The sequence below is a fragment of the Amblyomma maculatum genome, chromosome 11, assembly GCF_055883805.1.
Source record: "Amblyomma maculatum isolate TAMU_Amacu chromosome 11, ASM5588380v1, whole genome shotgun sequence".
NCBI classification, from domain to species: domain Eukaryota; kingdom Metazoa; phylum Arthropoda; class Arachnida; order Ixodida; family Ixodidae; genus Amblyomma; species Amblyomma maculatum.
The window spans coordinates 35,973,377-36,102,185 of NC_139354.1; the positions used below are offsets into that span (position 1 = coordinate 35,973,377).

Consider the following 128,809-nt stretch of genomic DNA (forward strand, 5'->3'; position numbering starts at 1 on the left):
CTTGCTATTTTACGTTTTGTTCTGAATTTGGTTTGGTTTGTGGGGTTTAACGTCTCAAAGCGACTCAGGCTATGAGAGACGCTGTAGTGGAGGACTCGGGAAATTTTGACCACCTAGGGTTCTTTAACGTGCACTGACATCGCACAGCAAGCGGACGCCTTGCTTTTCGCCTCCATCGAAAAGCGACCGCCGAGGCCAGGATTCGATCCCGCATCCTTCGGAACAGTATAGTCGAGCGCCGTAATCCACTGCGCCACCCTGGTGGGGTGTTGTTCCTAATTTGAATAACTATACTCATCAAAACTAAGACTGGAATATCGGAGAAGAAAAATGCGACAGTCAACTCGGGTTGCTCAGAAATACTGCGGAGTTGCACTTTAATTTCAGGTGTATCTGCATCGGCATTCTTTGTAACCCGCCACAGACGCACGCGTGCTGTTCTATGAAGAAGAAGAAGAAGAAGATCATGGGCCAAGCGAATCGGAAGGACGAGGAAAAGGCCGGTCTCACCGAAAAGGAAAAGAAGGTGATTCGCGACTCTTGGGACGCCTTCTGCTCCGAGCATCGCAACTACGGCGTCGTGCTGTTTTCAGCTCTGTTCATCAAGCATCCAGAGTACCAGGAGCTATTCAGACATTTCAGGGGCATACCCGTCGAGAGACTCAAAGACAACGTCAAGTTCAGGCAAGTGGACGATGTTGTCATCACTGCTGGCAGTGATTTTCTATTCGAGGTGTATCGCACAGGAAAGAGACTTAATTACACGGAAAGACAAAAAAAAAAAAAGCATGTCTATTCATAATCTGGTATTCGTAGCACTAAATTATCAACCGTCACTCAGATATGCCTTGGGCACAGTTGATAGCACCAAAAACGAGGGCGGAGTGTTGGTTTTGAGGTATGGGAAATAATGATGGAAATGGATGGATGAGGTATGGAAATAATGAGTTCTTAAAATAACAAAGCGGGGACGCAACTGCACGGCAAACCCACTCACAATTAACGGAGTTTTTTCTCCGTGAATGCAACCAAGGGGCTTCTACAGGCTCCTCACCCACAGATACACGAACAAGTTAGTTTGTAAGGGGACGTCAGCAAGCTGCTAACAAATTAACTAGCTAAGACATTGCATCATTGTGAGTGTCTCGAACGTTTGAGCGAAAACAACAAAGGCTTAAGCGCTTTTGGAAAACTATGACGGGCCATATTACTAGTCGACACAGTTACTGATTCCATGCTGTGACTTACAATACTGCGTTTGGAGGAAGATGTGTGCCTTAAGATAATGACAGCATGACATCAATCGGTTGATGAAAGTCTGAACAGTCAAAAGCAATTTATGCCAGAATATATTTCTGCACTCACTGCCATACTTAATTTGGAATGTTTACTGACATCTACACATTTATTGCTTTGTATGTTCCAATCGGGTATTGGAGAAAGGCATGAGGCCTTACGCCTATACGTCTTTCAAGCAAATACTATCTTAGCCTTCCTCTGCTGAAGAAGCCCGTGTATCATATGATGGAGTCGCGCATTTCACGTCCTCTATATATCTTAGTTTTCTTCCGATGTTCCTTTACAATAAGCCACAAATGAGTCGCTCTGTTCAGCTTCTAGCTGTTTTCTTGCCTAAAAGTTCGCACGCCATGCCCAGTTACGCTAGCACAGACATTTTCGGAAGGGCGTTCGACTCTCATGCATTGAGGTTATTGCTTGTAATTAGATGCAGAAGCAAGACAATTAAGTTCAACGCATTCCAAACACCAGACAAAGAAGACTTTAGTCCGAGATGCAGGATTATTTATAAGGAAGGTATCACGTGACAAGACACGCACCAAGACAATTGTACGAACGAATCCAGTTGAAACGAAACCTGAACTAATTCGAAAATTTAACATCAACCGAGGCTTGAGAACGTAAGCCACGTGTCTTGTACACGACGTGTTGGGGTAACTTCGTGCGGTGTGTTAGATCAAATACCATAAGGCGGAAGCGTTGTTTGGTGCGGTGACAGGTCGCTTTCTCAATGAGATGTGAGACCTGTATACAAGCGAGACAAGGGAGGTGCTGGTATCGACGCATAATAATGCCAGGCTACAAAGCAGCAATTTTATTCCACTGTTAAAGGGGCTCGTCAATGGTATGCGCATGATAGACAGCTGCATCATTTCGGCTCGACAGAGTAGAGCTCCGTTCTGCACAGAATCCGGCAGTTTGCAGGTGACAAGGCCGGTTATTGAATGTTAGGCGTATCGCTTGATGACACGAGAATACATGTCATGGTTGAGTCGGTAGTTGCTCTTTGTGGAAGCCGAGACTGAAATCGAAACCTCCATGGCCCTTCGATCCCGAGTAAGACACATTGCTCCTAAGCTACGCAAGTACGCTTATATGGCTTGGCTAAAACGAGGCTATATATGTGGCCTTTCGCATAATATGGTAGCTTACCACTGTATGCTGAATAGTACGTATGAGATGGCAGAAAGATTAGAGATTAAGCGAATAGCAAAGCGCGTGTATGCGAATGAAAAGCTGCAGATGGGACCCATTAACGTTGTTGTGTAATACCCTTAGAAGCATAGCTTAAATGAACAGAGATATGGTTGAAAAAATGCACTACGCTAAAAGAGATGACTAAATACTTAAAAAACGGGATAAACGCAGACTCACAACTAAGTTTATTTGAACAAACAGACGAGATATATATACAGAGAAACACAGATGTACCTGTGCGGAACCACCACAGTAAAAAAACAAACAAACCATTTCACTTTTTTAAAAAGTGTTTACAAGTGTTTAGTCGTCGTCTTTTTTAGAGCAGTGAATTTTTTCAACCATGTCTATATACCAACCTGCCCAACTTTCTGCCTTACTCAATAGATATACCAATCTTTGTTGCTTTCTTCAAATCTGAAGCCAAAACTTCATACGGAATCAATCACCCAAGGTCAACCTGGGCGCTCGCTTGACCTTCAACGAGCCAGATGTCACAGTGTGGTCATATAGCTTAACCATGGTACGACGTCTATAGTGTACCACCACTTAATTGACCCTGGACCTTAACCTTTGACGGCAGATACTTGTATTCCCTCTTCTAATCGGCGGCGTCGTTGACTGCGCAGTCTCGACAATTTAATCGCTGCAAAATAATGTCTGTTTGTATCTAAACCTAAGCCTAGCCAAAGCAAAATGACGCTTTCGCTTCGCCTAACTTGGTTTGACCGGGTTAAACCTTAACATATTTTACTTTATTTCCGTGTAGGACGCACGCTTGTGCTGTGGGTGGTATGTTCACCACCATAGTGGAGACCCTGGACGAGCCGGAGCTGCTGGAACAGGTGCTGCGCAGAAACGCACTGTTCCACACCAACAAGCAGGGCGTCAAACCGGAGCATTTTGCGGCTCTCGGTTGCGTCGTCATTGAGACCCTGACGGCCAGCAACGAGATCATCATGACACCAGCCACCGTGCTCGCCTGGAAGAAGCTTTTTGCAGTAGGTTACCTTAGGCCTGGTTTAGTCATCATGCTGTCCAAAACCCTTATATTCAATATTTTCCAGAAAGCCATAGCAAAGTACTCCCAGATTTGCGACTTCTACCCAACGCGTAGAGACGGTCAGAACTATCCCGCGTCCTGCTGCATCACCCTCAAGAAATCCCCTTGCAAGGTTGATCAGAATGATAAGGCCACAGATGGCACGCAGTCTGTAGATTACGTCTCCTCTAGATAATACCGTTTACCGACTGAGTGACATTGCTTTGGTCAGCGCGTGAACGCGTAAATTTTCCATCCGCATATTCCTCTGTAAATAGCGGTCAACATCATGTGCCATCATGTGTCAACATCAGTAATCGGGAATGCTGTTGAGGGTATAAAGTATTTGTCCACATCTATTGTAGTGAGAACTGCACAGGGGATTTATGCTGACGGGTGTTTCCACGTAAGATCGAACAATTAAAGGATGATTGGCCGACCTTTTATATTTATTTCGAAATTTTATGTATTGTCGCCTGATGACTGGAAAGAAGAGATCTGCAATTGGTTTTGCTGCCAAAATGTTTTTCGGGCACAGGAACTTAAGGATGAAGAGGCGGAGTTCCGCGCTTATCTTCTCTGCTGTTTTGGACAACTTTGGTTATGAATCACACAAAATATGTTAAAGTTAGCTGAAGATTATCTCACTAATATATGCATGTTTTTATTTGTATTAAGTTAATTTCCGCTTTTCTGGGTTGTGTAGATGTTTTTATAGAATTTCTCAATATCGTCCCAGGAAACGAAATTTTCCTTCTTTGCAGGCCTCTATTTCAAGAAAGGTTTATGGCAGAGCAGAAATAATTCCACACTATGTTCTCAGCATAGTTATCTATCAAACAGCTAAAGCTCATATTTATATAACCTTTCAATACAGATATACAATCCATCTAATTTCAAGAAAACAACGAACAATGTCTCGACGTTGCAAATTAGCTGTGAAAGACACATCAACAGCAATAAAGTTATCTTGAACCTGAAAGACACAGCAATGAATAATTCGGAGTCAGTTTTGTACGGGTAGAGTTCTTGAGGCGTTGTGGCATAAGGGTGGCACCCAGACGGTTTTCGCAATCACCTTCATCATAAGATTGAAAATATTTGAGGGCAATTAAAAAAACGCCCACTATTTTTTAAACTTTGTCCACGTACTCCCTACATCAGCTTTCAATATCAATAAAACACATTGCATAATGTTGATGCACTAGTAGTTACGGCCAGAGAGAGAGAGAGTAAACTTTAATTGGATAACAGAATTGCGTGGGTGATTTCATCAGTCCAGCCAGTCCAATAGGACCCTTACACAAGAATTAGCAATTGCAGTAGATCTGATTTCTTGCCCACTAAGTGTAGAAAATGCAAGCAGGTATGAATTTCAGGTTCTAAAAAAATGCCCAACAGTACGGAAAAGATGTCGACGGAAATGAGGACGGTAGTGTTGAGTTATGGTCCCCGGAGCGGCCATTAGCGCGGGGGTATGCTCATCCCAGACGTTCGTATTAAGAGGCGGCGCAGTGAGAGCTCGTTTTCTTTTCGCGTCTTCCGACCGACAGACTTCGAAACAGTAATATGTCTCTTATAGCTGTTCAACGCATGTGCACTGGAGCTTCACTATTCTATCCGCCCTTTTTTCGCACCGCAACCAGACGCTGATAACACGGTGGTGAAGGAAGCGAAATGAGAGCACTATCGGGGATATTTGAACGCCCGCTTCACTTGCGCGGGCGACAGCCCCGCCACATGAGGAACTGCTGCGCCAGATGCGATCAGTGGAAAGCATCAATGTTGTGCTCCAGTGGCAAAGCGAGGCTTCGAATGCCAAAAGCAAACAAACAAAACAAAAACAAACTATGGTAACCGGATGCTTGCGTATATCACAGGTGACGGCATCCAGACAGCCTGAACTGGACCTTTTGCCGCGGGTTAGATCTGCTGCTCACACTTCATGCCAGCACATATGATGCTTGCGTATATCACAGGTGACGGCATCCAGACAGCCTGAACTGGACCTTTTGCCGCGGGTTAGATCTGCTGCTCACACTTCATGCCAGCACATATGATGCTTGCGTATATCACAGGTGACGGCATCCAGACAGCCTGAACTGGACCTTTTGCCGCGGGTTAGATCTGCTGCTCACACTTCATGCCAGCACATATGATGCTTGCGTATATCACAGGTGACGGCATCCAGACAGCCTGAACTGGACCTTTTGCCGCGGGTTAGATCTGCTGCTCACACTTCATGCCAGCACATATGATGCTTGCGTATATCACAGGTGACGGCATCCAGACAGCCTGAACTGGACCTTTTGCCGCGGGTTAGATCTGCTGCTCACACTTCATGCCAGCACATATGATGCTTGCGTATATCACAGGTGACGGCATCCAGACAGCCTGAACTGGACCTTTTGCCGCGGGTTAGATCTGCTGCTCACACTTCATGCCAGCACATATGATGCTTGCGTATATCACAGGTGACGGCATCCAGACAGCCTGAACTGGACCTTTTGCCGCGGGTTAGATCTGCTGCTCACACTTCATGCCAGCACATATGATGCTTGCGTATATCACAGGTGACGGCATCCAGACAGCCTGAACTGGACCTTTTGCCGCGGGTTAGATCTGCTGCTCACACTTCATGCCAGCACATATGATGCTTGCGTATATCACAGGTGACGGCATCCAGACAGCCTGAACTGGACCTTTTGCCGCGGGTTAGATCTGCTGCTCACACTTCATGCCAGCACATATGATGCTTGCGTATATCACAGGTGACGGCATCCAGACAGCCTGAACTGGACCTTTTGCCGCGGGTTAGATCTGCTGCTCACACTTCATGCCAGCACATATGATGCTTGCGTATATCACAGGTGACGGCATCCAGACAGCCTGAACTGGACCTTTTGCCGCGGGTTAGATCTGCCGCTCACACTTCATGCCAGCACATATGATGCTTGCGTATATCACAGGTGACGGCATCCAGACAGCCTGAACTGGACCTTTTGCCGCGGGTTAGATCTGCTGCTCACACTTCATGCCAGCACATATGATGCTTGCGTATATCACAGGTGACGGCATCCAGACAGCCTGAACTGGACCTTTTGCCGCGGGTTAGATCTGCTGCTCACACTTCATGCCAGCACATATGATGCTTGCGTATATCACAGGTGACGGCATCCAGACAGCCTGAACTGGACCTTTTGCCGCGGGTTAGATCTGCTGCTCACACTTCATGCCAGCACATATGATGCTTGCGTATATCACAGGTGACGGCATCCAGACAGCCTGAACTGGACCTTTTGCCGCGGGTTAGATCTGCTGCTCACACTTCATGCCAGCACATATGATGCTTGCGTATATCACAGGTGACGGCATCCAGACAGCCTGAACTGGACCTTTTGCCGCGGGTTAGATCTGCTGCTCACACTTCATGCCAGCACATATGATGCTTGCGTATATCACAGGTGACGGCATCCAGATAGCCTGAACTGGACCTTTTGCCGCGGGTTAGATCTGCTGCTCACACTTCATGCCGGCACACACAGCATGGAAGAAACTGTACAAGAATGTACGCTGTCGAATAATTCGAATAAATGAATGCAACACAGAAACACTTTGTTTTAATGAGACAGTTCTCCGTGCCCTACACAATTTTTTCCATTTCACTAAACATACTTGGAATACGTTGCTTGCCCATTGAACGTTATCGTGTTTCTGTGTATAATCCGCTTTAAGGTGAAGGTGATTGCAAGAAACGTCTGTGTGCTGCCCGATGTCACAGCGCATCAGGAATTCTACGCGTACAAAACTGATTCTGAATCGTTCATTGCTGTGTCTGTCCCAGCTAATTTGCAACGTCGGAACAAAAATGATAGATACAATATTGTTACTACTGGAGAATGATGAGGACGAAGTGGCGCGCTCGTCAGTGGAAGGTGTGTGTCGAACGGGGGCCGTCATTGACTGGCTCCTTGGCTGTCTCTCAGTATATATATCTTTAACCCTCTTTTGTAAATATATTTCTCCCTGTTACAATATTATGCCAAAATTAAAAAAGAAACGTGGACGATTCACAAATTCCGTAGAATCTTCAAATCTGCGTGGTGCGTTATGCCTTGCACAAAGACCTTATTGAAGTGGCCATGATTACTAGTGCAACAAAATTATGCAATATTTTTTTAAATGATTTTGAAAGCTGAAGTAGAGAGAATGGGTGGACAAAGTTTAAACAATTCAAAAATGCCTTTTTTAATTCTCCTCAGAAATTTTCATTATTCACTGTTTTCTTGAAGTTAGCACAATCGTGTCTCTGTATTGAAACGTTATGTAAATATAAGCTTTAGCTGTTTTATGGATAACTATCCTGAGAACATAGTGTGGAATTATTGCTGCTCTGCCATTAACGTTTTTTGAAAGGCCTGCAAAGTAGGAAAACTTCGTTTCCTGGGCCGGTATTGAGATATTTTATAAAAACATCTACACAACCCAGAAAAGCGAAAATTAACTGAATACAAATAAGGACATGCATATATTTAGTCAGATAATTTTCAGCTAACTTTAACATATTTTGTGTAATTCATAACCAAAGTTGTGTAATGCATAACCAAAACAGCAGAGAAGATAAGCATGGAGCTCCGCCTTTTCGTCATTATCAATTTCCTGTGCCCTGAAAAAAATGCAGGAAAACCAATTGCAGATATCTTCTTTCCAGTCATCAGGTAACCATGTATAAATTTTTGAATAAATATAAAAGGTCGACCAACCATGCATTGTTCGATCTTAGTTGGAAACACCCTGATGTAAACAGCACCATCGCCATAGGTCCCGTGTATAGCTTTCGCCGTAATAAACGTTGACACATACCCTGTCTTCACAACTGCTATGCGTTTACAGAACGTACCGTCTTTGCCAAAAGTAACCAGGCATGCATGTCTTGTTTCTCGCTTGTATTCTAAAGCCAGCATGGATCCCCAGGGGATAACTTGTTAAGAAGTCAGAACAGTTGCTCGCTTTTACTTTGTACAGAGTTTCAACTTCAGAACTGGTGCGGATTCTATACTACCCGAATGAGAAGCGGAACACGCAGCCTGGTTACTTTTGGCAAAGATGGTACATCGCGCAGGGACTGGATGACACTTGTCTGGTACGTCGCGCCAAGAGCAAAGAAAGCGAAATGCGAAAGCAGCGATGCAGGGCTACAGGTACAATTCTAGAAGCTAAGTGGCCGCCCCTTGCCAAGCGCTGCCTCTGAAACCCAAACAGCGCACTCAGACATCAGTTTTGAGCGGCCCTTGGTTGGGCTAACTATGTGTGACTGTACGGATTTAATATTGAGACCTACTCGTATGAAATCATAAAAATAATAACGTGAGGCAAACATTGCTAGGCAATATATATGTAACTTGCCATTATTTCAGGCTGAGAACGCGTCACTTAAAATGAGATGCCTAATTAGAAATTTCGTGTTGCTGGCGAGGATATATTCCCAAGCAAAGGGTAATGCAGAAAACGGGTTCAATGTGTTTTAGGTTAATCATAGGAAATCTTTTATCGATGTCCTTCATCACAAGGTATATCTGAAACCGAGCCACAGAAAGCGCGCTAGCTTAATGCGTCTAGTGAAACCGCCATCTCCCGCTTCTTGCAGATGATGAACGACTGCACGGTGGCCGCATTCAAGACACCTCGAAAGATGTCCACTGTGCAGAGTGGTGCCCGACGTCCAAGTACAGGTCAAAATGCACTTCAGCCGCCACCAAATGTGCAGCCAGATGCCACGCTGTCATCGGTAGCCGAGCGCGAGTCGTTAGACTCCGACAAGCCTGCACTGTCACCGACGACGAGCGTCTCCCGCAAAGCATCGTCGTGTTTGTCTCCGGCTCAGACTTCACCACTTGTTTTGTCTGCACGAGCTGACACCGAAAACTCTTCGCCATCAACGCAGCAGAATTTACGTCGTCACAGCTCGCGTGTCTCCATATTTGACAGCCGAGAAGTCCTGTCCACAGAGGCCGATCCTCCTACCAAAGATTCAGCTGCGGCTTCAAATCCGGCTTCGCCCTCACAAAGCTTTTGCAAGGAGCAGGCACCACCGCAGGGGGCAGACCGCAGGCGTCGCTCAAGCCACCTGAGCGCATCTTCCGACTCGGAAAAGGCCACATCGTCTCAGACCTCCAAGACCTCTCGCAAGACCTCGGTCGTACTGCCGACTGCCTCCTCAAGTCCAGATATTAAGGAAGGGAGGTCACCGTCACTTCAAGAGAAGGTCAAGCGTCGATCCAGCCACCAGAGCGCATCTTCCGACTCTGAAAAAGCCACGTCGCCTCAGACCTTCAAGACCTCTCGCAAGACTTCGGTTGTACTGCCGACTGCCTCCTCAGGTCCAGATATTAAGGAAAGGAGGTCACCGCCACCTCAAGAGAAGGTCAAGCGTCGATCCAGCCGCCAGAGCGGATCCTCCCAGTCTGAGAAGCCTGTTTCGCTTGAACACTCTGCAACCTCTCGGAAGGCTTCGTACGCGTCTCCTACTTCTTTAAACGGCGGAGCACCTTCACCTTCGCAAGAAGGCACGAAAAGCAGCTCCATCTGCCGAGGCGAACCTTCTGACATCGAAGAGGCTGCTTCGTCGAGTCTATCAGGAAGCTCTCGCAAGGCTTCCTATGCTTCTGCAGCTCATCCCTCAGGTGCGCCCTCAGATTATATGACATCGCCGACGCTAGACCGAAGCAAACGCCGTAGAAGTGAACGGCGACGTTCCGAGCCGGGTAATTCTGGTAGTTCTCGAAAAGCCTCGTATGCTTTTACGTCTCAGTCGGCCAATCCGGCGCAGGAAGAGAAGCAGGAACGCGAGAGACGCCGCTCTGTGCAAAAGCGCCAGTCTGACTCCTCAGGCATGAAGCTTTCGGAAACGACCCCTGACTCCGTTTCACCCGTCGTTTCGCCGGCCTCGACAATGTCGGCGTCGTCACCTGCTAAGGCTGAAAAGTCAGAGTTGTTAACGTCGCAAGCAGATATACCGGAACAAAGCGGAGAGTCCAGTGGACCGAAAAACGAGGAAGCACAGTCAACAACTAATGGCTGCAAGGACTAGTGGTCGTCTAGGTTTGCCTGAAGATTTGTTCTTGCGGCTTCTATAATCAAAGTGTCGCCATTGCAGCTGGATGGAGAACGTCATTGTTCCGAGCAGGGCGTATCTCCCCAGCCGGCCTATCCAAATGTCTACCGAATCATTTTTGATGTGAACTAGTTCCTTTACACTTGTTCCGAATCCCTCCTTAGCTTCACGGTCGCAGCCGTCTCTTAGCGGGGAAATGCATCTGCGACAAAGAAAAGATCGAAGACAGAGAAGTAGGCTCTGTGAAAACGCGATACGTGTGATCATCCGGCAAACTGTCCCAATGTCCCCACTTTTCCTGCACCTTGAGGAAGACTGTTTGACAATCTGTACGAAGCATTTTTGCTGTTGTCATGCGGTCAAAACGCGAGGCAGCAATGCTTAATGTGGACGTTCTCAGTGCGTATGAGCTGAAGAATTAATGGAATTGGTACAGACTATAGTTGAACAAGTGGCAATGATATATGGAAAACGCCGGGAGATAATTATTAGCGTGAAAAAGTGCGACACTACGTGATTGAAGTTTTATACTAGTTTTCGCAAGTTCGTAGAAAATTCGCAAAGCTATAACAATACCGTGTAATATTTTTCGCCTGCTAAAAGACTTGCATCTGTGTACTCACTTTTTTCTTGGCCAAAGTGTGTTTTCATTAATGTTTAAGTTTCTCGCCGCCTACAGCGACCCGCTGCGAGTATAGGCGGGGAGTAGCAGTCCTGCAAGGTTATTTGCAGCATTATATGTCTCGGGATTTGTGACTTTTAGGATTAAAGCTCGCTCATTGAAAGGAAGAGAGAAATATCTCAACAGAGCGCGCCGAGCCGGCATCCCTTTATTATAGTTTGTCGATGTCGACTGCATTCGCAATGATTGAATATTTGTAAACCGAATACGCACTGCGCTTAATTAGTTGCACACCAGTGGGACACCATTCCCACGAAAGGTATAGGGAACCCAAGCTCAAGTTTCGCCGCGCGATGGCAGCGCCGCATTCCTGGCATGGTGGCGAAATGGGAAACGATGGGACGTCGCCGTAGCAGACGCTCCGCTAGCTCCCTGTGCACGTGCGGCGATCGAGTTGCGCCTGGTGGTTATTTGGCGATACAAAAACGCTTCCGCTGATGCGAAACGGAGGTACTAAGTAGCATTGTGTCATGGGTAGCCACAATAGTAGGCGAAGCGCCAAAAGACGAGGCTCACGTGTGGAACTTTGCAGATTTCATTGGAAGCGTTTCCACAAGACCTGTTTTCCAACCGCATGACAGCATTCTGAGAAGTCTGGCGTTCTTTGTGGAAACGAAAAGGGCCAATTTTACCCTTCTCCATAAACTCAGAAATGTTCGACAGTTGACAAAGACGTCTTAGAGAGGCATCAAAAGAGTACAATGGTTTAACACAGTGAAAGGGGTAGAGGATTATCCTGCTCTTCGCTCCGCGCGTGTCTTGCTTTGCCGATTTTCTGTGCTCTCTCCCTGCTTTGCGAGTGCTCTGAAAGCAACCAAATCAACAGATATCCAGCGTGCGACGTCCGCGATCGATAATGATGTTTGAATGTGCCCTACGACCAAGAAAATATCTAGGAACGAGGCCTTTTTTTTTTTTGGGGGGGGGGGGGGACTTGCTTGACTGAGCCGCTTTTACAGATTTCCGCAAATTGGCCAATAAATGAACCAACATTATTATTATTCATAACCAAGATATGTTGGAAGTGCAATACAAAAGCGATCCTAGTTATGGCTCGATTGACACTACTCGCACGGAGCACCCTATTCGCGTCACAGGTTTCGTAAATGCAAACCAAATATAAATAAAGCACAACCATTCAGTAAGAACCGAAATAAAGCACGACTGTAGTACGAGCTTGGATTTCACCTCCCTTCCGAGCCAGCGAGCCGGTTATGTCGCGTGCAGCGCGCGGAGCACGCATGTGCTTTTGAGACTGCTAGCGTTCGTGCCTTTGAAGAAACATCTCCTTCGGACTATAGCTTATTCTTCTACTGCAAGATTTGCTTTAGTAACATCGTAATAATAAAAACAAAACCGTATATAGATCTCATGCTACAGGCCAAAACAATAATCAACAAGCGAGCAACTTTATCTCAGAGTACTGATAATATTTCCGCAGTTTTTAAACATATTACATACGACAATATAGTTGCATAGCTGACTTACCTCGAGATAAACTTCCTACGTTTTCGCTAACGTGGGAAACGCATTCACAATTTACTCTCTACAGTGCTGACGTGAATAAAAATTTTCTCGCCTATAATTACGTTTCCTCCATGGAAATACGCGGCAGGTTGTCCAATAATCAAGACGGAATGCAGGCGGCACGTTGCGATGCGCCTGCGGGGGCGCGTCAGGGCGCGTGCTCGTTCGAGAGAAAGCGCGCGGCGCACGTCGCGAAGGCAGCGAGCCGAGCCGGCGGCGTCCCAGTGTGTGTTTTTCTGCCACAGATGGCGCTGCCCTTCAGGAGCCGCAGCGCCGCCCAGCGATGCTTTGGGAGCCTATTGACACAGCTCGGTATTGACAGCATAATTTATCATGAAAGTGCTGTCTTCACTGAAATCTAAAGGAAGAAAGTGGGGCTCTTTATACATGCAACGCTGGGAAATGACAACCGACAATATATTAGAGAAGGTAAGCTTTCACTTCAAAACGAATACGCAGTTGAGAAGGAAGGGAGAGTGGTAAGGTAGGTGAGTTTATAAAATTTTCTGGGCTAGGGAGTCATGGCTGTCAAAGAACAAGCTTAATTGGCAGTCAGTGCTAAAACAGTCTTTCACAGCGTTCAACCCAATTATTTAATGATTAGGCTCGGCGTTAATAGGCAGCATACGATACATCGTTTGCAGACTTCAAATTGCTCGAGTCTCAGTTTGAAGCGTTGGAAATTTATTGATACCTGCGTTTGCGTCGCCGCTATCGTAGTTTAGTGATCACAGTGCTCCGTTTGCGGTACGTATCTTTATTGCTGTTTTGGCGGGAAATATGGGGCTGTCATAGCACGGATGCAGCGATGATGGCAGGCGGTGAAGGGCACATTATCCACTTCAGACAATTGCTAGGGGTTAGTGTAATTAACGTAAGCTGAACGTGATTTCTTGCGAGATGAAATAGTTGCTTTATTTCGTCACTAAAAATCAGATGTCCATCCGAAGAAGGCCCTGATTTGTGGTCTAAAATCGTAAGTTGTTCCTGCGAAGCATTTCTGTATTCCGAAACGTTAGACATATCATCATCGTAATAGCAGCTGCTTAGGAAGAAGACAAAGAAGAATCTTGCGCTTCTCGGGTAAGGCTCCGTGGCACTGAATTTTTGTATGTTCTTGATTTGTCGCCATTATACAGTTTATTCCCTAACCGAAGTGAGGACTTCACGCGAACGCGGAACCCTAGCTAATCACTGATTGCAGTTCGAACGTTTCCTAATTATATATGACTCCAAATTATTTTATCGGCTGAACAGCACGGTGAGGTTTACCCCACTAGTACTTCGGATCTTTAAGTGGTGAACTATCGTGCTCGCTTTTTGATGAAGAGGCGCTAAATTGTCGTGAGGCTTATTGCAGTCACATGAATGACCATATCATTCATCGCGGAAGCCTTGCTGTGCGGTGATCACATTGTAAGCTTCAAATGATGTCATTTTGTAATGACTTATACTCGCCATCCGTCAGTACATGGTTTCGTGATTATGACGTCATTTAGCGCAAATAACACGATCTCCGCACACACACCTCTAACCACTGACGTTGCGAAACTGCAGAGACGTGGATATTTATGGTCAGGCAGTTTTAAAAAGTATTTTTAAAATTGTCAGACGAAATCATGGGGAGCGCCTTTGGCAAGGACGCCGCCGACGCGACCACGGGGCTCACCGACAAGGAAAAACGTTACATCCGGAACGTCTGGTACACTTTCACGGTGCAACACGAAGACTACGGGGTGATCCTGTTCACTTCGCTCTTTGTCAAGCACCCCGAGTACCAGCAGCTCTTCAGCAATTTCCGGGACAAGCAACTCAGCACCCTGAAAGGGGACCCGAAGTTCAGGTAGCCTTTCTCGCATGGCGAAACTGGCGTTGCTAGGAGCGCAGTATTGATGTACAGTCGCGAGTAATATTAAGATGACACACACAAAGTTTGAGCATTCGTTTATTGATTGCTCTTCACTTATGCGTGACAAGAACTTTTCTGTTTTTAAACTGGTTGGCCTTTTCGAGAGTCGTTCCCAAATTCAGGACAGAAATGACCAGAACTTCGCGACTTTGACCGCAAAGTTTTTCTTTCGTATTTTGTAAGACTGTATCCAGGGCAAGGAGTTCGCTACTGGGCTGTGCTTTGCATGGCTATATATTGATCACCAGTCTCCAGAATTTCCTCACGCCGAGAGGAATTATAGTTCCCTCTCATCAAACCCGCCGCGATAGTGCGGTTGTTACGGCGCTCGACTACTGTGCCCAAGGACGTGGGTTCGAATCCCAGCCCGACGGCCGCTTTTCGATGGAGGTGAATAGCAAGGCACCCGCGTGCTGTGCGATTTCAGTGCACGTTAAAGAACCCCAGGTGGTCGACATTTCCGGAGCCCTCCACTACGGGGTCTCATAGCCTGAGGCGTTTTGTGACGTTAAACCAACCAACCTCTTATCAGAACGTTAAGAGTTTCGCAATCGCTACAAGATTACATGGGTCGCAGTCAAACACCTTCAGCCTCTCTCCTTTCGACGAAGTTTGTAAATTGATGGTTTAAATTTAGACCATTTACTGCATCGACTTATCACACGTTCGACCCGCCTACCGTTCGTGAGGTATATCTGCCTCCCACGCACATTAATGGGTTCATGGAAGCAAAGGTGAAAACTTGTTGGTTTCAATTTTGCACATGCTTTCAATTACGTACATGTTGCTTTCTTTCCTGACCCTTTAAGCTTTTATTCCGCACAGAGCTGTTGTTGCCGGTTTCTTTATTTGGTTGCTTACTTCCTTGTCTCTTGTTTTTGGTGTCGTCTTTAGCGCAAGCATTTAACTGGCCCTTTGATCAACCGTGCTGCTTCAGGTTTTTGGTTACATCCATGATGTAAATAAAGTAAAATAAATTGAATTGAATTGCATGCAGGGCGCACGCATCCATCGTGGGCGAGCACATCACTTCTATGGTCAACGCTCTGGACTCACCCCAGGTGTTGGTTGGCGTCGTGGAAAAGAACGCTAGGTTCCACGTCCAGCTGGGCAATGGCGTGGTGCCCGAGCACTTTGTCGAGTTTGGACGCGTGATCATCGAAGTGCTGAGCGCCAATTACGAACAGCTCATGACTCCGGCAGCTGTCGCCGCATGGAAGAAGCTCTTCGGGGTAAGAACTTCCTGAGAAGTAGTGCATGACCACGCTGTGTAGTCATGTCATCACCCAAAGCTGTCACTGAGTGTTGCGTGGGTCAGTCTAGACGCGCGCCACACAACACGATTAGCCCGTGTCTTCTATCAGTGTGCTGGCCAAGGGTCTAGTAAGTGCGGAAGCCGTCTCTGCAAAGCAAGGTTTTTGCCCAGGTGTATGTTCATCCACGCCACCCTGTTGCAAGCCTCGTATACGAGACGAAGTTAAAAACTGAGTATACTGTGCGAGGTGAATGTCTGGGGGATGTTTAAGGATCCTTTAACATGTAGAACATTCTACGGCATAAGCTACCCATATTGTGAAACCTAAATGATATCACAATTCGACGCTCCCTGATTTGGCACAATCAACTGCGTGCAGTGAGTGAGGAATCGGCCGCTGAACACAGCTTGACCTTGCCAAAACGACCGAATAGAGCTAGCAGATCGGATGGGAGGGGTTAAAGCAGACATTTGTATCTTATCATGGCACTGAAAGTGTCTGTCTTCACTTGCAATGACAGGCACAGAACTGTAAGCCAAATCGCAAGTGTATGACGTCTTGTCTCCCGTTTTGTCTTTAGTACAGTTCCACCAGCCATAGTGTCAGCTGTCTTCTCTTTCGTCCCGTGTGTTGGACATGCAGTCGTTTCTATCAATATGAAATAACCAACCCGACTCAATCGTCACCACCCAGAACTTGACAAGTCAAGCGAACCCCATCAGCCTACGCGATGATAGCGGGATTGGTGGTGAATGGTCAGCAAATGAAACTGCCCACACAGCTATTTCAAGTGATGGCACTCCGTGACTCGACTGATACCCACGTACACGGCTTTATTCATTGACCCTTTCAGCTCATCCCTTAATTGTGATGTAGCTAGGCTACTGGGGTGCGCTGGCCTTGTCATGTTCTCGGTGGTGACGACTGCGCCCTTCCCACAGTTTCTAACGGGATATCGAATGTGATTTATCGGGTTGGTTATAGATATAACGTTCCACACTCACGGTATCACAGGATGCGCCGCTATAGGCAACCTGCAGTGGTCAGGTGGCGCTAGTAGAATGTTTTAGTGGAATGCAGCGTTCAGCGCCGCCAACGGCGGCGCGGACTACTCTGAGGCGGCCGGCGCGGTCAGGTTGCGTTCGCCGTTGTACGGCGGGAAGCATCTCGGCTCTCATTTTCTGCGGTTTTAAGGCAGTCGAATGCCTTCAGAGCTACTTCCGAAAACAACTACTGGCAAAAGGACACCGCCTGTTCGAGAATGGTCATGTTTAGAACGTGAATTGTGTCGACGTCACCGCGAAGTGTAACACCCGCGCGCACAACTTTGAATTTCGCGTGTGTGGACAGAGATTTTTTTTTTGTTTTCGTAATAAAATTCATTGCCTTAAGGCATCAGTCGGATATGTGATGATGAATTAAGAAATTATTAAATGAATTAAAACCTTGAAAGTGCAGAGAACCTGAGAAGAGATTGATCGCAGTTTCTTCTTTTTTTGTTCTTGCTGTTTGATTACAGCAGCATAATTTTCTCGTGGTTGCGTTTTACAGTTTAATACCATGACGAACACGTTTGTTCGTGGTGCACCTTTAGACAGTGCCGCGGAGGTTACAAGAGGCATGGTGCTGTACTCGCTACGGATGTCGTGGCGATTGCAAGCACTGTGCGGTTGTAGCGTGCGTCATCAACGAAAACTGGCATTTGGTCACGGAAGCCTGCGTGTCGGGAGCGGGGAGTAGGGGGCCTCTTACTTCAGTGGAAAAATAAAGTTCTTAACAACAACTAAGTGGCATGCATTTTATACCTCCGTACCACAAGCTTGGGGAAAGCCGGCGGGAAATGCTGGTACTCAACGGCAAAGCTTCCGTAAATGAGGTCGTTAGAGTTAGGAGTTTTTACTGTTGCTACTAATGATCGATAGAACAGTCTATCGTCTGGGACAAGAAACTCTTCAGCAGCTTGAGCAGTCGGTGCAAGAAATTCTTGGCGCGGAACGATAGAATGAAGTTCCATGCTCCGCGTACACAGTATCACGGGCCTCCACACTCCGCCACTTCGACGTTTTCAGCACATTAAAAACTTTTTTACAGATAAATATGCTTATCCAAATCTGTAATTGGAAGCTTTGAACATATTTTGGCTTTGAGTTTCCTAATAGACACCGCATTAGAAATCCGGTTCACAGATTCACGAGCATTTTTGTTTTTAAATTCCGCCTCCGATGAAACGCGGCTGGAATTCGATGCTGCGGCTGCGCGACATTGTTGCTTTTCTGGACGTTACGTCCTTTAAAATGACAATGCCACTCGATCCTGCACAGCATATACTAGTACACGACAGATTTTACAGCGCGGAGCGCGTACTGAGGAGAGTGCCCCAACCAGCGTGCGACTCACGAGTCAGAAGTTTATAGCGTTTCTTTCGCTCAACGGACAATCGTCTTACTTTAGCTGCTTGGCGTCTGTACGGCGTTGGCCCCATAACAAAACGAATTTTAGTTACATTACTCTCTCACAGCCACAATCCCCTTCTCTCATCATTCTCTCCAGGTTCTCCCAGCAAGCGGTACGCTTGGGTTTCCTTCGCGATTGTTTCCTTCGCCCCTGCGCTTATTTTTATTCTTTTTCACATCCGTAGCAGTCGAAGTCTCGCACGAGACCCCTGAAGTCACTAAATAAGTAAATCATACTCACTGGGATAACAAAACGCGAACGCAGAAGGAACACAGCGGCCGCAACATACACGGCGTCAGCTTCTGCGCCGCCTCAGTATTAGCTCCCGTCGGCCGCCAGGTGTCACAACATGTCTCAACAAACTCCATTGCAGGTTGCCTAGGAAGGGGGCGCTGGCGAACACGGTATTTCTCGAATACCCGAGTAACCATATTTGGCGATGTTTGCCGATGCAACCAAAAAAGGTTTTAGTAAGGATTGACTACTTCACGCGGTCAAACTCAATCACGAATATTGTGCATCTTACTTTCAGGGTATCCTTTGGCGAAATTTAGCACCATCAGTAGCATACCCGTAACTAAGTTGTGTATTGTATAGCATTCTCCGTGCCCACTCAGGGTCACATGAGTGGACATCGTCCACCATGGTTTAAATGACCTTTGACATTTGACCTTAAATTTGAACTTGGGCTTGTATGCTTTTTCACATACTTACCGGTTTAACCAGAATTGAACGGTGACATATCGTTTTTAGCATGAAGTGACTCTCCCAGTGTAAGTGCATATCTAAATCGCCAATCTGAATGGCTGAAAAAAAGTCTATAATTAGAGATTGCCAAAACTACGCACATTTTATTTAAGACTAACAAAAATTATATACATTGGGATGTTAACATTAACTTCAATGGTACGGCAGTTTACGGCGTCAAGGAACAAAACTTCTTAGACATATGGTTTGAGGAAAATTTGCCTAGTGTTTACATATAAGGCGGTCATGCATTGACCTATCTAAATTTGTTGATGTCATTATAAGAAGATAATCCACCTGATTCCGCATTGGCTCAAAAATGTTATGTTTTGTTTCACTTCGAACTCTGACGCGGGGTGTTGGTATCGGAAACTTCAGACTACATCAAGTTTATTCTTTTACAAAAACGAACCCGTTTATATTGCAATTACCATGACTGTTATTTAAACATTTAACCATCTTTATTATTCCAGTGCTACTCATTCCTTCATGCAAATATGACCTATGAAGTTTGGGTTTATCGCTAAAAAACAAAAAAAAGGTATTCGCTAGATGAGACAATCATGAAACATCCCATCACCTTCTACTGTGGAGTATCGGACATTTACCAAAAACAAGAACAATTATGATGGGAAATAACATTTATGCATCAATTGACAGAATTATTAAGAAAGGTCGGTGAACTGAGTTCTTTCAAGGTCGAGTTAGTTCGATTAGTAGATGATATCATTTGCTTTCACTAATCACTGATATTTGGTTTATTTTGCAGCAGTGTCTGTGTGTATTTCCAGACAAAAAGTGCATTTTAACTTTTGCGAAAATGTTTTATGTATTGCCCATCCTACTTAACCAATGTTCTAATCAATTTTTTTTTTCACTGCGGTATTGTATTCTTCTCGAACATAAAAGCGCCTTTAATATGTATGCATTTCTACTGATATCCCAATTGTGGCGACTTTTATGGTATGAGGCTAGGACCTTTGTCGGAGCCTAGTGTCTTTGGTCTTTGCCTTCTTTCGCTTTGAAGATGAATAGAGCTCTTTCGTTCGTTTGGTCGGTCGGTCGGTCGATCGTGTTGTGTCGTTCTGGGCCTGTGCCATAATAATTGTTCAGGAGAATGAATGTTCTCGCTCGACAATGCGTTAACTGTGATCACGTGTTCAGACGCTTTTTGAGCGTGGATGCAGTCAAGGAAACAGGGTGTGGCACTATTTGTCCGTTGTCTTCTCTCTAAACTCTCTACTGGCTGTCGCTTCTTTACCCCGCGCAATGGAAAAGTGTCCTTCCTGATTTTATAGCGAAAGCTACACTGTGGTTGGTTTTCAAGCCGTTGGCTTGGCACCGTGTTACCGTGGCACCATGGCACCGTGGAAGACGACGAAGAAGAAAAAGAAGTAAAAGGATAAGAAGAAGGCGAAGAACAAGAAGAAGAAAAAGAAGAAGAAGAAGAAGAAGAAGACAGATGGCTCGGTAGTTGGTAGAGGCGAACGACAACAGCGAGTTGTTAGGACAGAAGGTTCGGTTGAACGCAGTGACGGTGGTGTTCCCCGGAGTTAGACGTAGAGACGATGTCATAGCGCCAGAAGTTTTCTACACCCGAATGAGAATGACCAAAGACGAGAGGCAAGGGGTGCTCATACGTGAAGTGATTCTCCTATGGCATAAATAAAGCTGAAACCATAAAGTAAACTACTATGCCCAAAGGACATGTCTTTACTTCGAAGCCGAACCTAAGCGTAGCCATGCAGATTGCTTTGCGTAACTTCAGGTTTAACCATGAACTAAACCACAGCTAATTTTTTTCTGGCACATCTTACGGGTGGTTCGCAGCTGATGAACGAGAAGAACGTCGCCGTCTACGCGGCTGAACCGTCGGACGCAAATACCGCGAACGCATACAAGCTACAGGGCATGTCTACAACAGCTATCCTGGCCAAGGGAATCTTGTCTGCCCAGAGCCCTGTACCTCCACGGCGAGCTTCGCACGCGCCAGCGAAGATCGGCGAGAAGCCACCAAGGTCTGTTTCGTTAGCCATTTATCAGTAATCATTTCTTCTACCGCATAACAGTGCGACGAGGCAGCAATTCGTAGCGCTTCGTGAAGTTTTAATTTCATTTTACTGTGACTGGCAGTCGTGACGAAAGCAACAAGAGATGGGAAAGCGTAACACCGGTTTCAGGCTTGGCCGGCCAATAATTTTTGTTCAAGGTTCGCCTTGTAACACTACAATGCTACCAGAAGATTGTAATTCTATTTCACCTCTGCACGTTCTCTTGTAGGCTCGGCCTGTAGGCAACTTAAGTGCAAAGTTCGACTGTGGTTTAATTTACAAAGACATTTCTCGTTTCTCCCGCTCTCAAGGAATCAGGTGCGTTTATGGGCGTTTAATTATTATGGCCCACTAAGAGCACTGCGTGCTGCCATCTTGCGGAATATGGTCGTACATTTGTCTTGTAACGAGCATTTGGGTTGAAACCTTTACAGGCTCAGGAGTGTGGACATTTCTGCATCCGCAGAGGGTGCCACAGCGTCATTATCGAGAAATTAATCGATGACTAAAAGAATGCTTTTTTTTTAAGTATAGAGAAGCCAAAGAAGTCAATTACACGTCAAAATAGTCAATGACGTCTATATAGTGTTCAGATGCCAAACAGCCACGAACGTCGATATTGTGCAAATTATATCAGAATTGTGCAAAAATGAACGTGGAAAAAAGAGAAAGAGGAGTAAAAAGAAAAGAGAAAATGAAGCAATGAGTGAAAAAGCGGGAAATGATTGCAAAGAGACGCAAGAAAGGCTTTCGCCTTACTGCACTTAAGAGAGATCTAAGTGCCTCCAACATTTGAAATATTTGCCTTCTAACGAGAATTTTCGTTGCCCTACTAAGTGAACTGCACGACTATTTATGAAGAAATACTGGAGCAGAGATATGTGAGGTAAAACACTTGACAGTCTGCACTCTGTTTTATCACTGCGATGGGCATGTATGTGACTGTTTTACCTCTTAACCACGTATTCTTTATTTGCGCTTTTTATCTCACAGGTTGGCCAAGGCTCACGATGCGGAGGCCCCGACGAGCAGCAGCGGCGGCGAGAGGTCGCCTGCAAATGTCGAGCAGCCGAAGGACAAGGGACAATATCGGAAGTCAGTTGCGTCTGAGACGTACAGGCATTACAGTTGGCTCTATCCTGGCAACAGTAGCGCTGTGGCTGCTTGAGATGTGCTTGAGGCATGCAGTCGCGCGTGTAGACTTGAGCAGACGTGTGCCACGTACCTGTCCGGTTTGATGTCGAGGCATGTAATAGTGAGATTCTATGGCGGTTTTGAATTTCGAGAGCTCAGCGGTAGTGGGGATTACTGGAGTTTGGTTCACCGTGTGTGTCCTGGTGATAGACTCTGCAACGGCACCTACTTTGGACAAAAGGGTGTTCAAAGCCAGTCGATTATTCAAAATGAGAGCAATGTGAACTATTAAATGGCAATATCTGCTCGACCATATGCGTCTTGTGAGCTATGGTATAAGATTTACTTGATTGGTTTCAGACACGGAGTAGCAAATAAAAATGGAGTGTGCTGTGTCGCTTTTCCCAGTTGCTCACGGATTTTCGGTACAATTCTTCAACGGCAATATACCTAAAACGCCGGTTTACTGTGCACGACGAAAACTGTGCACTAGAAAATGATTCTTAATCTTGAAAACAGCCATTGTCATTGTGAAGGCATTAAATGTCTCATTAGTACAAAACCCGGTGGCGGTGGAGGTGTTCATGTCAGAAAATAGCGAGCACACGTCTTACAGAAGATAGCGGGCAGGTGGCGTGGCCTGGCGTAGATTTTATTGCGAAATCAATACTGCTAGCACTTCGAGCCTTTGGCTTGTCGTGGCGCCTCCATACATGACCTTTCACGTGACCGTGTGACATCACGCCAGACCGAGAGACGAGGCCCCAGCTCGCGCCATCGGATGGTGGCGGTGAGTCCTTACAGGAGCCGCAGCGGTGACGTCACGCCGTTTTCACGTGACTGTGTGACGTCACGCCAGACCGAGAAACGGGGCCCCAGCTCGCGTCATCGGATGGTGGCGGCGAGTCCATACACGGCGCTGTGTCGCAGCCGAGAGAGGGCGCTCGCTGTTTGTGACGTCACGCTAGGAGGATAAAGCGGTTGTGGCTCGACTCCTCGCAGTAGTCGGGGCGCAGCCTTACGGTATGTCGGATGATGAGAGGCTGGAACGATCTGCTGCAGCCAAGCGGCGGCTCTGTGCTTTCGCAATCTTCCAGGCTTAACCGAGCTAAGCCTTCAGCCAACTTTTTTTTGGTCGTAGCATGACTTTGCACTTTACAAAGTACCGTGATCTAAAGTGTAGATCTTGTGCAAATATTATGCTTAGTCACTACTCACAATTATATTTATGAATCATAGTCATTTTTAATGTAGAATATCTCAGTATTTTACTATGTATCGTAATACGTTCGCAATCTCACAGCAAGTAGCCTTAAGCCTTTCTGCCGAATTTTTTATGATGGCGATATGTCTAGGCCATGGTCTGAAATGTAACCCTACTGAAAAACCAAGTTCTACGGGGCAATAACATCATAAAATCTCATGTAATCGCATAGACTCTCATACGGTGCATATCATTACCATAAAATTTCGTACATAATTTATGATAATGTGCAAGAAACTATGAGACCGTATGCAGTTATATGCGACTTGTACGTGATTTTTTATATGAACTGAGTGAGATTGTGTGAGAAAATGTGAGGTTATAGCCTCATACAATTTTTTCAATAGGGAAGTGCAATATAAAACACCGGACACCTCCATTATTTTATATTCGTATGCAGATAATGTGAAACGTAGGTAGTAGATAAAGGCATGTCGTGGCCTAGCTGTGATAGATATGCCGCCTAGTGATAAGCTCTTGAATATGAAAGCACCATAAAATTTCCTTCGAATATAACGTGTTTGCAAGTCGCACTGCTCAATAAAATAGGAAGTGGCTTAGGACACGAAATTTAAGATCCTTTGTACAATTGTGCTGATGTGTGAGTGAGAGATGAAATATATATGTATTGGGACATCTGTTAATCATTGAGTCAGTGTAGGCTCTTGGGCAAGCAGCTTTCAATACCTCTTTCTTCTGCCACTTCTTACATCTCCGGATCGAAACAGCGCAGTCGCAGTCATGCAGGCAGACAGCTCTGTTGTGTCATCAGTGTTGTCCACACCAAACTTGCTTTCTATTGCAACAAAATGTGTATAAAAAATGTTAGCCCAAAACGGATGATAGCGGTGGTCAACCTGTTCAGAAAGATCGAGGCAGACGTCGACGCCTTCCTGTGACAAATAGATTATCTGCTGTCGCACGCGCTTCTAGAAGTGTCGGTTATGTATTTGCACTGCAGAGTGGCATCAAAACCTGAGACAAGTACTGCCGAGGCTGGTCCGAGCGCCGCCACTAATGGAGCTGCGCAAGGACCACCCCAACAAGTATCACCGTCAGACAAAGAGCGACACAAAAAGTCTGCCGCTTCCGCCAAGTAAGCGTCACTCCACCAAGCCCTTGAACCTTGAGCTAACTTCTAGCTTCTAAACTTTTCCAAACTTTCGGTCCGTTGGGAACAGTAAAATATTATTCACGAGGCGCTGTTCAAAAAGTGCCCGGAGAAGAACCACTCGAGTCACTATGTGTACAATATGGGGATTATCGTAAACGCGAAGGCGTGCGCACGTGTCTTGCGTGTACGCCAAGTCGACGAAGCGTCAACTTATATAAGTCATTTCCCTGGTACAGGCTGAGGTCATCAGATTATTGGGATACCGCGTAAATTCTTGCATGTTGCGCGCGTCTTGGTCAAATGTGTAGGTAACGGAGCTTATACGCGATCTGAGAGACTAACAGAGTTTGGCAGGCGATCAGAGCGCTACTTGGTGATTCTGATGATTTTCTGCATAGCTCTCTTATTGGTATTTTCAGTGAGGATGGCTAGTACTACAATTTTCAATTAATCTTAAGGTCGAATCGCATGGTCAAGGTGCATGATCTGCATTGAAGTATTGGGTATATGTCCTGCTGCCTTCCTTCGACTTTAGCAACAAATCCAGTCATATTATCACTATTTACGCACGGATTAATATTGCTATTACTATTCAACACATTGGCGTATGCCAAAACCACGTTCGCCCTCTCTCTTAGCACTTTATTCAGAGGACAATGTTTACGAGCCAGTTGTAGGAGCCAAACGCCTCTACAATATATGAGACAAACACTCGGATACCATCTACGTTGATACGGCAGGACCGCTGGGCGACTTTCCGATCACAGTTACCAAGGTATCCGGTAAACTGCTCATCTGCGCCAGTAATACACCACCAGTCGAAGGGCAGAGGAATAAATGGCCACATCCATTGCGATCAGCATCGAAAGCCTGCTGAAACTATCTGCAAGGCTCTGGTTTGAGTCTGCGTTTTTCCCTCCAAAACCTCATCTACTTCCATAGCCCTCTTCTACTCCTCAGGTTGAAATATGAAATGACACATGTCTAAATCACCTGGACCTTGAGGCACCAGTCTGTAATCTGCAACGGATCTGCCAACCGACACGCTTGTGATTTTGTTCCCCCACTTAGCATCCCACCAACCAAGCCCATCGATGCAGACGAAGCCTAACCCTTTACCTTCACTGAACAAGAACTAATTCAACTCACTTGCCGCGAACTTGCACTCAAGTGCCGCGCAGAGTGCCATTATGTCCTCATTTCCGCAAGCACTTCACCAAACGCGAAGAAACCATGCTATGCAGACTACAAAATGCTCATCACCCACCTACTTCTGCTTTCAGACTTCACTACTGAATGCCTTCAGTAGACTTCACTACTTCACTTCAGTAGACTTCACTTCACGTAGACTTCACGACTTCAGTAGACTTCACGACTTAATGACTTCACTTCAGTAGACTTCACTTCAACAGACTTCACTACTGAATGCCTTCAGTGCGAGCAGGACCCAGCAGCATCGTATCGTGCGGTATGGGCTTGCAAACACATAATCCTAGTATCACTCCTGTCCCCAATCTAGCCTAGTGGAAGGTCGCCTTGTCAGAATCTAACGTCGACTGTCTCAAGTACTCAAGTGACGTGTTGACATGACCACGAAGGTAGCCTAGACCAATGCCTTCCGAAAACTGAGATTTGTTCGTTGAAATATGTTCATAGAACATTCTGTAAATAACGCTTTCTTCCTCTTCCTCGTCCTCGTGATGCAGTGTCGAACGTGCTCGCGTAAGTAAGTAATCAGCACAACATGCCTAGTGGCGACTCCGGTTGTGAAGCCGGAGCCGGCGGCAGCAACAACCATAACGAAACTTTGAAAAACCACGAAACGAAGAGAGCTCGGAGCAGAAACACAATTTGCATATTCACATTCTTTAAGGATTATCAGTGCACATACGGCGGCGATAGGACACGGGGTTTTAAACCATACAAGGTGCATAGGCGTCACAATATGGCGGGTATTTTCAACACGATAGCGTTAAAGCTCACGTTCTCAGAAAATCCGTTATCGGTATTGTCGGCGTTGTAAGGGAATAATCACAGGCATAATTTTGGACTGTGGTAGTTGGCAGCTGAAATGGCTCCGCATTGATTGGTCGTAAGGCTGTGCGATGTCACTTGACGCCACGCAATACGTGGCAGGATCGGGTTTCGCAGAAACTGCCAACTCTAGCTTCTGAATTCAAATGGTGGGGTGAGAGATCGAACTTTGTCAGACATGCTATCTCTAAGCTATAAGATAAGCTGGCTAAGCGGCGCTTTATATCTGTCTTGTGGCCTTTGACATTATATGACAGGTTACGACTTTCTGCTAAATGATATTTGCGAGGTAATGATACAAACTGAGAGACTAATAAGTGAGTGGGACCTTAGGTGTTATCTTCAACTTATTACTTTTTTCATTACCAGGCAGCGGTGACACGTATGCGCCACCGCTTCGGTTTTGCAGGACGCAGCCAGGAGCCCACAAGACAGGACAGCATGCCGCCGCTGAAGGCGCCGACCACAAACAGCCACCTGGGCATTCAGCCAAAGGCAAAGAAGCGACAGGAAAGTCCAAGACATCGGAGAAGTAAGCATCAATTTAATGCACTGATTACTGTGCAAAGGTTAATTGTGCACCCACTCATCACCGCGTGTAAACTCTTGAAGAACAGTAGTACTGTTTAGGCTTCCGCAAGTCTGAGGCACGCTCCGTTAGGAAATGCGCGTGAGCGCAAGGTGGGGGCAAACGCTCGGGCGTTTCTTGGAGAGCGCGATTGAGGAGAGCGATCTTGTTTGCACGCTTAATTCCTAAACTATACAAGCAGGACAGAAAATTGCATGTAAACTGTACAACGGGCACATGATTAATCTTCTTTGTTCTCGTCGTGTGTGCGCAATCCTCGTTTTCCTTGTCATCCGTCAATAATTAAGCACGTAAGCACTGCTTTCAAGAGTTCTTGAGCTTTGTAAAGAGTCACAGTATTCATTGTAAAAATAATTCAAACGCTTATGTCTCCTTAAGATTGGGATACGACATCATTAGAAGCTACATGTTTCTGTGTCTGTATTAGTTCTTTCATCGCATGCACAATAAAATCGCTTTCATATGTCATCGTTTCTTTATTTGTACACACGTAATCATGTGCTGAGTATATATTTTCCAGGACCATTCAAGTTCGGGCTCCTTTGACATGCTTTCTTGGCCTTGCTATAGTCGCTTGGGTGGGGTACTGTAGAAGCACTTGGGAGGAGGGAGAGTCTGCACTCCCAGCTGCTGTAGATACATTTATAGTAGGTATGGATGCATGTCAACTGGAGGCCAGACGCACGTCTAAAGACAAGAAGCGGCATGCGTCGAGAGCATGTTGCAGCCTGCTTGTCTCGTCCTTTCACGGCTGCGCACTACACCATAGTTTTTAACCGATCACGTGACTTTGTGACATCACCACTCTCTCGTTCAATCAGCGACATCACAAAACCCGAAATCACATTAAAATTTCTCGTAGATGAAGGACTGATTGTCCTGATTCCTTTTTACTAAAATCCATCAGTGCTTTCGAAAATTGAGAATAATGTATTGGTTTGTATTGTGACATCTCCTTCCAGATGCATGCAATCTGTTTCTCTTTGTGTGTTCCAATGTTTCGCATTTCCCTCATTTGCACGGAAGGTGCGGGGTGCGATCATCGGTGTCGCCTCATCATCAGGCTAAATTCTGATATCACCCTCCCATATGAAAAGAGAGGCCTGAGTTAGCAGCTCCCGCCAAAGGTAATATCAGGAAGCCCTTCGTCCAGTTAGTGCTCGGCCATGTCAGCTGCCAGCTACTGCCTCCCTCGTAACGAGAGCGTTACGGTAGGACGGACGGACACGATTCGCGAGTCATATGAGTATGAGGCATAAAAGGCTATCGCCTTAATATGAAACGCGCCTCGCACAAAGAGCTTCTCTTGGTGTGGGAGAAATGGTCTCAGCTGTACTGTCGAAGCGCCGTGCTCGCTATGCGAGTCTTCAACTGCCCGACGACACGCCCACGAATAACTTTGCCTACGAGAGGCCGAGGTGATGTGACAAAAAGCTCCAGCAATACGCAAAGATGCGGCAACGAGAGGCCGAGGCGAAACACCGCTAATTTGGGGGAGGACGGAGAATGGCGACGACGAGAGGCAGAGGCAGCACAACAGAGACGGTAATAACTAGCAGAGGCAAGCATAGGAGCTAATACGCCTTAAAAGGCGGCCACACGCACCGAAAGCCCCCTTTGGCTGTTCGTGTAGTGTCTCCGATCGATTGTGGCTCGGCAAAGACTTCAGCAAGGCGCATCAAGGAAGACAAAAGTGGGTTGCGGCGCAGTAAAGTTTTCGCATCCTTACACCTAAGCAATCTTAAATACCTCTACCAAATGTTTGCGTAGAAACGTGTGTTGACAATACCAACGGCGAAGCCAAACTTATTTTTGCATAATAGGGCTAGTAATGCTTTTTCACTGATTACACAGGCCGCCAAACCAATAGAGACTTTTAGTTCAGCGCTACCGCTTACCGCTACCGCCTACCGCTACCGCGCGAGCGTCAGTACGCATGCGCAGATAACCCCGAGGGCGATAGATGGCGCCACGTTCCTGTCAAATTTCGGCGGACGCCGCATGCAGGCTTCAATCAGCGCGTGCTGTGTTGACGGTACACGGCCGCGGTAAGCGGTAGCGCTAAACTAAGTCTATAATATTTTTACTTGTCTTGCGTCCTAATGATCACAACTGTAGTTGGGGCGATTAAACCTACTGCGCTCCACTTAGCAATGATATGCCACAGCAAAATCTCGGCTGCCAGCTGCATACTTTGGAGAAAGGTCTACGTCTGAAATGCATTGTTTTCTGAATGTGTCGGCTATGGCAGCCTCACGTTTGTGCATTACTTTTATTTCCCAGGTCATCGCACGGCAAGCAAGACACACGGAACGGATAAGCCACCGTTACCTGCCTCATCGGAGCCGTCATAGCGTGCCACATACACGCGCTACTGGGCCAGCTTACAGGACGTAGGCATACAAAAACAGCGCCCAACCAGCGGCATGTTGGGTCATTTTACAGATGCAGAGGTCTCTAGCGTACTAAATTTGTTAGAAGCGTAGACGTACTACTTGAATGAACAAATAGTAATAACGTACGCCGACGAATACTGTTTTCAGCTGCTTGTATAGTTGAATAAAAATGTTTACGGCTTGATGACGACATCCATACTTGCTCAGAACGAAACCGATGAAACCTTCTCACTTCTCTTTAGACGCCACAAACGCGACTTGATCGAATGAGCTATATTGAAGCGCGGCATTGAAAGAAGGGAGAAAGATGTGCCGCAGTGCGCGGATTCAGAGTACTTTCAACCTCGTAGGGATGTTTAACTTGCACTGACATCGCATAGCGCAACACAGCCTTTTGTATTTTTCCTCCAGCAAAACGTTGCCTCCGTGGCTGAGCTCGAGCTCGACTTAGGTGAAGCACCGGTGAACAGCTGCTAGGCGACGACAAGATGCGTGGTTAGTAATTTGTGGTTAGTAAGATGTGGTATTTGCATGGTGTCATACCTGCTCCGTGTAAATTAAGCAAACCTTCAATGGACTGGACGCGCAATGGATGAGTACGGACGTCACCACTGTGTCAAGATCTTGGTGGCGACGGTACGGGGCATCTTACTCGCTACCGCCTCAACTATCAAAGAATTTGATGAGACCTAATACAGTAGCACTATACCGGTTTAACCCTTTGTAATGGCGCATTCGGTTGGGGGGACGAGAGCAGAGGCGCCGAGCAGTACAGAGCAGTGCAGGAGCTTGTCGAGGGGGGGGTGTAACTGTCCTCCCACGGGAACACTCTGCGTGTCGACAGCAGCACGCCAAAACCATGTGACCGCACTTCTCCTGAGCATTCTCCGCCTGCCCGCAGTGGCGGCAGTTGCAACCCGAGGAGAGGCCAACGCTCCGTGTAGAACCGCTTGTTTTGTATGCCTTTGTTCTCACAGCGCGGCGATTAGCCTCCTTTAGCCCTTTCAACGCCATCAGCGACTCTCAAACATGCATCAGCACCTGAGCAATGCTTTCCGCTCGCCGAACGCCGACGCTTTGCAGCCGCCATTTTGAGTGTCGCCGAGAAAAAAAAAAGATGGCGCGGATATTACGTTTTCTGCCATGTGACTTCCTCTACACTTGCTTTCAACAAGAGAGCAGCCGGAAGTGTATTCGGGTGCTCTCAGCGGAGGAAAAGCCCTCATCCTCTACCATTGGAAGCCAGTGATTCTACTCCTGCTCTCCCATTGGAGGGCGCCCGCTTGTCTGAGAGCACTTTCGAAGTGCTCACGAGTGCGCCTGCTCTCCTACTCGAGTTCGCCATAAGACTGTGTTTAGTGTGTTCCACTCTCTCGTCGTGCTTTTCTTGCACGCAAGAAATTGACATCCATTGTCCAGTTTTCGTGTCCTGCCATCTATCGAGTGTTCAAACAATCAATGCAGCGTTTCTTTTTTTATTTTTACTTTCTGCTAATTAGCGCGGGAGTAGTGTGTGCTTTTGCAAGCTCATGTGTAGAGCTCGACTCGGCGCAAGCACGAAGTAAACAACGAGAAAAGATAATTTCCTGGTGATTGTCTGAATTTACTTGTTTCTAAAACAGGCCTTGATGATTTAATTGCCATAATCAACGAATTTATGAGGGATACCAGTGTCCGCATTACGTGTCTGCGTCGTTATTGAAAGTGTAGCTATATCTCTGACCTCGAGTCATCTGATTGGTGGTAACGCCGGAGCCGAAAGTGGTAATGACATCCGGTTCCGGTGTGTTCTCCAACCAGATGACTCGAGGTCGGGGAGATAGCGACACTTTCGATAGCGACACAAACTCAGAATACGGGACCAGGCCTTTCTTTCTACAAGACCTTTCTTTCAGGCTAAGTCTTGTTTGCAAACGTTGCCCATACTTGGTCGCCAGTGGTGTCAGCTACAGTAATGCATTGCTTAAAAATACGAAGTACGAAAAAGCTGACGGTCTCCAGGTGGCAGCAAAGTGCCAGTGGGATGGGAGGTTCGTTGGCTAAGATCACCATCCTAACCTCTCTTAAGCACGACCTCGCTTTAGGTGGTGTTGGTCGAATATTTAAGGGAATCCCCCAAGGTGGAGTAGATTTGTAATAAGGGAGTAATTGGGTGAACGTCAGCGAGTAATTACTTCCTTATTTTAGGTGGTCTTTGCATGTCAGGTGCTTCACACAATTTCATTAGTGAACTTATCGCGTTCATAATGCACTTTCTGACTTTTGAACGTGTAGAGGGAACAGCCTTTTATATATATATATATATATATATATATATATATATATATATATATATATATATATATATATATATATATATATATACTGCATCTGAGGTGGTGTTCTGAAGTCAGTATTACTTGTGCGCCACTTTTTCTACAGAGCCACTGTCCTAAATGGCTCGGGAAAAATGCTCTCGGATGTATAAAGTGAATATCAGCGCAAATGTATCATTTTGATGCTTGCGCGACATAACAAAATTCCATGCCAGCGAGGCTAATATTGACTCGCTGCCCCACGTCAGGGGGACACAATTCAGGAAAAACAATCGATAATGTTTCGTTTTTAGAGTGTCAGCTGTACTACTCCCAGACAAACCTCAGAGTCAATGGATGGTGCAAATTTGACTGAACTTTCGCTTTGAGCAAACACTGCTGTCTTCATCAAGTTCCAAATTCGAAACACCCTCGCTCTGTGCAGTGAGTGAGTGAGTGAGTGAGTGAGTGAGTGACCTATAAAAACATATGAAGCCGGCACGAAAGCCTATTCAGGAGAGAGGGATAGTAGGGACAGGGATGTCATATTTTGGCGTCAATGCTTGCCTCACGTGCAGACTCCCCGAGGGATAGCAGCGTGGGCCGATCCCAAGCGTCGTCGTTGCTCGCTGTTGTCCAAGCGCCTAATGTGTTGACGTGACCTGGTTGACGTGTTTTTCTGATGTGGTAACCGGAGCTGTCCCCACAACATGTGCTGCACCGTTGTGAGGGCGTCCATGTTGCATTTTGTACACATAACTGCGACCACGTGTTCGTCGTCGTATTCTCGCCGATCTTATGGCTCAGCTGCGATATCATGGTGCCTGGGCTTTGAATTCGACAGCCTTTGGCAATCGCCACTACGGCAAGTGCGCAGCCCGAGTGTACCCTATGAATGAGAATGTGGGCCGTTCCTAGTTTAAGGACATATGGGTGTCTAGTGAAGGACGGTGTCAGGAGCTCCACCAGCTTTTGGCCGAGAGATTGAACCAGCCTTGTATGGTTTCACACAAGAAGCCGCATTTGATGCTCCGAAGGAAACGCCTAAATACAATTACAACGCAAGCTCTACTACTCAGGGTGCAACTTCAGATTCCGCCCCGGTGTGTCGCAGTGAACTTTGACCCTCCCCTTACGGCGCGGTTCAGGTGTCCGCCAAGAAGTATGATAGAACAACAGAAACAAAATGTACAACTGTAGAATAAAATGCGGTGTTTAAGACGCTATCGCGTGTACTCTTAAGCGAAGAATGAGTGTCCTCCGAATTAAAACCTTGAAAAACCTGCTAAACCTTGCAATACTTTGCTAAATAGAACTTTCGCTCGAATAGTTAAGTTCAAGCCATGCTTAAACACCCACCATTCTTTTAGCTTTTCATCGGCCTTACCTGCAATGATTTTTCACAGAGCCACCAACGAAGCATGGCTGACGCATAATAGAGGACGCACAAACTGCCGTTTAAGCAGTGAGCAACTACGAGTGGCTGCGCAAGGTGTTCATGCAGTGCAACACAGCATACCACCTCTCACGCTGAGAGAATGTTCGTGTTGCGGCTGATGTCCTCACAAGCAACTACCTGGAGACGGCTACACATGGGACTGTCGGGCATGCCCGATAGAGCCCAAAATAACAAACCCGCCAGTTGAGCAGTGGGAGGGGCTTCTGTCCAGCTCCGACCCGCAAGATCAGCTAGCGCTGGTTGATCGGGCCGAAGAGGCAGCAAGAACCAATGGGATCCTGTACCTAGGAACACCATCTGCAGCGCAAGACTGAACCCCTTCCCATTTTGCGGAATAAAGTTTTATACTACTACTGCTCACAAGCGGGCATTGTAAAATGAACGATGAAACCAGAAAAAAAGCCTGTAATCTGTGATTATCGAGTTGCTTTCTCTGGGCTGTAACTCACGGCTGGAATAATTTACATTTCCTATAGAGTAATTTGAGCCGGTTCCTTATCTTCTGTATTGCGTACAAAACTGCACCAAACTCACACAAGACATACATCAACAAAACAAAGGAAATACAGGTTATTTGTATAAAACAATCAAGACAAGTACAGAAGAAATAATGCACAAACTGTGCACATGAAGGAGCTCTAACCACGACTTCAGCGTATGAATCCCCACTCTGATAACAGCTTCATTTTTTTTTTACTGCAGCATTTTACATAGTTTATGCGCCAGACACTACGCAATCGAATATTTGTAGGGCACCGAAGGCTGTTAGCAAAGTATCTTTTTTTTGCGTTTTGGTGCTTTATTCAATTCGTCCAGTTCTATATAAAAAGTCCCCCTAAAACCCCGATGTTTTGTGCACATACCACAATTCTGTTTTGCTATCACAACGCTCCCACACTTTGGCCTAGTAAGTGGTACAGCTGGAGCGTTGGCAAATAAGTCATGGCGATGCTGATGACCAAGATTGTCCATAACACGCTTACAGGGCAAAGGAGGTTAATATCATTATAACCCCCAACTGAGCGAAATCAACAAAAACACGGCGAGCTTATGAAATTTTACGCAATTTAAGTCCCGCCTGTCGGTGGCATTCGTCAACATTTCAAAGAATCCGCGATGCAGCCTTCTTCATGAACCCTTCGGCTGTCCCCCAATCTTGGACGAGGAGGACTTGGCGGCGTGGTCTTTCTTGTCGCGCTCCTTGTTTATCGCCACCGTGGAGGGTTTGCCGTGGGCGCCCTTGGACTTACTTCGCGAAGGTCCCGCGCGAAGGGAGTGAGCTGCAGTAGTTGATTTCGACCTGGTTGCCAGCTTCGGCTGCTCCACGTCCTTCTTGGGGGAGGCCTCGGCTTCGAAGACCGTCACGATTTGCTCGTTGAACAACTGCACAGCCCAAGCGGACGCGTATCGTTCTTAAAGTGCACGCTACGTTTTGTGAGGTTCAACTTTCCAAACCGACCCAGGCTATAACGAAAGCCGCGGTGGAAGGTCCCGGTAATTTCGACTGCCTGGTCATAATTAGAGTCCAAGAACGGTACTTGCGGTAATGTTCTAATACAATAAATCCATAGGGATTTTTATGAGTATTCGAGTCAAATTTTAAAGCTTTGAGTGGAGTCTATGATTTACAAATAATTTTTTAAAAGTGATACTGGCGGCCGGTCGCTACCGATTAGGGCGACATCTCCCTGCGCACTCCCTCCTCAATAACGTCACCGATGCTTTCTTGGTGCGCTCGCTCATTAGACGCTCCCAGGTGACGCAGGCGGGGACAGGGCGTGGTGGCGCGCTGTCGCTACTTGTTCTCTTCAAGTTTTTATGGCCTGCTGGTGCGTTTAGTTGAGGGGGGAAGATAAGCATCATTTTTGATCGCCGTTACATTCTGTGCTAATGAATCTAGCTTAAAAATTCTTGCGTTGCTTTAGGGTGGTTGCGGAGAGGACTGGTGGAATACCTAGTGGTCCTGCACGTTCTGTGGTTTGAATAAATATCTTTTCATGAGCTCTTAACGTGCGTTAACATCTTACAGTACGCAGGCGTCCTGCGTTTCGCCTCCATCAAAACGCGGCCGCCGCGGCCATCATCGAACACGGGTCCCTCTGCCAGGTACTCGAACGCCTTAATCACTGAGCCATCGCATCAGGTTGGACATCACTAGCTACTAAGGGTCGATGCATACACTTTCTTCCTCAACTTTTCCCCGACATTTGGTTATGTCTCTTCATACCAATCGACCGCTAAATGACTTTTTTGCGTCTTCTTATTCAGGGGCCGAGTACAGCACACTAAGCTTCACAGCATGCCGTGCGAGTGTTGTGCGAGCATTGCGCGTGGTCACATGGGGCACTGCAGACTTACGTGGAACAGCTTGTGCCAGGCTACCAAGGCTGCTGGCGTCATTTGCTTGGGTAGGTTGTCCGTCAGAACGCCAATAATTATCTCCCCAAACTCCTCGAAGTGCTTGGGCGTAACAGTTTTCAACTTAACATGGATCTCGGCGTTCTTCACAGCTATCTTGACCAAGTTTTCTGGATGCTGCAGAGACTCTATCATGTTGTTCAGCTGCATGCCTACGGTGAAGGCATGAGACCTGTGGAAGGAAGTAGCTTGCGATGATACAGGGATTCCCACGACAACGACCTGTTAGAACACGGACGGTAAGGAAATCTAAGTCACTAATTTACTGATGTTTCGCACGTAGAAATTAGTAGCATGTCACCGCGCACGATGGCGTCACTACTACTTCTTGAAAAGCCAGTAACTGCAGCGGCGCCGTCAGTAGCTGAAGGAGATGCACAGGAGAAAAGTGACAACTCATCGCGCCGCTGTGGCACAGTGGAGTGATAGACGCTTTCTGAATCCTGTTTATTAATTCGAAAACGTTAGTAGGTAGTGTATAAATAATAATTATTTACAAGAAAAATTAATAAAATGACATTAAGAGTAATGATGATGATAATGAATGAGAGTGCGAAATTAAAAATTAAATAAAAGTAAACACATTAACTTGAAAACGTAAAAAGTACAAAATCGTCGCGGCAGCGCCAATGCTTTCGCGTTATCCCAATGCAGTTTGTGTAGGGACGTCTAAGTTCTTATGGTACCAAGTTTTTCACTACATAAAATGTTTTCAGCTCCTGTTCTTGACAAACTACAGACCAACCGGAGGAAGAGAATTGTGCTGTAAAGAACTACTGGAGGATTAGGTCCTTCGAACACTGTGTTTTTGTCGCCTAAAAGCGCTGGAAATTATCTTCGTTGTCACTGACGTCAACTGTTTAAACTCTGGTTGGTTAGGATGGTATGGTAAAGGGAGGCATCCATATTCCTCTGTCCTTGACGCGCTCTATAGGTCAGAAGAACTTTAATCTGTGGAAAATTTTAGTCACTATTTATACAATTGGTTAAAAAACTCGATTTATCTCACTAAACGAGCTATATTCAATGCTCAGCGTTTCAAGGGCGGCTCTCTGAAATCCATTTTAACGCTCGTCGTCTTTGTTGGGGGCGATAATTTTCGGAAAATTACTAGTACTGAAATTAGAATCTGCGTATTTGAACAGTATTCGCAGTTAAAGAAGTTATAAGTAGGAGAAGACGGGATTATAAATACATTTATTTGGTTATATAATTATGCTCAGAAGGAACATACAATATAAGCCTATGGACAAGTCAGACAAAGTAATATATTGAAACAATCGCAAAATCGCAGGAAAGATACTGCGACTAATAAATAGAAAATATTAAGGTCATAGCTGTATTTCTAAAATAAAGTCTGGGTAGTAGGCGCGACGGAAACCGCGAGTAACTCAGGCTTTAGTGTTATACTGCTATTCTGCAGCGCCAGTTTGTTTCGCCTCCCCCTCCTTCCCACCTCCCCCCTCCTTATACGCTCCGATACATCATAAGTATGGTTCTCGTGAAGTCACCCCATGACATGGCTGGGCCACATGACCGCTGTGTCATTCAATGCATGGTCATGGTTCATGTGGGCTATTAATGTTCCGCTGAGCTGTCAACGTTATAGCCAAATAAGCTTGTAGCTGTACACCGTAACAATTATCTGAAACATTCTTTCATCATAATTGAAAATATTAGCGATGCGCGAGCACACTCCTGCCTCTTCCCCGCCTACCTGAATTTTGGGTCTTCGGGGAGAGAGGCGAGGTCTTTGTCCTTGAATTTGGAAAACATGCTAATGTACTCCGGGTGCTTGGTGAAGAGTGCGAGAAAGAGGACCACACCGAAGTCCTGGTGCATCTTGGTGAATGCATGCCACGAGTCGAGTACCATGCTCTTCTCACGCTCGGTCATGCCGGTCGCCTTGTCCACCTTGTCCTTGTTCTGGCCTTGGCCCATGACCGCGGCGGCGGCCCGACCCGAACCGGGACGGTCTTCTCGCCGAACCTTCAGGACATGGTCGAGATGACGGTTGTGATGGCGATGAGACTGCCGCTTCGAGTTCGCCGTGATTTTTGTTCTCCTTTTCATCTAGCTGGACTGGATGACAAATGCAGAGTCCAGCTGGTGCCATAAGATGGCGAATGCGGGCTGGTTGAAGAAGAGAATGAAACAATGCTACGGAAGACGGGACAAGAGAGGGTACGCGTGATTGCGCTCTCTTCAATGGTAGGGTCCACTCAGCAGCATCGCCTAGCGGGAAATAGCAGGAACTTTATGAATGCGAATGAGAGCACCAATTAAAACGCCCTCTTCATGTCGCTACTCTGTCGCATTGGATTACCGCTACAATTTTGAAAGTGAAGAAAATGGTTCAAACTTTCTTTGTGATATTTTTTTCTGAATTGATTATTGACCTTTTACAACAAGCACCTGAACCACATTCCCTGGAGGTCTGTTCCCTTTTAAGCTGCGTTATGAAATGCTTTTTAATCTAAGCAGTCCTAAAAGCAAGGATGAACAAAACCAAAGGGCAACATCGTAGGGTGCGGCAACAATGACACAATGTAATTAACTGCACCGAAATGATCTGACGCTTTCCATGTATGTGTGTTACCTTTTACGTAGAGTTCAGAAACGTATTGGACCGAAAGCACCCTTTAAGTTGCTGAGACACGACAAGGTAGGTGAAAGAAGAGGCTGTTGGACCCTAACGTTGAGAGAACGGAATTACGCGAAACGGACAAACACATACGCTGACAAGCGACAACAACAAAAAATTTACTTCTGAGGCTGGGGCCTTTAATGCTGTTAGATTGCACTTTGATACCCGTGGTAGGGAGTTAGTTAGGGTACATTAATTACTGAGGCAGGGGACACACTTTTATCTAATTAAGTTATCAGACTGCCGGACACTGGACTAAAATAATGCAGATTGTGAATTGTAACTAACGAAGGAGTCATCTTGATGCTATGCGATTCGCTGGCTGATTTCAATGCATGTCCTCCGGCGCTTGAAATAACAGAGTGAAGTCCCGGAATATGAAGAATAACCCATTTGATCGATGTTACTATTTCTTTAATAGTTCTCTTCATACTGCACTGTAAGATTTTTTTTTGTTGAAAAATGCAGAAATCTTGAGACAGCTGTCATGCCAGACATGTTCTGTCCTTCTCTAAATTCTGTAAGTTTTCGAAGATTTCACTTTTTTTTTTGTTTACAACCAATGAAATATTTATTTCTTTACGTTGACAGAAATTATCTGTTGTCTATGATTTATATTTCTCTCCTTTCATTCTTGTGTTATTTCTCATGCTTTTCTGCGTGTAAAAATAAGGGAAGTTAGGCAAATCTCACGCTTTCTTTCATTAAACTGATTAAAAAAAATCGTAAGTCTGCCGGCGTTGGCATTACTCGATGGCACCCATGAAGTTCGCCTTGCAGCAGCAGTTGTATTGCTGCTCTGAAACTGGGAGTGGGACGATGAAATGCATTACAGATAGCACGGTAGTAAAAAGCAACTCCTCCTGTCTCTTTTAGCCTACTACATACTCATAGCAACTACTGACAGGCCTCAATGTGGCGCCACTAATTATCATTTTTGTAGAAAAAAACTGGTGCAACCCTTCCTCGCATAATGCGTAGTGGTTGTATACCGTTTCACTTTCGCTTCAGCATCTGTAATTCAAGTAACAATCAGTTTGCGGCAGAAAACGGGACAGACGACATAAGTACATCCAATTGTTTATCTTCAAACCAACGTTTGGGCTGGAAAACACAGGGTTACTGTTATTTTTTTTTTGCGAACATGTTTCGGGAAAAGGCGTATGAGTCATATTCTGTCTATAGAAAAATAATTTTTTTCTTTGTAAATTAGGCCGATTCTTAGTGATTTGGAATCCGGTCTAACCAGGAACTGCAGCATTCTCGGAAGAAAAGCTGTAGAGCTCGAATTCAGCCCACATAACACAGAAGCTGAAATCATGATTCTATTTGTTATGAAATAGATTCTGATTCTTCTTTCCTTTTGTTATCTGTATAACGACGCTAGGTTGTCTAGAAGCAGCTTGGCTTCAGAGACCCTGGCACATCATATTAATAAAATTGTTTACCTACCTTCCGTCATCGGTAATTCCTTCTTTTCACTGTTTTGTTAAGAACATCAAAGCTGGGCCCTAACATTCGCGTAATTTCAAATGCAAGCTAAAAGACTGTTCAAGTTTACAAACCTCAGTTTGATGTAGATGCCATAGGTGCGGAAAAGTTTTGTGCAGGGTATTAGCTCTCCAATGACAAAAAAAGGTAAACATCTGCGCGGAATACGTAGTTGAAAAAAGGGTGATCTATACGTCCTGCATTAGCTGAAGTTATGTAAAAGATGAAAAGCTCAGGACTGCCGCGGGCGCCTTGACTGGAAGTCGGTACTCTGGGAATACTATCTTTCCCAGGGCGCCATCCCCAAGGCATGAATCTAGCCAGAGACTTCCACGGGTTGTGTATACGTCACGTTTCGATTCACTGTGGATATTATCTCGGTCGAATAAGAGTGCATGCTCTCTTGTTACCAGGAGTGGCCCTGAGTGTCCCGTCCTCAGCTGCGTCTTAGGCTGCACCCTTGCACATCACACGCCCAGACGTGACGCGCACTTAGTGCGCTGCTCACAGCCCGCCATAGAGACACTGCCCAGAAGCATTTGTGTGAAATGAATGCTAACTGACTGCATCTACTCTATTACCCTATTCCAGTGATGAGGCACGCTTGGAATGCGGTATGTCGATATACGATGTACCTTATGTCGAAGGTCACCAACTATCGACTGAATCGAGACACTTGGAAGCAATGCACCAAACACATTGTAAGAGACTCGCTTGGGGAGCGGAAGACGTATACGTGTACTCTATCTTGCGACAATCACTTCGGAGCACGATCTGCGCGGGATCAAACGCAAACAATGCATTGTCTCGTCACCGATGCATGACGTCGAACATCAATCTAGTTGCTGGTCTAGACTGCAGCGCAGCTGTACTTGTTGCTGCGCTGCTTTGTCGAGTATCCTGCTGCATACGTGCTGTTAACAGCTCCGGTTCAGCTGCTCTTCACAGTGCGCAGATATGCCTGCCGAAGAAGCCGACAACGAAAGCGTTTCCACGGAGCTATCCTGTCGGTAAGCCCATGCTTGAACCGTAGCACGCGTGTTTGTAATAGATGCGATTGGGGCTTTTGCAGGATAGTCTTAAAGGTTACTGCTAACATTTTATCGATATCTCTCAGATTAACAGTACGTGAACGTTTCCCAGTGTTGACCTCTGGTGCTGACACTTGGAGACCAACGAAGACGCTTGGAATTAGGTTGAGAACACTGAAGCAAGCTAGGGAAAGGGAAATGAATGAGGTGACATGCTGAGAAAAAAATACTCAGTAGTAACAGCGGACATAGCAGTGTATGCAATGCGTAGTACAGTTAACCGATGGTCACACAGGGTAATAGAGCGGACTCCAAGAGGAAGCAACCATACCAGAGAAAGGCAGGTAGTCGTGCAAGTAGAGCAGGCTTCATAGTTACGAAGTGACCGTGGCTGGCACAGGGCACGGATATTTGGGGGACAATTAGGTGCGCATATATGTTGTGCAATGGGCACAATTAGATTTATTGTGGAGGTAATCAGAATTTTACTGCGAGGAGCAAATAGTATCACTACGTGCGTTATACCCTTCCTGGTCTCTCGAATCAGTCCCATTGTACGTCTGAGTAGAAAGGTCTAGTAAAGTAATTGGTTGGGCTGGTTGGTCGGAACAATTTTATCTCAGCAGACGAGAAAATAAACACAACTGAACGACAGTAGAAAAACAAAAGCTGCAATTAACTATCGATACAAGACTACGCGTCTGAGAGAATTTCATGCAGCTTCATTTTTTCGCGACGTTACGATTGAATTATAACACAGGTACAACTTCGCATTCCTTTCTTTAGATTACGTTTTTTTATATCACTGCAAATCTTACTTTTACTGCGAATGCCGCACATGTCCTAAGCTTAAAGACTGCACTACTATGGGCGGCAGCAGCATTCCCTCTAAGATCGAGTTCTATGACGCGTTCTGGGGTTCTGACTGCGTATGAAAACCATTGAATTTAATTATGACGTAAATTTTGCTATTTTTCTTCTCCTCCAATACCAAAATGAGCAGCGAAGAGTCTTGCGATAGATTGTAGGAGACGCAATAGCCGGTAGTTACCTTTATGAATGCGAAGTCTTATCGGCCAGGCATTGTCTGTTCAGCAGTACCGACTATCTCTCCGTCCCCCCGACAGAGAGAGAGAGAGACGTAGTCTTATCTGGCACATAGCAACCAAAATGCACCCGATAATGTTCACTGCCAACAGCTCGCGGTAACCGTACGCTGCGCCGAAGGCGACGCGCGGCAGGAAAGCGAAGCAACGTTCAAGGCGTCGTCCCGCGGGTTTGCAGAAGTATGGCTCCTCGAGACGCGTACACCTTGCTCGGCTACTCTCGGGACCTGGACTGGCGGCCTACGCGGTTCGTGGACCCCGTGCCTTCGGTGAGGGTGTGCAGTCACTGCGGGCTCATACCCGAGGCCACTGTGCAGTTGCCTTGCGCGCACATCCTGTGCCGGTCCTGCTACGACGAATGCCTGCAGCGAGGGGGCGTGTGCGCCCTCGACGAACAGGGCTTCACGAGGGACGATGCCGAATGGATATCGCTATCGCTCGAGAACTTCATGCGCAGGAAGGTGAGGAGGAGATGGTGGTTGAGGAAGCGTGGCAGTCTACCGCTGAGTGCTTGTGTAATTATTAGTAGCATTATCAGTAGCACGCACGAAAGGCATGACATCGCGCGCTCGATGGCGGCTACGGCGGCCTCGTGTTGATGAAAAGAAATTGCAAGTACAGCTGTCTACTCAGCATTTGTCGCATATGATAATGATTCTCAAGTGTCAAGGTCAGTTTGAGGTCCGCTGTTGTGGCGTGACTCAGAGCCCAGTAGGGGCACCGTGCGCGTAAAAATGCGTTATGATGCATAGTGCCCGAAAGGGTTGTAGTTCGCTCGACTGCAGAGCAGGTGGATCCGAGTTCGATACCGGACTCGGCGGTCGCGTTTCCATGGAGCCGAAACGCGAGGTGCCCGTGCACAGTGCGATGTTCTAGCATGTAAAAGAACCCCAGGAGGTAAAAGTTATCCGCAGCGTTCCACTGAGGTGTCCCTCTTAGCCCGAGTCACTTTGAGACGTTAAATCTCCCAAACCATAATTAAAACTAGTCGTAGACGCAGATGCAGTAGTATAGCTCTGATAAATAGCACCCTGAACTAATGCAAGTATTTTATGATACAGGAACAGACGAAAGAGGAGACAGAAAAAAGAGAAGAGATCTACTGGTGACTGAAAAAGACATGGGGAATACAAATATAAAAGAAGGCGCAGAGAACTGTGGAAACAATAGAGGCCTTTGCAACGAGAAAATCAGAAATGCGGGGAAGGGAGGGGGGGGGGGGGAGGTGTGGAAAGGAGGATAAAGTGAAATGCAAAATAAAGCTGAGCAATGACCTATGCAAAAAGGGTTTGCGCATATGTGGGCATGTATAGCTTATAACTGCACTCTTACATACAGCAGTGACTATTGTGCAGTCAATCTACTTAGAAAGAATGACGTTGGCCCAGCTATTACCAGAATCCATCAATGCTCTGTTTGTACCCAGGGTATCATCGATACGCATGCCTCATCGATACGTGCCTGGCGGCACTGATTGTCTAAACCCAACGTTCTTTCCTTTTAGTTCATGAAAAGAGTTCACATATTCGATAATAACTTACCGATTACCAGGAAAACAAATAATGAACACAATAGCTTAAACAGCATAAGGCACACTTGTTAAGCGATCTCTTACTATACTTTTTGCGACTATAGCTGTGGAGGGCTCAGTTAATTTCGATCACCTGGGGTTATTTAACATACACTTACATCGCACAGCTTTCATGAAAAGCGCCCTATAACCACTGAGCCACTGCGGCGGGGTTGGCAGTTCACGCAGTTAAATCTATGGATTGTCATTATGCAGTAAATTAGTCTGCCTTTATTTTCAAGGCGCGCATTTTTGCTGTCAGTTCAGAGTCGGCAGCGATAGTTTCCTGCTTTCAATGAGCCTTGCAGCGAGAAAGCTAGCACTGTTGCTCTGGCAGGGACGAGCAAACATAAAACAAGGCGGTGAACACGCAGCTTCATTTACTCATGCACGGCGAACACGCTTAGAAGCGCGGTAGCTAGTGACGAAACGCCGAGTGGTCTGTGCGGATGTTGTTGCCAGATTGCATGCGACAGCACACGTTGTGCGCGAGCGAGACCTATAAGATGGCAGTAAGACTGGAATGCGGCTAATAATCATGCATAACTTTTTATTTAGATTTAACTCGACAGTGTTAATACTTCCGCTGAGCGAAGAACCCTGCGTCGTCCCGGTGATGACTTTGTGTCGAGAAGCCCACGTCACGGACGCTACATGTGACTGCGTGGAACGAGAATTATTTAAACGAGAAGTTAATATCTGGCGCATGTCTTAAATGACTCAACATTAAAAATTGTTGTATTAGTTTGGAATCGAACTCACACTCTTAGTGTGGCCAGCGAAGCTGGCTACTGCCACGTAGGCACGTTTAGTTAGCTGAAGTACGAGGGGAGGGGATGTGTGAGACGGCTCAATTGGAGCTTAGTAATGTGGTAGTGTGAAGAAGGGACTGCGTTGAGCAGCAACTGCTGAAGGAAGGCCTTTACGTTATTTCGCCGTACCCTTGAACCGGAGCTTAAGTGGCCTGCTAAGTTTTCATCCCTAATCATTTGTGCAAATTGTACGTATCTTTAGGTGTACGCGTTACTGAGCTGACACATTACGGCTTTCACAATAGCGTTGGCAATCCGTGCAAAATCTCTCTGAACATTGTAAGGCAAGCGTTACATCTCCGGACGCTGCCGAATAACGTTGGGGGGGGGGGGGGGGGGCGGCACGTTGGGCGGGACACAGCGGCTCCTGTAGCCCCCTTTTCATTTATTCCTCAACTGCCAAGCCGTGACGTTGAAAGCAAGTGGAAAAAATTGGTAGAGTTAAACTTATCGGCTCAGTGCATCAAATAATGTGAGCTGAGTGGCATTTTCCGCTAATATATTTGGAGTGATAGAAGGTTATAGACCTATGGGCCGCTAGCTTAGACAGCAGTCTTTGTTCTTTATCGCTGCTCTTACTCACAGTAATGATATAGAGCACTCCGAAAAATTATTCGACACGCTGCTCAAGCGGATGTGCCTACGCATTCGACTTTTGGCTAGGATGTGTGTGTTCCCGCGTGGTCTTGCTTTGGGATTGAGTTGCGCACCACTGGAAGTTGATGAAGAAGGTTACGCAAAGCTTAGGTAGTTTTCTAATGCAGCGGACAAGGAAGCTGTCCTGCGTGCTTCGCGGTAGGTTCCAGTCAGGTTCGCGGCCTGTGTGTTATTGTTCTGTAACTTTTCATTTACTTTGTGCCCATCACGTGGTGCGTGACGTCAAACTGTGATCACGGCGGAGTGGCTTCAGCGCCTCAGGTGTTGGTATGAGACATTTGGCTGCGTGGTATCTTTCGCTGCGTGCATGCGCGTGGCTGCGGGAATAACTGTGCAAAAGAATACAGCACAATAAAACCCGCCGTGTCCATTGTTCTGTTGTATATTTTCTTCAGTGATTGTTTTGAGAGCCACAGCTGCAGACGAGCTTGGAGGCGAGAAGCGGAAGTTCATGAACAATGTCTTTGCTCATGCTCAAACACAAGATAGCGCGCCGGCGATAGTTACACGTGCTTCATTGCCTTTTTGACTAATTGGTTTCCCCAAGAGAGCCCCATTTGAACCTTATAAGGGATGCAGCTCATCCTGAAAAAAAGAAAGTGCATAACTGAGCCGAATTTACTTAGTGGCGCATTTGTGGGTGGAGTGCGGTATCGATCAGTGGTCGTTACGTTTTTCTCTCTAGAGCCGTGTCTGAGTTGAGGGGAAAACGCTGAGAATGTTTTTTTAATTGCCGATATCTATGGGGCTACATATTCTAGATACAAAATTTTACGCGGCAGTATGATAGGCGATTCTATATTTATCAGTACCACTGAATTTTTTACCTTGGCGGACACTTTTTCGCAGCCCATTTAGTTGCTTAGCGGATTGTACTCTGGCAACGATTCAAACTGCGAGGAATGCCTTAGTATATAGACCTTTGCAACGAGGGCCTCCTGGGCGTCACCATATTTCTCGCTGGACTGTTGTGTGCGCCTGACGTCAACACGGTGGAGGCGGCAGCGGAACTGGTTTGCAACAGTCCAGAGAGGAGGCGTTTCGACAACCTCCTCGCCAGATGCAAAGGTCTATAGGTTGGTTTCGACCACCCAGATTTCACTTCTGCATGCATATATATACTGCTGAAAGAGTGCTACTGTAAAAGGTGCAAAAAAAAGACAGTGCTGCATGACAGCGCTGTGTTCGTCGTTCTTCTTGTTTAGTGTATTCGAGCATGGGCTGTTCTTCACAAGACGTTTTGACGCGACATGTAAGCCGTCAACATTGGCTGCATGCCTAAAGGTACATGAAAAACCAAGTTTTTGAATGCGCTATTGCCTCAAGATTTAAAGCGAACAGCTCTATACTATAAACTGGACATGCTTTGCAGCCGGTAATGACTTTGCAAGCAAGAGTTTAGCTGTACTCGATGCGCGCAGGTCTACTGCTGGAACTACATGAACGGATGCGAAGCGGTCGTCGAGGTGTCCAAAATTGCCGACCACTTCAGCAATGAGTGTGTTTTCCACGCTACTTCGTGCTCCAAGTGTGCCTCCACAGTGTTACATAGAGACGTCGTGGTACACCTCAAGTCTGGGTGTCTCTCTGCCGTTGTGCCCGGATCGCCCTTACCACCAGGGGATGATTCTCTGAGGGAACGCATCAAGGAGAACGCGGAGACTCGGAAAGCTTGGACGGAAGCCGTAGCAGCACTGGAAGAAACGAATGCGCAAAAGACGTCCCTTGAGGCCAGCCTCACGGAGCTCAAGGAACTGTTGGCGCAGAGCTTCGCCGTCCTGGCGACTTTGGAGAGGAGCTCGTCGGAAGGGGGATCAGAATCTGGGGACAGCAGCGGTCGGAAACGACACTCCTCGAAACAACGCGACGCTAATGGCAGGTATCTCAAGACTTTTCTTATCACTGCGATCACTAAAAGAATTGTTTCCTCAGTGAAATTTGGGTTACATAGCCTGGACGCCCACGGGCTTTTGAGAAGGCTCAGTCTGAACTATCACTGACAAAAAATATGGGCTAAAAAACTTGACTTACTTGCATTGTAGAGCTGCCCAGAAGCTTGCTTCGTTAAGAGCATGAGGCCCTCTCAATATTTTCTACATTTTATACCAGCTGCTGACATGGCGTATGTATAGCGCTCGCCGATACAAGTAAAAATGATTTGGCAAGTCCTCTCATCTCTGCGTTAAGTTCAAGCACATGCATCGGCAAGAAAGCTTCGGTAGCGTCAAAAATAACCATGAGAATATGGCCACTTATAATTATTGCAGGTTCATTTTAGTCGTGTTATTTCAACTTCAGCTTTTATATTACGTGAGCAAGTTTCAGGGGAAGCGCGATACAAATAACACTATTTCTGCGTTTGCGTCATGCATCTGAATTAAATATATATATTTTTTGTTTCACCAGCCTCTCCATCAGTAACTAGGAATAAAAAGTCTGCGCTAATGTTCACCTTTACTTGCGGGCATTCTGTATCGCCATAATTTACTTTTTCGTTTTTGGCCACAAGTCAGTTCCACCTAGCATGCTAACGGATAAGTCAAGCCTGCAAAGTAATCACCTCGTGAAGGTTTGGTTTAATTTATAGGGTTTAACCTCCCAACGCGACTCAGACTATGAGAGACGCCATAGTGGAAGACTCCGGAAATTTCAATCATCTGCGGTTATTTAACGTGCATTGACATCGCACAGAGCACGTGGGCACCTTGCGTTTCGTCCCCATCGAAAAGCGGCCGCCGTATAATCAAGATTTAATCTCACGTTCTTGCGTTTAGTAGCCGAGCGCCATAAGTACTGCGCTATTACGGCGGGGTTTCGTGAAGGCTAAGCGCCACAAGATTGGCTGTATGTGTCGGAGAAAAATGTTTTAATGTCGTTTTCGTAACATTCAAATGTCGAAATATTAACGCGGGATATTTAAAGGCCCCGTTTCTGTAAGTAATCTGGCTTTATCGGCGTTGTGGGCAAAATTTCACAGGCATGGCTCTGGCAGCTGGTAGTCTAGAGGCTACATGGCCGAGCAGTGATTCGTCGATGGGTTGCATGCGTGACATACCCATGCAACACAATCCATTGGTCAATATCGGTGCTGTGTTGGTAATGTCCAGTCCAACATATATATGGCAAGTGAAGTTCCAACATAGCACCGATATTGGGCCTATGGTTCGTGCTGTCTGGGTAAGGACACCACACGGCCGCACAAAAGTGGGAGATGCTGCCAACTCCGGTTGCTCTTTAAGGTGGGAGGCTTGGATAGGAATCGTCCTTCCATGGTTCTTGGCTACCAAGTCAAGTCCGATACTTTTAGGCCTGACAAGCACGTTCTTACGGAATGATTAATTAATACGAGGTTTTACGTGTATGTCGGGCGGCCACTTAAGACGATAGATAACGCGGTAGCTAAGGATGGTATATGCTAATAAGAATGTGAGAGGTATTAGAAACACAAAGTAACAGATTGACAGTCAAGTAGGCAGAGATAAATGTTCCCTGGCAGCACAGACCATGAGCCGAATATTGTAACTGTGTTGTCTATGTTCGACCCAACATGAACCAGTGCACTGCCAACATAATACCAATATTGGGCTTGTGTCTGTGTGTGTCGTCTGGGACTGCGAACGCAAACTGGGCGCCATGTTTCTTTTTTTTTTTTTTTTTTTCATTTCCCTCTTCCAGGTTTGTGAGAAACCAGACAAATAGGCGTTGGTACACTTCGGGGATTAAATCTCGATTTCATTTGATTTATTACACCGTCTGGGATTTCGCATTAGAGAGGAGGGAGTGGTATCATAAAAAAATAATTAGAAAGCACAGCGCAATACGAAGCGCGACGCGAAATATTAATAATATCTAGACACTTATTTACTGACTGCGTGTGAAAGCAGAATCCTGACATGTATTGCTTTGATCAGCGTGCAATAGAAAGGCAACATTCAGTTTGACTGCGCGTACATTACACAAAGCGTGCACAATTACAACTTCGCAGTTCCGAAGTAAAGCAACTTCGCGAAGGCATCGCCGAGGTCCTCAGGGCATGGAAAGACTACCAGATCCGGTTCATGACCCAGCGCTGTAAAGCCACATGCGATCAGTCCTCATCGAAGTCACCGACTGCCTGCTGCGGACACGAGTGGTGCGCCGTTAGCTACGCGTCGCTCAAGGAAGTCGCCCTGAGGGATGGCAAGGCAGACGCGCCGAGTAGTCCGGGCTACTTCTTCGGCTACCGCATAGAGCCCATGATCCGGTTCAAGACGCACGGAAAGAGCGTCAGGATGCACTTGGGACTACAGGTCAGTGGTCTGAATTGAGAGCAAGGGGAGGACCCAAGCAGCCCAAGGCATCGGTCCAACTTTGGACACGTTTTGGCGATGCCGGTATTTTTCAGAACCAAACTTCCCAATCAATCAATCAATCAATCAATCAATCAATCAATCAATCAATCAATCAATCAATCAATCAATCAATCAATCAATCAATCAATCAATCAATCAATCAATCAATCAATCAATCAATCAATCAATCATTCATTCATTCATTCATTCAATCAATCAATCAATCAATTAATCAATTATTTCAACAAATGTACAGTGGTAGACAAAATGTTGGTCCTACATTTCACATATTGGCCCAATGTTTCGTGCTGCTTGCGAAAGCACACATAACTGTCATGTCTAGCCTATGCTGCCCTTGTATATGCATGGGGAATATTAAGCATTGTGCTAGACCCACCATCGTCATAATTACCAGCCCATCTACGTTACTTGTAGGACAATGACATGTTCTGCTCATGTCCAATTAACCTTTTTCCAACGCCAGCTGCTGCTGCCTCCCGTGCTCTTGAAATCTTATAATCTCATCTGTCCTCTTGATATTCTGCGGCCATTGGTAATTTGTCAACACCTGAAATACAATGCGTTACTTCAAGAGGCCATGTTTTATCTCTGTTCCAGAACGCATGGATTTGAGCCAATTCGCTGCTTTCGTCTCTCTTAACAAACTGCTGTCGTTCTCTCTTCTATAGCGGCTGCGTTGACCACATAATTTCAAACCTGTTGTTAGCTTCCAGTTTCCACCCTTATAGGAAGACATACTGTAATCTAACGCAAAAACGCCAGTGTTTATTTTCTTCCGTTCATCCGGGTGGTAGTGCTGATTAGATGATGAAGATGACAGCAACGACTGATATAGACTGACACTCCGAACGGATGAGAATCTGCAGTTTTGCAGGGTCACCTCGTCCGGCATTAAAGAAAACTAACAGCAGCGAATGACGAGAAATTACATTGATGAAAAAGGTTGAAATAGAGCGAAATTTGAACAGAAAAAGGCAATGCTCATACGTACTAACTCCCTGTCACACTGTAAAAAAAAAAAAAAGGTCGAAAGTGTTGTTAAGAAATAGAAATCCTTATTTTACTAACAGTACTTTTAAACTCTAGCCTTACTACTGATAGCGCCAGCCTAAAAAAAAAAAGAAAAAAAAATAACGGCACGATCAGGATGCTTTTCCTTTGCGCCACCCTCCTCTTCTGTTCCCATCCGTTTTCCGAATTTAACTTGAATGATTGTGTGATTTATAGTTTTTAACGTCCGAAAGCGACTTATATAGGCTGCGGGGGACACTAGAATGAATGAATGAACGAAATGAAACAGCGAGTGAGAGTGATCGAGTAAATTTCGGAAAAACTTAGGGGTAAGGTAATCAAAACCTATTCATTCCAGCTTCTGCCTTTCCCGCCCTGTTTTTTTTTTTCGTAATCAGGAGGGTGTTATTGCTGCTTGCTTCCTGTCTTGCGCGCTCATTTTATTCCTATGCATTACATTAAAATTTCTGCGCGTTATATTGGTATTTTCTTACTCATAACATGAAAAGAATTCAGGAAATAATCTGCACGTACATTATTTACCCTTTTCTCTTCGTTAGTTTTCTGAAAGTGGAGCGCACCGAATGAATTGATGATCAGTGAGGGAGTTTTTAAGTGAACCCGCCAGTCCGTCAATGAACCAGTGAAGTAATGAATAAGTCCTCTGTAAACTCCTATGTATGGCGAATGTAGAGAAAAGGACATGGCCAGGCAGCAACTTTCAACTTTGCGCGAGTGGTGTAGAATGGGAGCACTATAATTCATCCTTAAACTTAACTGCACTGAAGACGAAATACTACAAAGCAGTGCAGAGGACAAATGAAAACTTGCCATGTCTGGCCGTCCTTAGTCTCCTGCGCTGTTCGCTTGAATAGTGAGAAGCTGACCCTTTAATTTTAGGAACTGCCCCGCCGGGGTGGCGCAGTGGTTACGGCGCTCGAATCCTTAAACTTAACTGCACTGAAGACGAAATACTACAAAGCAGTGCAGAGGACAAATGAAAACTTGCCATGTCTGGCCGTCCTTAGTCTCCTGCGCTGTTCGCTTGAATAGTGAGAAGCTGACCCTTTAATTTTAGGAACTGCCCCGCCGGGGTGGCGCAGTGGTTACGGCGCTCGACTACTGTTCCCAAGGATGCGGGATCGAATCCCGGCCTCGGCGGCTGCGTTTCGATGGAGGCGAAACGGAGTGGCGTCCGTGTGCTGTGCGATGTCAGTGCACGTTAAAGGACCCCAGGTGGTCGAAATTACTCCGTAGCCCTCCACTACGGCGTCTCTCATAGCCTGAGTCGTTTTGGGACGTTAAACCCCACAAAACAAACCAAACCAAACCATTTTGGAAATGAATCAAGGAAATAATTGATTCAATTCAACTTCTTAAGTCTCATAAGGAATTAAATTTGCTGCAGGTGCTGCACGGTGAGCATGACGAAAAACTGTTGTGGCCCTTCCACCACAATGTGCGGCTGTGGATGATGGTGCCCTCGGGCCAAGCGAGCGGCGGATGTCCCCTGGAGATCAACGCCGACACCGTGGACGATCGCTTCTATACCAAGCCCGCCGATGGCTCGCGAGGAAACGGACCGTATTTCAGCTCATCGTCTGTTGACCTCAAGGCGCTCGAGTCTGGAGGGTTCGTGGACAATGACCAGCTGCGTCTGCGTTTCGAAGTGCTCCCATGACGTCACACGGTGTGAACAAAAAGAAGCATGAAATATCGCGTCGAGAGTAGTGCGCATCCTTCGCCGGCGTAGGCACCAGACACAGTACATCAATGAGCTGGTCATCTGCAGTATACAGACTGCTAGTTAATATCCTTCCTACAGAGTGAAGTTGTGCAAACGAAGTCGTCCGGTGGGAAGCTGAAGACGTGCTCACGATGCTCTAAGCATTTCGCGATTAACTCTTGCCAAAAAAAGAAAACGCTTAGGCAATCAGCCGACTTCAAGTCGTTCTCTTCTTCCCTTCTCTTAGTAGCGTTCTTTGCATAGCTCGCGTGCGTGCCCAAGTGCGGAACCGTTCTTTCCGAACGCGACATCGACAACTTGTAGTTAAGTGAAGCAATATATGGGAAAATAGTTGCTTCTAAACTGAGAATGTGGGTCATGTTGTATTCTTAATTTGTGTCTAACCATTTGCAGGGATGGCAGCTGCACATAAGAGTGGATGAAAGGAGGGTGGTATGGAGGGGATTTATAACTACCAGTGATTTATCAAAAATATTCAAGTTTGCGGTAGTTTTTATGTGTACCCGAGAGGGAAAAAATAAAGTTTTGAGCAAAGAGAAAGAAAAAACGACAGATGAAAATCAGTTACCTTGATCGGAAGCGTATGCTTTAGCATTGCGACTTCAATTGTGTGATGAATTTGTGAAGTGCATTCGTTCACGGCTATCGACACTTGCGCCAGCGCGATACACGTCAGTGTAGCCGTCAAACTGGGACAAAGCCATGTCCGACGATCGATAGTGTTTCGTGGAATGCACAGCAGTATTGTAAAGAACGTCTATCGGCAAGCGCAGATCAGGATTTGTACGTGACTAAATTCATTCACAGAATTCCCGTGAAACGCATACTGCAGCGCCATATTGGGTGCCTGACTCAGTGCACCATTCTGTGGTCATGGCACTCGGCTTCTGAACCCAACGACGCGGGTTCCAACCCAACCGTGGCGACTACTTTTTGATGGAGGCAAGACGCAATTTGCACGTGTGCTGTCGGGTATTAGTGCACGTGTAAGAACCACAGTTGCTCGATTGTGTCTCCAGCTGCCCAGTACGGCGTCTGTCATGACCTGAGTCGCTTCGGAACGTTAAAATACATGGAGTACAGGTCATTAAACTGCGATGCTTCGCAGTCTGACCTTTAGTTCTCCGTATCTGCTGCCTCTACTCAAAAATGCCACTTGTCCCGCTGTTTCTTGGCGTTCGACTACTGCGCGCAAGTGTGTAGGAATCGAATTCCGACAGCGGCAGCCTTAAAACTCCTTTGTCTTGCGTTGCACCGCCGCGGTGGTGCAGTGGTTATGATGCCCGACTACTGTGCCGGAATACCGTAAGGGAAGGGAGAAAGGTTGCAGTGAAAGTGGAAAGAGAGAAAGAGGAGCCGTAGTGGAGGGCTACGGAGTAATTTCGACCACCTGGGGATCTTTAACGTGTGCTGACATCGCACAGCACACGACGCCTCTTCGTTTCGCCTCCATCGAAACGCAGCCGCCGAGGTCGGGTTCGAACCCGGGTACTCCGGCACAGTAGTCGGGCGTCTTACCACTGCACCACCCCGGCGGGGCGCAGGTGTTTTGGAAACTGCCACAGGCCGACAAATGCGCAAGGATGCGTTCCCTTATTTGTCAAAAGACAGCGCATTCATATATCACGTGCACACTACCGCAGTTTCGTCATGACAAATGCTTTCTTCGAGTAAGACCAAAAGGCGATGGGGGACTGCTTAGCACGTCAGATAAGTCTAGCAAATATAGTTCACGAAAGGAGCCACAAAAGGACAAATCAATAACAAGAAATAAAGCACAGGGCGAGCGATGCGTCTCTATTGTATCTATATAGTTGAGCTAAGCCTCCTTTTCAAAGCCACGAGTTCCCATCTAGGTCATTGGGCTCGTTTGAGAATCCATAACCGCGGTTCGTGTCAAGCGCATGATGTCCTGGCACGTATACCGGACTTTGACACATGGCGAGCGTACTTTTTCATAAAACACCAACTTCATAAAACACCTTTTTCATAAAACACCAACTTCGATACCGGTACCCGCAAGTAAACGGGTATCGTTTGTCTCATAGGTTCAATAGCTGTCACCTGTCAGCATGAGTCAATGTCTCACACAACCGACTATTTATTCAGCCTGAGCGGTCTGTGGAACACATACGAGGGAATGATGGTGAAGTAGAACAGAAAGCATCTCCAGAATACAATACAAAATGCAAGAAGCAACATGAACACAGATTGGAACGTTTGAATTCATTGTGTAAATTTTATCTTCCTTTTGACCAGATAGCTACTGGCCAACCAAACGACCGCATTTCCATCGTCTTTGTGTCTATACGTATGAGACTACAATTCCTTCTTTCGATCTCGTAAGCGACACGTACTGAGCTGTATGTGGCTTAATCTGTGCGAAGTGAATGTATCCATGCTGATTCGTAAAAAACAATAATATTTATTTAGTAGTGCCAGTAGTATTATATATTACCAGTTAGCACAGCAGTATTAATATCGACTCAACAGTGCTTGCACTGCACGTTGTAAGGCTTAGTCCAAATATTATGCGGAACAGCGCTTGTTGACAATAAGAACATCAATATTGATAGCGCGCTTTCCCTGCCCTCATTTCAAATATAACCGCCTTCTTGTGAGATCCGTATTAGAATAGTGGCATTACATCAGACAGCAAAGCTACGTTGTTCCAGTATAAAAATGTTTTCACAGCCAAATGAAAGTGTGCTAGCGTCATCCACGTCATCACATAGAAGCGCTGCTGCTTTCATATAATCCAGCAATACACAACGCCGTCTTAGTGATTGGTTAACAGATTATATTTTTACCGGGAAACTGCAGCCAACAAAACGTAAAGTCAACAGAGAAATTAAAAATTTGCTCTCTGGGAACAATTCCTAGCCATACGATGTGCTCGGTGTGTGCACTCTGTAGCCATGGCGCGACATCTCATTCAAATGGAGCATAAAACGGGTCCTCAGCCACAGAGGACAACGTTGACTTCGTGAAACGACGTGATAGCAGTTCACGGACCCTCTGGTCTTCGATTGCTTCGTACCAGAAGCTTTGATGCCACAGGGCTCTGCGTAGGGTCGTTGCATCAAAAGTACCTCGTAGGCGGAAGAATAGCTGCCAGCCATCCGCGAACCAGTAAGCGTCCGAGTCCCTCCAGGCCACACGGTTACCAAGATCCACATGACTCAGGCCTGCCGCAAGAGCTAGCTCTCCCGTGACACAGGATGTTTCCAAACAGAAAGGCGAAGGGGAGGTCTTAGATGCCCTCACGATGCTATGAAGGATGGGCACGGTCATGATGATGGCACGCCCCGTACAAGACTTGCGCAGCATTGGTCTTGCTGAGCCCCTTGAACTTGTCTTCTCAGGAACGGCATCTACAACGTCGTCCCGGATCAGTGGCGTCGTACTTCCAGTTTTGAAGGCTTCTTCAAGGGTGCAATGAAGTAAACGACCACGTGGATCCACGTTGTCCGTCAGGTACTGGTATAGGACGAACGGCTGGACCGTGATGTCGTCGTCAGTCTTGATAACGTATATGGCGCGGGAGCAGTGTCGGCGAATCCACTGCATCCCTAGCAGCAGCTTGTCGGGCGAAACGTCCTGTTTGTCTGTTGGGAAAAGCAGCGCGTCGCCTAGCGCATCGGCTTCTAGTCCTATCCAGGAGTTCAATACTGTGTCCTCCGGGGATTGCTTGATGAGGAACACGCCGGTCCAGTTAAAGAATAGCTTGGCTTGCTCACTCAACAGCGAATCGCGAATAGCAGCGCGCCGCTTCCATTCGTGAGGGCCGGAGTAGATGAGGAATATAGCGTGCAGGGAATACATACACTCTCGGCGCACAGCCCAGCCTCCCGTCATCTGGATGGTGTCGAAGGGAGAACTTTCTTTGAAGGCGGAATCGCTGCTGGTCTTACTTACAAGTGTTCGGATGTTTGATACCGCATCGCTGGTGCTCCAGTAAGAAGTGATAGCGGCAAGCAAAAGAAGACACGAGAAATAGCGCATCCGCGTTTGCTTGGACGCCATAGTCTTCTTCGTTGTCTTCTTATCGAAGAAGACTTGACTTTATTTTCGTCCCAGCTATAGGGAACTAGATCTGTTTCAGCCGTACACTTTGCAACCTCTGCAAGACATGCTGATGATGCGGATTGTAATGCTAATTTTCCTCTAATTATACTCCACCTTGTATATCAAGAAGTTATTTACCACTAGAGGCAGATCCCTTCATGACGCTGGGGCTCAAGTGCAGATCACGAGTCCCCGCTGACTAAATAAATATGTTTTGTCCTCCTCCTCCTCCTCTGAGCTGAAGATGAAGAACCGAGGAATAGTGCTCTTGGCAATATTGAAGAGGGAACTTCGGGGCATACCCCGAAACCCATGTTTGAGTTTCTCTAAAGGTATGGGTAATGTTCACGAAATAGAGGCCTTTCTTTGGCGATGCCACGAACTAACCTAATATGGACCATGCTGCGCGTGTGTAAGTTAATGCGTTAGTATTTAGCTAGACACTCAGAAGAGATGCGGTCACGACAGCAGAAGAGGTGGCCATCGCTCTCACGCTCACACAAAAAGTCATAAAAGTGGTCACCAGCGACTCTTAGGAAGCGATAAGCAATTCTTATTCATGCAGAGTATTGCCATCTATGGCAAGAATGATGTCGAGCGGTGAAATTGAAAATATGATCTTGATGCTTTGTTGATGGGTTGTAACAAGATGTTCAAAAAGCTTAAAAGTCCAGCTTTGGTGCCTAGTGCAGAAAAAAGGAAGGAAAGGAAAAAATTTTGCCGTTCTGCCTTATGTACACCGCCGGTCACACAATCTTAAAAACGTGGCAGAAAGATATAGCATAGGGCTAGTTTTTTCTGCACCTAAGTAACTTAAAAGTGTTTGTGCTATTTTGGAAAGGAAGGCTGAGCACCAAAAAAGAACATGAACTAACATGTGGGGTTAAGCATGGAACTAAGTATGTGCCGTGTGCTGAAGGTGTAGTCTATAAAATCCCACTGTCACGTGGACAAGTGTACATCGGGCAGATGGGGCGGTGCATTAATACATGTTTGAAAGAGCATGCAAATAACTTGGACGCCAACAAATCTACTAATTTGGTTGACCACGTCCGGGACTGCGAATCTTGTTATCCTTCACTGCACTATTGTGATATCCTCTATAAGCACCCGGCTCGTTTAATACGTGATATAATAGAGGCCCACCACATGAAGAAAAAAAAAACAAGGTTGTGCGTTAGTCAGCCATCCATCTTTCTACATGAAAGCGAGATTGCGTGCCTTCATCCTACGTAGCAACATGTGTTTTTTACTTGCGCACTTCTTCATAAGGTGGTCACTTTTCCCGTATATTGTCTTCCCTCTTTGAATAAACTTTCAGTTGTGAGTCAGCGCTCGTCTTTTGTTTCTCTGCGTTGGTGTTTGTCTTTTGCTCTGTTTTCCATTCAATATGTTCCACCAACTCGTCCGTTTGGCTATAGTGTTGATCTTGTAAATTTGGTCGCATGTACAGCAAATCTTTCAGTGTAATGATGGAGCTCATGAGCTCTCCCGAAGGCTGACTTTCCGGCCGATCTACGCGACTCCCTACGAAGATGGATAGAACCATTTATAGTGGGAGCTCACGACGCCTCATTAGATTGCTGAATTCAAAGACGTGAGTTCGAATCCCAGCCTTGGCAACCGGGTTTTGATGGAGGTGAAGTCCAAGGCGCCGTGTGCTGTGCTATGTCAGCGCATATGTTAAAGAACCCAAGGTGGTCGATATTTCCGGCGTCTTTCACTATAATGTTGTCTCCGGCCCATAGCCTCAGTCGCTTTGGGACATTAAACTCCATAAATCAAACCAAAGGTAGAAGCAAGAAATTTGGCGCATCTCAGAAAATACAAATGGTTCGCCAATTGATCATAAAGTGACACACTGAAAATATTCATTTTTATCATTTTGGAGCGCGCGGGATGCTTTCAGAACCTGACATCTTTCATCCTATAACCCGCCTACACAGTATAAGCAATTCTGCATCATCCTTGCTGTTCCTGCGCCCCGATTACGCATTTTTTTAATGCTTAGAAGTTAGCACTGTACTAGCCTCAATCGCAGATTTTGCCGGTGTCTGTCTGAAGCCTCTCATTCGCCCTCTATCTGAGTGAACTTGAATTGGAAGAAAGAGACGGTGGCGACGCGCGTCATGCGGCGTGAGGCCGTCTCCATGGCTACAATATAAACTGATCTCGTATTTCCGACAGTGCAACAACGTTGCGGTGTGCAAAGGTGTTCATATCGCAACGTGACACGAACTAGGCGATGTGTGCGTAAGAGCAAAATGAACTCGGCTCTTTCCCATCTCTTGCGCCACCGCAGTGCACCAATAAGGCGCACAGCCACCCCGTCTCGAGGCAGACAGCTAGAGAGATAGAACAGGTCGGGTCTTTGGCCTGCCGTGCTCGCGGTTTTTCTGGAACTTTTCTGACGAAGTTACGGGGTTCAAAATGAATCTGCTCAAACGTGAGTTGTTTCTTTGATATCAGTTGCGGTAATAAAAATCAAACATCGTTTTGTCGTCACCAACAGATTTCGGAATACCGCATGGCCCTGACCATGCACACGATCGACGACGGGAGTCAGTGAAGCAAACAAAAACAAAAAAAAAACAAAGAAAAAGAATAGGGCACAGGTTAGAATTCTTTGCAAGACTCGAAGAGTGAAGTGGAAGCATTATACTTACTATTCGTCCTCTGAAACCCCGCAGTAGTTGTATGCATTTGTGAAATTACTTGATTTTACTTATGTTTCGGCTGCGTTAGAGACACTTTTGCCCCGATTTCATACTAGCTACGCTTTTTCACAACGGAACTGCAACTATTTTTTTGCGACCTCATAAGCGGCTTTGTCTTTTGCGACCTTACTATAAGTTACAAGAAAAGTGAAGGAAGGAAGTGAAAGAGAAGTCCATCGAAATGTGGGAAGACTTTCTGAAGGTTTTTAATGGTGTCGCTTACCTTTTTACTTACTTGCATGCAAATGGGTAGTTACGTTTTCGGGTGCCTGTACTGCGTAGTCGTTATATTTTGTTTCAATAGTAGCGGGGTTATCATGTGGTGGAATATTGTTGCATAAACAGGAATGGAAACTTTACAAGAACGCTTGTGGCGAAGCTGTATTTCGACCCGCGTATCACATGAGCCGCATATTATGCTAAAATTGTGAAATACACATGGAAGTGATGTGTTAAGTTTAATTTTCGACCCTACAGGGATGTAGTTTTTTCGCGCTCTTGTTCCCAGGGATACAAGCATCTAAAAGCCGACGCATGGTTGCCCAATTTCTTTTTATTTTCCTGTTCACTTGCTTCCTCTCTTGCTTTGAAAAACTCTCCCATCAATCTTGCGGACAAAAAGATTTCACTGTTCGTAAAAACGCTTATATTTTATTTGCTCCCTGTACTATGCAGCGTTTGAACTGGGCTTATCCCGCCAACAGCTGCTCCTGCAAGAAGTCCATCGCGCTAATAGGAACATAAGTTAGCCCGTATAGCTATGCACACAATGTTCTTAAAAGCGTAGGTGATCGCCTGGTTGAATGCATTTGCTGGTCTGGAAACATTATAAAAAGAAACGCCACAAAAACGCTTACCTACTGCATAAAGGAGTGTACTGCAGCATTTAATATGCAGAGGGTTAATCCAGAAGCAGCACGCATTATCTCGGAAAGTTTTCCAGTCTTCTACATGCGCACCAGCATTCGCGATTGAAGGTCAAGTGCTTTCCTCATAAACACCGCCATATACTGAGAGGACCTTCAACGAGAGCGCGGGTGCAACTTTGCCCTGCGCGCTTAAGAGTCTAGAACCTGGCACGCCATATGGCCGGCCTTGTTACCGTGCTCAAAACACCTTTGTTCCATGCGTGTCTTCCGGTCTGCCGTCAGAACCGCGCACGGCAACGGGCGACCAGCGTCACGTCACTTGTGCCTTGCAGTGGACATGTCACGCAAGGCCGAACAGCCCTGTCTACGGCCTTGCAGCGCTGGCGTGTCGACCAGATCACTCTGCTGTAATGGCTAGGCTGTTAATTTATTGAAGAAGCAGTAAAATAGAAGGATAAGGCGTTGAACACAGATGCACTGGAGATCGCGCACTTGTAAGTCGATGCACGTCCTCATGCTTCAAGGCCCATCGCACTATGTCTGCAGGGTAGCCGTGTTTTAAGCTCTCAAGTAACAATTTATGCCGCATACTTCGCAAAACTATTATATTCAAACGCTCTTAGACTTCGCGCTACAAGTTTTAGGTAGATGAAGAGAGAACATGCCATCTGCTATAATGTCATGTACACACTTCCAAATTTTCAATGATATCAAGTGTCGCGTCGCGAAACGTAACATATATAATGCGTCCCTCGGCTACATATCTTGCTAATTCATGCTGTAATTAACCACACGACACAGACACAGAGGTCCCTGTTTTTCTAATCGTATGCTACTTGTCTGATTGAGTCAGAAATGAACCAATATTCCCACCGTCTATTGCAATCTAAAGGCAAACAAGCAACATACATCGCAATTATTCTTGAGGTGCATGTGCCCTAAAATGACTTTCCAAATTGAATTCGCTGACATTCCCAGTTTTCGACCGATCTTTCACCCAAATGAAACGAAATCGATGACAAGTACTGCTGCATATGCTGGTTGAGTTGGCTCTTTGTCGCAGAAAAGAACGGTGATTTTTAGTTAGTTTTGACGGAATCAAGAAAACTTCTCATCGTAGCATGTTATATAGGAAAGGGACTATTCATTACTACGTACGCCATGCGTTGAATTTTTGTACGAATGAGGAACCTGCAAAGCTAAGAGAAGCATTTTACATGTTGCAGTTAGAGAGGCAACATTTGATAGTGCTAAAAAATTGGGCTGGTGTACACCATGCGAACTTCCACTATTCTTCACAATACACAATCTTGACATGTTGAACATGAAGCGGCTGGATAGTTAGCATAGGGCCCAGTCATCTATTTATGTTTATCTCTGACCCCTGGTGTGAATGTGAGACATGCCACGTGATGATGTTTGTGGCGAAAGAAAGCGCAAATAAAGTTTTTTTTTTTTACGTATCTACCATTAGAGCTGTACATAACGGTTTTTTTCTAAGCCAGTTTCGGTTCAGGTAGAAATGCTTCTGGCGCAAAGTTCAGCACTTTGAGAATGCGACGCCCTAGAGGAGCCAGTTCTCTTGACTCGATGCGTGTGGATTCTAAAGAGTGTGAGTACCGCGAGGTCATGTGCGTGTCATCAATATATTTTATCATTTCGTACATGTAATATTCCACGAACATTGCTTTCTCAGATTGTCTCCATTTTGTAACATGTGGTTTGTTCCGAGCAAGATCTATAAGGTCTTTAACATGGTGACCATTTGGACTAGTTGGTGCGAATCTAACATATTGAACCAGCAAAAGACACAGAAACACAAGAAAATAATTACACGGGAAGCTCTGTCCCGTGTACTTCTTATGTTGTGTTTCTGTATCTTTCGCTGGTTCAGTATGCTACAAGATTTGTCATGTTAACTTTTTGCTTTTCGAGATTTAAAAAATAAACTATAGCAGGAATGCATCCTATAAGTGTGTCTACCTAATTCAATACCAAACGGTAGGCTCTGACTTCTGCTTTGATTTCATGCCCTTAGGCTTGACATTGTTACCTTCACGTATGCACAACTCGGGTTTGTTTCGGCCAAAACAATACTTTCGCGCCACTTTTGCATCTGTGTACAGAACGACCGAGGCCGGTTAATATTGTTCACGTCTACAATAAAGATATAACGGCGGAAACAAAAGGGCCCGCCACGGCAAAGCATGTAGGGACTCCAGTCCACCCACTATGTGCTTCCCTCAGCTCGGGAACATTGTTATAGTTAAACTGCACAAGCCCATAATATGGGTTCATCCTCTGCCCTGCTGCAAGCCCATGTTGCGGCACACAGTCAAAAGGACTCGTAAACTGTAACTCGTTCGCGGCAGTTCACACAAGAATCCCAAACGCTTCTAGAGAGCTAACACAAACATGAAACAATGATCGATGAATTCGTGCGCAACATTCGATGTCGATGGCATTGCACTGCTCCGGCGTCACGTAACAGGTTGTTCAATGCAATTTTGTGCAGCGCTGTAGTGGCTAGAGGACACAGTCAGTGTTCCTTGCATTTCACATGGGGTCCGACACGGACCGGTCATAGCGTATGCATGGCCTGAGCCTCTTTTCGCTGCCTTGGACGCCTTGAGGTACATTGTCCTCGGATGTCGTCCTGCTGGGGAGGATGCTGAACTGCACCATGGGCGTCTCCAGGAGTGGCTCAAGGAGAAGGTGTTTCCCAACCAGGGGCCTGTATGTGGTGTCGATGGCAGCGGACATTCCAGAGCCCACGCTATGCATCGACTGGGTGCTTGTGGTGCGGGACAGGTCCTGCGGAAAGCGGATGGTGAGCAGTCAGCGTGCGTCTAAGCGCGGTGTTCCTATGGTAACTGATAAGCGCAAACACTAGACAGTCCACGAAGAAGCACAAGCACACGTACAAGTGGATTGTCTTGCGTTTGTTCTCATCAGATACCACACGAACATCGTACCAACTATACCCCAACCGAAATTTTTGTTGAAGTCATATGAATAAAGGTTTTTGTGGAAGGACGAATTTGGCAATGTACACTGTCTCACTGTCGAGACTGTCGCATGTAGTTGAAGACACACACATGTCAAGTCCCCCCTCCACCCCCCCCCCCCACACACACACGCACAAACACACACATAACCCGGTGGCTATTGATACCTACCGAGCAAAAATGAATGAATATAGCTCTAACTGTAAGTGTACAATACAATAGTTTCTTACAGAATGCTTACCGTAATGAAAGTAGCCAAATGAGTAGGAATTCGCTATCTCAACGTGCTTCAGGCCGCGCATTGTGCGCATAGCTAGAACAGAGGCTCTGTGGTCCTAGGCATTCTTCGGTGTGTATTTGGGGTATCCGCAAATTGCTGCTTATTAGGCAACGTTAGACTGCACCAAGCTTATCCAAGAAGATGCAACTAAATGCCGCGCGGGTGACTTTGAAAGGCTGTGACATTGAGCATCTGTTTGTTGGGAAGGAGCAGAATTTTTGTTGCGGTCTTAAGTACGGTGATATTTACAGGTACCGGAAGTGCGTTCTGGAAGATTAACGACTTAGTTTTAAATTAATGAGCTAGTTCATGAAATATGCAAACTTGTAACGCCATATGCCTGCGTTGTGTGCCATTTTGTGCCAATATAACGTTTGGAAAATACTACACAAGCATAGTTTTCGCCAACAAATTTAGTGACTCTATTAAAATGTAATGAGTGCAAAATAGCCAGTGGCATTTGCATACTTACATCAGGTCCGACCTGAGCGCGTTTTCTGATGTATGCCACCAAAGCAAATATCAGGACCACCACAGTGACGCCAGCTGCGATGGTGACGAAGATTGCCAGGGTCTTGGACACTGCATTCGCGTTGTCAAGCAAACCTTCAGTAAAAACGTTTTTAAGACAAAAAACGTACAATCAACTGTCTTTCAAAAATTGTCAAAGTTTCAAAACACTTTCTCATTATCCTCTGCTGGGCATTCGGGCTGTCACATGTTTCGTTGTTAATTTGATATTTCAAAGGCACAAGAGAATAGCACTTCAAAAAAGACCAACCGCAGTTGCCTGATGCATATACATTGTAGGTCAAATAATGCTGTGATCAGTGTGAAGTGCTAGGCAGACGTAGGAAAAGAGCTTCTCATGTATGTGGAATAATTAATGGTATTCGCATGACACTCCTATGTTCTTCCGATGCTGGACGCTCTGATGTACGCCACACAGAACGCGCAGCGTATACACTTTCGTGACTCCGTTGATTAAGCGAAAAAGGCGCGTGAGCACGTTCGACAATCAAAGCATGGTCACTAGCAGAATGGCTTCCGCGCAGAAAACGGGGGATACAAGCTTCTTTATGACTTATGAACTTTCAAGTAGCTGATTGCCAGGGTTTTGTAACAGCATTTTTTTTCGAAACATAATCGAATATGAATTGACTAGCTCTGCTACCGAATCAAAAATGAATAATGCAGTGAAAAACCTAATCGAATAGCGAGAGAACCAAACCGAATCGAATACGAATAGATAATGCTGTTGGTTAGTTGCTACTTGTTTCAATATATTGCAAAATGAATATTCACGCCTAACTGATACTGGCGATATTGGCGGTGCTTTCAGTCTCGAAATAAAGCTGTACTTTTCGAAAGACGTAGCACTAAGTTCACTAACACGCAACACGAAGACAGCTATTACCCGCGACCATCATGTTGTACGCATAGGAAGATTGCCTTGTCTTTTATGAACCTGACCACTTTATCGGTATGCTGTCACATTGCACCGCCGTTGTTTTTTTATTGCGTCTCACATCACGCCTACATTAGTTCAGGTATTCCCCAGTAAAGTAGCTAGGAGTCACCATAACCTTAACATTGCAGCCTTACTTCGCTCGCACTATAATTTTATTACAGTTTATTCCCTTGCGCTATAGGACACTGCGACTAAATCTCTTAAACAATTAGGCTATCTGCCATTAGACTGCTTCCTGTTACAAATTAATTCCACCTGATTTTATGTAATTTTATTGGTCTTATAGTGTATTGCTAAATTCACTTTTTGGTACTGTATCCTTGAGTTGCTTTTGTACTATTCTCAGTTACTTTTTGTCCTTGGTACAAAGTTTACTATAGATTTGTTTAACCCACTCTTTTAATTACCCCATAAAGGGGCCGCATTGTGCATCAATAAATAAATAAACAAATAAAATACATTTTGATACAGATGACAGCATTAAACAAACTATAGCCAATGTAGCTTCACGAGACGGGCGACACATTTAGCTGTGGCTGCCCATACCGAGATGGGAAACGGAGTTCCATAAAACGGCTTGAACCATGTCGCGTCGTTAAGTGCTGAAGAGCTTGTATGTATGAGAAAATATGAAATTTGCCCCACGGGCGGACCACATCAGTGCGCAGCTCCGTTTTCTTTCTTTCTAGCATAAACCCATCGCGGCTAAACAACAACTGCGTGCCCCATTCGAAGTTCGGGACCATAATTCGAAAACTGTTAGAAAATAGGAAGAATTCGGTGTTTTTGAAATGATTTTGATGATGCGCTGTTTTATTCGTGCAGCGAATCGAATAGAGGGATATTTGATTCGTTGTTCGGACAAATTTTGAACATTTGCACACACCTACTTATTGCGCTAATATGAAGCATCAACAGAGAGATCCAGACACGGTGACTTACTGCAGTTTTCGTCGCTAAGGTCTCCGCAGTTGTTCTCGTTATTGCAGGTCAGCTCACGCCAGATGCAAAACTTGTTACCGCACTGGTACTCCCCTTGGTAGCAGCCGTCGAAGTGGAGGCCTACGCGCGTCCAAAAGGAATATGTAAACTTCGAGTACAAACACCAGAACAACACAAATCCGACTCATCACTTTATGGCTAAATTCGTACAGAAACCTGCGAAGAATATCAGTAACGCGTACACTGAGTAAATGTGAAGTTCTTGCAGTTGAATTTGAGATCATGTTGTTTTATGTGGTAACATTGATTGTAAATAAATAAATGGTTTAAGGAGGAAGACAAAACTTTAATGAGTTTAAGAAAGCAGATACTCTTAGCAGCAACTTGAACTACACGACAGAAACAGTGAATGAAAGTATATGATTGCGTTCAAAATTATGGGGGACACTTAAACTCCGCTGTTAAGAGCGCGGTAGCGACCAGCTCACAGTTAAAGCTCGGCTGTAACCAAGTCGTATGAACGTGCCTGCGTGACCTATACACGGGTAACGTGAACACAAGGGTCCTGGCCGGCTGATTTTGATATCAACCTTCCATGTGAAAGGAGAGGCTCGAGTTGGCAGCTCCTGCCAAACGTATCGTCAGGCAACCTTATCTCCAGTTAGTGTTCGACCATGTCAGCTGCCAGCTACCACCTGTTTTCGCCATACTCGTGAGTTTTCGCTCACAACACCAACATCCACAGCGACGCTGACCCCAGGTGTTGGGAAGAACGGGGCCTTTGGAGTGAAACCGTTAATATTCTAGAGGTGGCCGCTGCTGTTGAATGCCTTTACTGTCCAGATGAAACCAACGAATTTATTCACACAAAGGGGAACCCGTAAAAACTTCTACGTCATTCAACAGTGACCACTCTTTCTAGCGATCTAATATTGAATGCAATTACCAACTAACATTGTTTCGCCTAAAACAATAGGCATTCGTTTACAAGCTGCACAGTTTCTTGAACAATGACATTCAAAGCATTGCATTAATTTTTGCTCCATGCTTGGTTTTCAAAGATATCAAAATATGTTTACCAAAATTTTAAGTTCGAATTCAAATCCATTTATTTCTGCCTTGTAAAGTTACGGTGAAGGCACAGAAAAAGCTATCAGATATACAGCTTGACAAAGCCGCAGCCCCTTTCACTTAGCAGCAGCTATAAAACAAAGGCAATCACACGGAGTAGTGAATAAATATACAATTGTGAACAGGTGAATGATCCCAGAGTCTCCTTTATGCAATCTCTGCAAGCGCTTTACATGCGTTTTTTTTTTTGTAACGGACAAACTAAAAAACAAGTATATTGATCGAACTAATTCTGATGTGATTTTAGGCAGCGACTGCAGGGGGATTTTACCTTTCGCTTTTGCGACTAATGTGTTGCCCTTTGGCTGGCACAGCATACTTCTGATGATGAGTTTTTAGCTGTCACAACTCTTTCATGAAATTAATTCCAGTAATTGTACTTTTGCTTTTCTTAATATCATTTCCATGGAGATAGTGCAGCGTATTGGTGACGAGAGGCTTGTAGCTTTTGCAATACGGCACAGCTTTCTTAGACATCAGTTTGAACGGTGAGGCATCTATGGAGTATTATTGATATTGTTACGAACATACAGAAGGGATTGGTTTAACCTTAAAATATCTAGCAAAAACTTGCTTTTAAAACTTGTCCTTCACACTCACCGAACACTTAGGTCTACCATAGAAAAACTTACAAGGTGCGTTTCTGACGATAACGATGAGGGGGCTGTGAAATATTGCGGGATGCATTGATGGACGTTTTTATGAGAAGCGGCTACTCTTCCGATGGCCACCTGGCGGCAGGTGTTTAGATACATGGCGGACAATGTTCGCCTTCTTGTAGCCCCCAAGTATATCTCAGGAATAAATAAATATCCTTCACAAGTAGAGATGAAGCTGTGTGGCCGACATACTCACTCTGTCTGTACGAGGTGATGACGATCTCGAAGGCCTTTCGCTCGTAATTCCAGTCATGTCGCGAGGTAAGAAGCTGCACCAGCATCTGCGGGCTGCTCACCCAGTGGGCCTCTTTGCCGCGGGGGTCGTCCACGTTGCGGCAGAAGCGCCGCGCGTCCCGCCGATCGGCCCAAACCTGCGCTAGACCACGACACACTGTGTACTGGGCTCCCTTCCACCGAGGGGTTGGCTGAAATGGAGGGTTCATGCAGCTCATCACAGCATGCTAGCTAACGCTTCATCGCAGTGGATTCGTAGCACCTGCGACAAATGACGTCATGACATCATTTGCGGCTACAGCGGTTGACTACCATGTTCCGACGAGGAGGTGGGAGCGCGCGCTACCATCGTAACTGTTTGAAACGCGATGCCATCTGATGAGTGCACCACCTAGCTCCATAGCGACGAAGCATTCTAGTCGGACGCAACACAAGTGTACAGGGAAGCGTCACCCAGATTCGGGCCCGATGCTAGGGATTACACCTCGACAGAACTTGAAACTAAAATTTTTAGAAGCTGAATTCTTTTGCCGATAAGTGATACTGAAGCCGCGCACATTGGACCATTAAAGCAAACTGCTTGAACATTTCAGTCAGGGTGAACGAAGGCGAAATTAACAGAGTTGTCCCATTGGCCAAAAAATGCCACACAGACAGACTTGGGCTATATATTTCTTGTGGAATGGAGGGTGGGAGCAATCTAGGCTTTGATGTGGAGACGCGGCGGGCAGTAGCTGGTGATTCCAGAGGTTACCAAGAAGCTCTTCGAGAAGTTCGCTGAGAACTTTGATTTGTTTTTTGTGCGCACTAACCGAATCTGCAACGGTACTGCTATGCCGATATATCATACCATGTGCTTGTTTTGGAAATATTCAGGCGACCCAATTTGCTTCGGCGCCATTCAGAGTCAGTTGCTTTGTGTAGCCAGAACTCAAAACGTCTTCATGTTATGGAGAAATATCGTCATCAGCATTTCATGGCTTAGAACATAATTCTGGGATGTTACACCAGCCCAACTAAGTGGCCCACCAGCAGATTCGGTCCTGCACATATTTGGTGATAGGTTCTATTCTTGCAGGACCGACAAACTACAACTTGTCGTAGAGTATCTCCAAGTTCCCTGGTTCACACGGGTGGCCACACTTTACCAAGAGATGCAGGCTCTCCCCTGGCATAGGGATCGGCTTCCCTGAGCATAAAGCTTAGAAAGAGGATCTTAGACTTTACCTCGTGCAGGTGAAAAAGATAAGCCAGACATGGCGCTTTTAAGCAAGCTTCCTATAAGCTATAGAAATGAATTCATCATCAGTACCTCCAAATAGGAGAGGCAGGTCATGGGCAGGTCCAGGAAGGAGATGCTGTACAGCAGGCTCCGGTCTACCCTGGTCGTCACGTTCACAGTGCAATTGAAGTCGTGGTCGATGTTGTGCTTGGCGGCCCGCAGAACCACCGCAGATTCTAATCCAGCCACGCCCACCGTGATGGCAGCAGTGTGTGAGGACCCGCACAGGTCATCCATATAGTCTGCGTGAAGACATCATTTCAGGGGCGAATGATCTCTTTAACCCAGCGAGCAAATGATATGTCTGTACGCTAAGTAGGCTAATCAAATGAGCAAAATTTCACCCTGTTTCATGTTGGCCAAAACCAAATCTGCTGTCAGTAATGCCACAAGCACTGCCATTTGCTACAAGCTATATATGTATCTCAAGAGCTTTCCTTGATTCATGCGAGAAAGTTGGTATGCTTTTTTCGTGCGTTGCGTGCCGCAAGTGACTGGACTGGATTTTTTAATGTAGAATAACAACTTCATGACATCTAAATGGCTCATCATGCCCTGCGTCGTCAAAGTGTCAGGCGTCGCCAAATCGGCCTTCGGCAATAGTATGGGAGGGTGGAGTCAGAATCCAGCCTACCAGAACCATGCATTGTCTCCGGAGATATACGACACGCTGCCCGTAGGAAACGAAGGCATCTTCTTATAGTTTGGTTAAAGCATGTCGTTATATCTATGTCTCTTCTGGTAGCTTTGGCAGCTCACATCACGGTATTTTTCACGTGCGCACATTTAACAGGTAATGGCTTGAAGACAGCGACAACGTGAAGTACAGTGTCGATCACACTTAGCGGGAACGCGGCTCTACGTGGCTGCGCACATGCGGAGCGCCATTGCATCCAAACGGTAGCAAAGTGATACAGAGTGGCGCACGACACGAAACATCGCATTGATGTACATCTCGTGGGCCAATGTAGATTGATTCGTGGCTGTACTAGATGAAATGATACTCCGCATGCGCGTGGCCACGCTGAGCTATGTTCCCGCTAAGTGTAATTAACACTGTACATCTACCATTTACCAAGATAAGCTACAATAAAGTAGTACTTTCGCGCGTTATACTATAGTTTTAGCCACATTAAACATAAGGAATTTATTTTTCTTTTCTTTATTAGAGAGACAAAAATGTGATTCTATCTTATCAGCACTCTTGTGACCTTGTTGCGTCAAAAATATACTTAACACGGGCGTAAAAGAAACAAATCATACAAACGGTCTTAACATGTGAAAACAGCCCTTAGTAATCTCACGCGTGCGTGAGGAATTACGGAAATAATGAAAATGATTACATTTTAAACCCATGTATAAACACTGACACCCATTATGTCGTGGTTACGCCATACGCGATCAGGTATGCTAGGTTCTCTCTTCGGTTTCATTATCGAGTCACACATACTCATCAGCATACAGTCGCGATCTACCACATTGTGCTAAGGACCATCCAGCGTAGTTATGAAGCTAAGCTCTAACTAGTTGCACAAATATTCCTGCGTGGCCGGAGGCAGCCTGTCTGACTCAGCAGGATCCAAGGGTCCCGATGGGTCACATTTCAATCTCGAAAATGCTACCCAAGTTAGCGGCTACTGCCAATTCGGCAATGTCACGTGATCTGGTGACGTCACATAAACTTCCGGCCAATCAACTACCGACCATGTCGCCTTCCGACTGCCACCTGCAAGAGGCATGCTTGTAAGGAGGACTGAACAAAGAAACAAACATAGGAGAAATGCGGCGGGTGGATAGTGCCAGGGCATTAAATACATTACTTTTATTCTGAAAACAAAACAAAAAGCAAAAAGGGGGAACTATAACATGACCATAAATATTCAAAATATAAATATGCTTAGCATGTATGTATATTTGACTACAACGGGAGCTGTCATTACGGCTCATGCATTAGTATAGAGACTACATCATTTTATCCCTCAACTGCATTATATATATATAGTTATTCTTCCAGGGACGACTATGTTAGAACATTATGTTCTATGGAAGCATCATAAGAAATTAGAAATGTGCTATGTGGTAGAATTAAAAACCCGCTTGATTAAAAATAATGCTCTCTAACTTTGTCGGATAAACCGCAATTATAACGACCGAATGTCGCGTCAATGCAGATGACCATATGTTAAAAGCCAGAAAGACGTTTCGCAGTCTTTTCAGCATTGCGCGCGCGTTGAAGTTTGCTCATTTACTCGCCTGCCTCTTGTGGTGTCCTTAATTTGCCTGGTGCATAAAAACAAACGAAATGTTAAAATCATGTAAAAAGACAAGTTAACAAGTTTCCTTTCCCTTTTCATAGTGCGTAGTAGCAAGTTAGGGTCACGTTACCGAAGGCCGACCTCTACTCTTTTGTGCTCAATAAACTTTATTTCTTAAGAAAATCCCCTAGTGACGTGTGTTCCCATCGGAAGGGTTGTATAAGAATCGGTTGTCACAATTATCCCCTTGCATAGCGTTCAGCAGATGCGTGTGGCTTCCTCGCAAGCCTCGACCACGATCGTAGTAACACACGTACACTCAGCAGTTCACTTCGTCTTGAGCCAACCAACCGTGACTTCAACACTCTTTTTTTTTTCGACATACGCACGCGCACACCGGTTTCACAAGCCTTGAGTTTACCTTGGTACAGCGTAGCGGTGTGGGTCAGCAGCTGCTGCGTGACATATCCGACTCGTACTCTCGGCTACATTTTACGTTGAGTCGTCGTCTTTCGCGGAGCCCATATACGTTGCACATTTCGTGGTATATGCAGCTCACTTTTTATCTCTCTCTCTCTTCACTATTCTCAGTCATGTTCTCTTAATTTCATGGTTTACTTACAGTAAATAACCGAAGTTCGGCGTACGCACAATTCATTCCTATCCGCACCCAGATGTTATTTTGATTTTGTTTTGTTTTGCCCATCTTGCATTTTGTTAAAAAACCCGTAAATCTTTATAAGAATTTGTCCAAAAGCCGAGTAAATGATCATGCCATCATTCGAGTCCATAGGATATTGGTGGCTTAGAACTGCCCAGAAAAAGAAAGAGAGTCCGATTCTTGTAGAATAAAAATGATATTTAATTGATAGTTTGCTGTGTGTGGCACAGAAGCTTTCTTACATGCAAGTTTCACTGAATGATGGCGTTGTCAGCAGACGATGAACGTAAGCAAGTAAACCAATCAAATTTCTATACACCGGATAAGGGTTTAAAAATCGATTTAAATACAAATGTTGCCCTAATACTGCCTTTCCGAAATACATTTTGCCACTGCAATCATCTTCGCAGACGCCCACATGTGAGGTCACAAATCGTTCGCATGACTTTTAGTCGACCTTCTTCACTGTTTCAAATGCGAATACTGAGTAATTTTCGGCTGGTATAATAACACTAGCTTTCTATTCACCGATGTTTAATATACGTGAAATTTCACTACACAGCAACCTAGACTCTTTTGCATAAACATAAAGTTCGGACGAACATTGCTGTACGGGGGTGGTAACAAATTGTTTCGTGCATCCTGTTTCTCTCTGTGCCGTTTTCTCATATAACATAACCCATGACGTCATGTGAAGCCAACGCGCCTGCCCCACTGCGGATTAAGACTGTAGGTTAAGGTCTAAAGAAGATTGGCTATAATACACAATTTGTTCAGGGAGTAATCGACCCACAGAACAAAATGAGCTTTCAAAATATGAGCGAGGTGTTTCACTTACGGTAATGTAACGGTAGAGCTGGCCTAATGGTTAATGCATATAATTTCGTTGCCTTTCAGCGACAGACGTGAACCTATAACTTGGTGGCAACATAAGAACTAGAGTTCACAGCCGTCAGGTTAGGCAGGAAAAGAAACACCGCTCGGAAAAAAACACTCATCTCCACCGGAAACCGACATCGCGGAGCTGTCAGCTTCTCACGATTATGCCTTCACGCTAAAAGCTGAGACGACACGACAGTTCAGAAAACGTAACTAGGTCAGCCACCTATGCCACGCTTTTGCTGAGTGTAAAAAGAGACGCCCAAGTCGTCGCGGCTACTCACAAACGGTAGACTTGGTCGGTCGCTCGGTGTTCACTCCAGTAAAGGCAGAGGTAATTACCAAAACTGCTATACACAAGCAGACGTCCGGACAACGGGAGAACGACGTCGCCATGTTTTGCTATTATCGTGTGCCGTAAGTGGATGTCGCCTCCTGGACAGCGTCAGAGCAAAGACGCACTATCTCTCCTCGAACTCGGTGAAGGCCCCTCCACGGCTGCCACGAACCGATAAGGACGGTATACTCCCGTCCTCCACGCTCACGTGCGTAACACTCCTTCTCCTTTGGAGTGTGCTGCGATTTCTTCTTACCTCTTGCGTTGTTGTGAGGTAAGACTGTTGAGGGGGACACTGAGGGAAATGAACGGAGACTTATTGACGCAGAGATTCTCCCGATGTGTTTTATTTTACTCTTTTTCTTTCTTTTGTCGACCGCGGTCGAAGCAGAGGACGTTGTACAAAGGTTACGTGACTATCGAAATCATCCGTGAGGAGCTGTGGCCGACTTCCAGTGGCAACAGTGCTGATCAAAATAACACCATTGCCAGTGGTGACTATACAACCGAGTTTTATTTCTGAGAATAATGGAGTATTATTAAGTAGTAATGGGATGGTTGATGATTTGAACGACAAAAACACGCGCTATCTGCTTCTTGCATCCACTGACACTTCAACCACGTCACTGATGGCAAAGGAAGACTGGTGTAGAAGGTAGATTGAATGAAAGAATGTAGGGGGGGGGGGGGCTGTATGTATGGTGGTTTGTATTCGGCTGTGGTGTGGAAGACTGCGCCATTTTAAACCACTTTGTTTACAAAGAACGACTTCCATATCCAGGCATATAATGCCAAGAATCAGTTTTTTTAGAACCACCATTTGCTTATTGCAGTTCTCCCTAGTACCTTAATAATTTCGCAGCCTACCTTTATATTAACATCCAAGCCTCAGAAATACGAGCATGAGACGCGTCCTCCGAAGGGGACCGTTCCGAGTGGTGGTTCGAAACAAAAGACCGAATGACCAGTTACGAGGAAGTGACAAAATATTATCGCCTAGCTCGACGGACAATGCCGCCGCCTCACCCGGCACTTAGTCGGGAGGAGGCGGTCATCCTAAGGCAAATGCAAACCGGGTCACTCCTAGCCCCGGCAGTGCTACACGTTCTCCACCCAGACATCTACACGAGTGATATGTGCAGTGTATGTCAAGTGGGTCCGGTGGACCAATGGCACATCATGTGGGACTGTGCCAGGTTCCCGACCGAAGCTGCATCAAGGACATACCCGCCGGAACTTAAGTGCTGTGCGAAATACAGACAAGGACATTCAACTATGGGCCGTCCAGCAGGCCCGGGGTGCGCTGGAAAAGCACAAGCCTCACAACTCACCACAAACGGGCCAAATGAGGTAGTGCAGAGTAGGGCATAACCCCGGGTCGACTCTTGGCCAGCGCCACGATACATACATACATACATACATACATACATACATACATACATACATACATACATACATACATACATACATACATACATACATACATACATACATACATACATACATACATACATACATACGTACGTACGTACGTACGTACGTACGTACATACATACATACATACATACATACATACATACATACATACATACATACATACATACATACATACATACATACATACATACATACATACATACATACATACATACATACATACATACATACATACATACATACATACATACAAACAACGAAGAATACAGGTAGCCAGCGCTGTTTAATAGAGAGTTAGTCGGCCACCTCTACTCTGGGAACCTGCACAGGCGCTGGTTCGGGAGGAGGTGGAGGCTGGTAAATCTTCATTGGCGGTCCCATCGAAGACTTGAGGATGAAAAACTGAACGTTGTCCCAGTTGTTCTTCAGACAGCCCATCAAGTGGGTGATTGCCGTATTCGCATTGTCGACCAGCTCGTCGGGCTTCATCTTCACGTGGCCGATGCACATACCGAACGTCAATATCTGCAGGCAATGTTAGCAACGACAGACTTTGCAACAACCGTTTTGATTGCAAGCATCTGCGTGTTGTCCCTTCCGCATGCTTCGGCAAGGGTATACGCGGGCGCGGCTGCAAGCTCTAGGACTTTCTAGGAGCAGCACCGACGGAGAAGATCAAAGCAAAATGCTTACGCGGTTACATATCATTATACTCATTCCAAAATTTCTTAATGGGTTCTTGAAACCTCCAGTCTTCCCAGCCTTTCAATTCTGCTTTAAGTGAAGAGACTACGCATCCGTGAGCATCTAAGTCATGGTAGACAATCGTAACGAGGCACGCAGCGACAATGGACTAAACGCGAAGAATACTTTTCTTTCGGTATCTCCGTCGTATCATTATTACCCAGTATACTAAGTGGCTTTGAACAACAGCGAAAGGAATCACGCGAGATTGTTTATTGGGCAGAGTGCTGTATGAAACCTATAGATACCCTATTTAGATCTAAGCAGGTGCTACAATTGTCAGCGTAATTGAAATGTATGTGTAAAATATGGGTTGAAAAATATTTACAATTTTTCTTGGGGCAGAAAGCATATAAAATATAGCGGCTACATGTAAAAATTCTCAGCGACATTTCTCCACGCTGCATTTTCCAGGTTGTCATGCCCACATTTCTTGCGTATACAAGAGCTATTTTTCTAAAGTATTTAATTCTGTTAGGTACGAGTCTTTATGCCTTCAGAAATGGGCAGAAACGTCGTGTAGTGCATATTCACTTAAATGCAATCGCGGCAAAAAGTCCGAGAAACATGTATGTTGTTTCGTCACTGAGCTGACCGCGAAGCCTTTACGAAATGCCTTCAAGGCCTTTACATGTACATGGGAGGAGGAGGGGGGGGGGAGTGGGAAGAGGAAACCACATGGATAAAGTGCAGTCGAGTAGCAAAAATTTTCTAGCAGCGTTAACACAAATTCATCAACCGGTGATTGACACAATAAATACTTGTTAAGATTCGTGAAATAATCAGAGTTTAGCGGGCTGTCAAAGGAGTATAGAAGGAACGCCTAAAGTCAATCGTTCTGTTCCGCCCAGCCACGGTGGCTCAGTACTTGGGCGCTACAGCTGAACACATAGGCGTGGTTGCGACCCCAGATTCGCGGCCACTTTTCGAAAATAGGCACAAAAAAAAAACAGGGTAACTGTGTAGTTTGCGTAGCAAGTGGGGGTTGTCGAAAACTCCGGAGCCCTCCACGACAGCGTCCCTCAGAGGTCGAATTATGTGTTTTTTTTCCTCATTGCTTTGCCGTCGCGTGTCTATCTTACATGTGCGTCTGATTTTAACGTTTGCGGTGCTCGCATGCACCTGCACATCGAAGCTTCGGAGGCTTATCGGCTGCATGGTCTTTTCTGTTTCAAGTTCCTTAAATACCTTGTGTAAATTCATTTAGATATAAGCAGACGATGAGAGCGAAGCATGAACCTCTGAAAAGTGAACCAACCAGCTGAGGTGTAATTCATCGCTAAATAAATTTTATTTCCGTGGACCCCAACGTCGTCTTGCGGCTTGCTAATAAAAAGTAACGACGGGGGGTGGTATGACTTGGTTATGCCGAATTAGAATTAGGTGCGCTAGCGCCCCGGTTATCGCTTTGATTATATATCACACAACTTTCCTGATTATCTTATTTTATTCGACCGACAGGTTCGGGCTGTGGACCGTCCTACGTCGGGGTAAAATTATCAATTTTACCCTGACAGTCCGCCATCTGAAACTGTCGGTAAAATAAAATACGATAATCAGGAAAGTTGTATGACCTCCTTATTGAATTTCTTTGGCCCATTAGTCAGAAGCAAACTATACATATATATAGACCTCCTTATTGAATTTCTTTGGCCCATTAGTCAGAAGCAAACTATATATATATATAGAACTCCTTATTGAATTTCTTTGGCCCATTAGTCAGAAGCAAACTGTATATATATACAACTTTCCTGATTATCGTATTTTATTTTATATCGCCGATTTGAAGTGATGTCAAGTGACGCAGACCGCCGAACAATCATTGCCCGGTCATGTTAACTACCAACGCCAACTACCGTGTACCAGGATGCAGGACTTCGAGGAGGAACATCGGCGAAGTGCGGGAGTAAAGGTCGTAGTGCTAGCTAACTAAAAGACCTACGAGGTAATTGTGTATTAACCAGTGAGTTCAGATTCAAGCAATTTTACAACCTGAACATTACATGAAGGTTTATAAGGTTAAAAAGTGACAACGTAAGTGGAGGCAAGTGTAACTAGGTGCTATAAGGCATAATGAGGACCTTAAGCCGACCACGTTTACACGAGCGGTCGTTTTGTATCAGGCAGCGGGTCTCTGACGCCAAATGGCTAACCTAAACGCCTGATTTTCGTTTGCGACTCGATGATGCTCTGCATCAATGATTCGACCTAATTACCTCCCTAAGTGTACCAATCACATGCGGACAGGGCTGTTGTTGTTGTGGCTGTAGGAAGAAGGAAAAGAAAATGCACGGGCCTGCTACTGGCTCTGTGGCTGAGCCCCCTCTGCTGCCTCATGCAGACAGAAGAGAAAATAGAGAAGAAAGAAAAGGAAGAGGGAGAGAAAGACGCGCGCCGCAATAACGGCCGTCGTCCACCATCGAAACGGTGGCGGGTGCAATGACGGCCTACAACAGATAAAAATTCGGTGGCAGGCTAGCCCCCGCCGCAAGCGGCGGTGACCCACCTGTCCCAGCCCCATCCTCTGCGGACAGGGCTTCTCAACTCGACAGGCTGGTGCTAAAAACGAGTCAGACTCGTGACACCTTCTCCGTGTTCAAACAACCTCAGTTCGACGGCCAGAATTCATTCAAAACAGACTCGCGCCGCCTGTGTTGGGTTCAAACAACTGGCGCGGCTGGTTCCTGATCAAAAACATTTGCGAATAAATTTCATGCGTCCCTTTCTGCACTGAACATGTTTCTTAAAAAGCGCCAAGATGCACGAACACCCAGAAAAACTAACCAAGTTTTAAACGCCTCTATTGATCCTAATCGCGAAAGTGTCGCCAAACAGGAGTACTTCAAGAGCTTCCAGTTAAAATAACACGCAGACACAACCTAAACTCCCGGGCTCTGTCTACGTCACAATTTGTCTTTGCTTTCGCGGTTGCTGCAGTGGTAGGCGGTGCATACAGCAGTAACATTAGCGGTTGTTGAAGAGGGCGCACACATTTGCTTTTACGCCAACATCACGTCAAATGCTCTGCACAGTAGCACAACCTGAGAGAAGGCATTGTTGGGCTAGTTGGTTACAGTTCATTTTTAGTTAAATGCGCAAAAGCTCACACGAACCATAAGGAAACTAACGGGACTGATCGCTATTTACACGGCCTCACGTCGAATAATTTGCACAGTAGCACTTCTTGGAAGGACTCGTTGCTGGGATAGTTGGTGACAGTTCATACTTGGTTAAAGGCGTGAACCACACGTGGACACAAGGAGAGTAACGAGACTGGGCGTTCAGTGTTGCCTTCCTTGTGTCCGCGTTAGCCTTCGCGCCTTTAAAAAAAAAGAAGTAGCGCTGCTGTATTGTGCAAACTCAGGCCTCTGCATGGTGACACGCCTTGAGCAAAGGACTGGTTTCAGGAGAAGCTCACCTTCCTCATGCGAAACCTCGTGGTGCACTTGAGCTCCTGCATCTTGTCCGCTAAGTTTTCGGTCCTAGAGACTGGTTCGATGGGCCTGTTCACGCTCCTGAAGATCTGACCAACGACCTTGTTGACCAACGTCATTGCAAAGTCGGACGCAACGAAAGCGTGGTACTTGCGCGCTTTGATAGAAAAAGAGAACAATGGGGGGAACACTTAACCTCCGCCTTTAAAGGTATGACGTCAAAGCGTTAATAGTTCCATTTTGCAACATTCCCTTTTGTATCCTCGTTGGGCGTCCATGCGCTTTGCTACTCTATTGATCAGTAATATTTATTAAGGCGAAAGGTGAAAGCTTTAATAATGCTATTTTGATGAGGCCAAAATGGGGACGCTAAAAGTGAGGCCACAAAGCTTAGCGCAGTGTAGTAGTATGACGCTTCCTTATGGCGTGGTTTTGGTGTCCACAGGAGAAGTGCGACAGATGCAGCACCTTTCTTTCCCTACAAACCAATTGCTAAAATAAAGAAAGCATTAGTAGGCTGGGCAAAACTAAATAATAATAATTAGTCGTAAGAGTTATTTATTAGTGATGAATAAAAAGTAAAACGAACATAACAGTTAAAATAAACCAATTAACATAAAATTGAAAATAACGAAATAAAAAGTAAAATGATGTAAAATGACAATATACACATTACAAAGTAAAAAATTATCTGGGGCTTAGCTTTAGTTAAGTGCGGCACGTCGCGAAAGCAATAATAGCATGGCTACGCTATAGTTAAGCTCATAGTGTAGACAATTGTGATGTACCATGCTTGACCGTACGATTAACACAGAGTTTACTATTTAGCTTTATCCACGTTGAACATGTCGACAAAGAGTCTTCACTGTTCAAGGCGTCCATTACATTCCATTCGGAGTCGTCACCAGTTGAGGACGATTCAAGAGGCGCGCGCGCGACGCGCTCGTCTAGCTGCGTCTTGAGCGCACCTTCGATCGAGACGCTGTTCCCGTTCTTCATCTATGTATCCCGCTGTCGTTTCCTGGCTTCATAGAGACGGCGTGACTTTTCTTTCTGTTTATCAGGATGCATAGCGACAAACTCAGCTGAGGGAGCGTGAGTATTTATATACCCATCGTTTTCCTCCTCCTCCTCCTCTCAACTGCGAGAGAGGAGGTGACAGCAGCGCCTCCACTCGGTAGCCACGCGGCCCCAGCTGCAGCGCGCCGTTAGTACCGACCGCCGCTACCCGGCGACTCGACTTGGTAGCCCATTTCTCGCAGCTGGTATGACGTCACAGTGACGTCATCTCATCCGCGGCGCTCCATGCCTACCGACCGCCGCCACCCGACGACTCGACTTGGTAGCCCATCTCTCAGAACTGGTATGACGTCACAGCCATCTGGGGTGATTAAAGATAAACGTGCCTACCGACCATGGCTACGCGAAGGGCTGAAAATGGGAGTAGTAATGATTTCGCAATAGAAGTAAAAATTACAAAAACCTTGCGGCAGCGCTAACCCTTTCCAATTCTCCGAATGCCGTTGCTGCAGTGACCTCTAAATGTTTGTGCCTCTATTAGAGAGATTTAGTATACCGTGATCCGCTATCCCCCTCTATGAGGCTCTACCTCGTGCTGATTGGTCCCGACGCGGCAGGTCCACGTTACATGTTACTACAGGTCCAGAGTTACTACAAACAGTTAATCTACGACTTCCAGCATGTGGCGCCATCGATCGGCGTTAAGGGAATCTGAGCATGCGCAGTGCAACGCGCCGTGGCGGATCACGGTAGCGGATCGCGGTTAACTAGAACTCTCTATTACCTCACCATACTTACTAGCACAAGGTAGTAACTTGTAAATAGCCCATTATGTAAACGGCCATCCGACAAAGGTATACTAAATCGGTTTTGTAAGACTGAGTCGTACGACGTGTCTGCTTGGCCTAGGAGAAGGTTGTCGACCTCGGGATCCAGAAGGCCCGGAGGGATGGATTCCGACCTCACCTTCCAATCTCAAATGCAAAGCTAGATCTGACGTCATATGCAAACCCTGCCATGTCAAGTGCTTTCGTGACGTCACACAACCAGTTGACGACCAGTCTGTGCACAGTCATGTCACCGGTCAACACCTGCCGGAGCCACGCCTGCAATTTTTGGCTACAACGTTGAAAACGGCGACGTTGTTTTTTTTTGGAGAACGTGGCCTTTAAAATGAACTACTACATTCGATGCCATACTTTGAGTGGCTTGTAGTACCATATGTAATTCCATTAGTTCATGCAGCGTTCGAACACAGGCAAGAACTACAAAAGCGTCAAGGAAGAACTAGGCTCCTTGGGCAAGCTATATCCGTCATTAAACACGGAACCGCGACTCGCATTATTCGCCACATTATACTGGCTCCCTCCTCACCCACTAGGGCTGCAAATTACGGTGCATGCTATGAAAGAGCTCACTCTTAATGCGAACACGCGAGCAGGTAGTTGCCCTTTTCAAAGCGTCATTACGTCTAGTCGTGCTGCATATGGAATCAAAGTAGAACAGGCAGAGATGGATTTGGAGATGGTGCTTTGCATGTCCTCCCACTTCAATGCATGCAAGTCCGGATCAGGAGCGATGGCGCTTTGATGAGAGCGACCTCCTGTTCGCGTGTTCGCACTAGGAATGGACGACTCCGTCATAGCGACCAGTGACGAATGTGAACGCATACCAACCTAGCTGCCTAATTTTGTTTGGGCGGCCCTTCAACTCCTTGATTTTCTCCCAGTTGATGTAGTCCATGCCGCACTCCTTGGCTTCATCCAGGCGCGCCTTGTGGCCGAGGAAACAAACGCGGAGAAACGGCTTCGGTACGTGCTGCAACCTGGGAGAGGGAGCGCAAGAGTGACAAACAGCGTTCTGACTTCATTATTACACATTCATTGTTCAAGATGCTAGTAGGCATCCCATGACAAGATCCACTTCAATCTTTTTTTAAGGCGAAAGCCTTTAATAGCTCATGCTGCCGTGGACAAAATGTGTCCAGCTTTTGCGGCGGCTCTGATTGGCCGAAGGGGGATGACGTCATAGAGGTCTCGACCACTCACAGAACACCACCACAGTATGCGTGTATGCGTGCCTTTATGGCCATATGCCATCAATTACCAATTACTAATTAACGACTAATTGTTTAAAACTAATTATTCCCCAATTATGTATTCATTTATTGACCTATTATTGACTAATCAGTTAAGAAAGAATTCAATAACCTACTTAATGACTAACCAATTAATTAATTATCAATTACTAATCAGTGCGAGCTGAGTAGCAGAATGCGGCACTCAGGCTTTCGCCTTAATTTCCCTACTTTAGTCGCTAAAGTCCCTCGTAATTATTTATGAAGAAGGTCATACAGTTTGTGAGGCTGATATAAAGTCGACTGGATCAAGTAACATATACTCGTAATGGTATGCTAGAAGTGCGCATTGGCAGGTACGTGTGTAATACGAAGCCAAGATAACTGAGGTGAGGCAAGGGTGACTTAGATTCGAAGAACAGGCAGCTATAAAGTAAGGGCTGGTAATCTTTTGCCGGTCCAGAAAAGATGACCGCACCAGATGCAAGGCGACAATGATTGAAAGGGCGCTTGGTATGTCTTCCCAATAAAGTAGCACCAAGATTGTAGTGCAATACTTCGAAATGTTTCTTACCGAATTCGTCGCGTAAGACAGTTGAAGTTTGTGCAAGTAACATTTAAGGGAAAGCAAATATCACAATGGGCCCTGTGCTCGAAACTACTTTACAGTGTCCAGTGCATACAGATCGCTCCTGGATAATGTGGAAGGAAATGCATAACGAATAAATGAAATGCTTAATCTCATTAAGCTTTGTATCGTATAATCGGGCGGATCAATCGCTGTTATGCTCAATCATTATATCTTCTTAAGACCACTCCTCTGTGCTTAATTATTAATTACTAGGGCTGTACGGCTAAATGAGTCATATACTTTCCATTCGCGGGGGCTCTGAAGGTTGATGGCCAATTTAGTTTGCTAGAAAGCGCATTTATGCCCTTCGCACATTTGAATCAAACGTGTTGGTGACTTACTTGACGGTTCCGGCGAGTTTTGCGTTCTTCCTGCGGTCGTATTGCTTGAGCGCGAGTTGAAGCTCGACAGTCTCGAGGAAATTACGGCGCTTATTTCCCGCCGCCTCGAGCACCGCGACAGCGCACTCGCGCAGCGTCTCTTGGCGCACCCTGCCGTCGACCACCGGGAGGACAGGTGCGGCGTTGCTGCAGCAGAAAGGTAACGGGGGGTTCAAGTAACAATAACAAGCAAACTAAGAATAATTATAACATAAACGACGCGAGCGTTACTAGTTACACGGTAGTTTAATTCAAGATGAAGGACTCCAGCTTGTCTACAAGGTAGTTACTGTACCACAGCATATACAATACATCATGGGGCTTGCGCGATTAACAGGGAACACTGAATTTTGTACCCCAATCCTCGCATCCTACTTCTAAGGATTCGTCGGCTGATTTCAGCACCAACAGACAGCGGCAGTTGGCCGAGCCGGATGAAGCGCCCTTGCTCTGCCTACCAGGAAGTCTCAGTCGGGGGACAATTTAATATAAACGTTTTCTTTGGGGGGGTCACCTTGTCGTCGGACGCGCCGAGTTTGGCGTGATTAGTGACATCCTGAGCTATATGGCCGTACGGGTCGAGAAACGCAATTTACTGCCAGCCTCCGTATTGCCATTGGGAATTTATTTTCAGTAAAACGAGGAAGGTACACCTCGCAACAGCTTGCACTAGTTATGGCATGACACTACCTCTCTGCAATCAGAGCGGTTCATTTGGCTGCCAAAAAACGTTGCATGTGCCCGCAAAAATGAAACTCTCGGGCTGTTAGTCACATAATATATAATGTAGTACCCCTCTGGTGTTTGGAACTATTTTGGTCAAAAAAATGAAAATGCCCTAGCCCAGAAGAGGACCTTGGCCTCAAGCAGGACTGAAGCTTTACGCCCATGTACTGTCGGGGACAATAGTCCTGGAACACGCAAACGGCAATTCAATCCCACACAGCTTTCTTGTCGGCCTGTAGTGTCAGACTATAAACTTGTGAATGCGAAAGTTGGACTTGGGTTTCGTTATGCTTTGTAGAAGGTGAGGGCGATCATTCGTCCACATCACTCAGAAATTATTATAAGCGCCTTCCCAATAGTAACGTGACTGAACATCTCAACCAGCTAAGTCCCGTAAATAGGACAGAACATAGCGGTTCTCTGATGTTGCGGTTTTTCTTTAGCTGTTACTCTTAAGATCAATGTGTATGCATGACACGAAATAACATAAAAATGCTGAAGGAAGAGTGCTACCCAACATTACTGTAACAACATTAAACGAGCGGAACAAGGGAAAATGAAGAGAGGGGAACGACACTTACATTGTTACGTCAGCATTGCCATGATTGACAAGGCCAGCGCTTGCGAATGGGGCAGAGACGTATGTAATCTGAACAAGATTGCAGTCAGGCTTGAAACAAAATCACATCGGGCTGTCTTCTATAAGGATCTATATTCTATTTTGAATCCATGCATTCATCTGGCTTCGTTCGCTTTTGTTCGATGACGTAGCCGCAGGTTTGAAACTTCCCTGGGAAGCGACCGTTTCATTGGCTCATTGGGGATGACGTCATCCTTAACCGCTTATCGCAGCCAAAACGCACCCAATGGTGAGCAGGTACCCATGTGGGATCATTAACGAGGCCTGAAGTTATGACCTTAGCCGTAGTCAACCCTTGGGCAGCAATGACGTCACCATTGTGCCATCAGCGCTATCACGTTCCGGTGCCGCCGATAAACACTCACCGCTTTCAGGATCGTTCATTCTAAACGACACGGGACGATCGTCAATAGACGGGCGTGGTACGCGATATCTTACACACGCGCGTACACACGCACCCACGTGATACGTTTTGCCGAAAAACATACAGCTGACGGCTGCGTCCTCTGGTGCAAAAATGGCGTCGTCGTTTGGCAAAGTCAGCGCGTACCTTCTCACAATAAAAATGTGTTAGTGGCAAAATCGCAAGTAACACAGCTAACGCTGTTGTGGCTTGGCTAGGACCTTTCTGGTCCACCTGGTAAAAAAAGGGAAGCCTCAGTAACAATCCAATTCAATCCAATCCAATGTGACAGCACACAAAGTCAAGGAAGGGGCCCTGAAAGGAATGGAGTTTTCAGAAATTTCGGCAAGAAATGTGCTTAATATAACCACGCTACAACTTCAGGCTCGCTCTAGTTTTGCAAAGGTTTCAGTTGCGGGTATCTGAAAACTACTTAAGCCTTGTTAGGGCTACGCTAGCCGTTCTTCAGCAGTGTGAAATTTCTGGCCAAGATGTCAAGAAAGGCAGCCCCGGCCTTAAAGCAAGAACGGCAATCAAGGGGTTAGTGAATACCAGTGCCAAGATCAGGAGCGCGGCGAAAATGAGGGCAGTACGAACCTCACACCAGGGACCCCGGGTGCGGCGGCAATGCCGATCTCCTCCATCCCGGACGCCGCACGGCGGCTGAAAGGAAATGATGTTAAGGGCAACGGCGTATCTGACGATGATGACAAAGCAAAGTTTGCTGATAATAATGGAGAAGAGGAAGATGGTAATGCGGTGGACAGTGATGCCACACAGCAGGATGAGAGGGCTGTGGCTGTGGAGACAACCAAACGACGCCTTGAGAACTGGATAAGGCATACTAGATAAATAGCGTTGGTGGCGTTGCGCCAGGGCGGGACAGACTCCGTCAGAGTAGGGAATTGACTTGGCTATCCAGTCGAAAAAACTACAGAACTTTGTCAAAAATACTAAAAATACCCTGTACTTCTGTCGTAACTATCAGATTTTTCTGTAATTCTGTAGTACGTTCCTGTAGTTGCGTAGTTTTTCTGTAATATATTTCTGTTTTCTGTAGTTCTGTAGCACTTTTCTGTGGTAACTACCGAAATTTCTGATGTTACTACAGAATGTTCTGTCGTCACAACAGGTTTTCCGTCAAAAACCGCACAGAAATTCTGTCGTAACATTAGACAATTTTTTGTAGTTTTTTCCGACTGGTTAGGACCTGTCTGGTCCACCTGGTAAAAAAGGGAAGCCTCAGCACCAATCCAATCCAATGCAATCATGGAACAGAAGTGCCGCCATGTCGGCAAAACTCATGAAGGTACAGATCTCATTAAGCATGCAATAGATCCGCTCTGTCATATCAACCCTGAACTTCGAAGCATCAAAAGAAACTCCGAAAAGTGGGGTCATCTGAAGCAGAAAAACATTTTTTCCCCTCTCAAGCAGAGGAAAAGCTGATTCTTAGTGATGTGTTCTTGTATCACTAAATGGGGCCAATTTTGCGGGTTGCGCGATGTCAACACTCAGCTAATAGGGGTGTAAGGTGTAGTGTGACAGGGACACCTGTTTAAAGGTTCTCGGCCATCAGAAACATTCCCATCATAGTTTGGAGAGGAGGCCCAATTCAGTGAGGTGTTTGCATGGTAATAAACTTTGCAAGCTTATTGAGACGAGGCTGGTAAAGAAACTGAGGGATACTTAAGCTTTCCAATCACCTTCTAAGACCTCTTTCTTGTATATGGACTTTCCTACTGTCTAGTTAGTAATCACTTAACTTCTTTCTCTTAATATCTCACACATGCTTTTTATCATATAGTATTATGTGAGAGGGCGCCAAACTATAGATATAGAGCCCCGCTTAACCCAGCCGTGCGAGGTGGCTCATCTACAGAGCCAGTAGCAGGCCCGTGCATTTTCTTTTCCTTCTTCCTACAGCCACAACAACAGGGAGGCTGATTCTGATCTCAACCCCTTCCTGAGATGAGAGGCTTAAATTGGCAGCTCCTGATAGTTCGGCCGGGGCATGTCGTCGCGTGACGTCACTTATTCCTACCACCAATCACTGTCTGGCCATGCCAGTCGCCTACAACCAATCACAGTCTGGCCATGCCAGCCGCCTACAACCATCTGCCAGAACCATGTGCGTGATGTTTCGCTCACAATGTCGATGCTTCCAATGTATGCGCCCGGTGTTCTGGAGAAGAACTGTAATAGAAGGACTGAACGCCCGGCCGAAGCTCGGGTGTTCTTGGCCCGAGCTTCGGCCGATGACCTAACACTCTCGCCACTACTCCCTCCCTAGTGAAAAAACTCTGAGTCACAATAACCTCATGCAAATTCTCATCAAAACTCATACTAATCTCATACAAATCTCATATAATCTCATACTACGCTCATTCATCATATGATAAATATATGAGAATTATGGGAATTGTATGAGTTTAGTATGAGAAATCTGTATGAGGTTATTGCGACTTATATGGTGTTTTTCACTAGGGCTAGCACGCGTGCTCCAATGGGCCGCATCTCTCCCTTTCCAGATGCGCCCGCTCTCTACCTACTGCAGCCGACGACATCTGTGTTTTGGTTCCGTGTGAGAGGCAACATTGCCAACGGCTTTTCTGATCAATCGGCCTGAAAACATTTGATTTTTCATGTGGAGACGCTCTGTTGAGTTAGTTTCACGGCAGAACGAGCACAGAGCAGAGAGCTGTAAACCAGACTAACGTGGATAAAAATAGGCAGCGAACAAGCTAGTGCAACTCGAAGGAGGGACTTCAGTTTTTCATGGTGTACAAAATGTCCCCCTCCCCGAATTTGAGAGATGTTGATAACCAGAAAATGTTGAAAGAGAATCATTTAGTTCAGTAACGCTCATCTCTAAAATTCAGAAGCCGCAATGTACACTATCATAAACATTTTTGAAAATCATATGACTGTGTCTAAGGAAGCTTCATTAAACGATCGCTGCGCTGATCGACCGCCTTGAACGCCTAGTAAAGAGCAGAGACATTACACTGTCAACCAAGATACGTATAACTCGTGCTATGGTCCTTCCAGTTGTGATGTATGGATGCGAGAGTTGGACTGTGAAGAAGACTGACCGCCGAAGAATTGACGCGTTTGAATTGTGGTGCTGACGGAGAATCATGAGAGTTCCTTGGACGGCCAGAAGATCAAATCAGTCAATATTGTCGACCATAAACCCTGACTGCTCAATGGAGGGTCAAATTCTAAAGTTAAAGCTCAGCTACTTTGGTCATCTGATGAGAAGAGAGGAGTCGCTGGAGAAAGATTTGATGTTGGGAAAGGTTGAGGGTCACCGGAGAAGGGGTAGGCAGCGAACGCGATGGTTAGATGGCATACTCGAGGCGCTGCAGATGAAATTATGTGATGTTAGGAAGATAGTGAGAGACCGGAAAGCGTGGCGTGATATGGTCCATAGGGTCACGAAGAGTCGGACACGACTGAACAACTGAACTGAACTGAACTGCGCTGATCGGATCATAATGAAGTTGTCAAGATGAGGAAGTCGAGGGACGTGGAAAGTAAAGGAAAATGATAATGAGTCAGTATAATTGCTGCTTGTCTGGAAAGAAGTTGCTTGACTCTGCAGACACGTCGTATGCATAAGGGGCGGGATTGGCCAGGGTTTGGGGAGGAATACCAGCAAAGGTGTAAAATTATCACAAGACTGAGGGTTAGTAAACGTGTGGATGAAAAAAAATAAATAGTAAAATTTACAAGCTTATATAATTGGGTGTCAGTAATCAAACAAAGGATTGAAAATTTCGAGAAATTCATATGACAGTTGACAAGGGGATGTACTGGTTGCAGTAACAAAGTCATGAAATATAAAATAGGACACAACACAGAAGCAAGCCCTGGCACTGGCACTGAAGGAGAAAAGAATGTTAACTGAAATATGAGTCCTAATCTGGCGAGCCGGATTTGCATACATCCATGTCCTTTTATGCCGTTTTACGCTTTTCGTTTGCTTCCTGTTTTCTAGTGCGAATGCTGCTTCGAATTGCCTTACTTGGTATGTGCCCGTGCCACATACCAAGCCTAGAAGAAGAAGAACTACATGATTAGGCTTTGTCATCTGTCGTCCTGTCCTCTGAAGAAAGGGTCCGACCGGGACCTATACATTCCAGGATGAGCTACGTCGGAGCCTACCCTTATAGCGGCGACTACGCCACGGTGTTGCAACCTAGCTACCAATACCCCACCATGGTAGACCCTAGGATAGGGATGTACGGTCCAACCATGCCTTACGGTCCTCCACACTCCGACAACTACACGTAAGCCTGTACTATCCGCTTCACAAAGACTGCTCTATAATAGGAGTGAGCGATGGGAAAAACGGCTCATGCCTACGTTTTTGTTTATCGGTATGGTATGCCACAACAAAACTTTCGATTTCACCCTCCATTCCATCTACTTCACTTTCGTAATGCACCCCCTACAGATTACATCACCTAACCATGCAAAAATCATCAGAGGACATTTATTCACACTACGTGCTGAGATTGCGATAACATTGTTCACTGAAACGGTGCTTGTGGTAATATTGTAAGACATCCATAGAGGTCGTCTCTGTGAGCATTTCAGTCAAAGTTCTAAGCTTTGCTAGGAACCTATAATTTACAAAGAATTCTAAAAAAAAGTATTCCCGGAGACCTCTCGAAGAAGAATAGGGCGACACCTTTTCACGTAACTTCGCACTCTTCCTCCCCGATGACGTCATTGTATATAACCTAAAGCACCTCCGCTGCAAGAATAGCGGGGAGTTTCTTATTCAGGCAGAGGGCAAACCAGTGCCAAAAGTACGTCAGATCAAGATCCTGGGGATGGTCACCCAATCTCACGGGCACAACGAATAAGTCCTGAAGAAATTAGAAAGTTACGCGATGCAAACCCTCGGGCTCTTGAGGAGGGTCATCACTAAAGTAAGAGGCCTCAAGGAGAGAAACTTACTATACCTAATCCAGGCGTACGTAGTAATCAGAATCAGTTACGCGACGCCCTACCTCGACATCAAGGCCTGAGAAAAAGGGAAACTAGATTGCCTGATCCGAAGATGCGTTAAGAAGACACTAGGACTGCCCATGGGCACCTCGAGCGGACGACTGCTCGAACTCAGGGTGCGCAACACGTAGGCAAAATTTAAAGAAAACATTAGACAGAAGTCGGTCTGGTTGAGGAATTTAATCTTTTAGGGTAAAGGTCAATGATTCCAACCAAGTCCTTTAACAGAAAATCACGACGTTTCGAAGCCGACTCGGCTCCTTCATCATGGTGTGACTCCGAGCGAGGTGCAGCTTGTTTTTTTTTTAAGGCCTTGTGTCGACGACTTCAGGGTAAATGGCTGCTATCCATGAATGTATGAAGAGGGAAGGGTGCCCAAAGAGCGATTAACATTCCCAGGTGTTTGCTGAATATGCTACGACTATGCCACGAATATGTCTCCTGCGTGGGTTAGCTTCGGTATCCAGTATAATCGTTCTGCCAAAATCAATTTTATAATCCTATGTCTCGCAGTGTTCGCCCACCGGGCTGCACTGACTGTGCTTTTGTTGGACGTCCCCATTGGGCAGTGGTTACGGCGCTCGACTACTGTTCCCAAGGATGCGGAATCGAATCCCGGCCTCGGCGGCCGCTTTTCGATGGAAGCGACAAGCAAAGCGTCCAAGTGCTGTGCGATGTTAGTGCACGTTAAAGAACCCCAGGTGGTCGAAATTTCCGGAGTCCTCCACTACGGCGTCTCTTTGGGACGTTAAACCCCCAAACCAAACCATTCTTTCCACGAAATTTTTCGTTTTGCCTTCATATGAGGCTAGGCGGATAGAGCAGGGTATTCTGTATACCGCGCCTTGGGTCATTTTTTTTAGGGTGAGGGTCCTTGGGGCGGGGGACGAAACGTCTGATGGAGGTGGTCGGTCTGTGCGTTATCAGCACCCCTTTTTTCTTTTTTTGAGGATGCTAGCGAGAGTCTCGCTCACATCTTTCATGTACTGAATTCAAACGCGTTTTTGCATCTGATGCGTGCTTGGTCCGAGAATAGAAGCGTTTTTTATTTTTCTGTTCTGTTTCTGGATAATACTTCGAATGAAAGAGGTGGGGTATCCACTTTTTGCGGAGATTAGTGACAACTCGATTCTGCTCGTTTCGCACGCTGCCGTCCCTGGTAACCAGGCGGCTCACGATCTAGCCCGAGCTCTATACTTCCGGGCAGCCGTCGAACCCCCCGCACACTGAGCATACGACGAGCGTCTGCAGTTACGGGGAAATCATCGACCATAATTAATTGGGATGTAGACTGGTACCTCCGGTACGAGAAGAACCGAGTCGAAATGGAGGCGAAACGGAGAGGCGCCCGTATGCTTGTGCTATGTCAGCGCTGTTGTTGTTGCGACTGTAGGAAGAAGGAAAAGAAAGTGCACGGGCCTGCTACTGGCTGTGTAGCTGAGCCACCTCCAGTGCCTCATGCGGACAGGAGAAAATAGAAAAGAAAGAGAAAGAAGAAGAGGGAGAAAGAAAGACGCACGTCGCAATGTTCGTCGTCCGTCACCGAAGCGGTGGCGGGTGCAATGACGGCCTACAACAGGTACAACCACTTGTGGCAGGCTAGTCCCCACCTCAAACAGAGGGGACCTACCAGTCCGAGCACTGTAGGGCCAGGAGCAATCACTCCTCCCCCTAGTAGTTAAAGATCTCCAGGTGGTTGAATTACTCCTGAGCCCCCCCTTTATGGCTCCTCTTCCTCTCTCTCCACTTTCTCCTTCTCACTTCCCTCATGACGTGTTGCAGGCGCCCACAGAAGCAAGTGCCCCGCCGGGGTGGTGCAGTGGTAAGACGTCCGACTACTGTGCCGAAGCACCCGGGTTCGAACCCGACCTCGGCGGCTGCATTTCGATGGAGGCGAAACGAAGAGGCGTCCGTGTGCTGTGCGATGTCGGCGCACGTTAAGGATCCCCAGGTGGTCGAAATTACTCCGTAGCCGTCCACTATGGCTCCTCTTTCTCTCTATCCGGTTTCACTCCCACCTTCCTCCCTTCCCTTACGGCGCGGTTCAGGTGTCCACAGCTAGAAGTGTGACAGATACTGCGCCTTTCCCTTCATGTAAACCAATTATTATTGAGATGTCCGCAGAAAACAGGTGAGACAGTTACCGTGCCTTTCCCTTCTTATTAATCAATCAATCAATCACAGCAACAAGTGTGGCAGATGCTTTACCTTTCCTGTGAACCAATTTATTATTGCAAGGAGTATTTTAGTGATCGTTTGAGGATTAGCTCATTCGTAAGCCTGAAACATTTTTCCTCTCGGGAGACGTCCTTTTTATCATTCTTTGCTACTTTCTTGATGCTTTGCAGGACAGATTATACAATGCTAGTGTTCGAACGCTAGTGCTTTTAATAGGGCACTAACTGCAAGCTAACCATTCCACAGTTAAGCGTCCTTCCAATGCATACCAAAAGAGCACTTAGTATGAAGAAGAAGATGAGCCCTTTTGGCTGGACGCTGAGATGGAGAATAATCTGTGGAATTGTGATCGCGCAGATTTTCGTGATGGTTTGATCATCGTGCGCTTCCTTGCCGTCCTCGACATATAGATTAAACCTTCTCTTACACTTGGTGGAGGTGTGGCCTGATACCCTTGTCTCACGCTGGAGCTCCGCACCCGTACGCTACCGGCAATTTACATGGCCGAAGAGGAACACCCACCAACTGCCCCGATGACCCCGCCGGTCGTCTGCTCTGGCTCCTTGCGCCAGCGAGACCCTGCGCTCTTCAGTGGGACAGACGATTGATTGATTAAAACTTTAATTTCCACCGATTTAGGAGGTCCCCTGCTCCCCGCTCCTGGCATGCAGGCCTGAGGAACGGGGGCTGGAACCTCCGCGACTAAGGACTGGCGAATATACATTGGTTATTCGCGGCCTCAGCCGCCAGGCGGACGGCTTTCTGCTGGTCAGCGGTGACGTCGCTTCGCAGCAGGGTTACCCAGGCTTCTCAAATTTAATGTTGTCCCTAGCGCCCGGAGACTTCGGGCATTCCCAAAGTATATGGTCGAGAGTCCCCCTCGCTTCGCAGGCTTTACATTTATCATTTTTTCTCTCATCTGTCTGGGTGTGAAACAACCAGACAGGGTTCGGGAAATTTCCGGCTTGTAATCGCCGTCAGGCTATGGCCTCTTTATTATTTAAGCTAGGATCCGGTGGCGGCATCAGACGTCTTCCTAATCTATAATTTTCGATTATTTCTTTATAGGTTTGCAAACGTTCGTCCATCGCCTGGCAGTCGGGCGGCTCCGCGTTTGCCCGGAAGTAGAGATCTCGGGCTAAATCATGGGCCGCCTCGTTGCCGGGGACGGACGTGTGTGCTGGGACCCAAATTAGGGTGATTTTGCGATCGATTTTAGTTGCAGCTTTTAGAATTCGGGCGGCTTCTTGCGAGACCCTGCCTTTTCCGATATTCCAGAGAGCAGTTTTACTGTCGCTAAAGATCAATCTAGCCTTCGGTCCGACGCAAGCGAGCGCTATTGCGACCTCTTCAGCCGTGTCTATGTTTCTGCTTCGGATGGTGGCGGAGACGACTGGTGCGCCGCTACCATCGACTACCGCGGCGACTGCCGCCCCTGATCGGCCACTTGCAGCGTCTGCGTAGGCAACTTCTTTTACTCTGAACTTCTTTTACTCTGAATTCTTTTGCACTTTTAACCAGTGCTTCTGCTCTCTTCTCCCGTCTCTCCTTGTGGTATTCTGGGTGCATGTTGCGGGGGAGAGGACGGACAATGATCTCGCGACATTGTGGTGGTAGGGCAACCTTGTCGACAGGGGAAGGAGCGGGTTGGGGGTGCGCGGCCTATCCGCCACCCGCCGATTTGCTGCTAGCTCCATCTCTGGAGGAGTGGGAGGCCGTGCTGCGCTGCTCGGACCCGGCCATCCAGGCTCGGGTCACTGAGTGGGCCGAAGAGATCGCCGACAGGACGCAACTGGCGGCCATCTGGCGCGGCCAGCAATCAAACTGAACCACTTAAAGCCGATGAAATAAATGTTTTCCCATCCATCCATCCATCCAACCTTGTCGGCTGTGCCCCTATCTATTTTTCGAGCCACCCATTCTAAGATGGTTCGACCCGTGCTCGACCTACTTAATCTTTCATGTTGGGCGATTCTCACCGCTTCAGCAAGTTCCGTCCAGCTATTATGCACTCCCATTTCTATCAGGCGTTCCGTAGAAGAGGAGATGGGTAGACCCAGCGCCCTCTTGACGCAACGCCTGATGAGTGCGTCCATCTTATCTTTTTCATTGGTCCTGATGTTGAGGAACGGTGTGGCATAGCATATTCGACTTATTATGTACGCCTGCATCAGTCTCAAGAGGCTTCTCTCTTTGAGGCCTCTGCCTTTGAATGCAATCCTCCTAAATATCCCTGTTACTTGCGTCGCGTAGGTAGTGAGTTTTTTATCGTTCCGTAGTTATACCCGTCCTCTTGAATAAAAAGTCCGAGGATTCTGATTTGCTGGACTCTTGGTACGGTTTTGCCGTCGACCTTAATTTCCACGTTAAAGTCGCCCTTGCACCTCATTGACTTTGGATTTTATATGAAAAGTTCGAATTTTTGCGGAGAGCACGAAAGACCCCTTTCGGCCGCGTAGGACACAATGGTGTCCGTTGCCGCCTGTAGGCGTTCCTCTATGCTGCCATCGCTGCCATTGTTCATCCAGAGATTAACGTCGTCCGCGTAAATGCTGAACTTCAGGTCTTTTATGACTTTAAGAGCGGCAGGAAGGCCTCTCATCACCACGTTAAAAAGGAAGGGGGAGAGCACCGAGCCTTGCTGAGTTCCTTTACTTCCCAGGTGGACAGTGGGGGATTCTAGGTTCTGAAACTTTAGTTTCAACGTCCTGTTTGTCAGGAAATCCATTACGTAATTATATGTCCTCTCGCCGACTCCTAATTCCTGTAGTCCCGCGAGAATTGCCTGGTGTTTTACGTTGTCAAATGCTTTAGTTAGATCTAGTGCTAGAATTACCTTCGCGTCTCTGAATTTCGAGTCAATTATGTCATGTTGTAATCGGAGCATTACATCCTGTGTGCACAGGCCCGGTCGGAACCCGACCATCTACAGGTCGTTTTTCTCCATGAAATTAGTTAGCCTTGTTTGGATTATGCGTTCCATAAGCTTTCCAATGCATAAGGTTAGAGAAATAGGGCTGAGGTTTTCCAATTTCGGGGGCTTGCCAGGTTTTGGAATTAGCACAACGTTTGCAGTTTTCCACTGCTGGGGAAGACGACCGCTACTTCATACTTCTTGCATGTAGTTGGTGAGTGCCGTTATGGAAGCATCGTCTAGGTTTCGTAGCATTTTATTTGTTATTCCATCGGAGCCGGGAGCTGATCGCGTCTTTAAGCTCAGGATTTCGGCTCTAACTTCCGCTTCTGAGATGGGCGCGTCGAGGGCCTCGTTCGGTGGGCTTGCGTATTGCCTAAGAGGGAGGAATGTTGTATCGCCGACATATGTGTCTACGAGTTTAGTTATTAGTTCCGCGTCAGTCCCCTCGAACGCGTGTCTTGCCTTAGCTATTGTTGTGTTTGACTGTGTTTTCGAACTGTCGGGGTCAAGAAGATATCGTATCAGGCTCCACGTCTTTGAAAGGCTCATGTTGCCCTCCATTTCATCGCACCTGTTACACCAGTTTTGCTCGCAGAGTTTAATTGCATAATCCTCAGTTTCCTTATTGTGCCTGGCTATTTTTCGCCTTAGGTTTCGGTTCCATCTCTTACACCGGAGGTGTCTTTCCATACCTTTTTTTTGCTTCCCACATGTGTAGGAGTTTCCTGTCGGCTGTTTTCGGTGCATCGTCCCCTCTAGGGTAATGGTAGCGGATTTGACGACACCGACTGTGACGACTGGCTTGTGTCATACGAGCGAGTGAGTTCGTACAATAAATGGGACGATGCAACAAAGTTAACAAACGTTATCTTTTATTTGACCGGAGTCGCCAACCTGTGGTATCGTAACCACGAAGCCGAAATCACGAATTGGGACTCATTTAAGGCGAACCTTATCACCGTGTTTGGTCGTCCTACTGTACGCAAGCTCCGCGCTGGATCGAACGCAGCGGCTCGGCGAAACCGGATGCCGTCCTCGACGTATAGATTAAACCTTCGCTTACATTCGCTCTATGGCGTAATTTTATGCATTTTGTGTGGAATCTGCAGACGGTGTTTTTAAATGGCAGACCAGAAGCAGCTTCGGCGAAGCGCCATCTAGACAAACGAAAAATCTAGGTGGCGCTGTTCGATGTGCAGTTCTAGGGTGCCTGGATGCTCTCTCTCGCCTCTGCTCCGTTCAGGGTGGGGACATTCTTTGAAGGAGCTGTCGCCGCTTCGACCGGTTTTCGTAGCCGCTGTCCGCCATTGCATAGCCCAGTCCCCACGGAAGCAGCACGCGTGAACTTTGCGCGGCCGCCTGGCTGTGGTTTTCGGCGCAGAATGCCTGGTTGCTGCGTGCCGTTGTGTACGAACCACTCCAGAAATGGTTGGAGAATGTTTCATTTTCCAACAGAACCGAAAAGAAGGCTCCTGTGGATTGTGAAAGTCAAGCGCGACAGGTGGCAGCCGACAAAGGGATCATGCGTATGCCAAGTGAGTATTGTGCCTTCGTTTTTCGTGTCTACAACTTATTGCCGTGCACGTGTAGTAACCGCTATTGGAGTCTGTCCGTTTGTGCTGTGCAATGTGTGACGCCTGGCAGCCTGTGCACTAAAACGCAATAAAAAGGCTGTCATGTAATGAATGAGTTTTCTATGCCTGCATCATGAAACTGTACAACGCCGGAATCTTTCGAGGGTGCTAAATATGTTGCATGCGAACTAAGTACTGAAAGAAATATGCGTTGATGATCCATATCGATATTATATTAAAAGCTTCACTCATTATGTCCCGGTTCTGACATTGCCTGCAGGCCCACTTTGAAGAGAACAACTTCGAACAAAATCGGGCCGACGGCTGGAAGAAGTTGAAACCAAATGCTGTGCCAACCGTATTTCCCTTTAACGGTAAGTACATACAATACTTTGACATCAGCGTTGCATTCATAAGGCCGCTTGCCGTTGTCGTATTTTGACAAATGTCAACAGCACTAATGTGCTAGCGCTTGCAATTCCAGGCTTAAATCTAATTCCGGCAACAGGCATTCTTATTTGCACCTTCAACTTGTTCATTATTATTATTATTTATTTATTTTTACTTTACTAATATTATTATAATTTTTTTGTTTTGCTGTTGTAGCCTTGCCGCGGCAGAGGAAGCCACCGAAAGAAAGGATGCGACCTTCTGTGTCATCCGTGGCATGTGAAGAAGGGTTGTCGCCATGTGAAGATGAATCTTCACTAACAGCTGCCGCCTCACCTGAAAGCAAGGAAACAGCTTCAGCGTCCCTGAAAAGCAGCAATGAACTGCCTCCAGGACATGACTGCAACCCAAAAGCAGCCAGCCTGAGCCTTTCGCCAAGTGACAGAAACAATGCGCAAAGCTCGGCTCCTGCTGCGCTGTCTACTGGAGTTCATGACCAACAATCTGCTAATAGCTCCTGCGCAGAGTTAAATAAGCAACTGGCAGATATGACGAGAAAATATAACCAGCTCCATGAAGCGCACAGCAAGGCAAATACAACCATTCAATGCCTTACAAAAAAGTGAATAAGCTGGAAAATAACTTAGAAAATGTTGGAAAGCGCATGAAGTTCTTGAACAAAGATCAAGTGGAAGCATTTTCACGAAACAGTAACCAGGGGAGCACATGGTCACCACAAACAATCCGGCAAGCACTTCAGATTAAACTTGCATGTGGAACCTCGGGTTATGAAACAGTTAGGAGACTTGGGTACCCACTTCCGTCCAGTAGAACTCTTGCGCGTCGCCTACAGGGTCTGAAGTTTACGCCGGGGATCCTAGCTGAGGTGGTCGACTTGCTAAAGATGAAGGCATGGAAGACGTTGAGAAAGACTGTGCCTTTTTTCTTGACGAAATGGAGATCGCCGAGGGATACGAACTTGATCGTGCTGGAGATGTTGTGTATGGGGGAAAAACTTTGCCACTGAAGCCAGATGAGCCTGCACACCATGCCCTCGTATTCATGGTGGGTGGCCTCACTCAGAGATGGAAGCAAGTAATTGTATATCATGTCACTGGAAGCCACGTCGATGGCCTGACCCTCAAGGAGTGCATTTTGCAGATTGTTGAACTTTGTGCCGACATTTCGCTGAGAATCCGCGTCGTGACTTCGGACATGGGAGCTTCAAACTGGGCGATGTGGCGGGAGCTTGGATTTGCGAGTCACAGAAATTCTCATACTGTTTGCACAATATCACATCCTTGCCTTCCAGGCAAGGATGTGATATTGCTCCTTGCCTGGCAAGGAGCTTTTTTTTTTACTGCAGATGCAGCACATGTTCTAAAAAATATCAGGGGAAAACTTCTGAATTCATCTGTGTTTACTTTAAGTGATCCAACTGTATGTGAACATGGCTTGCCATCTAACGAAGTAAGAATAGATCATGTACGCGCTGTAGTACAGTATGACAGTGACAAAGAACTTAAAGTAGCTCCAAAGCTCTCAGAGGCGCATGTTACTGCCGGCCACTTCACTAAAATGAAAGTAGGAGTAGCTGTACAGTTTTTCAGAGAGGCTCCATCCGCAATCCGGTATCTGGTGAGGCATCAAATTCTGAGCCCGGAAGCTGAGACAACCGCGTGGTTTCTGGAACTAATTTCTAAATGGTACACGATTATGTCTTCACGACACCCATCAACGGCCCTAAGCCTTCGAAACATGGAGAAATACCATTCAGCTATCAGCACACTTATGTTGGCACTTGATGCTATTCAAGGTATGAAAGCAGGCAACACGCCTCAGTGGAAGCCATCTCAAGCAGGTCTCATGATTTCTACAACCGTCGTTCTTCGACTGCAGGACACGCTCTTGAAGGGAGAAGGCTACAAGTTTTTTTTTGACTAGTAGAATACTCCAGGACTGCCTGGAAAACCTATTTTCCGTCGTACGTCTCAGGAAACCGGTTCCGAATGCCTACGACATGAAGTGTGCATTTAAGCTTGTTTGCGTGAGCCAGTTTTTGCACACACCAACGACAACAAACTATAAAATCGACGATGGCCAATACCTTGTTGACATGCTGTCGAAAAGCCTGAAAGAGCAGGCTGAAGCAGAAGTAGAAGGCATTGACGACGCAGAGATATTTTTCATTGAGGAGCTACAATCAGCTGATTGCGCTATTCTTTTCCAAATTGGTGGGTTTCTTGTCAAAAGCATTGTCAAAGCGTTTGACTCCTGCGAACAGTGCAAGACTGCAGTCTTGGGATCCAACAGCAGTGAGCATGCATATTTAACAGCGCTGAAGGAATATGTTAGCGATGGAAACAACCTTCACTATCCAAGCGGTCAAGTCATGAGCACCATATTGCGAAGAGCATTTCCGCGGCATCACCACTTGGACTGATAGCGCACTCACCATTAAATCGCCAGTGCAGGCAATAACAGCATATCTGAGCAAGATGTTGCGATTCAATCTGGAAACATGCGAACAGCACAAGGAAGCAGTTCAGAAGATGCTCGTTTCAAGCTACGCGAGACTGCGGTTACGCATACACCTTCGTCAAATTGGGGCAAGAACAATTAATGGAAATGCAAGTAAGACGTGCAGGAGTCAACCTGCCATAAGCTCAGAAAGTGTCATGTTTTTCTCTGTACATAGCCACATTATATGTTCCTCCATTTTGGTTTAGGAACAGTGTTTCAATGTTGTCTGCTTTTTTCAATTTGGGATTCTCGTCATGCTACACATTTTCTACTGTTTTCTTTTCTGCAATTATTTGCATTTTATACTCAGCTCATTTCCCCTTCTGGCTCACTATCTGTTAAACGAATAAAAGCTTTCAAAACATTGCTCTGTACGCCTGTTCTTTTAAACTACAGGTGTATCCGGAGCTAGCATGATAATAGCTGCTGAAGTATATTCCCCAACACTGATGTCAATACCAGTATTTACATCTATAAGAATTTTTTTGTTCATACAATTCAAATTAGCATTTTGATGCTTCGTAATGACACTTCAGTAAAAATTTAAAGAATTCAGCAGTTTGCTTTGGGAACGTGTAACATCTAGATCCTATGCTACAGGGAACAAGTCCACACCATGTCAATAAGGATCATCTGCCATGCGCGGCGCGAGAACACAGCGATTCACGTCTCGTACTTTCTACGCGAGCATTTCCTACCTGGAATTAAAAAAAAAAACACGCCTCTTTATAGGAGAACGCTTTGCAACATAGGTTGAGCAAAACTATACTATCAAAACATGAGCCTCCCTGATCTATTATTATGGCCTGCCACCTCTTCAAGGGTCTTTGTCAGCGCGAAACGCGCTTGCGGATGAAAATTTAGTGGTATATTCGTGTGCTTGGAGCGCGCTACCCGAGTGACGGGCTACGCAATGGCGGACGCCGTAGCAGACGACGCGGTTGTCCTCACCCTGAACGGAGCGGGGCCGAGAGAGAGCATCCAGGCACCATATGCAGTTCTGTTTTGAACGAGGTACGCAGCAAGGTGGCTACAGCTAGTGCCTTTGAACTCTTGTCCACACGGTTTTCTGCGGGCGAATATGGTACATAGAACATGTTACTCATCCACCTTTCAGAATTTGCCTTTCCTTCAGTCTCTTGTGAGTTCATTTTTTGGGCAGGTCGCACGGAGCTGGTATGCTGTGCGGCACTCGGCCAGCCACGTTCAAAGGGTGGGTTCGCCTTCCCTTCTTTGTCTGTCTGCTTTCGGCTGCTGGCTCTGCGCTACGTTCGTTTGCTGCAAAGGGATGAGTGCCTAGCGCGGGTGCTAGCCTTCTATTTTTTACGCATAAGTGTGAGGGAGCTTGTCCCTGACATACCACTCAACAGGGGACCTCAGGCTTTCCGGATGCCTGTTTTTTTATTCGTGTATGCTGGAAGTTCGTCGCCACGCTCATCGTGTCAGCCCGGACTTAGACATCTAGGCGAACAGAGTAGTTAAATCAATGGGAATGTTACTCCTTTCACTGGTGCCTGTGGGGCGTAGGCGAAGGGCGGATTCCACTTGTTGGTTACCACTCACAGCATCGTTTCTGTCAGGGCATTTGCGTGCCATAATGTGACTTTTGGAAGGGGTGGGGAGGGTGCTGCCTACACGAGACCGGCTGCAACGATGGGGCATTGTGCGAACAGCGCAGTGCCCCAACTGCCCACATCAAGAATCCAATCATCACAATGCCCAGAAATGCGTCGTTGCTCGTGTTTTTATTGCGAAAGCAACACTACTTTTACTTTCAAGCCTTTGCGGTGCGGCGGCGGTGCACATGAAATGACCTTTCGTATGACCTCTGTGTGACGTCACGCCTCAAAGCTGGGCGACCAACTCGCGTCGTCCGTGAGAGACGGCGGTGCGCATGAACGGCAACCTAACTCCCGCTCTCTCCGCCATTAGCGCCACAGGTGTTGTGACGTTATACAGCTGTATAAAGCGGCGACCGACTCGCGCCGTCCGTGACAGACGGCGGTGCGCGTGACTACGATGCCGCCTACTGCTAAGGATGCTTTCGCGACCTACCGGGTTTAACCAAGCTAAGCCTCTGCCAATTTTTTGTAGGGCAGTTCATGCTGGTTTCAGAAGTCTAGGTATTAACCGATTTCAGATAAATTGTAGACGTCCCCGCGGTCGCTTTGCAGGATTGCTGATTGTAGCTAGCGCAATCGTTGTGAGGCTGTCTCATCGATCCGGCGCCGACTTGCGCTTTTCCCTGTCCTGGCGCGTCAACGAAAGAAGATCGTAAGCTTTTTGGCCGAGGAACTTTTCTACCTTGGGCAGCGAGAGCTCCTTGGCCAATGGTCTTGCCCTTTTGTTTCCGTGTCGGATGGGCGTGTCCGGGTGGTTTTTAGTCCACGTTGGTACCTGTAATATAATGTAAATATCTATCTCAACTCACAGCGTTATACATTGCAACACACATGTGCATCCACACATGTGAAATGGACGTGTCCGGGTGGTTTTCAACAAACCTTGGTACGTGTAATATAATGAAAATATCTATCAACTCAAAGCTGTATACTGTTACGACCGTGCATCCGCATTTGCGCGCTCTATTGTTCGCCTGTGGGCATGGATAAGTGCTGTGGATATGTGGTGATGGTCCAATGGCTCTAAGTGAGCCTGTTTCCAGGAATCCTGTTTTGTAAGCCTGTTTTGCTTTGTGGACACCCTGCAAATGCCAAATTGACCCCGTCAAGAGAACGTCTGGAAAAACACAAAGAAACGTCCCCCTGCGGGAAATAGCAGGAAGTGCTTTCTTTCATTTGTTCACCCTTCCAGTCGAGAAGTGCTATCCTCCAGTGATGAATGCCTACTGTCCAAAAGAAGACGACAGAGTGACATGTCCGCTGACTTGCAGGACAAGAAAGGAGCATGACGCATACGGCCATTAAGTGATTTCCCGGGAATGCAGGAAAGATTTGCAATTGTCGAAAACGGACAATGCTGGGAGCGTATGCGGCGCCCACGTGCACTTGGGTTTCTGAGAAGTAAATCCACTTGCCGGAACCAGCTGCCTATCGATTCTTGGCTGAAGAATAGAAATGTACCTCCTCGCCGTTCCCAAGCTTTTCCCGCCAACAAGTGACCAGGCTCAACGAAACAATGCCGGGCCAGTCAGTGCTTCAGACCATCAGTGCAGTGATGTGTTCGATTGGATGCCGATATCTGAGGGGCGTGCCCTGGATTTGGTTGGTCAGCATCTTCAGAGAGGGGCTGGACATAGGGGGTTTTAAGGACGCTGCAGAGCACGAAATGTCGCTCTGAGCCCTGGGTAAACGGCTCATCCAGTCGCTTCTCGCTATGAACTCTTAACGCTTGTCATTTTGCTGATGTACCCTGTAAATAATCTTGTAAATAAGTTTTCTCAAAGTGCCATTAAACCTGCTTGTACATATTTCACCAACTTCGAAGATTCAATCCTACTTCAACCCCGAGTCTCTGCACGCTACCAAGTGAAGGCCGGGTCGACGTAGCCCCAGCGTCACGACATCTGGTGTCCAGCGTTGGGATCTGAATCTACAAGCCACAACATCTGATGACTGGAGGTGGGATCTGGATCTACAAGCTACAACATCTGGTGATTCGAGGTGGATCAGAATCTACAAGCCACATCTGGTGATCGGAGGTGGCATCTCAAGCAACAAGCAGGCGCAACAATCGGCCAACAAGAGAGCAGCTCGGAACATCGATCGCATGTGTGGGTGAGTGCTTGGCTTTTCTTCTGATGTGGACCAGGTTCTAGAACAGGGTTAGATTTTAGAACTGGTAAAAAGTGTTGAAACGCCTTTAGGTTTGGTAGTTTGCACTGTTGTTTTGGAAGTATCCGACACTCGGAGCGATCATGGACCTACAAAAGCTGCAGAAACCGGAACTGTTGCAATTGTGTGTGGAATTTGGAATTGATACAAGTGGTTTGGCACGAAAACCCTTGATTATAAAAGCAATCACTGATTTGGGAACCGATGATGAGGAGCTCAGTGAAGCATGGAACCTCATCGGACAAAAAAAGGAGGAGCAGCTCAGACAGCAGAAAGAGAGGGAAAAAGAGGAAAAGAAGCGTGAACTTGAGAGGGAAAAAGAGGAAAAGAAGCGTGAAATTGAAAGAGAAGCAAAAAGGCTGGAGCTAGAAATTGAGCTCCGGAAATTAGAACTAGAGTTGAGCAAGAGGTCGGGCAATTGTCCCCAGCTAGCGGTGCCTCTTCTCAACAAGGAGGCAGATTTCAAGATGTCAAAGTACATGCAGCCATATGTGATATCAGGGGATATCGGTCTGTATCTGGCTAACTTTGAGCGAACTTGCGAAAAACTGTCCTTCCAGCGAGACACTTGGTCTCAGAGATTATTGACGGTTCTGCCCTGCGAGGCAGCGGAGGTTGTCGCGCGGCTAAGCAAGGAGGAGGCGGACAACTACGAGAAGGTCAAAGCTTGCCTTCTGAGAAAGTATAGGCTTAGCGCCGAGGCGTTCAGACAACGTTTTCGGAACGCTACTAAGTCCAGGGACGAGAGTTACCCTGAATTCCTGTACAATTTAAGAGTTAATTTGGGCGAGTGGCTAAAGAGCACTGATTCCTACAGTGATAGGGACGCTGTAGTCGAGCGAATTCTTTTGGAGCAGTTTTATAGCTGCCTCCCAGAAAAAGAAAGAAATTGGTTACAGGACCGAGGCGACATTAAGTCGGCAACTAAAGCTGCCGAAGTCATTGAGGAGTACGCTTCGCGCCGACAATTCAGCAACCCAGCAGTGGATAGGCTCCGCAATCCCAAGTTGAGGGTGAATAACCGTCAGAAAAGGCACTTTGCTAGATTTGCAAACGAAGAAAGGAAGGCTTCTTCAGGCAAACGCCCTAGAAAAGACGGCAGTGAGAAAAGTGGGGAAGTGACCAACGCGCAGAACACAAAGAATAAGCTTGAGGCTAGGAAGCCGCTCACATGCTTTAGGTGTAATGAGCAGTGTCACATTGCCGTCAACTGCCGGAAAGAAAAGATTGCTTTCTCGTATGTCAGTGACTGCGATGAAAATATGCAGCTTTTAGAACCCTACCTGCATGACCTAGTGGTCAACGGGAAGCCTTGCAAGGTACTGCGCGATTCGGCCGCAACGATGGATGTTGTCCATCCGGCGTATGTGTCGCCTTCCGACTATACAGGACAGTGTGCGTGGATCCGCCAGGTAGTGGAGGAACAGAGTGTGTGCTTGCCAATCGCGAACGTGGTCATCGAGGGCCCTTTCGGCGAGTTAACAACCGAGGCTGCCGTTTCAGGAAAGCTTCCTAAAAGCTATCCGTATTTGTTTTCCAACAAATCGGACATGCTACTGCGAAAGAGGGGCATCCTTTTCGGAGACAGAGTTGTGCAAGAGTTAACACGTTCAAAGGCGCGAGAACTAGCTACACTGCTCATTCCAGAAAAATCCACAGCGGAGGAAACGGCAGTTAAAACAGTGGTAGGTGCGGAAGATAGCAGGTCAGAAAACTTTGAGAGCGAGGCATCTCAGATAAGTCAACTTGAAAGTGAGCTTGATGAGACGCGGAATGAGGACGTTCTTGAGAGTAACCTCTTGCCGCCAGTGTCTAGTAATCTCACGAGACTTTTAAGTGGAACCCGAGAGGACTTAGCTATGGAGCAAGCCGTGGTAAATCTAACGTTAAACCTTCCCGAGGAGATGGGGGACAACTTGATTTGTCTCAGCGGAAAAGGAAGCAACGCTCAGGAGCTTCTCAAAAAGACGGAGCAGAGAGGAGAACTAAAGAAATCCCAGCTGTCCGATCTGGGCGAGATAATAACAGAGTTTGAGGCCTGCTTCGTGGACAGGCCAGGCAGAACTGATTTGACTGAGCACGATATTGAGCTGACTTCAGACGTGCCAGTGCGATCAAGGTGCTACCGATTTTCTCCAAGGCAAAGAGAAATTCTGGATAGGGAAGTAACTCGCATGCTGGAATTGGGAGTAATAAAACCCTCGGAAAGCGATTATGCTTCGCCTATGATCTTAGTAGAAGCTCCAGGTAAAGACCCTAGGCCTGTGGTAGACTACCGAAAGCTAAATTCTCTCACCAGGGATCAAGTGTATCCTATTCCGAATATTGAGGAGAGAGTAGAACAGGTCAGTAGAGCGGCATATGTGACTACGCTGGACCTTACTCGAGGATACTGGCAAGTACCGCTCACTGAACGCGCCAGCAGATACGCGGCTTTCGTCACTCCGACGGGCAGCTACCAGCCAACAATGATGAGTTTCGGGCTCAAAAATGCTCCATTTTGTTTTTCCCGACTCATGGATAGGGTTTTAAAGGGGTGTGAAACATTCGCAGTGCCTTATTTGGACGACATTGCGGTTTTTTCCGACTCATGGGCGGACCATATGGTACATCTAAGAGCTGTACTGAACCTTTTGCGTCAAGCTGGACTAACCGTAAAGGCCGAGAAATGTTGCCTGGCAAGGGCGACCGTGGACTACTTGGGTCACAATGTAGGTCAAGGTTTCAGGAAACCCAGCGAGATTAAGATTTCTGCGGTAGCAGACTACCCGCGGCCGAGCACGAAGACGGAAATTCGGGCATTCTTAGGGCTGACGGGATACTACAACCACTACATCCCTCACTATTCATCTTTGGCTAGCCCTCTGACCGACGCTCTCCGCAAGACAGAACCGACAAATGTAGTCTGGGACGAACAAAAGGAAGCCTCCTTCGTAAACCTGAAGGCTGTGCTGATTAGCCGTCCGGTTTTGCGAGCTCCAGACTATGACCGAGAATTCACGGTCCAGTGTGATGCCAGTGATCGAGGGCTAGGTGCTGTTCTCTGCCAGAGAGATGACGACGGTAATGAGCACCCAGTGCTCTACCTGAGCAGAAAACTGAGTTCTAGAGAGAGGGCTTATTGCGCGTCAGAGAAAGAGTGCGCTTGCATTGTATGGGCCATTCAAAAATTGCAGTGCTATCTTGGAGGGGCCAAATTCAACGTAGAGACGGACCATTGTCCCCTGGCTTGGCTGCAAACTGCGACATCGAAGAACAGTCGCCTTCTTAGGTGGAGCTTGATTTTACAGCAGTACAATTTTGAAATAAGATACAAAAAGGGGAAGTTAAATGGGAATGCGGACGCGCTTAGCCGCTGTTTCTAAGCAGTCCGAGGTGTTCCTCACCATGTATCCAAATTGATAATCAGGTTTTTTTTTTTTTTTTCGTGCGCTTGTATATGTGTGACTATGTAAAGCAGCACGTTTGGTTTTCTAGGCATACGTAGGTCCTAACGTCTTGAGTGTGGGCTTTTCTCGAACAACGATGGCAGTTTTCCTTTAACCTGGTCTCTTCAGACGGGAGCTGAGTGCTTGCTTGGACATGTGGTTGAGTTTCAGATAGCTCAAGCAATTTGGCCTACAACAATCAAGACAACGCGACAAGCAACAGCGAGCTTCAAGCGTTCACGTGCAGGCCATTAAGTCGTCTCTTCATGCAGCAGCTGCGACTGCTGCCCTCCGAGACTCTTCTGGCGGGGGAGGAGGCTGTTACGACCGTGCATCCGCATTTGCGCGCTCTATTGTTCGCCTGTGGGCATGGATAAGTGCTGTGGATATGTGGTGATGGTCCAATGGCTCTAAGTGAGCCTGTTTCCAGGAATCCTGTTTTGTAAGCCTGTTTTGCTTTGTGGACACCCTGCAAATGCCAAATTGACCCCGTCAAGAGAACGTCTGGAAAAACACAAAGAAACGTCCCCCTGCGGGAAATAGCAGGAAGTGCTTTCTTTCATTTGTTCACCCTTCCAGTCGAGAAGTGCTATCCTCCAGTGATGAATGCCTACTGTCCAAAAGAAGACGACAGAGTGACATGTCCGCTGACTTGCAGGACAAGAAAGGAGCATGACGCATACGGCCATTAAGTGATTTCCCGGGAATGCAGGAAAGATTTGCAATTGTCGAAAACGGACAATGCTGGGAGCGTATGCGGCGCCCACGTGCACTTGGGTTTCTGAGAAGTAAATCCACTTGCCGGAACCAGCTGCCTATCGATTCTTGGCTGAAGAATAGAAATGTACCTCCTCGCCGTTCCCAAGCTTTTCCCGCCAACAAGTGACCAGGCTCAACGAAACAATGCCGGGCCAGTCAGTGCTTCAGACCATCAGTGCAGTGATGTGTTCGATTGGATGCCGATATCTGAGGGGCGTGCCCTGGATTTGGTTGGTCAGCATCTTCAGAGAGGGGCTGGACATAGGGGGTTTTAAGGACGCTGCAGAGCACGAAATGTCGCTCTGAGCCCTGGGTAAACGGCTCATCCAGTCGCTTCTCGCTATGAACTCTTAACGCTTGTCATTTTGCTGATGTACCCTGTAAATAATCTTGTAAATAAGTTTTCTCAAAGTGCCATTAAACCTGCTTGTACATATTTCACCAACTTCGAAGATTCAATCCTACTTCAACCCCGAGTCTCTGCACGCTACCAAGTGAAGGCCGGGTCGACGTAGCCCCAGCGTCACGACAATACACCGCAACACACATGTGCAATACACTGTGCGCGCGATTGCTGTATATGTTTATATATAATTTTATTTGGCAAAAATATTCTGCACTCTCTATACCTTCATGTACATTGCCATTCGAAATTTTATATATCGTCAGCATGAAGAGCCAATTTTTTTCTCTATGCAAATACTGATTTGTGATGTATTTATCCGTTAGGATGTGTGTTATGCGCACTTTCTTTTGTTCTTAATAATTTAAATTTTCTGTTTTGGTTATTTCTCGCCGCTCAGGTGAACGTCTAATGTCTAATAAAACGTTTTCTAGACATGCATTCGCATTTAGCCGTTGATGCAACGAATTCAGGATCGGAAGCATACGCTGACGATTTCTCCATTTTTATAAGAAATATATATAGTTGCAGGGACTTCCTACGGCTCTTTCACACATATAACCGCGTAGCTTCAAAACTTTAGATGAGGACCAGCGCAGGAAGTTCCCTAGAAAAAGGCGATGACCCTTAATCTCTGCCTTCCTCCCCGCTGATGTTGTGACGTTAAGGGAATGGTAAGTGCTGCCAAAGGCAGACCGCCTTGGTGGTGAAAGTTGGTCGTTCCTGGCCCTACGGGGCAGGGACGGTAGGTCAACGCCGCTTGCGGCGGGGCTAGCCAGCCACCGAATTTTTGTCTGTTGTAGGCCGCCATTGCACCCGCCACCGCTTCTGTGGTGGACGACGGCTGTTGCGGCGCGCGTCTTTCTCTCCCTTTCCTTTTTTCTTTTTTTTTCTATTTTCTCTTCTGTCTGTACGAGGCAGCGGAGGTGGCTCAGCTACAGAGCCAGTAGCAGGCCCGTGCATTTTCTTTTCCTTCTTTCTTCAGCCACAACAACAATGACACTTTTTTCCGTCCACATTTTGCGTCCATGACATTTTGCGTCCAACAAAGTCTATTATTGTTTTCGCATTAAAATTCACATGCGAGATCTGTTCGTTATGTCATGTAATAAACCGGGGAAAATTAAGCAAAAGCTTCAAATTATACGGCTCCGCACACTTGATATCCGTATTTTCACAGAGCATGCAAGAGTACACACAGTGCATGGAAGTCTATTTTCGTGGCATATTATTGCAAATATAGCGAACGGTTCGCCCGCCGCAAGAACTTTACGTGTGTGAAATGGCCACTGGTGGATAAAAGTATGCAGTATGAAATACGTAGGCAAGAAGGCAGCCAAAAGCCGCCGACTCATAGGGAAGAATAGGGGATTTCTTAACTATCCTGAAGCATCAATTAAATGAACCGATACTTGACTAGAAAGTAGACGAAATAACACCCATATGCGACCGGTGGGATTTGAACCCACGACTTCCGAATGTTGCGTCCGGTACTCTACCGCTGGGCTATGGTGACTTTTTTTTCTTTATTGCTATATGTGCATAACTGCAAAATATACAGAACATATATATTTACAAACTCCCTAGGCCAATTGCCGGTCGTGAAAAATGGAGTCGTTTCATTTGTGCTAGCTCCCTAAATACCAACTCCGTTTAAGCACCACAGTCTACATCTTCCAAAACATTGTGGATCTTTGCAATAATCTCAACAAAGTATTCATATACAGACCTCGCTACAGTGTCAAAATGTCGATAATCCATAGCCTTGAGTCATACAGCGTGCAGTCGGCTGTTTCATCTTCCACGTACCTAGGTATATATTTTGCGTGTAACCCACCCTCAAGAGTGTTCGCCAGCGCCACTCTGTCCCCAACGGCGAACGTGGAACGTCCTGTAATATCACAGTTGTCACGTAGCACGTGATCTAGAGAAAATTATAGGAGCTGTCTCCTAAAATAAATTTGTTTTCTAATATAGAAAATTTGTTTTCTACATTAGCTTAACGGGATCTTCGACTGTGACGACCTTGAGTCATAGGTTAGCGTAAGAGGTTATCAGACAGCTCCCCTAATTCCACTATAAATCCCGTGCTATACGTGACGCTTGCAGTAATACGGGACGCTCCACGTCCGCTGCTGCCCTTGACAAGGCATCTGTTGTCGTGTAGGCAACTTCGGCTGGACATCACGAAAATTTACGTCGATGGAACAAATACCGAACATCACGCTTGTTTGTCAGCGCAGTCATCAAGCCGTCAACGAACGAATTATTTAATATGCCTGGCGAAGCTCTCGAGAATTGGGCGTGGCTACGCTTAAACCATTACTCTACTGATCGACCGTAACAAGCTATAGTGGCCACACTATGGTACATTTGGCTGGAAATATGCTCGAATTGGCTGTAACGCTTGGAAGAATATAGGGTAGTGACGTTAGTCAGGGACAACACCAGTAACAGTTGCAATAATTTGTGCGTATCACATGCATTAGATATGCGGCTCAAGGCCTAAGCTGGCTTATGAATGGTCTAAAAAGTTAAATGTCATTACATGATGTTTCTTCTTTTTAGCGAATACCGGTTGGGTGCTCGACTCTTGGTTCCAAAGATGTGGATGGGATCGAATCCCGGCCACTGTGGCCGCTTTTCGTTGAAGCTGAAAAGCAAGGTGCTCAAGCTGTGCGATGTCAGTGTACATTGAAAAACCCCAGGTGGTCGAAATATCCGGAGCCCTCCACCACGGCGTCTCTCATAGCCTTTGTCTCTCTGTAACACAAAGCCCACATATCAAACCAATCTGTTTGCGAAAAATGGAATAATGTTCTAGCCTTGCGTTTTGCTTTTCCAAGAGTTTTAATTTTCTCTAAGTAAAGTTGTACCAAACTGTTTTTAGGTAGTATTCAATTTCCTGGAATTTTGCATCTTTAACCCACACCAAGATGTTATTCAAAAGTGGGAGCTCTCCAGAATGTGCCCTACTTGGTCACGTGATCCTCATGGTCCCTGGACAAGGCTGCAGTGAGCTAGTTAGTGGCGTGATAGAGAGAATCAGAAAAGGTGTGGTGCAGCTCTTGTTGCACTTCACTTCTTGGTGGGCAACACTTCAGTATCTTCACCCGCTTGGTATGGCCTTTTCAGTCAGAACCTGCTGTTCTACATCTGCTCGCTGTCGTTCATGTGCATCTTCGTGGTCGTCATGGTCTACTCGGCCATCGAGATGAGGCGCCGCGTCCACGAGCTCACAACGGAGGCTCCCAACCGGACAACCTACGCCGCCGTGTCGATCTCAACTGGCCGAGGCGGAGACACCACATTCGGTTCATTCGGCTGGGCTACGGGTAACGAGGCACTGCGCGGAGACGAAGACGGTGACCAACTGGTTCCAGACCATGGACAGTGAGTGCAGAATGCACGATTTGCAATGTAGGGATGACCATTTTATGGTCTTCTAGGCACCATAACCACCCACCGAGCAAGCTGGAAGGTTCCAGTGCAGTGTTAGGCTGATCGCGTCGCTTCGGGTTTGCTGTTCGACAGAGCGGCCATATTTTCCGAAGTGAAAATTGTACACATTACAGTAAACCCTTTTTCTCCAGGTGGTCTAAATTATTCTGGACGCCACCCCGCGCGCGCTTCTCGTAAAGTAACTTCGAAATGTTAATCCCCAATTTTACATCACGTCGTTCAATACTATACCATACTTTACCGTAATACCATACCCTACAATACCATATCAGAGTCTTCATTGTGTTTTTCCACAATGGGACGCACTTTCCCAGAAGAAGTTGAAGCCTCGCTTAAACAACGGGACGAGCCAACGTCAGCTGCATGTGTTAGGATTAGACAACTGAAAATGTTAGGATTCAGCTGATAGTTGCCTTTGGCAGCGGCTGTTAAATGTGTCATGTGAACCATTGTCAATTACTACGTCTCATGACCTATAAATGTAATGAATGTGTTACAATACCCGCAGGTCGCGTAACAATGTTTTGTGGTGTTATTTCTTGTAGGCAGCGGCTACGGAACCTCCGCAGACTGCACTTGTTTTGTGAGCAAAACTGCACACTACAGACAGACCGACAGCAGAACTCTGGCATGCGTACAGTACACCAAAGTACTATAATCTGCCGGATAATTTTTATTCGGTGTTTTCTCTTCTGCTGCACTGGTAGTTTGGCGCTTTTGCTATCGGAAGACTGGAAATTGTTAACGGAACTTAACGAATATTGAGGAAAGCGACACGAAGGCTGGGGCGTACAAGAAGGCTATTGAAAAGTGGCACAGACTGTGGACGGACTTACGCATTGTAGAAGAGATGAGACTAACACAAGGAATTGCCCAACCTTGCTAAGCTCACGGCCACCACCACCTCAACTACCGAAAGTTAGGCTGGCTGAGCTAGTCGTGGCTCATGGCGATTGTTCTCTTTCTTTCTCTCTGTTCGGCTGTGTTCTGTCGTTATAACTAGGGCAAAATGAGAACAATTTTGCAGGTCAGCTTCATCGCTTCTGAAAATTTTCACTCAACAGCAGCCGTTGTCTTCGATGTTTCCTTGTGCTTATCTTGTTCCACATATGCTGCTTTCCAACATACACTTTGTATCTCTTTCACTACGTATATGCGGCCCTGTGAGGTGCAGCCGGCGGTACAGGAACAATTTGCAAACATAACGATATAAAAAAATGCGGACTTGTAGGGTCATCATTTTATGTCGCGTATGACAGATTTTTAGTCACTCTTGAGCCTTGTGTCTCCATTTAACAGCAGAAACCGTTTGCGATAAAGACCTCACATTGGCTTACAAGCACACACTGTTTTGCATATCGAGTGTAGTAAGTGCAAGGCCTTGTAGTTCGGAAGAGTGGCCTTGCATATCGTACAGTACATGAAAGCTTGGAGGAATAGATGAAAATCATAGTAAGCAGTAGCAGCAAAAACGAGTCAACTACTTTGGCTTTTGTAGAATACAAGGGCTGCTTTGGACAACATGTAATTGCTATGTATTTACGCAACTGTAGCACCCAACGCTTCGGACGTGTGAAGCACATTTTCTTTTGTTTCTTTTTTCCTATTATACAAAAAGCTTGCTGGAGGACACGCTGGAGGAGAGGCGTCGCAAAGCAAGGCTTGGGAGACGACTCACCACGGAATCCAAAGCTAAGACCGAGAAGACTACAAGTCACGTAGAGACTCAGCGCAGTGAAATTTCGGGGTCTTCTTCCATCGCAACAACCTCTTCGAGAACTAGAACTTCGAGCACAGAGTCCAAAAACATACAACACTTTTCGCCCAGAACCAAGAAGGGTTCCAAGGACACCACACATAAAAACACGATAAGGCATCGCGCCAAAACCACCGCTCATTCGAAAACAATGGCCGAGTGGTTCCGAAGACACAGCCCTTCTACGGTTAAGCCTACGACTGTAGTCTCCCCGATAGGCGCGCGAAAAAGCGCACGTGTAATGCTTTTGGTGTCTGCAACCGACGATGTCAGCGGTAACTGAGCCGCCATCAAAGTGGAGAGTTAAGACTGCGCCACCCAGCGACATGACCGCACAATGCTATATTTGAAGTCGAAGGGCTCTAATACCTGCCTGGAAACTGTAGCGGACAATGGTTCGAAATTAGGTGATACGCTATATAGCCTGGTGTTAATAAAAAGTCCACAAACTGATATTATTGCTAAACGTATACCAGCGGTTCGCAATGTTCAAATAGCTTTTAACTCTGAGTTGAGGGCTATGGCTGGGGTTGGCCTAAGGGACACCTCATTTCAAAGCTCTTACTATGGTTTCTTCCTGTATAGTATACGCCAATTCACAATATTATCTTTAAATGTCGGTGTTGTGCTGCCGTTAAATAAAGCTGTAATGTACGTTGCCTACCTTTGTGTGCTTTTTGCATCAACATGCTCAAGCACCTTAAAGAGACGACTCTCGGTTTTAAATATACTCGGCAGGGTCTGTACAAGTAAGGACTGTGACCAACATGCATAAAGACATGATATGCAACAGCGAATGCAGTTTTACACCACTCGGTGTGTACAAAAAGCTCCATATAAGCAGAAGAAGTGGCAGGGCAGTAAGGCTGCATATTTGCGGCGCAGTTGGTTTAGACCTTCAAAATGTTCCCTGCATTATTATTATTCATGTCTTTAACTCTCTGGTTGTCTGTCTGTCTGTCTGTCTTAGCAGCTTTGGAAAGCCCGAATACAGTTTTTTTGAGGCAATCTCTTACGTTTGCCCCTCCTCTGCATGTACAAGAATTAGGTTTTCAGTGGGTTCCGGGGCACTGCGGCATTAATTCCAACATAATGGATGGTTTCTTAGCGATTTCAGTTCTCAATGAACCTGTTGCCAGTGTTGCACCGAACAGTATTTTGCTTCATATATCCGAGTTTGAAAGGTTTCAAATACTGCACTCCTTCTGCAATGAACCCCTCCTTGAGACTGCGGACTTTGAGCACTTAAATTTCCATTGGAAAATACGGTATTTCAGCTAGAGACAATATGAGGTCTCCATAACGCTCTTGCGTTGTAGAATTCCTTGCCTCAAAACTTTATTTATGTCACCCTGGATTCACGCCGTTGAATATGTGCATCATGCGATGACGTGGGAACCATAGAGCATTATATCCTAGCTCTCCTGCCGGAGGTATGCTCCTCAGAGAGGAAATTATTTGGAAGGTTCTCTTGCTTGCTTACGTCTGCCGTTTACAATTGCTCACCTTTGCTGTTTGGTGCAATCGCCAAAGGACATGCCCTAAAACCAATGTGTGATTTACTCCATAGCTATAACATTGCGGCCGATTTCTTTGTTAGCGGTTCTATGTCTTGATTATGTTTGAAAATTTTATTTGGCATTTTTTAAAACTGTTTTCTTTTCACGTTACTGTCCCTACTACCTCAATTTTTTTTTTTCAAATTATGTTAGCAACAGTAATTTCTAATTAATAAGTTTTATATCGTACAGTCTAAGTCGGGATCATGTATACAATACTTGCACATGAACTGAACCCTGGCCAATACTCCACTGTGGGTATGTGCCTTATGAACAGAAGCAAGAAGAAGAAGAAGAGGATGAACATCTTCATCCATCCGAATCCTCACGTGAGCACGGACTCTGAGCGCGCGGAGCTAGCACGTAAAAGAAGAAGCCGTGCCGTTTCGTTTGCAGACGTCTGTTGTCTTCCGCAAAGCCGTTCTTTGAACTCACCCTCCCAATCTTCCTGTTACTGCCTTCAGCCAGGAAACAACACGATGAGCGGACAGACCGAGGTGAGCCCACGTTTTAGCACGCAAGAAGGGGCTGCTACCTGGTAGTGACAATGCTTGTACCGATGCCATGGCTGGAACTGATGTCATCACGGCCGCCATATTGTATGCTGTGTTCTTCACTCCCTCATTAGGCGGGCGGAGTCTCTTGCGAGCCGCCTGCAGGTGACAGCCTCTGAGTAAAACTACGTCTCCGTTGGAATGCGTTATGTGTTCTAAGGGTATTCTACGGTGCCCCCTGTTTCTAGTCGTAAAGTCCAGTTCGGGCTACTTTGTGGGGCATGTCCCCCAAATAAATAACAGCGCCAAGGCACGACTTAGAGCGGAGCGAACAAAAGACCCCTGGGTACCAATTGACCTTCTCTTTTCTCATACTGCCATGTGTGCAGTCGTTGTTCATCGTGCTGCCTGCTTGTATCTCTTCTGATGTTTTGAAACATTAGCTATTTGTCGTTCATTTTTGTTTCATGTGGCTCATGGTGTTTATGGGACAAATATACTTAGCAGTGGATCAATTGGTTAATCCGAAGGTCGAGAGATAGCTCTTCGTGGTTACTCTATAGGCTTTCCCTTCGTTGGTAACACCAGATACTTGGACTCTGGCTTGTGCTACGGCTTCTGCAGCACGGTTCCTGCGGGTCCGTTCATGGTTAACTACGACTCGTTCTTCTTCTTGTTCTGGAATTTTCCCTTTAATGTTTTCCCGTTATTTTTCGCTCACAGAACCGACACTGACTCCAGATTTTTAGTGTATCGGGACCTTTAACCCTATCGAGTTAATAACCACAGAGTACGATGTCACGGGGCCGGCCTTTGGAAACCATCGTAGTTTGAAAGCATTGCAAAATGGGCCCGTGCAACAGCAAGTCCTGGTCAATCGTACTGCTGGCGGGCCATCACGTGGGTCCGATTTTCCACCTTTTATTTTTACTGACTGCAAAGCGGTCACGTGGCGAAATGATGTTCTCCTCACTGCACCTTTGCTGCGGGTAACGGGATGAAGACGTCATTTCTTGAGAATGACGCGATCTCCGCACAAGAAACCTTTAGCCGGAGACACTATAGATGTTCCTCACGTGGTCATGGCTGTATTAAACCGCACCTATTACGCACGTCCACAGGTCAACGGGGGCGAGCTGCCTCCGCCTACGCGCAATCTGATGATGTCGGTACGCGTAGAGGCGTTTGCGGCCATCGAGCTCCTATGCATCGCGGGTGTGGCCACGTACGTGTTCCTGACGCCACCGCCAGACGGAGTCCGGTCGAACATCACCTGCGCCGGCCTGGACTGCTACAACCTGGCCAGGCAGCTGTACACAACCATGGACCTGCGCTCGGATCCCTGCGACGATTTCTACCAGTACACGTGCGGCCGCTGGGGGGAGAACCATCCCAACCACGAGGACCAGTTCCGCTATCTAGAGGTACAACATGCTCGCACACGGAGATGCTTCGAAAAGGTCGATGATGGCACAGCGACAGTGCGGTCAAAGAGCACCGTAGCTAGTTAGTCTTTGCTGTGATCTAAGGCAGATATTCATAGCGTTTCATCCTTTAGTCGCCTCCGAGGTAAAAAGGCAAAGGGCGAAGTAGACACCGCTTGCATCTAGCGTATGTATCGCATACTTGAAGAAGTCATTTATATAAAACAACCGCGGATTCAAAGTTATGAAATTGAAGAGAGCGAAAAAGGGAACAGTGAGAGCATTTGATTGAGATTATGGCAGAAAAAAGGAATAGGGGATCGAGGGCCTAATAGTTAGATGGAGCGAATTGGAGAGAAAAAGCATGGTGCTGCCCAGGAAAGATTGTGGGATATGCAAAAATGACCAGAGAAATACAAGACATGTCAGACATGCAGGCAAAGCATGGCGGGGAACAGGAAAAAGTCATGAAGGCAGACCTCGACCCCCCCCCCCCCCCCCCCCAGAATAGCTGAGCAGCAGGACAGAAAAACATTTGTACTCAAACCCATTTGATGCAGACGCCCTGCGACACTGGGAATCGAGCCATGCACCTCTCGCACGCAAAATGATACTCAGGACACTTAGTTACGCGCTGAATGGATAAATCAAACTTTAACAGCACTAGCGAAAAATTGCAGGTAATTTTTGCAGATTTCGTTCTTCTATAACCTACATTTATGCATTCGGCTGGAGTGAGATACACATTTGTTACTAATTCAATATCATCTTTGTTGAGTGGTTACGCGTCTGCAACGCCATACTGCGGGAGTTGCCGTTGCCTCGGAAATGCGTTACTGCATGCCTACATGCATGCTCACAAGCGAGATAAGATTTTACTCGAGGTAGTAGCCTTCTCATTAGTGTTTTCGCATTAGAATGTTTTCGTGGAGCGACAATGTGAAAATTGTCGCATGCCATGCGACGTCAGAGCACAGCTCACCTGGAATGGGGAAGGGGGGGGGGGGGGGGGAGGGGTGCAATTTCGATCACGAAAGACAGCGAGACGCTAAAGGTGAGGCGCTGTTAAGCCGCAAGTTCCTCTTCGTTTCGAAAACACTGAGCATCGGCTCCTTTTCCTGAGCCTACACAGCTGGCCGTCTCTCCTTCCTTTTTCAGTGCATCAGGTGTTCACATCAGGGGCTTTTGCCCTAACCTCTCACTGCTGCAGCTAGACTTCTGCGCTTCTCTTGATGGCACTTTTTCATGCCAAATATGATACCAGTCCACGCAACCCAGTATGCGTTATTTGCTATCCTTTACAGCAGGAAACGGCCACAGAAGTCTTTGAGCCTGTACTTACAGTATGGGAAGAGTGCGTTTAATGCATACACAATGATGTAATTTGCGGTGTTGTGTAGTGTTTTATGGCGCATAAGCAATAAAGGCGGCGAAACAGTGCTTTAATGGTAATGCCCATAAACAAACAAAACAAAAAACAATAGCTCACAGGCGATCGTACGGTGAGGTGCAAAAAATGTGCTTTAACAGTATGGGTTGTGCGTTTTGCCATTACATTGGCCTCTTCCAATTGCATCTTTCTGTTAGACTTTGGTGAGTTTTGAATAGAGGTTTCTGGAAGATGGTGATAAGTGAAGAATAAATGTTTGGTTGGGGTGAGGGGAGACTCGCAAGTGGTGGCTGCATCCATTACCGGTACGTGCTAACAGGTACACTCACCGGCGAGTGCTCTAGAGGAAGCATATCTTCCGCACCTAAAGAGTACCTAAGCGGTGCTGCAACTCGCTCTTAGTCGCTAGTTTCACTGAGGTGAAGTGGACGATGTACAGAATACCACTGCCTTTTTTGCAGGAAGAGGACCCACAATACTGATAACGCACTACAAAAAGCTACTCGTGAAAGTCGCCCATCCTTTCACTGGTTCGGCTGCAGCTTGCTTTTCGGCCTTCTGTGCCATGCGTCTTCAAGCAGGCAGCAACGTTATTTTCATGCTCTAAAGGGTTTTATAGCTGAAAATTTTCATTATAATGCACGATATAAAAATTACCTTCGGGATGCATCGTTTTAGTGTTGCCTCCCTTTTACTGCATTAGTGCAATCGAAACGACATTGCAACGCTTCGGCGTTCCTGTTAAAGCGACTGCATTCATTTTTTTTTTCGTCATCAGGACAGAGTGTACATGACGGCCAATGAAAAACTCCGCGAGCGCATGGAGAACTTGCCGCCTCCGGATAAGCCGCTGTCGGGGACGGACAAGGCCGCGCTCAGCTATCTCGCCTGCGTCGAGGTGCAGACACGCCACATCGACGTTCCCTGGAAGATCACCGAGCTGCTCTTCCGCCAGGGCAAGGGCGAGGATGGAACCGGAGGTGGCTCGCTGCTGAGTCCAACCACCGGAAAGCTGGCCACCCCGGATGCGGCACTCCGGCTCTTGGTGTCGCTGGCTCTGGACCTGGACATCGATGTCCTGTTCAAGGTGAGCAAGACAGCCGTCTGGCAATTTGGCAGACTGTTGGATTAGACTGTGATGTCCGAGTAACCGAAACAAGTATCCATTGACAACTTCGCAGTACATATCTTGGTCATATTATGGCTCTCATGAATGACATTCGGAAGCTACGAACCATTCCGGGGATAGATTCCCAAGCAGGAACGTGCTAAGAAGACACAGCTAATACCACTTTGCATGTGATACGCGAGGCCCACTGGCGTAGCCAGAAATGTTTTTCGAGGGGGGATGAAGTTGCTGCGCGCAGTGTCCTCCGTATTGAGCTACCTGTCACAAGCTACCTGTCACCCCTGCCAACTGCGCCATAAATGCTAAGTGCCCGCATGCAAGGACTGCCGGGAAGAATGCCACCCGGGACTTTTGTTACATCGAGTATCTTGTGTATCTATTGTTTAAGACTAAAATCGTTTAATTTAGCAAATGCACAAGTGAAAACAAATCGCAGCAAGTTTCCTATGCTTGCTGTTAACGTTAGTTAGAGCGTGTAGTCTTACTGACAGGCCTATAGATGAGAAGGTTGCTTGCAGTTCTTTTGCGTGTGCCTATAAACACTGATTATAATGCAGCATTTGCAAATTAAGGAACTGAGTTGTTACAAATAGGCGCGGACTTTAGGCAGACCTATTCGAAATGTTTTTCGTCGGAGCATACATAGTAAAAACAGCGAGATTCACGACGAACAAGGTCCCCGAGAGAGAGAAGGTAGGCATCGGACGAACTTGGCCTGCGCAGGCTATACGTATGGGGCGTCACGCTCCCTCCGTTTTTTTCTTTCTCCACGCATCGAACTTCTCTGCGTACTTTGTCAGCTTGTCTGATAGTGCAGCTTTCTCATTTGTATGGTCCGATGCATGGTTTTAGAAAACTCGATCAATGCACCTTCCGTGTTTTACATTTGCTTCGAAATGTCTTTTTGTGCGTAAAAAAGAAGTGCAGATTTATTTCCGGTGCCGGTGGTTGTTTTGGTAGGTTGTGCATGACAGCACGATAAACAGTTTGTTAGGGGCTGAAGCCCTATAAGCCTTAAGGCTTATGGGGCTTCAGCCCCCCACAAAATGTTTTCGTATTCAGGGGAATTCCCCCTGAATACGACTCTGCTGAGACGTCTTCGGGGGAATCGGGATATCTTTTTTAAGTCCGGAGTTTCGTTAAATCAAGTTTTGACGTATCGAGTGCAGCACGCACATGCCGTGCAGTAAAGGTGTCATTAAAGTATTGAAATGTACGATTATTTTTGTGCCTTGCTTCCTTCCTTGACAAACCTTCACAAAGTGGAGTATGTGGTATACTGAAAAGAGTAATTATATTAGTTATTCATATTTAGGCTTATTTCTGATCGACTAAAGACGCCAAAACTGTGTACGTATGCTCTGGTTCATACGGTAAAGCAATGGTAAGCATTAAAAATCATTCATCCTGTTTTGATATAGCAGCAAGCCATTGACACTTCGTCCTTTCATTCGAAGGGTTAATTAACGCAGGTATTGTCTGTGCTTGCTGTATCAGTGTGCACTATCCCTTTGATTTAACAATCAGCAGCATGTTGAGGAATGTCACATAAAGGTAGCGCTGTGTCACACATCTAAGTACGAGAATGAACACACACACGCACTTTGACTTGTAACAGTTTGTGATCGCCATGAGGCGGTAAATATACATGGAGTGGCCAAAAAATGCGCATTCGCGAGAGCAAGCAGTTCTTAATATTGCGAATCATTGCAAGATAGCCCGACAAATAGTTTTGCGAACAATAGTCTGCAATTGTCCCGTAGCCTATCACTTCTGACTTAATGATTTCGTGGTTTATAGTTTGCAATAATTATTCACGATGCATTTTTTACAGGCAGGTATGCAGTGCATATAGATATGCATTTGTAGCAATGCGCATCAAAAGAACCACACTTTATATTTGACATTGTAACGATGTCCACAAAGACGATCATTCATGCACCTTCCACTTTGTCCTGTACATTGTTTTTTGAGCGATTCTGCGGTGCGTTACACACGATCTATTCCCTGAATTCAACCAACTCAGTCTCATAGTTTAGCGGACACCCTTGCTTTTTTTTTTTCCTTTCGTAATTTTGCGTAACTTCTTCAGTTTACCTAGAGCTGAAGAAATAATTTTGGCTTTCTCCCGTTGTCCAAGCCTAATAATGAGACAAGCCGTGGTCGTATGAAACGAGGACTTGAAACTTCCTAATTGCATTCTTATTTCTTACTTAGCTCAAAATCAGCCCCGTTGAAAGGAACAAATTTATTTTAAAACATCGGGGGCGCATACAAGGACGTGCCCAGGAAACCCAAAATTGGTTGGCTTGTATACTTGTTCAGCAAAGCTGGCCGCATTACCTCTGGACAGATATTAATTAAGGCACGTGAAGCATAATATAGTGGTTACTCTATTGGAATGTTTGGAGCGTGCATGCTGAACTATACGAGAGCAGAGAACTGCTGGCTCGAAGCTCATGCTACCAGGAAATATGATCGTCTTGAAATAAAAGCCTTATTTAACAAAATCTAAAATTCTCCTTTAAGGGCACATCGTAATCCCGAAAGGGGGAAAGCCTGCGCGTGTGGAGTTTATTGCGTTATCAGCTAATAATTAGCAAGCACCAGATACATAGTCAATACATATTAAAAAGTCCTCTGTACTTTATTTAACAGCTACAAGGCGGCGGCAAAGGTACGGTTAAGCATGCGCCTAACAAATTGGGAGTAATAAATATCGCTGCTGTCATTTACCCCCCTTACAATAAAGAAAGAAGGTGGTTTTTTTATGTGCATTGCAAGAAATGCAACTACACGTCCATACCTATCAACAAAGAAAGCATTTTCATCCATAAGTATAGACCGCAAAGTTACCTGAGAAACCACTGAGGCACAAGTGACAGATACCTTATTTAAAAACGACATCAATCACAAAACCTCATATCCGGCTGTCTCTCAAAGAGCCGAAATATCCGAAAAATCACTGAAAACACACTTTGTTCGATAGGCGGGGCAATGTCTGGTCATTTCGTGAATATTTTATCGCTTCGCGGTGTGTGGCAAGATGTTGGAAGTTAGCGCTCGTGTGTGTGTTCTTTCTCATTCCTCTCTGGTACGTGTTGCGCTATGTTTATGTCTTGTCTAGCCAACTCGCCTGAACTGCTATATTATGGGAAGTATGGGTCACGTAAGGCGGTAAGACATCGCGGTACTATTTCGTGGACAGAAATGAAAACCAGTCACATTTGAAGAGCCTACATCCCACATGGTATATATACGACACTCCAATACAGCTTTGGGAGTCTTTTCTCCTGTCCGATTTTCTCTGTTTTAGTCGTGTTAAATGTCAGAACGAAGGGACTGCCACATTACATCTTAAACGTAAACTGCTATTCCAGCACGGAGAGGCTTTTTGATAGAGGCGAGAGACGAACTGATGCCGAGCACTGTGAGTAAAACAAGGCGAATCTGAAAATGAAGCTAAATATGTCATTTGATGTTTTTAATTTACTGCTTCAGAAATTATAGCCACACACACACACACACACACACACACACACACACACACACACACACACACACACACACACACACACACACACACACACACACACACACACACACACACACACACACACACACACACACACACACACACACACACACACACACACACACACACACACACACACACACACACACACACATTTTATCCAGATCACCTACCCCCGCACCCCGACTCACTCACTCACTGTCAATGATTCACCTGGTCCACTGATAATGTGTCATATTTCAATTACTCGTCACTGCTACAGGTAATAAGCTCTCAACTTATCTCCCTGGCTCATTGTCTTGTTGCACAAGAGCGTAAAAAACACGGGCACAGACCGAAAATGGACACAACAACCGCTCACTTGAACTTCTTCTAACCCCAGTAAGAGAACAAAGTACATTGAAAACCAGAAAAAAAGACGTCACAACATGCCACACACAAAAAAATAAAAAATACAAAAATACAAAAATAAAAATAAAATAACCGAAAAAAAGCAAAACACAAAAACAAAAATACGCATCCACGCTCCAAGCCAGCACCCCCGTGTTGCAAGGCCACTCATATGTCCACACCTAACACTCACACAAAGAGCACTCACTAGGTTCACATCAAAAGCTTATCAGGTCACATAGGTGGTCCTTAAACCAACCAAACAACTCGCACAAATAACTTCATTGAACTATGTTATCGTCTTGTTGCAATATTTTTCGCCGTACTTACGCAGCTGATATTAAAACTTGAATCTCATTACGTGGAAGCTCCCTGTTCGTTTATCATCATTTTGTTGTCTCATCGTCTCATCGTTCCCATCGGGATAGATCTTCATGGCTCCTGACCCTCGGACCGACAGCCGGCGCATTGTGAGCGTGGCGCACAGCGAGTCGCTGCTCAAATGGAAACGCCACCGAGAGCAGCTCATCACCCCAGAGGCCACGGCCACCTGCATCCGCCAGTTCATAAACATACTCTCCACGGAGTTCGCACTGCGCGCCGACTTGGCCGCCGCGCTGGTCAAGATGGACGTCGAAGTGACCACCAAGATGGCCGCCGCCGCGGCGCTCTCCTTGGGAGCCGGCGTTTACGTCACCTTCGCTCAGGTTAGCGATGGAAGAAGGAAAGAAGTGGAAGGCGAAACAGTGTAGCAATTGGGCTAGTGTGGCCCGAGTAGGAACAGAAGGTGGTAAGAAGGATGCGACGTCATAACCTCAGAGCCTACAGACTATTCCAACCTGCAGGATATAACCACAATGATTGGCGGAATACTACATTTATGAAACGCAACCAAGCTCTCCGTCGTCGACGCCATGTTGGTGGCTGTCGTGCTTGGTGCTCTTCGCTCAGGCGCAATACGTAATGCGCAGATAGTGGTCCTGTAGTGCATAGAATACCCCGCGAGCAGAACAGCTACGACTTGGTTGGAAAGACCTGTTCTTCGCGTTCATTACATATGATGTAAACTTTGCTGTTTTCCATCTAGCCATGACTAAAACTAGACAAGAGTAAAATTGCTGATCGCTAGTTTATTGTTCTCAAACCTCTCCCCGTAAAGGACTGTGGCTGATTTTGGCCATTTATTGAAAACGGGAATACTTAAGTGCACGAAGCAGTTTGTGATCTTTGTCGCAAAAAAAAAAAAAGCCTGTGTGGCTGTCCTTGAACGAACGCATTTCCTTCCCCGGCCCTGCACACTCAAGCCTGCCCGTTAGAGCGGACGGACACGATGCAGAGACTAGGGAAAGGACACCATGTGCTTGTCATTTTTTTTTTGTCCTCGTGTGTTGCGCTGCACATAACTGCATGTTAAGGTCGCGAAGCTCATTAAACAAGAAAGGACGTCGTTCATATCTCCATAAAATACCGGCACATTGACCCAACAGGTGTATGCCGCTCTGGCCACAGCGGGACTGGAGCTGATTAGTATGCGAGGCGGCAACGCAGCCGGTTCGGTCTATCCTATTGCGTTACTTCTTTCCGGCCTAGTTTTTGAAGGAAGCTCTTTGCGCGTATGAGAGGGTTTCTCCACTGGGAGGTAATCAGTCGGGGGTGTAGCTCAGATGGTAGAGCGCTCGCTTAGCATGCGAGAGGTACTGGGATCGATACCCAGCACCTCCACAATTTTTTCTTCAGTTTTTTTTTAATCAGTTGTCGCTACGCTTCACTCAGACGCCACTCTTAAGGCAAGTTTCAAAGAACACTCGCGAAATCTGTCTTCGTCTGTGCAGAGCAGTAGAGGTACAGAAATGTGTCGTTGATAAAAAAGCCAACCTTCAAAATCAACCAAAGCGAGCTTCAACGGGCGTAGGTTTGCGATGGCAGCCAATAACTTGTGTCGTTTTCAACCCTTCGTGCACCGAAAGACCGGGATGGTATGGTGGCTCTGAAACTGTTACCAGTCCAGCCGTAATGATGTTCTCATATTCACCAGTTTGCACACCTGCTTAAGAGATTCATTAAGAATAGTGGACATTTTGATAAAGGTATATATATGCAAGAGAATGTATATTCAACTAAGCGTATATACAGAGCAGAACCTACAGGCCTCTAAAGAAATTTTGAGCGTGAAGAGGGAAACTAGGTCACTAGATGTATGGTTTACACAGCAGTGAAATTCTGTGCAAAACAGAGTCGTCAAAAACCTTAGTGAAGAAAGGAACACCCCGCACATGCGCTGCACAGCGCAAACTACAGGAGCGATAATAATCTATATTATAAAGCTATAAATGCGCATAGTTTTTAAAAGATGCAATGGCACGGAGAGAACTATAAAATTCAGTTCGTATACTTAACATGTTCAGTTAATGAATTTCAAGTGTTTAGGGCCAAACATCGAATACAGTGTCTACCATTGTTACTTTTCGCCAGGCAAAAGAGTGCTGTTGTTGGACGAAGAAAACATGCATGAAACATAGTAAAGACTGATTATCCAAAATACGGTGACGTGGTCTATCCCTTGATTTTAGTAGGCTCAGGTTACCGTGAGAGTACAAGCTCTACAAATCTGGATATACGTGCTTATTATTTCCGGTTGACAGCAGTGTTGCATGAGCCCAACTTAACTAGCGGGAGTCCCCTGTGTATCGTGTTCTAAGTGCCCGTATTTTACCGCTAAAAAAATGATTCCAACTTGAAGTTTTAACGAAAGTTGTATGACGCTTTTAAAGAACTACCTCCGGAATTTTAAACGTTTCGAACATGCTATAGATATCCTGTAAGCGCCAGAACTAGCCTTTGGGAACTCAGAAAGTGATAACTTTGATTGCGGCAACGCATAGGAAGAGTGTGGCATTATTACAAACATTTGCGCACCCTCTCGCTGCACTCCTTAGTTGTTGTTTTCTCAACCTCTCTCTCTCTCTCTCTCTCTCTCTCTCTCTCTCTCTCTCTCTCTCTCTCTCTCACACACACACACACACACACACACACACACACACACACACACACACACACACACACACACACACACACACACACACACACACACACACACACACACACACACACACACGCGCACACACACACAATTTCTCCTATTGAGTTATGCACTGTTCGCCATTGGCTGTCGATAGATAGCGGTAATTGATGTCGGCCAAAGCTATTTAATGTGCACTCAGCATGCATGTGCTAGTTGCCGTTTCTGAGTTTAGCAGGTGGCCCCCGTGAATCATGCTGTGATTCGTCAGCGAGCGTCTAGAGAGAGTATAACAATGGGAATGGCTGCGGCGTTCATTTTAGCTTCAGTTCAATGACCCCTCCCTGACGCAGGTTCCATCTATGGAGGCACCTAAGGCATCAAGCCGTGTTGCTACCGAGAGGCAAGGTGCTGACCCTCAAGGCACAGTGCAGAACACCACTGGCTCTGCGTAAGTCAGCAGTGGTCGCTTACGAAAACTGACCCCCCGACGAAGGAGCGATAGAGCCAGAAGAACAGGCTAACCTGGCTTTCAAATGAAATATAGCCCAATAGAGTCTATACTTAATGTGCCGCGGTGACGCACACCGCCTTTAGAAACAACGACATTTGAAGAATAAAACGAACTTCAATAAAAATTGAGATCGTTCCTGAAAAGCTATTACTCTTGGAGAAACTAGTAGACTTGCCGAGGTGAAAGTGGGACTCGCATGCTGTGACGTGAGCTATCGAAGCCAAGTGATCTTTAAAGAAAGCGGCACCTGTCGGATCAAACTTCATTTCTCGTGTACTGGAAACATTTGTCCCTCAGAAGTATTTCTTTTTTCGTCTCCGACCATGTACCGGGCGACCAAGACGAAACGGAACCATTTATTGCACATGGGAGCAATGGGGGCACCGTCAGCTGAGGATGTTTGTCGCCTTTGTGTACCCCTTCCACCACGTCACACAGGTCGACGACCACCTAATGGCGCCCGGATATGTCAGCTGCCAATTACCACTTGCCAGAGGCATTCCGGTGATTTTTCGTAAACAATGCTGACGCGGACAACGCCGACATAGAATTTTCTCTACAGAATGGATGCCTTAATCCTTTCGCGTTAAAGGTTCGCTCCTTGAATAAGCTGCAGGATTCGAAGAGCGCGTTTGAGTATAGTCTTGATTAATACAAGTTACAAGTGAACTACAGCGGTACATTACCGGCCGGTTTGCCCGGAAAGCTGAGTAGGCAGTCATTTTATTGGCAGTAAAGAACACTGCACCAAGGCACCTTATTTAGAAGCATCCTGACGCGCCGCATCGTGGTACACGGGGCAACTTAGTTTAAGCTACCTGTTAACCTCCTTTTCATGTGTGCGGTGTTTTCAGCGCTCGGCGCCATTTCCGCGCTGCTTGAGACGTCGCAGAAGCCTTGGACTGCGTTTGTGCGCCAGAAATTCATTTATCGCGGCAACAATGCCAGCAGTGCCGACGCATTTCAGTGGTGGTAAAAAGCGTAATCGTCCGCGTACTGCTAAATACTGTAGTGTACACTGAAGAACCAGAACTGGACCCGCATGTTCCGAGTTTTTGTCGATTTCAGAAGTGTCGTTTTCGCCCTTACCTCAAGGCATGTAATTAGTGGAAACGCTAGAACTGGATGTCAGTTCGGTTGCCCCCTATTCCGGTTCCGGCTTTTCGATCAATCTGATGAGGGCGAAAATGACACTATTGAAAACGAAGCAAATTCGTATACGGCGCCAGTCGAATGAATGAAGAACCTATATACAAAAATTACGAGGGACTTTAGCGACTAATGTACTGAAAGACGAAAGCCCGAGTGCCGCATTCTGCTACGCAACTGGCACTAACTAGTAATTATTTATTCAATCAATTATGCAATAATTGAGTGCTCATTAGGTAAATAAATAATCAGTTACTGAAATGTTTATTAATTATACATTAATTAGTCATAAATTAGTAATGACTTGGTTCATTATTAGTCGTTGATTAATAATTGATCTTTGATTGACACCCATATAATGGACACATTCGCGCATAATGGCATGCTGTGGTGGTGCTCTGTGATTGGTCGATACCTCTATGACGTCATCCCGCCTCGGCTAATCAGAGCCGCCGCAAAAGCAGGACACATTGTGTCCACGACAGCTCTTATTATGGGTACCTCTCATAGCCTATATGAAGCTTCGGAACTTTTACATGTATGTCATATCTTGTCACAGCATTACATACTGTACCTATACCACGCCTTATCATATCGTAACTTATCCAAAATTAAGAAGTGCACCTATTTGGCTTACAGTACGGGCCGTGGATGAATAGCCCTCGACCTTCAGTCTTCATGTATGTAAAAGCAAGCCTCGGCTTTTAATTCAGACCCATCATGCGTTAAACATTATTATTTGCCCGCAGCGACGTCCCAGCGACAAACACCAACGTCTCGCGAGAGGAAAACCCGTGGCTCGCTGCCTTTAACGCTGCTCTTGGAGACAAGGGCAACTTAAGTGCCGAAGAGCCGCTGTTCGTGGCCGACCCGCGCCTTTTTGCGCTCACCCGCGAGGTGCTAGATCGCTACCCCACGAAGCACGTCCGCTACTACACCGCCTTCCACGTGGTGCGCCAGCTGGCGCCTTACACCTCGTACCGGCTGGTCGACGCCTTGTTCGCGCCCGAGAACCTGACGGCGGCCATGGTGTACTATGCGGACGCGTGTGCGGCCGCAGCGAGCCGACTGACTTCCTTCGCCCTGGCCAGCTACGTCTTTCAGGTGGGCCGCATCTTCGTGGAACTAGAATTTCGAAGCATTTATATACTCACATTTTTTGGCACAAGATACATACATACATACGTACGTACGTACATACGTACATACATACATACATACAGCTTTTGTCAAAAGTCCAGGGGGTCTACTTCTGATCCAAAATATGTGACTCGTAATACAGTCCCAGGTTTCCAAACTTGCTGAAAGCAA

At 46.3% G+C, this 128,809-nt stretch overlaps 6 protein-coding genes, 1 non-coding gene and 1 pseudogene across 11 annotated transcripts in view; 5 read left to right on the top strand and 3 right to left on the bottom strand.

Annotated features, from left to right (window-relative positions):
* Nucleotides 1-34,054: 34,054 nt before the first annotated feature.
* Nucleotides 34,055-42,319, bottom strand: LOC146173481 (cytoglobin-1-like). Of its 4 annotated transcripts, none has more exons than XM_084584068.1 (4): nt 42,201-42,319; nt 37,698-38,113; nt 35,921-36,152; nt 34,055-34,945 (listed from the first exon to the last, which is right to left on the bottom strand). In XM_084584068.1, the coding sequence occupies exons 2-4, from the start codon at nt 38,051-38,053 to the stop codon at nt 34,691-34,693; spliced, it is 843 nt and encodes a 280-aa protein (XP_084440194.1). In that variant the 5' UTR covers nt 38,054-38,113; nt 42,201-42,319; the 3' UTR covers nt 34,055-34,690. The 4 variants fall into 4 exon arrangements, with proteins under 4 accessions (XP_084440194.1, XP_084440192.1, XP_084440191.1 ...); XM_084584066.1 differs by lacking the exon at nt 42,201-42,319 and adding an exon at nt 40,529-40,871; XM_084584065.1 differs by lacking the exon at nt 42,201-42,319 and adding an exon at nt 40,193-40,871.
* Nucleotides 40,983-53,479, top strand: LOC146173482 (uncharacterized). The gene is made up of 5 exons (XM_084584063.1): nt 40,983-41,128; nt 42,434-42,716; nt 46,716-47,173; nt 49,280-49,583; nt 52,066-53,479. The coding sequence occupies exons 1-5, from the start codon at nt 41,076-41,078 to the stop codon at nt 52,336-52,338; spliced, it is 1,371 nt and encodes a 456-aa protein (XP_084440189.1). The 5' UTR covers nt 40,983-41,075; the 3' UTR covers nt 52,339-53,479.
* A 6,997-nt stretch (nt 53,480-60,476) lies between these two features.
* On the bottom strand, nt 60,477-73,286 carry LOC146173483 (uncharacterized). The gene is made up of 6 exons (XM_084583386.1): nt 73,145-73,286; nt 69,096-69,307; nt 67,746-67,920; nt 65,760-65,879; nt 63,819-63,928; nt 60,477-62,872 (listed from the first exon to the last, which is right to left on the bottom strand). Exons 1-6 carry the CDS (start codon nt 73,254-73,256, stop codon nt 62,615-62,617), a joined length of 987 nt encoding a protein of 328 aa, XP_084439512.1. The 5' UTR covers nt 73,257-73,286; the 3' UTR covers nt 60,477-62,614.
* A 1,626-nt stretch (nt 73,287-74,912) lies between these two features.
* Nucleotides 74,913-85,333, bottom strand: LOC146173484 (large ribosomal subunit protein uL1-like). Its single transcript, XM_084585205.1, has 6 exons — nt 85,287-85,333; nt 82,882-83,067; nt 82,484-82,555; nt 81,509-81,657; nt 78,797-78,969; nt 74,913-75,159 (listed from the first exon to the last, which is right to left on the bottom strand). The coding sequence occupies exons 1-6, from the start codon at nt 85,331-85,333 to the stop codon at nt 74,929-74,931; spliced, it is 858 nt and encodes a 285-aa protein (XP_084441331.1). The 3' UTR covers nt 74,913-74,928.
* Nucleotides 85,334-96,080: 10,747 nt separating this feature from the next.
* LOC146173485 (uncharacterized) lies at nt 96,081-99,613 on the top strand (annotated as a pseudogene). The gene is made up of 3 exons (XR_014701999.1): nt 96,081-96,341; nt 96,661-96,754; nt 96,987-99,613. The product of XR_014701999.1 is annotated as an uncharacterized LOC146173485 (transcript).
* An 11,257-nt stretch (nt 99,614-110,870) lies between these two features.
* Nucleotides 110,871-113,333, top strand: LOC146173486 (uncharacterized). Its single transcript, XM_084585206.1, has 2 exons — nt 110,871-111,070; nt 112,758-113,333. The coding sequence occupies exons 1-2, from the start codon at nt 110,871-110,873 to the stop codon at nt 113,176-113,178; spliced, it is 621 nt and encodes a 206-aa protein (XP_084441332.1). The 3' UTR covers nt 113,179-113,333.
* A 2,740-nt stretch (nt 113,334-116,073) lies between these two features.
* The window catches only part of LOC146173487 (neprilysin-2-like), a 16,247-nt gene continuing 3,511 nt past the window's right edge, over nt 116,074-128,809 (top strand). The window contains exons 1-5 of the mRNA XM_084585207.1: nt 116,074-116,372; nt 118,541-118,849; nt 123,245-123,523; nt 126,189-126,286; nt 128,248-128,602. Coding sequence (XP_084441333.1) covers nt 116,109-116,372; nt 118,541-118,849; nt 123,245-123,523; nt 126,189-126,286; nt 128,248-128,602 — 1,305 coding nt within the window. The 5' untranslated portion in view covers nt 116,074-116,108. The remainder of the gene's footprint in view (nt 116,373-118,540; nt 118,850-123,244; nt 123,524-126,188; nt 126,287-128,247; nt 128,603-128,809) is intronic.
* Nucleotides 124,466-124,538, top strand: TRNAA-AGC (transfer RNA alanine (anticodon AGC)). The gene has a single exon. It is a non-coding gene; the product is annotated as a tRNA-Ala (tRNA).

Bases quoted from the DNA above. Each gene is read 5' to 3' on its own strand.
- LOC146173483 (XM_084583386.1), bottom strand. From the start codon at position 73,256: ATGGCGACGTCGTTCTCCCGTTGTCCGGACGTCTGCTTGTGTATAGCA. The intron at 69,308-73,144 runs GTGAGTAGCCGC...GTCTTCACGCAG, and splicing joins ACCGACCAAGTCTACCGTTT to ACTATATGGATGACCTGTGC. The intron at 63,929-65,759 runs GTAAGTCACCGT...ACGCGAATGCAG, and splicing joins CCTTAGCGACGAAAACTGCA to TGTCCAAGACCCTGGCAATC.
- LOC146173484 (XM_084585205.1), bottom strand. From the start codon at position 85,333: ATGGAGGAGATCGGCATTGCCGCCGCACCCGGGGTCCCTGGTGTGAG. The intron at 82,556-82,881 runs GTAAGTCACCAA...TTTCGAGCACAG, and splicing joins AAACTCGCCGGAACCGTCAA to GGCCCATTGTGATATTTGCT. The intron at 75,160-78,796 runs GTGAGCTTCTCC...CATTGCCTGCAG, and splicing joins CGAGGTTTCGCATGAGGAAG to ATATTGACGTTCGGTATGTG.
- LOC146173482 (XM_084584063.1), top strand. From the start codon at position 41,076: ATGCCTGCCGAAGAAGCCGACAACGAAAGCGTTTCCACGGAGCTATCC. The intron at 41,129-42,433 runs GTAAGCCCATGC...GCGGGTTTGCAG, and splicing joins TCCACGGAGCTATCCTGTCG to AAGTATGGCTCCTCGAGACG. The intron at 49,584-52,065 runs GTCAGTGGTCTG...AATTTGCTGCAG, and splicing joins GGATGCACTTGGGACTACAG to GTGCTGCACGGTGAGCATGA.
- LOC146173486 (XM_084585206.1), top strand. From the start codon at position 110,871: ATGGTCTACTCGGCCATCGAGATGAGGCGCCGCGTCCACGAGCTCACA. The intron at 111,071-112,757 runs GTGAGTGCAGAA...TTATACAAAAAG, and splicing joins CTGGTTCCAGACCATGGACA to CTTGCTGGAGGACACGCTGG.
- LOC146173481 (XM_084584068.1), bottom strand. From the start codon at position 38,053: ATGAAAAGGAGAACAAAAATCACGGCGAACTCGAAGCGGCAGTCTCAT. The intron at 36,153-37,697 runs GTAGGCGGGGAA...TTCCTTCCACAG, and splicing joins CCCGAAGACCCAAAATTCAG to GTCTCATGCCTTCACCGTAG. The intron at 34,946-35,920 runs GTAAGTCTGCAG...TGGGCTGTGCAG, and splicing joins CCTGGCACAAGCTGTTCCAC to TTGTTCAACGAGCAAATCGT.